This window comes from Castor canadensis, chromosome 3, assembly GCF_047511655.1.
Source record: "Castor canadensis chromosome 3, mCasCan1.hap1v2, whole genome shotgun sequence".
In the NCBI taxonomy this organism is placed as follows: Eukaryota; Metazoa; Chordata; class Mammalia; order Rodentia; family Castoridae; genus Castor; species Castor canadensis.
In genome coordinates this window covers 40,964,542-41,091,904 of record NC_133388.1, presented here as the reverse complement: position 1 = coordinate 41,091,904, position 127,363 = coordinate 40,964,542, and the positions used below count along the sequence as shown (strand labels likewise).

Below are 127,363 nucleotides of genomic sequence, written 5' to 3'. Positions count from 1 at the left end.
AACGCCATTCTGCCTATGACCACGGCTCACAGAAGGCAGCAGCCAGGCAGTGGCTCTGCTAGGAACATGAAAGAACATATATGTGTGTCTGAAATACACAAGCCTAGTTTGCTTGTTTGTGAAAGGGCCAGGTCCCTGAAGACAAACACCAAGGAAAGAAGATTCAGATATAAAAAGTAAGGCCTCGTCTTCCTTCCACCCTCACCCTGTCTACTCTAGCCCTGGCCCAGATGGTATTTCATCAGTGTCAAGGGATGGTGGGGTTGGCCAAGGTGTTCAGGTAAGGAAGCTCCCAGAGGATCAGGTGTACAAGGCAGACAGGAAGAAAATAAGAAAGCTGTTTTCTAGATGTATCTGAAATCAAATTCAACCAAGTGCTTTCTCAGTGTCACCCCTGTCTATTTCTATTACTGTCAAAATAGGCTCTTCAAAGGCCTGACAGTAAAGACATCACTGTAACTAAAAAGAATAGCATATGTTGAGGGCTCATGGGTATGTGGGTGGGGAGGAGACACAGAAATGACATTCAAGTTGATATCAGAGGGAAATTTGGAAAAAGAGGATCTGATCATGTTTTCAAGGATATAAAATCATCTGTGAATCTAGAGTGGTCCTCCATGAGTCATGGGGGACAGCAAGTACATGGTATGAGATCTCACACCCCTGTCAGAAACCCCAGGAAAAACAGCATACGAGATAGTTGCTTGTCCGTTCATTTTCCCAATTCATCATCAAGCTCCCAAGAAGTCCTGCCCTTATGCCACCAGACCTCTTGTCAAAGTGTTGGTGAGTATTCCCTGGTCCATGTGACCCCGTGCCAAGGATCAGCCACCTGTCCCATCCATTCACCTGCTTGTCTAGAAGCTGGGCAGTCCTACCTTCAGGGTCACCCTTACCTATGAGCTGCCACCCCTGTTACCAGGTTATAGTCTGATTAGCATGGATTCCTAGAAACTTGTCCCTATATAGCTCAGTACTGAAAAGCTCACCAGAGTACAGAGCATCTGCTTGCCAAGGGAACATCTACTTGGTAAATAGATTTCACAGTATCACTAACACTACTTACAGCCTCAACCTTCACACATGTCCCAGAAACCCATCTGTGTCTAGATTGAGTGTCAGACCTCAGAATCCCAGCCTCATGTGCTATGCCCAGCTCATCACTGGGGCAGCAAGGAACTGAGGAGGTGGCTGAGTTGTGTCTCATGTCAGCCTTCCCATAGTCATGAGCAGAAGGGATGCTCATCTCTTCAATCTCTCGGCCAGACCCCTAGGGCAAAGTAACCATCATCTCCTTCTTCTCTGAGTCCCTTGAAGATGCAAAGCAACAATGTGCAAATCTACTTTAAATGAGAATATATTAGGTGATGTTCCTGTTCCTTAGTGGGCTGAGATGTAGGCTGATGCAGCAGCTTGGACCCTGACTTCTTTAAACAGAATCTAGACTCACACTGTACATTTGTTTCTGTCTAGCTGTATGGTTTGCTCTCACCTGCTTTCTAGTTTGTCCTGCCCTTTTGCTACCCCAAATTTGTTATTATGGCAACCCAGCTGAGGAGATTGCATCCTGAAGTTCCCCTGGTAACTCCTGTTAGTGCATCACCAATGAGGGGACATGTCCCTGTGTTTCCACTGATCGTAACTACATTGTATATTCACAGACACATTAAAGAACAGTCAGACACATAAATATACACTCACATGCATGCACACACTCACCAAAACAGAGTTAAGATGCCATCACAGATGATTTACTCTAAATCTTTCTGTAGTCCTAACCTCCTTCCCACCCCATGCTAGACTTGTCCCTCCCTCCTCAAACCGGCCATCTCCACCTAGAAATTATAGCTCAGTCTCAATATGGCTAAGACTAAGCAGAAGGCTCTGAGAAGAAGATACTTTTCTCTCTCTCCCCTAGCCCCTCAACAGAGTAACCAGCACTCCTTCTTCTTTCCTAGGTCCCTCAAAAATGAGAAGCAACAGCAAAACAGGAGCATTTCAGCACTGTGGGGAGGTGGTGAGGCCCAGGTCAGCATGCCACCTGTGAGTGGCCTTTCCAGCAGTTGGAAACCATCAGCAGTGCCTGGACAAACCATTCCTCCTCCCCAGAGCACACTCTGCTTTTCCACACTCTACAGTTCCCTTCCCAATCCAGCCTGGCCACTAATCTGTCAGCTACAGGGTGGGTTGAGGGTTCTTAGAACCCCAAAATTGCTCTCCATGGTTGCCAATACCAAGGATCCCTAAGCATTTGCAATGTCCTGGTCATTTGTACCCACTGCTGTTTGGTGAGGCCTTTCACAGACCCTTATGCTTCAGGTTCTGTGACTATGCAGGGGCTTCAGGCCCTCAGGTCCCAACTTGTCTACCCTCATCATGGAAAAATCTCCTAATAAGAACTGGCTCCAGTTATGCTGCAGCTGCTGGAATAGGGGTGGGGTGGGAGCTTGGCTCCAACAGTTCTTACAGGGATTTGTCTGGGAACAGGTGCTACTCAGCTCTGATACAGGGATTGGCTCATCAGCCCTCTGTCTCAACAACAGCATCTTTCAGCACCTCACATCCTGCTCAGAGGCAAATAACAATAATAGGCAAGAAGAAAAGAGGTCACTTTTATATGCAGGTTGAGCTTCCCTAATCCAAAAATCATAAATCTAAACCACTGCAAAATCTGAACTGTTCTGAGCACTGACATGATGCCACGACTAGAAAACTCCACACCTGACTTCATGTTATTGGTCAGACAAGCTCATACTCAATAAAAATGTTGAGTAAAGTACCTTCAAGCTATGTATATAAGGTGTACATGAAACATAAATAAATTTCATGTTTGGACTTGAGTCCTTTCCCCAAGATACCTCATTATGTATATGCAAATATTCCAAAATTGGGGGAAAACCACCAAATCCAAAACATTTCTGGTCCCAAGCATTTTGGATAACCCGTACATAGTTCTTAAGGATTATCCTCTATTGGGATCACTAGGCTTAATATTTACTTTTACAGAGAGCTATTACTGCCCAGTCCTACCTTTTTTGATCTCTCTGAACTCACTTCTTTCAAGATTAACACTTAATTCCTCTCCCAAAATAAGTAACATTTTGTAGCAGCGGAGTTGAAAAGTTAAATGATCAATTTCTCTTCTATCCCAAAACCCATCACAACTTCTCTCTTCTCTGATGAAAATGATAGGAAGTAGTGAAGTTTCAACATTGTAGTGAGATCTTAACATTGGAAATGGCCAAGAATAGTTTGGAATAATTAATTTCAAATAATCACCAGCTACTTCTAGTGAAATAATTGATTCAGAAAAGATCAAAAATTAAAACTATTAGATAATAGGTTGATAGGGGAAACTTTATAGTGGAGGGACCAAGTTCTCAACATCTGAATTCACTGGTGAATGTTAGGGTCACCAAGAACAGGACAATGAGACATTGTACGCCTCTTAATACGATGTGACATGAAGGACATTATAACCTGCAGCATTCTTGCACAAAATGTTGAACCTTCATATAATCTTTATAGTTAATTTTCAATTTTCAGGAATTACAGGATATTGAGAAACATATTAAATGAGGAAGCAAAGAAACAAACCTAGAACGTGGGATACTATACAGACCATACCTACCTACCTATTATACACACATACCTATTATAAAGTTTAATCTATAAATTATGCACAGCAATAGATCAACGTAACTAGTAACAGAATAAAGTAACCATAACAATATAGCATAATAAAATTGTCATCACTACTCTTGGTGCTATTGAGTAAAATAAGAGTTACTTGAACACAAGCACTGTAATATCTCATAGTCGATTTGATAACAGAGAGGGCTATTAAGTGAAAAATGGGGGGATAGCATATACAGTGTGGATATGCTGGACAGATGATGATTCATATCCAGCACAGGACAGCAGACTTCATCATGCTACTCAGAACTATATGCAATTAAAAACTTACAAATTGTTTCTGAAATTTTTCATTTAATGTTTTCAGACTGTGGTAATCATTGGTTACTGAAACCATGAAAATTGAAGGCATGGAGAATTTTCTCAGAATCTGGGTGAGGTTACCTTTAGTCTCCTATCCAGACTGACCTCCACTTCTACTGCCAAGTGTAGTGGACAGTACAGACGGTCTCAGAGAATGCTGGTGATGATCTACATATTGATTCCCTTCTCCAATATCACTCTTTCCCCCTAGCCTCATTGTCATTGCCACGTGAGGCCAGATTCTTACAGCCCTCCCTCTTCCTATCCCTAAGATCCTGGGTGGAAGATGAACGCTCAGCTTTATCTTCTTCCATCTTCTTTTAGTACGCACAAGTCCTCCCATCTTAAATAAAGCTCCTTGACAACCTGTCTCTACTCCCTTTTTGAGCCAAACTTCTTGACAAAGTTGCTAAGGACCTGAACAGGTAATTTAAAGAAGACGAAACTCAAAAGGCTAAAACCCTGTGAAGAGACATCCAAGCTTGTTAGTGACCCAAGAATGTGGATTAAAACAAGAAGATGACACAAGCAAGCATTAGTGAGCTGAAGAATGCAGGGTATAAATAGTGACATGGAGAAAACATGGATAAGAGCAGTGTGGACTGGCCCAGCACAATGCCAGGACCTTGAAATGGGCCAAAAATCTACTTGTTGAATAAAAGGTTGAGAAGTGGGAAATGCAGAGTGCTGCTCCTGAAGAGGATCGAGAGTGGTCTCTGCTTAGGACACACTGTCTGGAGGTCAAGGTGGCAAGGAGGCTGGAAACAAGACATGTGGCCATAGTGCCAAGGATTCATCATCAACATCAGTGTTATCACTGTTGCTTCTGCTGCCTCAGCCACACACTCCCAGCTGATTCTTTCTGTTGCTGGACCATGTGGCAAAAGGGATGGGCAGTGACATTGGGGCTGAGCTCCTATGAATCTACACGTCTTGAAACCCCATAGGGCAGTTCTGACTCAATCCCCGCTGCAGCATCTTCACCCACAGACAGATAAGAGCACACCCTCTCACCCCAAACTCTATGACAGGGAGATCCTCCCCATTTTTTGGAGCAGTCTTTCATGTCCCCTTCTTTATGTCACAGAAATGCCAGTCACAGAATGGTTTCTATTCCAACATCTCTGCCATACAGACAAAAGGAGTTATTTTAAAAGTCTAACCTTTAAATAATATATAAGTTATGGGTGCCAATTTAGTTATTCATTCATGTTGGAGCCTTTACAATAACTAAATTAAAGTAATCTTTTAGAAGTTGCTCAAGCTTGCAATGACTGCTGAGGGAATGGGTGTTGGCCAGGGGTTTTTCCCATCCCCAGCCAGGGCACTGAGCCTGACTCTGGGGACATTTGCGAAGGTGTCTGTGAGGGAGTGGCAGCTCCAGTCTTGAACAGAGGCAAGTGCAGTCTCTTGGGGCCTGGCAGAGTCAGTTCCTGCTGTGCACAGTCTCCCAGGATGTGGCACCTGTCTATTCAGGCTCCACGGATGAGGAATCACCAGCCACTGGCTCATGCAGTCATGGGGCAGCCCATGGTTCTGGCTGTTTATAGGACCATGGAGCAAAGCCTAGGGTTCAGAAGGAACCTGGAACTTAGTAAGACCTTTGTGTATGCTGCTATACTGCATACCCACACTTCCAAACTGTTAGACATCATTGTTGTTATTGCTGCTATTGTATCCCATCCTGACAAAATAAAAAACCTAGGCTGAAATCCTAACTTAGGCCTAGAATTGTATAGCTTTCTACAAATCATTAAACCACTCTGCACCTCAGTTTCCCTGTGCTATGGTGGCAGAAACTGTTGGGGCCTTCCAGTATCCAAATTCAACTCTTTCTGCACATACAGTTCAGAGACATTTCCAGTCACCCTTGTGGTTAGGTGAGGCTGTGTGACTGAAAGAGCAAAAGTGACATGCACCAAGGTTTTTGAAATAAAAACCTTCCCCATCATTTCCTTATTCTTTTCCCTAAGTTCCTAGAACCTAGAGGGGTGCAGCATAAGAGAAATGAACCTAACTTCAGGGAGGCTAGTGGAGTACAAAATTTCCCCCAATTCATACCAGTTTACTCATCCATGAGGTAAGCAAGAAATGAAACTTCATTTTGAAGCTCTTTATTAGCAGTCAGGGTACCTAATCAGTACTCTCACCACATGTCACATAAAATTGCCATGCAGATTACATGAATGTATATGACATTGATATATAGACTGTACAGCAACATACAGCACAAGGTATTGTTATTTACAAATAACACACAGTATCAAGTTTGTGAGTTTGATCAATATACTCTCATGACAAAAAGGGTACAGTAGGTAGAGTTTATTGTCATTATCCCATCTTCTCTTCTGTGACTTTCTTTCCCTCTTATCCATCTTCATGCATGCATGGTTTCCTAACCTACCTCAACATCAGTTTCTTTCACACAGTTGAACAACCCAAGCAGCACTCCTTCTTCAGACCTACTGGCCATCTCCACTTCCAAACAAAATTGACTTGACAACCTAATTCCCCACCATGGTAAGCTCCTCAAAAGGAAGGGTGCCATTTTCATTTTGGAGGTCCAGAAATGCCATCCACAGAGCAGGTATTCAATGGGTACATGTTAATGGATAGAACATAAATACATACCCACATTCCCCCATGGGACACATTTGCAGAAGGCCTTCAGGAAGTATAATACCTTCTTCAAAGGACACAAGAGAAGGTATAAAAGAGGTAGGTTCAGAGCCAAACCAGGTGAATGGTAAGAAATGGTTGGTCAGACAGGCTACTTGGTACCTTTGAATCATGCAAAGGCGGCAACTATCTACGGCAGCTACAGAGAAAGCCAGCTCTGCCCTATCTGTCCCTGAAAGGGATAGACTTGATAGAACTTGCATAAGAGGCAGATGCTGATCAGGGAGAAGGAACTGTCCAAGGTTAGAAAATATGGCACAGAGAGTGTCAGAATGAAGCCCAGAGTTTCTGCCTCCTAAAGTTATAGTATGACCTCTTAGCTTCACTGTTGATGTGTCCACAAACAGGAGATTTGGTGAATTTTCCAGTTCTATACTAAGAATCAAGACTAGAACTCACAATTAGGGTGGCACTATTTATTCATAAATTCAATAAATATTTACTGAACACAGTACCTAAGAACCATTAAATACTTAGCTATAAATATACTAAAATGTGGGCAAGATCTATAGGGCAAAAGCTACAAAACACTGAAGAAATAAATCAAAGATCTAAACACATAGAGATACACCATGCCTAAAGATTGGAAGATCCAAAATGGTGAAGGTGTCATTTTTCCAAAAACTGATCTACAGAATGCCAATCAAAATCAGCTTGCCGATTTAAAAATTCCTGTGGAAATAGAAGCCAAAAACATTCAAAAAGAAGAACAAAATGGGAGGATTCACATTATCTGATTTCAAAACTTACCACGAAGTTAGTTATCAAGGCAGTAAAGTATGGCAAAAGGACAGGCATACTTATCAATGGACTAGAATAGAGTGCAGAACTAGATAGATGATCAATTGATTTTTAATACTAAGAAAACTAATTTGTTTGAAAAATAAGTATTTGCTAGTCATTTACCATGAATTTGATTTTAAGTGCTTTAGAGAAGGATCCAAATTGCAGATGACAAAAGACTTGGAATAGTCATGGTTAGAATTCTGGGAAAATGTTTAGCAAATGACAGATCAGGTGATTTTTGACAAGGGTGAAAAAGCAACTTAATGGAGAAAGGATATTCTTTTTAGCAAATGCTGCTGGAACAATTAGACTTACATAGGCAAAAGCAATGAGCATTGACCCCATACCTCATACCATACACAAAAATTAGCTCAAAGTGGATTATAGATTTAAATGTAAACTTAACAACTATAAAAACTTCTAGAAGAAAAAACCTTAGTGATATTGGGTTAAGTAAAATAATTTAGACACACTACCAAAAGTATAGTCCATAAAATGTAAGTTATCATAAAGAAAAATTTGATAAATTTGACCACCAAAATTAAAAACACCTGCTATTCAAAAGATATTGTTAATAAAAAAAAAAGATATTGTTAAAAGAATGAAAGTGCAAGTAGTAGACCAGGAGGAAATGATTACAAAACATGTATCTGATAAAAAATTTGTATTCAGAATATACAAACAACTTTCAAAACTCATTAACAAAAATACAAAACCTCAATTAAAAAGAATGAAAGGTTTGTAAAGATGCTTCACCAAAAAAAGATACATGGGTAGCAAGTAACACATAAAAAAATGTTCAATATCATTTTTCATTAGAAAAATGCAAATTAAAACCACAATGAGACACCACAATAGGTCTATTAGAGTAGCTTTTAAAAAATTTGATAATAACAAGTATTGATCAGGATGCACAGAAACTAGAGCTCCCACACATTACTTATGGGAATGCAAAAATATTACAGCAACTTTGGAAAACAATTCAGCAGCTCCTTACAAAACTAAATATGCATTTACTATATGACCCAGCAAAAAATTCCTATTTAACCAAGAAAAATGGAAACTTATATTCACACAAAAACTTCTATGCAAATATTTATGATGCCTTTATGTATACTGACCAAAAATTGGAAACAAATGGTACCATAAGCCATCATATACCACCAACTGGTATATGGAAAAACCAATTGGCACATTTACAAAATGAAATATTGCTCAATAATAAAAAGGAAAAATAATATCTACAACATGGATGAATCACAAATGCTAAGTAAAAAAAAGCTAGACTCAGAAAGCTGCATGTTGTGTGATTCAATTTGTATGACGTTCTGGAAAAGACAAAACTATAGGGACAGAAAACAAATCAGTGATTGCCATGGATTAGCTTTGGGGAAAAGGGTGATTAACAAAAAAAGCATGAGGGAGGACTTGTGCTGCTTTCCTCCAGCCTCTCCCACACGGAAGTCTCTAATCTTTCTCCTGCTTGCCTTTCCTTTCTTAATAAAAATCTGTGACTTTGCATCTCAAAAAATAAATAAATAAAAATAAAAAACAAGCATGAGGAAATTCTTGGCGGGGTGGGGAGGGTAGTTTTGGTGGTGGTTATACCACTATCAAAACCTATAGAAATGTATGCTAGAGGGCTAGAGGCATGGCTCAAGGACTAGAGCACCTGTCTAGCAAGTACAAAGCCTTGAGTTCAAACCCCGGTACCATCAAAAGAAAATAAAGAAAAGAAAAAGAAGAAATGTGTGTTAAAAAGAGTGAATTTTACTGTATGTAAATTACATTTCAAGAAACCAGAAAAACAAACAATAAAGCTAAGAATATAAATAAAGATAAATAAAAAGACCAAAAAATGCTTATAGAACACCTACTACTTGGCAGGTTCACTGTTATTAACTGCTCTGACAATAATCATCTAAAATAATTACTATAATTTATTTTTAATTAATGAGAGGGTTTTCCTGAGGAAGGTACACAGTAATGGGGGACATAAATGTGGTACAGACATGAATTCTGACCTCAGATTACCTGAGATATCAAATCATGATAGAATAAGACAGAATTATGGAAATGTCAAAAGAGAGGCATAAGTAATGTGCCATGGGATTTGAGGCAGAAAATAATTAAAGCTAGAGAATCAGAGAAGTCTTCATAAAAGAAACAGTTGATAACAGGGAGAGGTGATTTTTATTGTTCAATGCAAATGATGTTTATCAGAAAGTTTTCTCATGAAATTTCTCTTTGATACTTCTCACAACCCTGCAAGACAGGTGGGAGATGTACTATTAACCTCAACTGCAGCTAAACAAACACAGAGATCAAGTTCCTTGCCCAAGACATGGGTGATGGAGCCAATGTTTGAACTCAGGTCTTCAGAGAGCTTGGTCTGTACTCTGTTCCCTGACACACCCATCCAGAAGCAAAGCTCTTCTCATAAGACAGACAGAAACTTAATGGTCTACTTCCACTTTGGGATCCCTCCATGTGAATCGGATGCTCCCTGCTTTTCTGGCCATTGAGAATGCCCCAAAGACTAACATGCTTATTTGAGTCTTTGCTGCATATGGAACCAGGAACCAGCAGATTGGAGGCTCTGTGGCATTGTATAGGTTCATGGTTTAAAGGTCTCAAAGCATCTTCTTTAAATACAAAAAAAAAAATATATCAATCAAAAGCCTTGGAAGGTGCAGGGTAATAATGACTGCCTTAATGCAGGGTCATAATCCAAGCCCTGAAATCCCATTCCTTGTAATGTAAATTCAGAAAGCCAAAGTTTACTCTTTGGAGGGACCAATTCCCACAAAGAACCCTGAGGCTATTGCAAGGAGCCTTCTTATGACCTAGAAGAAGCCCTACATTCACATGCCTCCTCTGGCCTAGAGGAGCCATGGCCCAAGGGCCCTTTGCACCATTCTTCCACACCAGGTACACATATACTGAGCTTCTGGCACCTGTAAATGTGCCAAACACTGAACTAGACAGAAGGAAAAGCAGGACATTGTTGAGCAATCCTTCTTTAGGGAAGAGACCACAGAGCCAGAGAGCTGTAGTCTATGGCCTCTCCATTTTGCTGTGGTTTCCATCTTTTTTTGCCTATTATTAACATAAAAATAACACAAGACACTACTGCTATGGACATCAATTAAACATTTTCTGAGTAGGTGCTATATATGTGTTCCTAAGATGTTCTGTCCTTGTTTTCAAGTAGCTTAAAACCTGGAATGTTCCTGATTGGAAGAGCTAGAGAAACTGCCTCTTCTCCATGTTCTGGTTTTCTCACCTGGCTAACAGGGAGAGAAGTTCTCCAACTGTGAAGCTGTTGTTATCAAATATTTACTGACAGCTTACATCATACCAGGCGCTGGACACTCCATCACATGGAATCCTCAGAGCAGCCCCAAGAAAAAGCCCCTTTCATTATCTCCTTTTGATAGGTCAGAAAACTGAGACTGAGAAGGTTCAATGACATGTCCTAGTCAGTCAACCTGTGACAGAACCAGGATTCAAACGCAGGCAGTCTGGTTCAGAGTCCCCACCCTCAGCCACTGTGGTCACTGCCTAGTCAGTGACCAGCCTGACCCAAGTCCTCTGGAGGAAGAAATGTGGAGATCAAAGGAGTGGAGAAGTTATAAACAGTTTTTAAATCATCTGAGATGAATTCTTCCACATCCAGTTCAACACCAGGCAACAAGAGCATCAAGAAAGGCAACAGGAAAGAAAGCTGATCTTCACTGGGAGGCCCAAGAGGCTCTTTAGGGTCACAGCTAATCCACACCCTGGGATTTCAGAACACGAACACACCAGGTCTCTAGCCTGCACCAGATCCATGTTTCTTGTGAGGGTCAATAAAAACCCTTTCCCCCAAACAGTCACAGACAGCAACATGGAATAATGTTCTCAGGTCAGACAAGAGGCAATCAGAAAGGAAATGTCCATGTCCACCACCCCCACACACCCCAGCTCCTGTCTTAAGTTCAACTTTAGTTTTTAGGGTCTTTCTTTAACATAGCACACATCCACCTATTTGTAAAAGGGGAACTCCAGTGCCTGGAACTAAAAGAGGGTTTCTAGCAAAAGGTTTTCCAAGGTGCTTTAGTCTGATAACACTCTTCCTCCTATCTGTTAAAGAGCGCGGCAAATGTTATCATTTGGAAGCAGATGGGACAAGAGTACCCCTAATTCTCAGCACTGTAAATGGACTACCCAGAAACTCCTAACTGGACAGCGTGTCAGCGCCTCACCTATAATCAGACTGAGCTGTTGCAAAGTAACCGAAACCACATTCCTCTCTTAAAGAGGCCAGATTCCAAATAGCTGTGTGGAGTGGGGGCCAGCAAGGGCTGCTGAGCACCGGCTGTTCCTAGGAAGGCATGTGTGTGTGTGTGTGGCCAGGGTGGTGGACACATAAGCCAGGGTAGGTCATTTGAAAGGTGTGGAGAAGTGAGTGGTCATTGCTAAAATAGTCTGCAAGCAACTCCAAAGTGCCTGCCATGCCTCAGCATCCCCTAGCACATGGTAGCAATACTCTTCCATTCGGCAAGTGCTTGAGCCAGTTTCCAGAAAGAGCCAGAGGGTAGCAATGCAGGGCATTTAATGCCAGAAATAGTAGACTAAGATGACTTTGATCAGGGGAAATGAACATGCAGTGTTTTGCAATGGTGCAGCATGTCTGGAGTTAGACTGCCTGGAGGTAACTCTGGACTTAGCCACTTAGCTGTGTGGCCATAGGCTACTTACTTAAACCTCTATTTCTTCATCTATAAAGTGGAGTTAATAATAGCAATGCTGTTTGGATCAAATGAGATAATACATTTAAAGTCCTTAGAGCACATGGCATACAGTACAGGGCTATTAACACTGCTCTAAGTCTCAGGAGAACAAATTGTTAGCTCCTCTTTGTGCCTCAGGTTCTCCAATTATAAAAAAATAGTAACTATTTCTCCTCTGATCATAGCACTTAAAAGAAAGACATGTAGAAATAGATTTTCTTTTTTACCATCAGAAGTATGTAATTTAATGTTTACACAGCACCTACACAGGTAACTGGCCATCTTGCCCAGTCTGGGAACCTCTGTGTAGAGCCCCTAAGTGTTACATGTCAGATTTCTTTTTTTGGGGGGTGTTTTTTTTTTTTTTTTTTTTTTGGTGGTACTGGGGTTTAGAACTCAGGCTCTCACACTTGTGAGGCAGGCACTCTACCACTTGAGCTACTCCACCAGCCCTCAGATTTCTGATTAAGCAAGCAGCCTGCACTCTTCTTCACACTTCTCAAAGTTTTTATTTTATTTTATTATTTTTTTATTTTTTGGTGGTACTGGGGTTTGAACTCAGGGTCTCATGCTTGTTAGGCAAATGCTCTACAACTTGACTCACTCTGCCAGCCCCTTTTTTTATGCATGTTGGGTATTTTTGAGATAGGGTCTCTTGAACTGTTTGCTGGGACTGGCTTCAAACTGCAATCCTCCTGATTTTCTACCCCCTGAGTAGTTAGGATTACAGGCGTGAACCCCTGGCACTCAAAGCTTTTATGAGTGGTAGAGCTCCTGCCTAGCAAGTGTGAGGCCCTGAATTTAAACCCCTATACAGTCAGAAATTTAAAAAAAAAAAATCCTGCAAGTGTGAGGTCCTGAGTTCAAACCTCAGTACCACCAAAAAAAAAAAGAAAGAAAGAAAAAATTTTGCCAAAGCTTTTATGGTGTCAGAGCAGACAAGAGGAGGTATCCATTCCCCCACCATGATGTAAAAGATACATCCCTAGAGTGACGCTCCAGGGAAGAGTGCAGATCAGTCACATGATTACCACTCATGATCATCATCTTGGTGCCCCCTTTTTTTCCCTCCAATGGTAGGAAGGAAGATGCTTTTAATCCATTGGAGAAAAAAAATGAATGAATGTTTGCCACAATTCTTCACAATAAACAAAGCAGTAACTTTCTTCTTTTCTTATTTTACTTGGTCACAGCTCATCACAGCTCCCTATTTTCATCACAAATCTTAGCCTGTGATGCTAGAGAAAAAAGCATGTGTGTGACATTCTGTTTTAGTGAGTTCTGGCTTCAGGCTTGCTCTGATGGCTGCCTTCTTTGGACAAAGGCCATCAGCTGTCAAGCACACCTGAGGACATGAGCTCTGAAAAGAGAGGATTTGCACAGAGAGGAATTCTGCTTGGCTCATCTTGGCAGCATACCTCCCAGACCTGTTGGCAGGTTTGGAGAAACCATCATCGGTCTCCTTTACATAGCATTCGCTAGTGGGCCTTGACCCAAACCATTCCATGCTCATTCAGAATTTGTCCATTCTTTTGGGTGGACTGTAGGCATCTCACCACCACCAGTAGCTCCCATCCCAGCTGGACAGAGAAGCCTCAGGATGAACAGTATGTGATGGACTTGCTCTTCAAGAGTGGCTTAGCAGGAGTCATGGAGTAAAAATGGTGAGCTGGAAAGTCCACTCCGTATTTTTATACTCTTTTTGCGGGGGGCAGTATGGGATTTGAATTCAAGGCCTCATGCTTGCGAGGCCGGCCCTCTACCACTTGAGCTGTGCCCTCATTCCTTTGGTTATTTTTGAGATAGGGTCTTGAATTTTTGCTTAGGTTGGCCTGGACTGTGATCCTCCTACTTAAATAGGAGGGATGATGGGCACACGTCACTATACCCAGCTTTTTTGTTGTTATTGAGCTGGAGTCTCACTTACTTTTTTGCCCAGGCTAGCCTTGAATCTCCCAATCTCCACCTCCCAAGTAGCTAGGATTGCATTTCTGAGCCACTGCACTCGGCCTGTAATTACTCTTGACTGCCAGAGAATAAATGACCCAGTTGTGAATTATATATCTTTTCACAATGCATAAGGCCCCAACACACAACAGGAATTTGTAGACTATCCTCACTGAAAACAATAACAACAATCATATTCAGTACTGTGTAGCACCACACTAAGTGCCTGATATATCTAATCTCCTTTCATTATTGGTATACTCCTATGAGTGCTTTTCACTTACTCTATCTTATAAAAGTAGCCACTGAAGGTTAGAGAAGTTAAGGAGCTTCCCCAAGGTCAGACAAACGTGAGAAGCAAAGGGTAAAGTGTGACCTACACCCGCCTGAGGCTGGTCTGACAGCACAGTTTTGGGATGAATTGCCTCTAATGATAAATTCTAACTTTGTTAACAAACCAGTAATTCACATTAACACTTTAGCAGGGCTAAGAGTTTCTTTCCTTAGAAAAAGATGATAAGGCTTCCCATAATACCTCCTACTTATAAATCAGATTTACTATTCTCCTCCCCTGCTCTCTACTCTGTATGTGTATATATATATATATATATATATATATAACAACCAAACCTTTCTAAAATACATCCCAATCACATTCCAGGGACTTCACTTGATCTTAGTGTTTAGAAAGATGTCTGGCTCCTGTTCCTTGTGTGACCACAGGATGCTGCTTCAGAAATGGAGAAGGAGCTGCTGTTCTCAAAAGGCCCTAGTGTTTCATGTCACTGATTCAACCAGAAATAAGACACAGAGTCCTGTGTCCTTGAGCTGTCACTCTCAAACTACATATAGTATTCTGCTGTTAAAGACACAGGCAGCCATGGAAACGGGTAAAATGCTAGGAAATGAAAGATCAAAGGTTATCCATAAATAAGCCAGGCTGGGACTGCCCGTATGTAATAAACTCCTCCTAACCCCCTGCCTCATTATCTAGGCATGGCAGAACTGGCCTGCTCCCTTTACTTATCTCTGTGTCCTACGCGGTTTGCTACACCCACTGCATGTCGACATCCTTATCAGAGAATATCCACTTAACAAGTTTGTGCCTTCGAACAGAAGTAGCTTTTAGCCCGCCAAAAGACTGAGAATTCTGTGTATGCCTTACTGGTACATACATTACGAACACATACACAGAGCTCACAGATATTGCACTGATGCTGACCATACAGCACCAGAGGCTGTGTGTCTTTGGAAACTGCAAACCTACTTATAAGTTATGGCCTCAGCCCTTTCATAAAATACCTGCCAATCTCCTCATCCTCATCAGCTAGAAAATGAGAACAAAACTTGCTAGACTATGAGTGATGATTAATTCATTCCAAAAATATCTTCTAAGCACCGTGCTATACTCTCAAATGTGAAGTTTTACCACACTGTAGGATTCTAGAGACAAAAAGCCAAGGGTTTCCCCATGGCCCTTTTGTGACAATAGCATTAGCAGACAGTAGGATCACCTAACTTACAGATTTTGACAGCATGAAATAATCATTTTTAGGGATCAAAAGTCTTCGTATATGTCTCTGACATTGTAAAATGATGAATTCTGCCACAGGCTCATCTACTCTCTTCATTTGGGAGTTAAGCTTCATTTGGGAGTCATTTTGGTTTTTAATGTATGTAGGTTATTTATTTAATAATTAATTAATAATTTAATAATTTATTAAATGTATTTCATGTTCAAGCATTTGGGGCCAATATTGATTTTTTTAAAATCCTCTTTACATTTTATGCCACAAGTAGGTAGACCAAGGAGTTTAGATAAAATTTGTAATAACTTCTTGGTTATTAAAAGATTGCAAACCATTACCATAAAGCACAGCTGCATCAACAGCCTGAAGCACATACAGAAACACTAGACGCTACGTCCCTGTATCACCTGTGATCAGAATGAAAACAGAGAACTGTTACTCCTGACTTGTGGTAAGTAACTTGATTATAATGCATCAGGATGACTGGAATTCCCATCTCCCTACACAGAGAAGCCTGATCTCAACCACAGAACAAAGACTGTACAGTAATTAAACACCCTACCCCAGAAATGGAGCAGAGAGTGGACTTGGTTCTCCATAAACCCTTTGAAAGTGTCAGAAAACATCAGGTAGGAGGGGCCTTGCCCTCAAAACTGGAGAATGGAATATATGGACTGTGTGTACAAGGCTAACAGGACCTTACATTTTGCAAAAAAAATGCTTGGTAGACAACACACAATTGCATAGGTAAGAGAGAGGTGGAAGCCAGACTTCTGGCAAAGAAACCTGAATGCACAGGTTGGCAGTGTTTGTGGCTACATAAAAAGCACAAAACATAGATGTATGCACCTGTGTTGTGACAGCTGACTGACTCAATTAATATTTATTAAGCACCTGCAGGGCTCAGGCCCACATACTGTGGGCAAAAAAAGAGTATCTCTTCCTTCAAGGAATTCACAGCCTCCTTACAAAAAAGACAATGGCAGGGTAAGTATGATCAGGTACTGTATGGACCATATACATTCATGGCTTGTTTAAATGAAGTCTAAACATATGCCAAAGGTAGTGTTGATCTCACTGATCCTTCACATTCTTAGATGCTGACAACAGAAACAAGTCAACTCAACCAGCACATTCCAATCTTCTCTGGAGTTCTGCTGACAAAGTGAAAGGGAACATCAGAAGCTTCTGCCACAGCTTCAGAGCAGCAATGCATCAGCAGCATGGATGTCAAGGTGAAGGGTGGTCTTCCTGGCCCACTGAGTCTCAGGAGCCAATCACCTACCTATAGTGTTTCCATCCTTATAATTCTTAATAGTCACAAAAGTCACTTATTTATGTGTACAGTCACTTCAGGATTGACTTCCCCAGTTTTTTTTTAAAAAGCTTAGCAGCCTCAAGATTGATGAGTTCTTGCTTCCACATCTCATCCTGAAAGCACTAGAAAGTTAAAGTGGAATAAACAGTGGTCCAGCAGGCCTATAATGAAAACCCAACTAGGATGCTGGTCTCCTCTCCTAAAAACACCAAATCCTGGCCACATGTATTCCATCCTCATGAAGAAAAGCAGGCAGAACATATATGTAGACAGCCCTCTTCCAAGTACAGTATAGACTTTCAGGCTAAGAGGACCCTAATGTGGGCTTCTAAGAGGCAACTTTCCAACCTGTGTCCAATGAGAATTGCAGGCTATGTGGATGAGAAGGGAAAAGCCTATTCATGGGCTGGGGGTGTGGCTCAAGGGATAGAGCACCTGTCTAGCAAGTGGAAGGACCTGAATTCAAAGTCCAGTACCACCAAAACCAAAAAACCTATTCATCTATCCTTCAAGCACCTGCCCAGGTTGGCTGCAGATCCTCTCAAGCTATACTGGCTGGGTATCAGAACTTCAACCCTTATGTAGAAAGGTAGGGCCTGGTAGGAACCACCAAATTCCTAAGCTGAAACAGCAAGCAGCATACAAGGGAGTTCTGAGATGAGAGCATTTACCACCATGAGACACCAAGCCAGCTGGTGGGAAATGCTGACCTGCTATATTCTCTTCCTTTTCTGGCCAGATTCTAAATAAACCACTTGAAACTCACTGCAGAGTACATGCCTAATGGAGCTCCCTCCCTTTGCTGTGGCGTCAGCCAGCACAAACCTACTCTTGGCAAGAATCATGCTTTAGTTTCCTCGATGCTCACAGCCCCCAGAGCACACCCTCTCCCAGGTAAGGCAAGAGAGGCACCCCACACCTTCATGATCAGGTGATCACAGGCATCCTTCACCTTTGAAGTGCTTTCCTCCTTCTCAATTGTATGTTCATACTTACAGTGATGAATCATCCAAGGTCACTCTTAAATATCTTCCGATAATAGAGGAGTCCATGATCCTGTTTGATAATTTCTTCCAGTGACTCATGGGCCTCACATTTATAAGTTTTGTTTTGCTTTCACTCCTTCACTGCCATTTAAATCTACTTAAAAAAAAAAAGTAACAGCCCCACTACTGATGAGTGGATCAAGAAAATGTGGTACTTGCACACAATGGAATTTTACTCAGCCATGAAGAAGAATGAAATCTTATCATTTGCAGGTAAATGGATGGAACTGGAGAACATCATTCTGAGCGAGGTTAGCCTGGCTCAGAAGACCAAAAATCGTATGTTCTCCCTTATATGCAGACTTTAGATCTAGGGCAAATACAGCAATGTGGTTGGACTTGGGTCACATGACAAGGGGAGAGTCCATATGGGAGATATAGGAATAGGTAGAAAACCCAAAACATGAAAGTGTTTGATGTCACCACTCCAGAAGAACTAATACAGAAACCTTAAAGCGACAGAGGTCAACATGAGAAGAAGATCAGGAACCAGTGTAAAGATCAGTTAGAGATGAATCAAAATGGATTGTAACACGTTTGTACATGGAAGCAATGCTAGGAATCTTTCTGTATAGCTGTCCTTAACTCAACTAGTGAAAATGCTTTGTCTTCCTTATTATGCTTATGTCTTTTCTTCAACAAAATTAGAGATGAGGGCAGAACAGGTTCTGCCTGGAAGTGAAGGTGGGAGGGGAGTAGAGGGTGGGGGAGGGGGAGGGGGGGAGAAATGACCCAAACAATGTATGCACATGTGAATAAATGAATAAAAAAAGTAAATAAATAACAACCTATCTTCTTCCTATTTTACCTTCAACAAAGGTAGAAATCCGATGATAGGCATACAATTTTGCTTTCTAGTGTCATAATCCAAATCCCTTTAGTTTTTTATTGTGGGTCCCATTTAAAAAATCACATTCATTTTCTCTGCTCACTTATTCCAAATTCCCCTCATTTCTAACATGAGCTCCCTAATGAGACTTTAGCCTGTGTAGGGAGCTGTTCCGATGTTCTGAAAGGATGACCTCACCATTCCTCTCTTGCTGATGGTACCATTTTCAATATTGTCATTACATCACTTGGTCATTTTTAGTTCATGGTTTAAATAAGTAGTTGGGACTAGGATACAACAAACCTTCTCAAATATTCAATTTTCACCAGCACTATTAAGTCAATTACTGTGCATATTACAGTTATAGAATTAGAAAACCGCAGGACACCTCCAACAAGATCACCAGTGTATCACCGCTTACTCATCAACACACACAGAGTCCAACTGCTTTTATTTTATTTATGACTTTCCAACTTATGATCCATAGGCTTTTGGCTTAATTATAGCTCATGGAGGAGTTACAACATTTTCAGGAATACAACTTTAAGTTTGAGAAATGAAAAGGTACGTAAGGGCTAGTTGTTTAATAACCACATAACACTGTTGACTTAGGTCACCCCATTTATGTTAACAAAAACCATTGACTTTCAATAAGCACCTACTCTGTACATGTAGCGTGTGAGGCACTAGGGGAGACACATCTTCTATACTCACAGAACTTCCAGAACAGATGTCATATGAATCATGATCTCTTATCTGCAACACTTTCAAATTCAAAAAGTTCTAAAAACAGAGATATTTTTATAATTTATTTGGTATAATTTATCTGCCCTGAACTGAGGTTAGAGTTAAGTTATAATCTTTATCTTCCTTTGTGCAAATATTCACAATTTTTACTGCAAAAAAACAATGTGCTTGCTTGTGGGATGGCCCAAATGCTGTATAAGGTTTCTAAATCTAAAATATTCTGAATTCCAAAACACGCATTTCCTAAGGGCTGCTAGCAGGAGACCATGGTCCTGAAAATAGAGAAACAGCCTAAGGCCAAGTTTCTCCATTACCTGAGTGGAGGATTTGACAAAAGTTAGGCTAGGCTGTTACTCTCTTAGTTTCTCAATATTGTGTCCAAGAAACTACTCTTAGGTAACAAATGAATGTAGTAGCCATATTTAAATTAAGCTAGCTCCTTTGAAAAAAAGATAGGAACAATGAGAACAATATCATCAGAAATTCTGGTCCCATTTTTATGAAAACTTGGACACTTAAACCTAACTCATTCCAGATACAGCCGCATTTGCTTTCCTTCTTTAAAAGCAGAATGTAGCATTTTTGCCTGCTGAATGGAATCTTCCTCATTGTCGGTCATTTCTCCATCTAAAGTCAAGGCTTCCCAGCTTATCCACTGAGATGAAGGCATTACTAGAGTGAAGTCACCTTCAAAGTAAAGTAGGGGCAGACTTGTATGCACATATGAATAATAAAAGAAAAATGGAAAAAAAATAAAAATAAAGTAGGGGCATTTTCTGCTTTCACTAACCAAAATCCACCTGGTGGCCATTGCAATCAATGGAAGAGGGGCTGTTCACAGCACCGCTTACCTCAAAAGGTAATGAGAAGCTCCTGAGTTTCAGACTTTTTTTTTGTCTTTTTTTTTCCTTAGTGCTGGAGATCGAATCCAGCCTTATGTATGCTAGGCAAGTGCTCTACCAACGAGCTACATTCCAGCGCCTGAGTTCCAGATTTACCATGGTGCTATGGTCTATATACCCCCTTGCCCAGAGTATTAACTGATCTCATGCCACACAGGCTCTAGTGTCCAAAGAAAAAGTGTAGTATAATCTAGGGTCTTTAGATCACTCACTTAATATGTGGCAGAGCCTAAAGCTACAGTTGGATGATTCTAGACCAGGGTCATCAAATGATAGTGCCCAGACTGTTTTTCTATGGCCCATGAGCTAAGAGGGGATTCTAGAGTTTTAAAGAATTGTAAAATAAACAAGATACATGACAGAAACCATATGTGGCCCAAGGCATTGAAAATATTTACTATCTAGCCCTTTACAGGAACAGGTTGCTGACCCTTGCTTTTCTCACTGTGAGAAAGGAGAAGGACTTACTGTTTGAAGCCTACTGAGGGTCAGGCACCATATGTGTTTGCTTACATGGCTTATCACAACTGGGACACAGGAGAGGGGCCCTCAGGCGGACAGATAAGTGACTTCTAAAGCAGTGACAGAATAAGGACCTCTCCAGACCCTATCCATACACACTAGTGGGTAGCTTCTTTAGAATCCCACCTAGGAACTCTCCAGCGGGATCCCAGAACTAGTTGCTTATACACGAGTTATTTTTAAATCAGCCCACTTATTCTAATGTTCCATTACATCAATACACAAACATCTTCAAGTTTCAGGCCCCTCACCAGGGCCCCCTCACAAAGCCTGGCTTTTTTCAGATCTGTGTTGTCACTAAGTCCCAGGCTAAGACACTAGTCCTCTACCCTCCCACCCAAATGAACCTCTCAATTCTTAGCAGAATCCAAGTTGTGCAGCAAATGAGCTATTTTTTTGATGACCTCAGCCTCCTTCCCTTTCTTCGCTCCCTCTCCCTCTCTCCCTTCCCCCTTCAAGACAGACTCCCTTTATGTTGCCCAGGCTGGCCTTGACCTCCTGCCTCAATATCCTGAGTAGCTGGGACTACAATGTGAACCATCACACCCAGCTCCATCTTAATTGCCTCCTCTCCTGATGATTCTGTGATTCTTTCTACAATCTTCCTCTTTCCTTTTCATCCTATCAGACTCGTTTTCTGAGGTACTTATGATAGTCAATGTAATGTTCTCACTTTCATTCAACAGGGTGACAGCTGAAGGACCAGATCATTAAATGAGGTCTTTGCAATGTAAGAGAGAGTATTAAACATAGAACTAAGCCAGCCCTAATTTGGTTCTTCTTTCTGTCTACCTATATGTCATATTCTTTATGAACCTGACACAACTTTCCAGGTAATAACCCACTTCCCATAGAAGTGTCCAGAGTAACCCATTGCTTGCCCTAGTAACATTTAGATTCTTCTTTTTACCCTCCAAAGCCAGAGAATCCTATCAGACCCACAAAGTAAACACACACAAAAAAGTTAGATGCTAGTTTTAAAAGTTCATGTATGCTACCTTTGCTAGTGGAAAGGTGGAAGTACAGGACTAAGAGCCTGGGCTCTGCAGCACACTGCTGGGCTCAAATCCCAGCTCTGTCACTGATGAGCTGTATAACATTCGACAAAATAATCTCACCTTTCTGTGTCTTGGTTTCATCTATGAAATGAGGATACTAAGATTACCTATTTTGTGAGATTGCTATGAAGATTAAAGATTTATATGTGTAAATGTCTAGACTGATACCTGGCACCTAGAAAGAGTTTAACAAATACCTATTAATATCAATAGTAATTGTAGGATGAGTCTGTGACTCCATCCCATTGTTTGGGACTTACTCTTTCTCTCTTTAAAAAAAAAAAAAAAACATGTTATGTGCTAGGCCCTTTGACAGCCATGATGGTTACAAAAATGATTAAAACTTGGCCCCTTTCAATCCTCAGCACCATCAAAAGAAAAAAAGCTTTATTAAAACCTGGTCCCTCCCCAAGGCGGCTTGCACTAGCGAAATACCCAGGATCTGTGGGAGCCCAGTAGATGTGACAGAAGGCCTTCTTCCAGGGGGTTGGGGTGGGGGGAGGAATCAGAGCTGAGTATTTAAGAAGTATAAGAAGGAAGTCTAGTTATCTAGGCATACTTAGGGAAAGATGGTAGGCAAGGCAGACATGGAAGGTGAGAGCATTCCAAGAAAAAGGAAAGCTGAAGTAACAGAAAGCATGGAAAGAAGCAACCACTCGAGTCCATAGAAGCCACCAGCAATGAGGTAAGGGACAAGAGATGAGGTTGCAGAGATAGACAAGGGACTGTTTACAGTAAGCCCTTAGACACCATGCTAAGGAACTTGAGTAATGGGGAGTCAATGGAAGGCTTTAAATGGAATGGCATGAGTAGGTTTGCCCTCTAGAAAGAGCCCTTTGGCTGATAGATAGAGAGACTAATTTAAAAGAGAAAGGAAAAGATTATGGGCAGGGAAAATGATTAGGATGTTACTGCAGTATTGAGACAAGAGATGATGTGGGCATGAACTAGGACTTTGGTAACCAAGATGGTAAGGAGAGGTCAGGTTGTAAAACTATTTAGGATATGGAGGGTATGTGGAAATAGCAAGAGAAAGGAAGGAAAGAGTCAAGAATGACTTCTCCATTTTGGGTGACTAAGTAGATGATGGTTCTTTCAATCAGTCTGGTGATTGCAATAAAAGAAGGAAGTTTGCAGGAAGGAATGATGAGTTTACTGGGTCAAAAGTATTTATCAGACTCTAACTCTGTATAGGCATGGTGTTAGGTATTAGGGAAGTAATAATGAAGCAAAATAGAGCAGTTCTTTGCTTTGTGTGGTGCTTTCAGTCCAGTGAGGAAGACAAATAACCAAGGAATTATTATAATAATTCATAATTTACAAATTGCAGAGCACTGCAGAGAAGTATGGGTGCTAGGCAAATTCTAACAGAGAAGCTGCACCTAGTCTGCAGGATAGGGGAAAGCTTCCTTGAGGATGTGGCCTTTAAATACCTACAGGGGCAAAAAAGAGTTAAGCAGACAAAGAATGAGGGAAAAACATATGCAAGGTGTGCAGTAGGAGTCTTCGTGTGGGATGTCTGGGTAGAAATGCTTAGCCTGAGGCTGGGTACCCAAGTCCTGGAACCTGGAGAAATGGCTGGAGGCTAGAGATTTTTAGTCATCCATAGAAAATAGGTGGCAGCACAAACACTAAAAGTAGGCAAGATCACCCCCAAAGAGGGTATAGGGTGCCTAGAATGGGAGCTGAGGATAGGCTCTAGGAACTTTTTCCTTGGCATATGCCAAGGAAACCATCAAAGGACAAGGCCAGTCAGGAGATGACCACAACAGGAAATCTTAGGGGGAAAAAATTCCCACAAACAGGAAGCAAACAACAGTGCCTGACATTCCAGAGAGCTTTAGTTATTCACAACTAGGGACCATAGCGAAAGTAGTTTCAGTACAGTTGTGGGACCGAAGCCTAATAGCAGCAGGGAGTAGAACAAATGAGAGTAAAATAGTGAGTGTATTCTATTCCTTTAAAACATTTTATTGGAAGATGTATGGCGATTTGACGGTAGGCAGACAGGGATGCAGAGCTAAGGAATAGTTTTGTTGTTGTTGTTTTGTTTTCAGTGGCACTGAGGTTTGAACACTTGCTAGACAGGTGCTCTACTGCTTGAGCCATTCTGTCAGCTCAAGGATAATTTTATTTAGTGGAAGAAACCTGACCTTGCTTATAGGCTAGAGGAAATAGCAAGCCAGAGGGAAAGACTAAAGATTCAGATTCTATGTGCCAGGCCTGAAGAGTTTTGGAGTGTTTTTATGCCTACTAGCTTAGGATTCCACACACAGTGGAGCTTAGTAAGATGTAATCACTGGGCAAAAACATTCAATAGTTTTCCAGACCTTTGATTGGAGATGGCTCTCTCTCCATCAGGGAGTACACCTCTGACTCCCTACATCAGTTACACTTCCACTGGTCTTGTAGAATTATCTAGCTGGGCTCAGCAGGGCCTAGAAAGCCACATGACTAAAACCCATTGTCTTGGATGCTGGGAGGTCTCAACCGTGTTCCAGCTCAAGGCCTTGCCTTTCATTAAGGGGAAAAGTGAGAAACTTGGTATTATTTCCTGGTGAACAAAATAGTACTGCTACCTCACCCCAGAAACTCTCCTACAAATGGGCCTCTATACACAGACAGGCTGGTTGAGAAGGCCTGCTGATGCCCCTCAGATGGGCCCGCTTACCTGTTCAGGAAGTGGCACCTGAATAAGATCATCCTTGGGGCTTTTACCCTTAATTTACCACAACTTGCCAGAAAGCAGGTGCCTTTTATAACCACTCTGTGGTCTAATGACAGCAGGAACACTGGAATGGGTTGGCTCTGGGGAGAAGAAAGGGGACCTTGATGTTCCACTAAGCAGGCAAAGGGCTTCCAACCAGTAGAATTGCTTGAGGAAAGATGAGTAAAAAAAAAAAAACAAAAACTTAGAAAAGCAAAAAGAAGGCAAGGAAGAGGGAGAGAGATAGAAGACAGTCAGCAAGGTGTCTATGAGAAGAAGAAGAAAAAAAAAGCCACAAGTACTGCTCTCACCTCATGAAAATAACACTCTGAACAGTAATTTTTTTATGGTTTATGAGGATGAATAAAGAGAGACAGATTGTATGCAATAAAATACTTCTAACATAGGGCTGGGGTGTGGCTCAAGTGGTACAGCACTTGCCTAGCAAGCATAAGACCCTTGGGTTCAATCCCCAGTACAAGAGAAGGAAGGAAGGAAGGAAGGAAGGAGAGAAGGACAGAGGGATTGAGGGATGGAGGGGTTGAGGGAGGTGGGGATTGACGGAGGGAGGGAAGAAGAAGAAGAGAAGAGAGGAGAAGAAGAATTTCTGGTGTAGGGCATCAAATGTCATTGTCCCTTGTGTTCTAACACAACACAATTGACTGGAGAGAAATGAGAACTCTTCTAAATGGCCTCCAGACTTGGTTTTTTTATGCAATTGTTCTTGAGCAGCCATCGGGACCATGAAACTCATGAAAACCAAATATACAATAAAGAATGAAACCAGGGAGTGGAGTGTGTTTGGCAGCACCCACAGCGGAGGAGATACAATATACATCATCTCCACAGCATCATAGGGACCTGCTGGGCCCTCCCAGAACCTCCTGTGGGGCTGGAGTAGGGACCAGCATCAGGGTGCCAGGCCCCCTGATAGGACCCCTTGCTCAGTGCACTGAGAGGCTCACAGGACTGGGATACAGGACAGAGCTGCAGGAGTCCTGGCTGAAGCCCAGGCCCTGGCCTGAGGGGAAAGGCCTGGCAGATGGCAAAGACACACACGGCCCAGCTGGCCTTGGAGCCTCCTTGTCTAATTCAGGGGAAGGAAGAAATGGGAGGGAAAGTGGTTATGACAAAAAAATAAATAAATAAATGGAGATCTCTAAAAAAAAAGCAGTGTGCTAACGCTGAAGTCCGTAGCGTCCACTGGCTTAAGAGGAAAACTGGATGAGACCCAGAAGACTGACTCTCCAGGCCTTCCGCTGCAGGAGCAGAGAGGACTGCTGTTGTCTCAGTAGGCAGCTCATTCGCCTCCTTGGAAAGGAGCTTCCTAAAACACTTTCATTACAAGGTCAGACCAAAAGTCCTACTTGACCCTCCCTCACCAGGACTCTTCACAGCTGCTTGCCACTTGAGAGAGAACATCTGGCATCAGAAAGGAAGAGTCCACCACCAAGTTCTTTGCCTTACATCAGACATCCAACTTCACAGCACCTGCCTCTGAGCCACCAGCACAATGCCCCCCAAGGGGCTGAGCCATGTTCAGCAAGGAAACAGGAGTGCCAAGGTTTTGAATGGAAAATTCAAACTTGCTAATAACCTTGGGATCCTCTGGGCAAGTCATTTCTCTTACTTGCAAGGCCATCTTACATTTGAAAAGGAGGGGGTCATGCTGCCCTACCTGCCCCAGAAGGATTAGCAAGAACCCACTTTGCAAACCATGTGCCTTGGGTTTACCAATATCTGCCACACAGAACACATCCTCCATGCAGAGCAATGAACTATTCCCAGGATTTGTGGAATGTCTGTCTATCCAGGGGTTCAAGAAGCCTCAGGGAGAGAGTCCTCAAGAACTTACTTCCTGGCTGTCATCAGAGAATGGATAACATAGCCCCAAGTGTGAGAGAGCTGCTATTAGGGACCAGAGGGTCACTGGCTTAAGAGATCAAATCCAAGCCATAGCTACTGTCAGTATGCTGTGAGGCCTTAGGCAAGTTCACTACCTCTGCATGCAGGGAACAAAGTTCTTGGTTTTCTTTTGGGATTTGAAGAAAATGTGAGTTCCATGCTCTAATGTCCTTATCATTTCTCCATGTGATTCAGAGATATCCATTAACAGATTAGGTCCAGAAACCAGTAAAGAAAGACTGGACCCCGAACCAAGTAACTCCAAGACATTCAGTATGAAATCCCAAAATGCAGCATGTCCTCCACAAGCAACCAGGGTACACAGATTTGATAGTGAGGGTGCCAGAAAACTACTGCCATATTAATCTACAGCAAACCCTCAAATGAACTGGGAAAGTCTTTACTTAGAAACCCTGTGGTACACATTTGTGTCCAAACTTAAACCACAAGAACATTACTCCAAAATTGTTGGACTTGGAGAGAGGAGAGAGAGAAAACCCAACCCAGATTCTGAGGACCATTTGGGATGAATGGGAACAGCTATTCTCAAGAACACACAAATTATTTCTAGCACAGGGGACCTTCAATGACATAGCTAAATTCTTAACCTAAATTTTTATTTTATTAACTATTTTGTTTACTATTACCCGAAATAGAACCATTAGTTGTAAGAACATTTATGTTCAAAATTTTACATCATTGTAAGGACCCATTTCTTTTTTTAAATTTTATTTTATTGTTTTTACATTTACTTATATGTGTATACACTATTTGAGCCACCTTCTCCCCCCTGCCCCCCTGCCTCCAGGCAGAACCAGTTCTGACCTCTTGTTCTCCAATTTTGTAGAAGAAAAAAACATAAAAAAGAAAAACATGGCATTTTTGCTAGTTTGAGATAAGGACAGCTATACAGAGAGATTCCTAGCATTGTTTCCATGCACATATGAATTACAACCCACATTGGTTCATCTCTACCAGACTCTTCACTACTTCCTAATCCCCTTTCCATAGTGGCTTCTGCCAGTTTAAGATTACTATATTCACTCCTCTACAGTGAGTACATTAACCACATTCAATTTTTTGTTTTCTTCCCTTTCCCTATCTCTCCCATGCACGGTCTCCCTTAGAGTGTGACCTGTGTCCAATAATATTGCTGCATTTGTTTTAGGTCTACAATCCACATATGAGGGAGAACATGATTTTTGGCCTTCTGAGCCTGACTAACTTTCTAACAGGACCTTGTATGCATTGAATTATTTGATCCCTTATAATACATAATGAGATCAGCTAAACACTGACAAATTTGCTAAAGAGAATCCAAGCTACAATAGTAGCTAGCATTCTGGTTCACTTACCATGTGCCAAGCATCTGACACACATTTTTATCCACACCACAGCACAATTCTATCAGCAAGTTAGGTATTATTATTCCCCATTTCACTGAGGAGGAAAATGAAACTCAAAAAGATTAAATTACCTGCTGTGGCCACTCAGCTAGTGAGTGTTGAAACCTGGATTCAAAGCCAGGTAAGACAGTAGCCAAAGCATGTACGTTCTCTGCCATACCACACAGCAGGAGTTTCTACTAGAAATGAAGTAGCCTCAGAAGGATGGAAATTTACTACTCACTGTACAGTAAGCAGAGGGCAAGGAGAAGTACTAGGTGACATCGGGCAAAGAGGCTGCTGGGGCAGCTGTGTCAAGCTTGATTTTTATTTAAATCTTTTAAAGAGTAGGTAGGGCAAGTGATGTGGGGAAGCAGTAAGTTTAATATGTTTTACTGAGGAGACTGCAGAGGAAGCCAGCAGGCACAAACAGAAGCTAGAAAACACAGCAGGGATAAAAATGAGATCAAAGTCAGGGCCCCTCCTGGGGGATGGGAAAGTGAGTAGAATCCTGACACCCACAGGTGACTGGGAGATGAGGGGAGAGTTGGAGAGGAAGCTGCAATGGGACACCAAGTCAGTGAGAGAAAGGAGGGGCTGGGGGAAGCCGAAGGAAGAGAGGGAGGGAGGGAGGGAGGAAAGAAGAAAAGCAAAACAAAATGGCAATGTCATTTGGCCTAAGTATGCTTCATAAAAAAATGTTGGTGCCTACCCCAGTCTGGGAGAAGAGGCAGGGCCTCAGTAAACGTCTTTCCCTATCTTGTCTGTCTGCCAGGAGAGAATGGGGAGTCAGAAAGACCAACCAGTCTTCCACTTTCCCAATAAAACTTGGTCTTGTTTTATTAGCCCCCTTATCTATATTAGACCACCCATCCCCAGCAGTTTAAAACCTGTTCTATATTAGTGGGTACAGATAAAACAATGAAAACAACCTAATTAGACATCACTTAAACATTTGTTAAATAAAGTATGGTTCTTCCCTGCAGTAGAATACAATGGAACAATTTTAAATAAGGTAAATCTATAGGTATGTATAAGTAGAAAGATGACCTTTTGTGGACTGGTGTATCTGTTAAGATGTATGTAAAATTAAAATATTTTCTGTAAAAACAAATAGCAATCATATTTTCTTAATATACACATTTTAAAAATTAGAAGAATGTGAATCAAATTATAGTCAGTGATTAGGGAACAAGGATGGTGGATGATGGGGAAGTTTTATTTTCTATGATCTATATTTCTGCAATATTTCACAATAGTAAAACTTTGTATTACATTTATAATCAAAAGGAAGAAAAAGAAAACTAAGTATCCCTGAAAAGACTATCAGTAAAAAGTTCTCTCTTATCTCATCTCAATGAGAAAAGTAAAATTATCTAAACCTTAAAGAAATCAGATACTTCCCACAAATAAAATACCTTAAACTCCTAGAAGTTAAGAGTCACATCAAATATGACCAGAATTTGGGATGGCAGGAGCTGGACTTCTAAGCAAAGAGCCCTCTCTCCTGTTCGTTGGGCATGAAGGAAAACCCCCCAGTGACAGGAATAAGCAGAGAAAGTGCATTCACACCCAGAGAGCTTTCAGGAAACAAGATCCTGTCTTATCACCATCAACCAGGAGACTCATCTTTCACCAACTCATTGAATGAGCCCCTTTGTTTCCCCTAAAGCATCATCATATATTCATTCTGCTTCTACAGAACACCCAGGTGTCCCAGAATTCAGCACCGAGAGGCATGGGAGGAGTCCTGGCAAAAATTTACTTGTCCACATTTTCAGGAGAAAAAGGACCTGGGAGGACAGGTTCCTGGGGAAAGGGAGCAGCACCCAGATAGGTACAAAAGTATGATAGCAAAGACCAATGACTTTATAGCTATGCTCAAAACTTACATGCATTACTTGCATTTTTTTTCACATATGTCCTACATTCCACAATGGAACACTAAAAAGAAGATGGATAGCAGCTTTCCCCAGGATGTGAGACAGGTACAATGAATCCGTTGGTCTGTTGACAAACACAACCACTAATCATAAGGTATAAGCAGTGAACAAAAGTCCCTGCCCTTGAGCGTAGTCAACTCATAGCCTCACATAATCATGGAATACCACTGTGCCACAGACTGGTACATGGCACCTCTGTGTCACCTACCATGGCGCACAGTGACTGTTCTTGAAATCACACTGCTCATCTATAGCAGAGCATGGATGAACCGCATGGCTCTGCAAGGACAGACACGGGAGACTGAGTGTAACATGGGGAGAGCCAGACAAACACCAGCTTGGGACTGCAGAATGTTCCAGTGACTCCAGGAAGCCAAAACTGGTTGGCCACCAACATTGGCTTCCCCACTTGATATTTCCAGCTTCCTAGATCCCTCCATGATCCACCAACCCTTTCTCCATCTCTAATTGCCTTTTCTTCCCCACTTTCCTTCCTTTCCACAGGCTCTTCACTCTCTCATGTTCTCCACACACAAAACTTCCCTTGACCAGTCTCAAACCATCCTTTATCCATCCACCTCTCAGAAAAGCAGCCCAAATTCGCCATGGCTTCACTCTGTAATTCCTCGTAATTGAGTTTTGATCCTCTGCTAATACTGCCTTCTTGAGAATCACTTGAGCCTCTTTCAAGGCTAATGGCCTTCTCTCATCCCCTTCTGAGATGACCTCATGTCTGCATGAGACACAATTAACCACCCTTTTCTCAAAGCTGGATTTCCATAGCATTTGAGTCTCCTGGTTCTTCATCTTCGACATGTGGTTAATATTATAATCACATTTACTAGGTCCTCTGCCTCCACCCATGCCATGCAAAATGTAGGCATTACCCAAAGTTAAGGCCCCTGCTCTGCTCTCTTTCTCTCACTTGATCCTATCCCTTTTCTGTACTGACTAGAAAGTTGTGAAATCGACGCCTCCAGCCACAGCCTCTCCTGGGCTCCAGCCTCACTGTAGCAGCTCCACAGAAACAGGCTGTTGAGACTTCCTACTTAAACATGGTTAACGAAGAATTCTTTCTTTGCACCTTCTCCCAGCCCCCAGAGCTGTTCCCTCTTTAAAACTTTAATCTGACTGTCTTCAGTGTACTAAACGAGGATTGTGAACTCAAAATTAAGGATAATGCAATACATATATATATGTAGTACTGGTGTTTGAACTCAGGGTGCTCTACAACGTGAGCTACGCCCCAGCCCTTTTTGACTTAGTTACTTTTCTAATAAGATCTCATATTTATGCTTGGGCATGCCGGACTGTGATCCTCCTACTTATGCTTGCCATAGCTGACATTATAGGCCCCTGTGCCCAGCTGATTGGTTGAGATGGGGGGGTGCTCTCAAGAACTTTTGGCCAAGCTGGCCTCAAACTATGATCTTCCCAATCTCTGTCTCCTGAGTAGCTGGGATTACAGGCGCACATCGGCACAGCTGGTTTCAATTTTTTTATGATGAAACATTTGGTATGAGATACTGGCAAACCGTCATACCTTGCTTCTTCCTGTGATGGAGCCTACGAGTACTGACAATGGACCCTTCCTCCCACAGGAAGTCCAGACACTGAGTTCTCAGAATCTTTGTGTTTACCAACTCTGTTCCATTCCATGCCCCAGTTTAGGCCTCTTGAACACTTTCTTATATTTCTTCAGGGTCTCCTAATAAACACTGATGGTATATCACACCCCTATTCAAAAATTCTGATGGTGCCCCCAGGATCTGCAATATAAACTATAAGCTCTTTTTATGATCAGTCTCTATAGGAAGGACAGCTACAACTAGCCTCAACCCTTGGGCCCCTCCATCAATACATCCTCCCACTCATCTTCTATCAAAGCCACCCCAGACTCACCACTTCCCACAAGCCCATTTGACCCATCAAATGCCAGCTGCCCTACAGAGTTGGTGGAAAAGTTACACTTGTTTCATGGGCCAGTTCAGATGGCTGCTCCTTGGCTCCCATATATAACCAACCCAAACCAACCTTAGCCCCCTGAAGACTCTGGAGCATTCTACAGGCCCGAGGTGGTACTTGACTGGCTCTATCGTGTGTTACATTCAGACTTGCCTATGTCTATCTCCCTTGCAAAACCACAAACCTCTCAAGAGCACAGAGTGTGTCTCAGTCAGGCTGTTTCCCACACAGCCTAGCACATAACAGATGATAATGTGTCTTGAGGAATAGTTGCTTCTTGTCCTCTCTTTCCTGCATCACTTTTGCCTCTGCTCCACTGCTACTTGGTCCGCTATGTTATTGCTATAAGCATACTGATCTCCTAGCTAGGTCTAAACCAACCAAAGTTGGAAGCTATAGAAATAGATTTGAATCTCTGCTTTTTTCAAATCTGGAGTCTAGTGCTCAACTGACTGTGACCTCAAGCAAACTTGGTTGACTGCCCTCAGCCTCCACATTAACAAAATGGAAAATACAATATCTCACTCAAGAACTGACAAGAGAATTAAAGGAGTCAAGGCATTGAAAACCCCTAGCATGGCCCCAGGCACATGACAAGGACTCGGAAGTAAGCAGTAGCAGCAAATAGAAGTGCCTCTCAGATTTCTCAAACCATTTGGGTCACGTGACCTTGTCAGAATATATCCTTCCTAGATACTCATAAAATAAGACATTCTTACTTCAGCATCACGAATTCAGGACTCAAATTTCATGGTGCTGTTTATAATTTTGAAAGTCATCGTGAAGAAATAGAACCATCCTAAGATATTATGCAGCTGTTAAGAATGAAAGAGGTCAATCTCTATGTCCTGATATAGAAAGGGGTTTCATCATTAAGTGAAAAGGGCAAGATACAGTATAGTATGAACTATAAAAAACCACAGCACATATAAATATGCCTATATGTATACATGCACACACAGAGACATATATTTACACAAATATTTGCATATCTGTAACTATATGTATATGCCTGGCAAATCTCTAGAGGAAAACAAAGAAATTGTTACTAGTGGTCACCTCCAGTAAAGAGTCCACAAGTGTCATTTATGTGCTTCTGTACTGTTTGACTTATTTTTATCATGGATATATCTATCTATCTATCTATATATATATGTTCATGATGTAATTTCTAAAAACTGGTTTTTAAAAAGTGGCAGATGAAGAAGGAGAGGGAGGAGAACCAAGAGGGAGGAAGGTCTAGGCCATAGATAAGAAGACCTAGGTTCCACTTTGAGTCCTACATCTAATATACTTTACAACTTCAGGCAAATCACCTCCTTCTGTGGATCTCCCCATTGGTAAAATAAAGGAGAAGCAGATGCTCTCCAGGGATGACTTTTAGGTTATTAGATGATGTCTGCAAGGTGCTTTGAGTACATTTTATCCACAGAACATCTCTCCTTGAGGAGTTCTGATGCCGTAAGCATCAGGTTTTAAAAGAGGAAAATGTTTACGCAATTTCATTTTGAACCCCTTTGCAATGAGAAAGCATTCCCACTGTTTCAGAGACAGAGAATCCAAGTGTAGACTATAATGATCACTTGCCAACCAAACGCACTGCTCACTAGACTCTGCTGTTTGCAAAGAATTATGACTGCCAGGAGTTTTTAGTTCCCAATTCATTCTGTGTCTCTTCTGCAGAGGAGGTGCAAGGCTTATGCAAAACTAGCAGAAGGCACTCTTTGCTGGTGGAAAGAGGGTGAGATGTAAAATGACTTCCTCTGGGTCACAGTATAAACAAAGCTCACTCCCAGCACGGCCAGGAAGTATTCAACCCTTGAGATCAACTCTGCTTCCCTCCCCCACCTGGACTGAGAGCTTCACCTTGAAGAGGAGCGCTTCACTGCAGTCATTTTCTGAGCGTTTTCTGGGTCAGAAGCACTGAGAACAGCCGAAGGAGGCTGCCAGCGGAATTGCTTTATTGAGGGTGCAGAACTGCGTTTTTACTACACAACCCCAGAGCTCACCCAGCAACCCTGGTGAGAAGAATCTGGCTGGACTGGACCAGCAGAGTATTTTTCCAGTCTCCTGGGCAAAGTGACTTCACACAGTTTTGTGATGCAAACGACCTGGATTGCCCTCACAGGTATAGGTCTCTGTCTTGAAGGATGCTGACATCCTCTCCCATAGCTCTTGGCTTTGATTCTACCCGGGTACCTCACTCCCTACACCTGCAAATGTCTCCATTCTTCTCAGAACTTCACATGGTCTCAAGAACCTTCTGCTCCAACTCAGATGTTTGGTCATCAAGACATCCAAACAGTTATAGAAAGCACATACAAAATGCACAAACCCACCTTGCAACAATAGGCAGAGTCTTGCAGACTCTACAAGCAGTAGCCTTGAGTTTCAGTGAGAAAAGCAGAGACCAGGGCATGGCTCAAATACTACAAAGTAAACCATCTCTGAACATAGAAAGAACTGCCAGTTCAAAAAAGCATGTACCCTGGCCACTAACTAGTAGTCAGTCTACTGGCAGCCTCTGCTATGGCACCTGCTAATCCTTGAGACAGGATGATGACCACTGATATTCATGGCGTCTAAGGACTTCTAGAAGCTGCTGTTAGTTTATTCTATTCTCACTGTCATCTCTGGATAAAGTTTGCTGACTGTTGACTGCTTATCACTGGCCTCATTATGCTCCTCAAATTCACTGGGATCTCATTCAGTTGTCTTGGCTGAATCCCTTCCTTTGCCTTTCTGCCCTCAGGTCCCCATCACAAGGCCTAACTTTGTCCTCTGCCCTTCTTTATCCCGGGTACATCTTTCCAAGTCCTTTGAGGGCCTTCCATTTATCAGTTCATCTTAGACCCCACACACAGTTATAGAGGCCTCCACGCTCCACTCACTGCCTTTGGCAGTTAAACACCAGCTCCTATCAATCTCTGGGTACAGAACAGGACAAGAGAAGAGAGCAGTTGTATTGCTGTGGGAGTGTGTCCATAACAGAGAGTTTTGTTGAAAGAAACAAAACATGCTCAAAGGCCTGAGTAAGCAGAATTCGGGTGAGTCCAGCCATTAGTTGACTTACCCAGAATTTTTGTCAGGGTAAGGCAGAAATGAGGGCAGAACAAACCAACCAATAAGTACTACAATATTTTACAAGGCAGTTCCCCCCTCAACATGCCTTAAGAATAAACAATGAAACAGGTTAAATGTACACAGAAAACTCAAAACCAGTATACAGGAATGTTGATATTTCTTCTGAAATGTTTTTCTTAACTATTTAACCTTATCAAACAAATCTTATGTATAAGGGTCTGAAACACCATCAAAGAGCCATTCATAGCTGCATTCTGAGATTCAGCCTCGAGCATTCACTGAAAAATGAGGTGGGAGGGACTGTTTGCTAGATGAATAACTAAATTTTTCTAGCAATAGACATATTCTGATGATGTAAGTTAAAAATCAGCTGTTACTTTTCCTTCCAATAAATGGAAAGAAGTCAGAGGATGCAAGATGGGAACAGCCTGAGCTCAGGTCTGAAGCATTCTCCCTCACTCTTTACCCACAGTCATTGGTGACTGTGAGTGCCTCCATTAACCTGTCTTCAGAATCTTCTGTAAGTCATCAAATGCTGAATTATTTACAGTACTGAACAGTCCTATTCACCCAATTCAACCAGTATTTCAAGAGCATCAAACATTCAGCTAGGTACTGAGTTAGGCAGAAGGACCCCCATGGGCACCAGACTCTGTCCCTTCTTCAAGGAATTCACAACCCAGCAGAGTCAGACGTGCATATGACCAAGCTATGTAAGCAGTGACAGAGGAGAGCATGTCTCCCCAGGTTAGGGAAGAGAGAAAGAGGTTTTAGGTAAGCTTCAGGGAGGGCTTACTTCTGAGTGAAGCCTTCAGCCATATAATGTGACTGGGGAAAAAAGCAGAAAGACATTCCAGGCCTAGATGACAGTAGAAACAAAGTCACAAAGCCATGAAAATGAGCTCCAGGCTGAGCAAGTTGCAAGCATCCAAGCTGGGGTAAAATGGGAAGGAATGGAGCTGGCAAAGGTGGGCACAACAGATTGTGAAGGTCCTTGTCTGCCCACTTAAACTTTATTTTGGGGCACTGAGGAATCATAATGAGGTTTTTTAAAAAATGTTATCATTAATAGTACAGGGGAATTGCAATGTAAAAATTTCATAGATTCATACAGTGTAATTTCAACATGTTCACCCCCTCCATTATATTCCCTTCTCCACCCCCAATAGAAAGTTTTAAAGCAGCAAAATAACTTGGTTGGATTTACATTTTCAAAACTAATCCTGAGATCAGATTGTGGGATGGGTTAGAAAGACAGGCCAATTCTTCAAACGTAAGAATCGTGACAGCAGAAATTGCAAGAAAGGATTTTAAAAACTAATTTGAAATTTTCAGAGGAAAAATGAACAGGAGTTAGCAGCCATGTGGATGCAGATGTTTGAAAAGAAGAAACACACAAAAATGCTGCTGAGGTTCTTACTTGGCCAGGGTCGTGGTAGGGGTGGTGGTGGTGACAACTTGAAGCTAGCTATGACAAAAGGCAGGAGAGCAGGATTGAGGCTGAAAGCAAGATGTCTCACTGCAACACAGTGAGAGACATCTTGATACAACCAATGACAACGGCCAGAAGAAAGCTGAAAGGCACATCTGAGACTAAGGAGGGAGGCTGGACTGGAGATGAGGATGTAGATGCATTGGTAACCCAAACAATTAAAAGCTGGTAGAAAGGAAGGGGCAAGGAAAAAATAAGTAAGAAGCAGTGAAACACGAGAGAGGAAGAGAAAAGGAGGAGGAGAACCTGGGTGGCACAGGTCAAGGCAGGCCATAGTTTCAAAGTGAGAGTGGTTATTCATTACAGAGAACTCAGGAAACCTGGGACCTGCAAGGAAGCCATTGACAATAATTCAAACCTTTTCTAAAGCCTGTGACAGTGAGTATATTGTGCAGTTCTAATTAGCATCTCCATCCTCAGATGTCAAAGAATGATGTCAGAAGTAGGATTCAGAACATTAATTATTTATTAAAAGCTAATGAGGGGATTTGAGCCTATTAGGTTAAATCATTGTAAATTCAAAGTAACATACAAAGGTATACAATTAATTACTTCTCTAATTTCAGGCTGTTAAAAATGCAGGTTTTAAAAGGAAAGAAACTCTTAGAATTACGAGTCACATAATGGTAATTTCTACTTGAATGAGCAGAGTGGTTCAGAGCAAACTCTTGAGAACAAATACATGTGGGTTCGAGTCCAGCTTTAGCTTTCCAAGTGGGTAGATGGATAAGCTACCTTCTCTAAGCCTGATTTTTTCACCTGTCAAATTAAAATACTAACAGCATGGATATCACATTACAAACTCACATGAAAACGGTCAGCATAGTGCCTAGCACATAAGTTCTCAATAAATATTGACTCATTATATACATTCATTATTGTAATAGTGCTTCATTTCTAAGTTTATATAGCTATACATCTATATATGTATATACACATACATGCAGGTACACATCCTTTCAAACATCCCCTCTTTGTTTAGTTGATAAATACTTTTGAGCCACTCCCATCTGTGTGCCAAACATGATTTTGGGTACTGGGAATATTTTTAAAATAAAAGGAGAAAAAAAAAAGTAAGATCCACTTCTGCATCGCAAGAAGCTGGGTCAAATGGTATAGAAGGCAAATTGACAATTATAAGACAAATGCTCTATCCTGTAACAAAGAAATGAGAAAACTACTAAAAATAAAAGGTCAGAAATACTCAGTGCTACTCAAAGACCTGGGAAGGAGAGGGGCTGCCAGGTAAGATGATGAAAATAAGGCAACACTTGGGAAATATTTGAGCAGAATCATAAATATTAAGTGCCATCACACATACACACGCACACACACACACATACACACAACTCTGAGGGAAAAAAATGTCAGAGGAAGAGGAAGCTCTTTGCCCAAGGGCAAACAGCAGGAGAAAAGGAGCTGGAGCTGGAAGTGGCTCCCAATCCAGCTCAAGAAGACTTCCTGGCTGAACCACATCATCATATAACATTTACACCTTCCCCACCTGAGTTTGGGCCAACATGCTCTACAAGTAAAGGAAACATCTGCCTGTCCTCTAAGTCTCCAGTCTAAAAATAGACAAACTCACCTATGGACACATTCAAGAACCATGACAAACGATGCCTCAAAGACAGTGTTCTCAAATAAACACTTCTCAAGTTCAACGTGGCCCCAAAGTTAAGGATGGCAATACATTTTTGTCCTGCCCTTTGGAGATGACAAACACCAGGGGGAAACATAAACATTGATGCATGAATTCCTTAAAAAGTTAAGAACAGAGTACATGATGATCCAGCAATTCCACTCCTATATGTATATTCAAAAGCAAGAGCAGGATCTGAAGAGATCTTTGCACACCCATGTTCACAGCAGTTCACAGGCAAGGATGGCAGCAACCCCACCCAGTGGGAGTCAGTGCTCTATGGATAGTGTTTGAATTCCTGAAGATGAGAAAAGTTTCCAAGATGGATGATGATGATGGCTACAGAGCAATGTGGATATAATTGTGCCACTAAGCTCTATCCTTAAAAATTGTTCAAATGGTAAATTTTACGTTGGGTATATTTATCACAATCTATAAATTCTGTCTTAAAAAATAAAAGTTACCAATAAATATAAATGTTATGTCAATTAAAATTTTATAAAGCAATATAAATGCTTTTAAATTACTAATAGAACCATGTGCAAAAGTGCTAGGGCTTTATGTAAGACCCATGACTGTAATTTATAAATTAGATAAGCCCTTAAGAGCTTATTTGTCAAGCCAGGCAAGGTGGGTCACCCCTGTAATTCCAGCTACTCAGGAGGCAGAGATTCAGAAGACTGCCGCAAGGATTGAGGGCAAACCAGGCAAAAAGTAAGTAAGACCCCCATCTCAACAAACAAGTTGGGTGTGGTTGTGTATATGGGGGTGTAGGTAGGATTTCAGTCCAAGACTGACTCTGGGCAAAATATATGAGACCCTATCTGAAAAAAAACTAAAACAAAATAAGGGGCTTTGTCCATTACCTAAGTGGTAGAGCACCTACACAGCAAGCACAAGTCCCTGTGTTCAAACCCCAGTAATACCATAAAAAAAAAAGAGTTTATTGTCTAGTTGTGAAAATAATACATGGACACAGAAAAATTAAGTAAAAGAATCTGCAATTTGTTTAAATCAGTAGTACGTGTAACTGGCCCTCTAACAAGTTTGGAGAAGGGAGGGGTCACTGTTTCCAGAAAGACTGCCCAGCCTTGAACCTGGGTTCAAATGGAAACCTCTCGTAGCCTAGCAGAAGTGTTCAGGCCTCAGCAAGCAGAGACAGACAAAGCTGGTTTCAGTAGAGTATTTGGGATGGGAAAGGTAAGAGATAAGGGTAAAAAGAAGACAGGCAAAATTACAAGGACTCATAAATGTCAAGTTGATGAGTCTGGAGTTCTGTCTCTACCCAGAGAGCCTCTGGAGCTTTTGAGAAGGGTGTTGTATGAGGCAGTCTTGGTCTGCATGGCTTGGAGAGGGAGCCCCAGCACTGACAGAAAGCTGGGCTCCAAGCCACTTATGGACATACCATAAGTGAGGTATATCTTGAGGGCTACTAAATCACAAAGCTTCCTAAGTCATACCAAATACATGTTGCTGCTAGATTAAAACTATGATTTTAAAATGTGCCAGGGCACTGTTAGATATGCATGGGAGTTTTCTTTAAGGATAGACAGGAAGCTGTTGATAATGGCAGCTTCTTAGAAGTATGACTGGAGGCAGCAGAAGGCTTTTACTTTTCACTGTATACCTTTGTGCAATTTTAACCATGTACACGAATTCACCTCATAAAATTTAAAAATATTCTTTAATATAAAAACCAGAAAGCATAAAAAAGTGCGAGCATTAATCAGAAAATTCTCAGTCATAAAGTGAAATATATTTCAATCTTGCTTCTACCCTATCTTATTCTCTATCACACAGTAGAGATGTTGTGAGAATGACCTAAAATAAATAGTACCAAGTACACAGTACTTCTAAGGCTTCACTTCAAAGCAAACATGTCATGAATTGTCCACAATAAAACATCTCTCTCTCTTTTTTTTTTTTTTTGGTATATTTAAGTGAAAAGTCTGCCTGAGACTACTCCAAATCAATTCCACAATGAAAACAGAAATAAAAAATAATAGACTATAGTACATTTGATAAAATACATCACCATGTCAGTAAATGGCCTTTTTATTCTGCCCTTTGTCAGGCCCCAAACAAGTCAACCTTAACTACTCTTTTTCTCTTATCCTCTACATCCAAATACCATCACTGTATCTTCAAAATATACCCAGAACCAAACTGCTTATCAACACCTCTCCTGGACCACTGCAGTAGCATTCACTGGGCTCCCTGATTCCATTCTTCTCCCCCAAAATCAATCCTCAGGGTGCCAGAGAGGTCCTCTTTAAACACAAGCCTAAACAAGTCGCTCCCCTGACCACAACTTCCAGTGGCTTCCTGTCTCACTGGAACCAAAATTCAAACCTGAATTTCTTCTCCCAGACATCCCAGGACTTTCTCTCTTGCTTCATTTGTATCTCTGCTACTTTGAATCCTTTCCTGAATCCTACCTTACCAAACAGACCCACCTCTTGTTCTCTTCATGCTGCTTAATCTTTCTTTATAACACCTGAAATTATGATCGATATCCATCTGTTGCTTGCTGTGATCGGTTACTACCTGTCTTTCTCAAGTAAAATACATGGTCCATGTTAATTTTTTTGGGCCATGTTCGCTGTTATATCCCCTGGGCCCAGAATACGTCTGGCAAATAAATAAGAGCTCAATAAGTATTTGTGTAAGTAAATACAAATAGAGGTACTTGATATCACTGGGCAAAAAGAGATTTTTGAAGTCCAAAATGAGGCATTAGCCTCTGATGCTTAGTACACTTGGATAAGGGATTGCAAAAGCCAAAACCTTAACTGACAGGCATACAAACCCATCATTTATCCCCAGCTGCTGAGAAGCCATTAATTCATGCTCTGCAGCATCATCAATGTATACTCTGTAGGGCCACTCTTGAGGTTTTTGTGGCTATGCTGAAGAGTAAATACTGCAACAAGTTTTCCCTTCCCTCTTTCCAAAACCAATGAACTTCCATGGAAAGTAATGTGGAAGGAAGAAAGCGATCACTGTCTCAACCTGAAGGCCCAGTGTATTCAGTTACCATCATGGAAGAAATGATCAGGAAAAAATCCCAGCTATGAAACTAGGAAACACAGTGAAATTCAGGTTCTCCTGTGAACTACCAGAGGGACCAGGAATAAAGAGATCTCTTCCTGTGGTCAATATTCGACAGACATAGACATCCTGAACACTGAGTGGACTAGACACCTGTCTGTGTGATCTTTACCTTGTCTTAGTTCAAGCCCATCCTCCCTTCATCCATTAGGGAAATCCTAGATGCTGTCTAAAGTCTCCCAGGACTCCCTAGCCTGAATTACACCTTCCTCCTGTGCTCTCTCTCTCTCAGAAAACCCTTTTTCTCAAGCATGTCATCAAATCTTGGCTTGTTTGTGAGACCACCTCCCCATCAGCTCAGCAGGTCTCCACCTGATCCCTTTTTGCATTCTCAGCACATACCAGAACAAGATGGGTAAACAGCCCATCTACACTCCTTTTGAATACATCTCACTTGCTTTCTCAGTTTTTTCCAGCTCTAATTCTTTGTGACTTATGGCTTGGAGCCAGTTTTATGAAAGGACTTTTCTTACTTTTGCATTCCTGAGGAAACAGATTGGAAGGTTGAAGCAAGGGTCTTCTGGAAACAGGCAGGAATGAACCACAATGGCACTCCAAAGCACTTTCCAGTCCTCATAAGCTATGTCTTCAAGTGTGCACTGTAATTCTCAATTGAGACATGCCCATATGTAAGTCAGGTTCAAACAGAAACTATTTTCAACTTATTCATTTTCAGGATTATCCAAGTTTCTGTTCCTTTCACAATGGTGGAAACTCCTGAATTGACTATAATTCAAAGCAATTATTGTCCTTTTAGTGTCAAGATGCCCTGTTATTCTTTTCATAAATATCCTGGATGATCTGGGCCCAGTTCAATGCAAAGCCTCTTTTTTTTTTTCTAACCCTATGCCTTTTCACTTGCTCAATTTATAGCATTCAAAAGAAAGAAAGGAAGGAAGCTCGCTTTTGCCTCCATTGCTAACATGATATATGTCTGAGGTTTAATTGCCCTTTAATTATGTCCTAGCCAGGTCTGCACAGAAATAATGGAAACAAAACATTATGGCAAAGCCTGAGGAGTCCTTACTGAGGTAGGAAGATGATGATGACTTTTTAATATTTCCTGCGACCAGAAAAAAGAAGGAGCAAAATGAGAGGTGGTCTGAGAATTGTCATAAGCCAGCCAGACGACTCACTGAGGCAACATATTCTGTCTATGGCAGCCTCTAAACTCTGTGAGCTGCAAGGCTGGTAATCCCCTGGTGGTTTGATGTTCAGCTAAGGCTGGCTGAAAACGGAAGAACTTGGATGGCTTGGCTGTGAATTAAGAAATAAGCATAGCAACGAAACATGTTATGCCATTTTTGAAATATTTACCAAGGAGAGCTGGTTATTCAGTGAACAGAGCCAGATTGACTGAATTCTCCTGGCTACCTCCTACATTCTCCTTTGATCTCCACCTCCCCCTCTAAAACCAGGAGACCTTCACTTCCTGGGGTTAGCAGAAGAAAGACACATCTCTGTGATAACCCCAGCAAGTGCTGTGTGGTGATTCTGGCACATAAACCACTGCATGCACTCTTCTTCCCCAATTTCTTCTCTACAATGGGTGGGGGGGGAGTAACCAAAGATCTGTCAGCAAAGATTAAATGAGTCAATACAAGTTACTCTGAAGATAAAACACATCTTTATAAGCATCCTCTGACCTATATTTTTGGCTTATAATACCTAGAGGGTTTCAGAGTCCAGGACTTCCCTGCCAGGCTTCATTATAAAATCAAACTTGTCATCAGCCTTCACAGCACAGTTGTTTTTACTCCTGATCCTCCCAATTCAATGGATAAATGTTAATCTGCAGGTCTGAGGTTATGAAAAAGCATTATGGATAATGAAGAAATGTATTTGATATCACTTCAAACTCAACACTGGCCATGGGTCCTTCCTTTTCAAGTCTTGGGCAGAGTGTAAAAGTTCAAGTTTGATTTTTAAACAACACTCTCCAAAAGCAATTTGGTAATTAGGTTTAGATTAAACTAATAATCTAACAGTTCCATAGTTCTCTAACAAACTTTCCTACTCCTACCCCCCCAAAATTGCCACATTATTATTTTGTCTTAAAACTTGTACTTCTTAAGAGGCTCATGCCTATAATTCCAGATACTCAGGAGGCAGAGATCAAAAGATTGAGGTTCGAGGCCAGCCCAGACAAAACATTAGTGAGACCCTCATTAAGAAAAAAAAGCTGGGCATGGTGGTGTATACCTGTCATCCCAGTGACGCAGGAGACGTAAGTAGGAGGATCATGGTCCAAGCCGGCCCTGGCAAACACACAAGACCCTACCTGAAAAATAACTAAAGCAAAAAAGGCTGGGGGCATGGCTCAGGTGCCTAGTAAGCACAAGTCCTTTAGTTCAAACCCCAGTGGTAATGCATGTACCTGTACACCTTACAAGCATTGAGAGATTAGAGGACAGGTTAGCTAGCACTTAATGCCCATGAATGTCTTCTCTCTGCCTATCTCCAATATCCTTTTCTTTTTTTAGATTTCACTCATATGACCTGTCATAATCTCCCCAAAAGGAAAGAAAACCACAGTGGTTTGATTAGACAGAACTTGAGGAAATAAACCATATTGACCTCGAAAGAAAGAGAGAGAAGACAGAAATGGGCCAAAATGATTAGTATGGAGGCACATAAACGGTCAGGTTAATTGCAGCTAGGTCTCACCTTTAAGCAAGTAACTACACAAACAGAAGGCTGGACTCAATGACTTCCAAGGCCCCTTCCAACTCCAGTCGTGTTTGCCTCATGAATTTTTTATGGTCATCCTCTGTCCTATCACACTGTCCCTGTGCATCATCAAGTTCTCTTTGCCACTTCCAGGACTGAAAGAAAAATCTGTTTAAAAAAAAAAATCCATGCTTTGACTACTGCCAAAATTACAATTCTGTCCTTGAAACAATGACCTGAAAATGATGGGCAAGGCTAAAAACCTCTGAGAAAATAAATGCTCAATACTGTCTTTGGCAATATTTTTTAAGCTTCTATGATATAAACCAAACTATTAGCTGAGGTCCAAAGATTATGAAGCTAAAAGAATGGTACAGCCAAATCTTTTCAACATGGACTTCTATATCCCCTGCAGAGTGTCTAACCTTAAGAAGACAGTGGAACCAAACAGCTGGGCTTGAATCCTGGCCTCATCTCTCAACAGCTGTGTGAGGTGAGGCAAGTTATTGAGTTTCCTGAACCTAATTCCTCACTTTCAAAATGCTGATGACGGGAGCCACCTTGCAGAGTTACTGTGACAATTAAAAGGGATAATATAAAGAAAACTCTGAGCACTAATTTATTTGTTCCCTCATTCATTCAACAAACATCAACTGAGGATCCACTACCAGCCAGGCACTGAACTAGGCACATAAAAGGTACATAAAAGGTAGAATAAATGAAATCTTTTTTTTTAAACCTAAAAATTACTTTCTAAAACTGTGTCAGACTGACTTTAGTTCAAAACTTTCTTTAACACCTAGTTTGTCTAAAATAGTCATTTTAATTTTGCCAAATATGATCCCAGATAGGAAGCCTGCCTTCTGCCATGCCTTTACCCTTCTTCCCACTATGGTCCAGCAGGTGTTCTGCTACAGGACACCTTCAGAACACTTGGAAGAAGGCAACAACCAGAGAGCAAAAGGTGGTATCCCAGCACTCCACTGGGCAAACCACCCAGGAAAACTTGATATGCCTGTGCTACCAGGCCGGGCCTAGATGCCTGGAAGTTTTTGGGTGCTTTCAATTCCTTGAGTTCATGAGTGGACTCTGTGTCTTCCGAGAACTCCATATTAACAGGCCTGGCTCACCCCCAACCACTACCACTGGGCCACTGATAAAGCTAAGAGCAACAGCTAAAGGGTCATATCTTCATAATGTAAAACCTTTCAACTGCTTTACTCTCAAGTTTGATAAAATTCTGTATAAATGACCCAACTTTGGAGTCAGTTTGTTTCAAGGCTGGTTAGCTATTCTTCAATGGATGCTCAATATTCCTTTTAAGCCTCTGGGCAAATCCAGAGCTGGGTTGAGTGCTGGGCATTCAGCACACATTAATGACATTTTGCATGTCTAAGCAATTCCCATGGCATTCTGGAACCCAGTGCTCTTAGGAAAAGCATAAAAGTCTACTCCTGGAATAGGAAGCGACCTGCACTGGGTAGCAGTGTTGGGGTTAAAACAGGGAATTTTAGAGTAAAATTCTGAACTGTCTGTGAAGCTAAGGATAGGTTAGTGAACAGTTTAGATGTGCCTGAAATTTTTGATTTCCAGTCTCCTCTCATTCCAGAGATACCTGAGTCACCATTCTTAGAAACTAAAGTACACATCGGACTGCCACACACATGGATTTTGCATGGCTGCCTCCTACCTAGAAGTGACAGCCTCGCCTCTCCCCACAGAAGTTCTCAGTACAAAAAGACTGTCACTCACTGTATTTTCCCACCCCATTCCCAATCAGATGCATCTAAAATTTTACCAAAAAAAAAAAAAAAGGTGGCTTCTTTTTATTTTCCTTCAGTCAGTCGCAAGTGTTATAAACTCCTGGCACCTCTAATTGCTCACTGAAAACAGTGGTTTGGATAGTAAGAGTCTATAAATCAAGGCCCCATCTGCTTGTCCTGGAAACAGTACTCAAACCCCGCAGCTCCTTCTCCCCTTGGAAGTCTGGTGAGTTGGTGGGAGTTGGGGATTCTGCTCGTGTTTCTGCTATTTCTTGGGGCCATGTTGCTGGTAGTGTAAGAATAGAATGGACTGCAGAAGCTTGGAGCCGGAGAGGAACTCTTTAGGAGATGGGGTGGAGGAGTCCTTGAAGTATGGATCGGGACAGCCGGATCTTTCCTCTTTGTCTACCCGGGACCACTCTGCACTTCATGCCCAGCGCCACGAGGCCCGGCCCCCTCCGCTGCCCTGAACTGCCCTCCCCGCCTGGGCGCAGGGCGGCCGGGGGAGCGCGCAGCCAAGTTCCAGAAGAGAATCTAAGCAGCCCCAGGGCTGAGAAGCCAGGCAGCGGGAGGCAGGAGGGACGGCGCGGAGGTCGGACAGACTCGAGGCAGGAACCCCTTGGCTCCCAGACAAGGGTCTTGGAGGAGGCAGCCAAAAACACGCACCCCCTCGACCTGCGCCTGCACCCCCGGGGTGACTCTTTAGGAGCCGGCTCTCCAAAGCTAGCACCCAGCTCGCCAAGCGCCTCAGAAGCCCGCGCGGGTTCCCGCGTCCCAGGGTGATGGTTGCTGCAGCTGTCAGGGCCTCCCGGGCTCTGTACCCCTCCAACTCCACGCCTGGCACCTGGGGCAAGGCCCCCGCCGGGTCCCCCGGGTTCCGCGCGTCACTCATCCCCTCGGCCCAGCGCTCCTCTGCGCTCGCGCCGCGCGCCCCTGCCCTGCACACCCGCACTCAGCTCCCTCCGGCCGCTGGGCCCTCCTGGGACTCACCTGCGCTGGGACTGAAGCGGCGGCCACCCTGAGCCCCGGGGCGGCGGCGGTGCAGGGGGAGGAGGGCAGCGCAGGGCTCCTGGCACAGCGGCCGCCGGGCGCCTGGTGCTGCCGAGCCGCGGACCCGCCCAGAGATATAAATAACATTATCTGAGGAGGGACATTCCTACCGGGGGACATCGCTGCTGCCGGGACCAGATAGTCCCGCGGCGGGGGCGGGGGCGGGGAGGCGGGGCCGCAGCCTCCCGCAGCGCCAGGCCCAGCCCCCGCCTTCCCCACCCACTCCTGCACCTGCCAATCAGCCTCCGAGCCCAGGGGCACCTGCCCGGCCTCCGCGGGCTCCTGAGGCCGGCCTCTGCCTCCCCGCTGGCCGCCCGAACCCCGGGCGCCTTCATCGTCGTTTAGTTCCCCTAATCCGCGCCACCCTGAGCCCTCTACGGCTGGAATGGGTTTGACTCCGCAGCTCAGGCCTAATTTGTGCGCCCGGCGAAAATGAGTCTTTGCCGCCCTACGTCCCCACTGCCAATAATCCGCTTTTTAAAATATACTAAAAGACACGCTTAGGCCATAGGGTGGGCGAGGAGGGCGCCAGGGCAGTGCGCCCCTGCTGCGGCCGCTTGCGAGGGACAGATTGTTCCTAGGGGCTGGTGTGTTAGAAAGCGCGCTCCCGGGCGGGCTGCTCCGGCTGGTGGTGAGGGCAGACGTTGGGAGCGCAGGGAGTGGGCACTGGGCCCAAAGCCTCGGCCCCCAGCCTGCCGGCTCAGTGTCTCCGTTCCTGCCTCTTGTAAACCCAATACAGTAGGGGCGAACCAGGCAAGGCCGGCGGCGCGCAGCCTGCAGTCCCAGGGCGCTCTCACATTGCAGGGACAATAATCAACAGGCTAGCAGCCACACCCGCCCACCTGCATTTCATTCTGATCGACCAGGGTCTCCTGGCGAGCCTGGGCTTCCTCACTGCAAGCCTGGGTGGGGTTGGGTGCAGTAGGCCAGAGGAAACACTAGAACCAATCAATGGTGCCAAGAAGAAACGACAAGGCTTCTTCGTGTCAGCTCAGAAGAGAAACACAGAAGAATATGGGCAGCTTGCAAGGCAGTCCATTTTCTTGACTTTCTTACAAAACAAGGTCATCGCTCAGGAAGGTTTGCTGTATGCCTTGCTGAAGCTTTCATCTCTTCTCCACCTGCTGCACCAGCCATCAACCCAGGTAATCGCAGGTTTTATGGAGATAGCAATGGGGATTAAAAGAGCATAGATGCAGAGGGGAGTTTTAACTTTGCTGCCTGGTATTCTCAACAAGGGAACAGCCTTACTCTTGAGTTATTTGCTTGAGAGTATAATTATGGTGTTTTCCAGGATTCATCAGGAAAGGGTGTCTAATTGCCAGATGTTCAACCTTAGTTTATATATTGAATGTATGCAAACGACATTTCACTGCGTGCCATAGTAACACTTCTTAAGAGCTGTTTGGACACAGAAGTGCTGAGTGTAGTATCTGTGGGCAAACTCCACAGGTATTAAAGCCACAGAACACTCTACCCTCTTCTTATTTGGGCCCTTATTACATGTCAATTTCCCAAGAAACTGGTAATATAAGAAAGATGATACAGGAAAAGCCATGGTCATCCCTTAGGTTAGCAGTGATTCTCTCTCCCTTTGCTGGTAACATTTTTAAGAATCCATTTGTAGGGGCTGGGAATGTGGTTCAGCAGTAGAGCATGTACTTAGCTGCTGGTTTAATCCTCTTCATACTCCCCCCCTAAAAAAATTCACTTGTTCATTACCGAGTTAAAAAGATTCTTGTCTTTCTGACAAGGAAAACTCAAGAAAAACAGGCCATCTTCAAAAGCTGAGACTGTTATGTAGCTCAAGTAGAAATCCTTGATCTATTTTTGAAAGGAAGAAAAAAGGGAAATTATGTATTTATATTTTTAAAAACCTTGTGTGAATAAACTTATTAAATAAATTCATGATTCCTGAGAATTGCAGTTCTGCAGCTACATAATTATACACTACATGAAACAGATAATTCCTTAGCTATAGGTTTGTGGCACTGAACTGAATAGTTGCATACATTTTTCTTTGGAGCCTTAAAATTTATAATTTCCAACCAGAAAGAAAAAATTAATATGATAAAAGCTCCAACGCAGCAGACAGATTACCCCCAAGATTTTTACAAACCAGTTCAGATGCTTTAGTTATCTCCACTTTAGCTGAAAGCTAAATAATTCAATACAACCTCATTTGCTACAGATCCTGCTATCCTGACAGCATCCCCAAATGCCTTACAGCTAATAGAGTTACAGTGAAATGATAAATCAGAACTGAGGGAGAGGGGAAGTTTAAAAGTGCAGAGGGAAAGGGCACTGTCAAGTAAGGGATGGGAGGCAGGTCTCAGAGAACAAGAATGAGAAATTGTGGGGAGTGGAAGAGGGAAGGAAAAGCTGATAAAAGGGTTCACTGTGGAGGTCATCGTTGTAGGCAACAGGGGGTCAAGTCTTCAGAGACTGCCTCACAATTACAAAGCACATCTCAGAATTGTCTGTGTGCAGGCGGAAGATTGGCCCTCATCTTTGTTGGTCAAGGAACTGTCACTGCCAGTGTCCCTGCCCATGTTGGTACCCTAGACTTCCAAACTCCTCAGCAAGCTTCCCCAGGCAGTCTGCAGCTTTGGAAGAGTTCTAGGGCCAGAAAGGAAGGTGTGCATTGGAGACTGCAGTAGAAGCCCTCCGGGGATAGTCTATTCAGTTGCAGCTGAGATCAATAGATGAGGCCAAGAGGATGTAAGTTTGGACACTAGAGGCATCTAACATAAGAGGGAATTCTCATGGTCTATTTCTCTGAGTTAGTTGGTTAGTTTTTTGAGACAGGGTCTCACTATATCCCAGACTGGCCTTGAACTCTTGATCCTTCTACCTTAGATTCCTTAGTGCTGGAATTCAGTGTGTGCCGCCATGCCTCATCATTCTCTGAATTTTTCACAGTGAGCTTGTGTTATTGAAAATAAATAGAGACAATAAAGAAAGTAAGGTGGAGATGGTGGATTGAGCACACACATTTTGTTTCTCTTCTACCTTAAATTTCATAGAAAGATATATTGTAAAGAGAATAGGAGCCTAAAAGCACAGGGAAATTTTTTTAAAGGGTTGCCCAATGTTCCAGGATATTTAGGAAATCCTGAAACAAAGAAGAGAAGTAAGATCTGGTTCAAAATCAGAAGAAACAAAAGCAGGTTCAAGAGAAGGAATAGTTTAGGGAAGTTCTAGGTAAGAAGAGCCAAAGAAGACAAGAGGGAAGAGGGGGTCCTGGGACAGAATAATTCATTGAGGGACCTCCTCTTTGCTTCCAATAAGTATCAGGTGTTTGCCTGTGTGATAAAGAGAGTAGTTGGAATCGTGGAACCCTAGGAGCAGAGCCCAGGTATCTACTGACCCCTAGAAATGAGAAAGAACCTTTAGTGTCTCCATCATAGCCCCTGAGGACAGGATATAATCATCTGAATGAGCAGGGAACCCATTCTCATATAAGAAATGATTGAACCATCAAAATCACCAAACATTTTTTGGGAGGAAGAGGGACCAATGCCATGAAAGAGAAATACCAAATTCAACTAGCAGAAGAAATAACATAAGAGAAAACTAAGTTAATAAAGGAAACAGAAGATAAATTTTAAATGTATTTAATTTTATTCACTGAAATTTAAGAGCATATTTAATCTATGACAAATAATCAATAAGAAGTCTTAGATATTTTTTAAAAAGTAGTTTCTAATGTTAAAAATTCATTATGTGATAAGCAGAGCACGTTGAGGAGTGGATTAGTGGAAGCAGAAGCCAAAGAAATTTCCCTGAAGTGTAAGGTAAAAGGCAAGAAGATGGAAAGCTTGTGAAGATGGTTGAGAGCCAGGGAGGTGAGATTTCCTACATCCAATGTCTAGCTAATAGAAGTTACAGAGGGAAAGAAAAGAGAGTAGAAGGAGGAAATAACAAAGAGAACAGAATAAAATTTCTCAGAGCTGAAGAAAAATATGACTTCAGATTATAAAGTCCTACTGAGTTTAGAGTCAGATGATTTTTAAATATATAATACAGTTTTGTGAACAAAGTTTATGATTTTATTTATAAAATCTAAGACCTCGAATAAAATCAAAACATAAACCCCAAAACTATAATGCACTAGACTAACTTTCTGTGCCTTGAGTTAAATTGATCCTAAAAATAAAAAAACCTATTTTTACTGAATTGCAGAATCAAATCTTTGAAATAAATAAACCAGTTTGAATTAGAAATGAGCACATATAATTGAACACTACTTAAGAACATAAACACCAAACTAAACAAACCTAAAAAACAACAGTGAAGGAATCAAGAAGTCATGACACTTAGCATGTACAAGGCCCTGGATTTGATCCCTAGCATTGCAAACAAAACAAAACATTTCATAATGCACAGAAACGTCAGAATAGTGCCTAGGGTTCAATAAATATTAGCTCCAGAATTCTTTTTTACCCTTTCACTGAGATACATTTCATGATACTTAGCTCAAATTTCTATTCCATGTCTGGAAACATCTAGGTGCATCACATCCTCTACAATATTCAAAGACAAAGAAGCAGTAAAGTTAATTCAAAAAGTTCACCATTTGTAATAGAGAGGGGCTGAAGACTAGAGCTCAAACTTTCCCCTTCAGATGAGGTGTTTCTGTAGGCTCCTAACTACTCTCCCATTCTCTAGTTTCACTCTCCTTCAGTTCTTTTTCTGCATAACTGGCAGTCTACTTTCCAAAAAGGAAATCTGATTATGTCACTGTATTTTCAATCATCCAGTGACTCCCCATTGCTTTCAGAATGTAGTTTTAAGTTTTCCAGCACTTAGCATGGTACCTGGCAAATAAGATAAACTCAATAAAGGCTAAATAAGTTGATGAGCGAATGAATGAACAAATTATGGAAACTTAAAGAGGTTGCAATCTTGGAGATCAACCAGAGAAGTAATTCAATCATTTCTGTGGCTTAAATATACATGTTTGTGATTTTTCCTCAGGAGATTGACTTTCCAATTTACGTATGAATGTTATTTAAATGAATTAATTCACATTCCCTGAGCTACAACTGGCAATATTTTTGCCTGAATTTCACCAGCTCCTCAATCACCTCAGCACATCCATACCTAACTTCCTGTCTGTGGGTAAGAAATGGGATCAATTAAGTAGGCCTATGCTCACAGCTACCTATGGGGTAGGGGTTTCCCATCTTCCAAAATCTCATTCATAACAAAGTATAGCCAACACAATGACAGTTCAGATGGCTCTTGCCTCTGCTCCATTCTCTCAGTGCCATCTTCAGACTTCATCCTTGGATAGTGGCCCTTCTCCAATCCCTATGCTCCAATCTGCCCAAATCTTGAGCACACAGGATTAAGAACATAGGAAGGTGGGTCAAAATGCATTATAAGGAGTTGCAACATAAGGAGTTAATGTTCTTTTAACATTAACACTATCTTTTTTATTTTTCCAGTGCTGGGGATCAAATTCAGGCCCTTGAGCATGCTAGGTAAGTGCTCTATCTCTGAGCTATTTCATCAACCCAAACACTCCACAGTGTGGATAATCCATGTATGGATAATCAAGAGTACCAAATCTCAAAGCCTTTATTCTCTTCCTTTTTTAAAATATATTTATCAATCTAGGAACTCAAATCAAGGGGAGAAAATATCATTTTAAAAATTGAGTTTTTTAATAAGAAACAACAGTATTCTAATAATTCAGCCAATTAAACAATTTTGTGTTTATGTGATAATTGTTGCCAACATAAATGGTTTTGTTAATTGCTTTTATTTGTTAGTAAGCAGTTTCCAAGTTCATGAGGTTTTTTTTTTTCATAATATTAACCAAGACCTTTGGGAAATTTTCAATAAAGTTTGGAAAGCTTTTGCAATAAAAGGCTCCATTACCTCTGCAAATTCATTTCATTTTCTATTCTGTGGGATATTTCTACAGCTGCTCAACTTCTATTTGAATAGTTATTTAATCCTTTAAAGTATATAAGAAACTATGCTTCAACTCAAACATGATGTTCTTTAAAGAATACATACAGAATACAACTGGTTCTTATTTTAAAAAAAAAGATTGTTTTTCTCCATTTTCTTTGATGTGCAACAAATTCTATTTTTAAAAAAATCATTTTCTTTTTTGCCAAATGCCTTACAATGATTTTTATTTTATTTCATCAAGTAAATTGCTATCATTATCTTTATTGCTAGATACAGAAACCAAGAAATTCAGAGTTTAATTAATTTTCCAAAGATCACATAGAATTCCAAATCTCTTGCTTCTTAGACTTATTCTTATTCAAGAAGCAGTAGCTTATGTTTTTTATTTTTTGGGGTGGTACTGGGGCTTGAACTCAGGCCAAGTGCTTTACCACTTGAGCCATTCTGTCAGGCCAAGCTTATGATTTTTAAATTGACAGGTCCTCATATTTAATATAGAGGGTCCATATTATATTGTTGTTGTTTTTTTGTTTTTTTTTTTTTTTTTGGAGGGACTAGGAATTAAACTCAGGGCTTCACACTTTCAAAACTTGAGCTTGAGCCACACCTCTGGTTCATTTTGCTCTGGTTATTTTGGAGATGGGGTCTTGCAAACTATTTGCCTGAGCTGTCCTCAAATCTTGATCCTCCAGATCTCAGACTTTCAATTAGCTAGGGTTATAGGCCTGAGCCATCAGCACCTGATAATGATCTAATATTTTAAGTCAATAGTTAGACCAAGAATTTAGCCCCAAATTATGCTGAGTATGTACAGAATGAATAACTCTGTGCTGCTTGATCTATTCTATCATCATCTAAATCATCAAAACCCTCTTACTTCAGCATCTAGCTCTGGACCTTCCAGAGCAGAATCGGACCCAAGTGAAAGCTGTTGGTTCTCCTCTTGGGAGGAGATTAAAACTAGGAGTGAGTATCACATTCTATCACTGACCCAAACCACTGCTAGCTCTATTTCTCAATTCCCACCCTTTACCTCCACCAAATACTGCCAGAAATGAAAAAGAAAGTGAGATATTTATTGGTTTTCATATTGATATTTATTACTGTATCATTTCAGGTACTTGATAAATCTCCTGCCTTCATCCCCAAAACTATACAGGAATCTACTAATAATTTAATGCAAATGACTTTGGGAGTTTTTAAGATACAATCTTTTGGTACTGGAATTAGAAAGAAAAGTCAGTGCTACTTAGCATTTTAATCAGCATAATTAAAACAAAACAAAAAAGACAGTAGCAGACAGATGGAAAGGCCAGTAGATTACAGAGTTAAAGACTTGGATTCTATTTTCCCTTTACCTTCCTATGGCTCAGTTTATCATCAGCAAAATGGTGACATTGAACAAGTTAGCCTGTGAGAACTCTTTCAGCTGTAGTTTTTGATAGTTTATACTATACTAAGGACATATAGGGCTGAGAGAGTGGCTCAAGTTATAAAGCACTTGCCTAGTAAGTACAGGGCCCTGAGTTCAAACCCTGGTACTGGAAAAAAAAATATGACATAGATTATAGTGAAAGATTACAATTCATTTCAATGTTCATAAAATTGGAATTAAATCAAACTTGAAATCAAAATTGGTTAAACTGATATTAAATAAAATCTGTGAGAAGCTATAGATTTGGACTAGATATTTGCACTACATCCCAACCAACATAAGAGTTCAATCACAGTAATTGAGGTTTTTTGATTGTTTGTTTGTTTTTGTGGTAGTGGGACTTGAACTCAGGGTCTTCACCTTGAGCCACTCCATCAGCCCTTTTTTGTGATGGGTATTTTCAAGATAGGTTCCTGAGAACTATTTGCCCAGGCTGGCTTCAAACCTTGATTCTTCTGATCTCTGCCTCCTGAGTAGCTAGGATTACGAGCATGAGCCACTGGTGCCCGGCAGTAACTGAGTTTTGATGATTGCAGGAGGCCTTGTAACCAATGAACTAGTGAAGCTATAACCAGTTGGCTGGCTGGTTGACTAAGCTGTAGCCAATAAGTAGCTTTCTGTGCTTACCTTCATTTCCCTATAACTACTGTCTGATAGCATTGGCTGGAGTTCTCAGAACCTTCTTTAGTTCTGGGAGCTGCCTGATTTGTGAATTGTTTTTGTTTTACCTAAATGAACTCTGCTAAATTTTATTAGTCTATAGAAATCCCTTTTTAATACCAATTATATGTATACACATATTTATAAGTGATGATTGAGGATGTAATTTTATAATTACTAATGGGGGACAGTCACAATATATTATTGAATTTTTAAAGCGTCAAATGATTTCTGACTAAGAAATGAAATTTTTCACATCAGGAAGAATATTCCTCAAAATCTGGAGTTATTTCTAGATGATGGGATTTAGAATAATTCTTATTTCCTTCTCTATTTTTCTATGACGTTTAGCTGTCCTATAAGCATAGAATAATTTCATAATAAATAACAAAGCTATTTTTCAATTTGAGAAAAATATAGTAAAGTGTGAATAGAAAATATTAAATTTTTTCCTGCAAATAAGTTTTGATAGAGAAAAGGGCCAGGACAAGAATAAAACAGCAGTGAACTCAAGGAGAACAATCTGAATATTTTCATCAATAACACAGATAATGAGAAATGCAGAAACAGGAGGACTTGCCAAGGTTAGTGTGAGACTCTATCTCACTATGTGAAAAACAAACTAAAAGCAAAAGGGCTGAAGAAATGGCTCCAGTGGTAGAGTGGCAAGTGTGAAACCCTAAATTCAATCTCCACTTTAAAAAAACCCTCAGATAATGAAATTAATATGTTCCACATATGTCCCCTTCTTACACAAAGCAAGCATGGCTGGGCTGTTTTTCTCAGCTGACGGGGAGGCTTTCAGCAGTTTTGGGGAGAGAGTGGCCTGGCCCATGCCATTCCCTCCCATCCCTGGCACAATGGAAAGAATTGTCAAGCCATCATCACACTGGCCCTGGGATCCAATCTGAGGCTATGGAAAGAAATAATCCTAAGTATTCTATGTCAGGACTGATCTTTATAACTTTGTTTTCTTTACTATCAAGCTTTAGTCATTTGAGTTTCCCAAGGTTGCTGAATCAATCTTGATAATTACACTTATCACTCATAAATAAGCATGAAAAAATGCCAAACTAATTATTGGAAGGTAGATTAAATCAAATAAGTATATACACATGAGAAGTCAGCCAAGGAGGAAAAATAAGCTTCATAAATACAAAATGGCAAACAACAGTTTTGACCAAATTAAAACCAATCTTGTGAGAGGCTATAAATTAAACACAGTAAGCACTGTAGCTGTCATTCAAAAAGTGTGGGGTGTGGTTGTAACACTCAATAGGAAGATCTCAGATCTGTGGCTGAGCTTCTGCTGAAACTTGGACCCTTCTGTGACCACCTTAAATGACTAGTTCTATAGTGTTTGATTTTTACCAATTGTATCATGCCTTCCATACTCAAATTTCTTGATTCAATTTAGGGGTGCATGGCCATATAGTTTAACTATGTAGGAGCTACAGATGGCACCCAGGAGAGGAGCTATGCTCACAAGGAGGAGAATTTCTAAGATTTCAGCCCAGGAGCAACTCAGGAAGTCAACTGGTCTCTGCATACTGAAGTGATGGAACTGCAAGGACCAGGATAGGAACCTTAAGAAGAGTCACTACAAGTCAAGGACAGCCCATGTGTAATTTAAGGTAATACTTTTTAACTAATTTGTTATTTATCTTATATGTCTTACTCTGCTCCCTGAAAGGTGCTTGCGTTTTGTTTATCAGAGTAACATCCTGTATCACTCTTCTCAGTTAGATTGAATAATGTTTGACACTTTAAAAACTTAAATTTCTTTTCTTTTTTTTTTTCATAGTACTAGGTGAACTCAGGGCCTCATGCTTGCTAGGCAAGCTCTCTACCACTTGAGCCATTCTGCCACCCCCTTAAATTTCTTTTCTATTGTCCAAGGCACCTATTGTTCAGTATGATGCTAGACAATGATAGCTGGCATACACAAAAATAATATTGAATATTTTACTAATCAGTACAAGTATATAGTTACTACCCATTCTTTTAATTGATAAAACCATGTTACAGATTCTAGCTCTTCTCAGAAGATATGGTGATCACAGGGTAACCATAGATTCCTGCTTGCCCAAACCAATCCTGGTTTTCACCTGCCATCCTTGCATGATCATTAATACTGTTCCTTTGCACTCTCAAAAGTAGTGTGCTGGTTTTCTGTTTATGATAGCAATTATGTGGGATGAGCCAAGGTGCCCAAGAACCAATGGTATATATGCTATACATGGAATATTTTTTATGTACATGGAATATTGCTCAGTCATAAAGAAAAATGAAATTGTGTCATTTGCAAGACAATGGAGATCATGATATTGATCTCCATGATAAGCTAAGATCAAGAAGACAAATATAGCTGGTGAAGTGGCTCAAGTGGTAGAGTACCTGCCTATCAAGCATGAGGACCTGGGTTCAAACCCCAGGACCACCAAAAACAAAAAAAAAAAAAAAAACTTTATAAGAAGTCAAATGTTGCATATTCTCACTCATTTGTGGAAAGTAGACCTAAAATGATTGTGAGGATGATAAGAAGAAGAAGAATGGGACATGAAAGTGAAGGGGAACAGTCTTGGGGGATCAACAGAAGGAGGGAGGAGGAAAGGAAAGGATACTGAGGGATGAAGGGGATTGAAGTACACCACACATATGTTCAAAGACAGCATAATGAAACCCACCAAACACTGAAAAGGTGGGGAGGAGAGGAGGAGAAATGGGAATACAATGGAGGGGGTGAACTTGTTCAAAGTACGCTATATGGAATTACCACAATGAAGCCCTCTCATATTATTAATATATACTAATTTTAAAATATAATGAAACTATTAAAAAGTGTGCTTCTTCATACAATATGCAATGACGCTAATTGAACAGCCACCACCAATGGGCTTCTCAGTAAATTCCAGTAAAGTAATTTGGCTTTAGCAGTAAATGAAAACTTTGTGACAAAAGACAACCACAATGAACAAAGTTAAGATTACATTATTAACTACCAGTTATTTCCTAAAATAATTTATCTCTATATAAATTTAGGTCAACTCTGCCCTCTACTGTCTTCTGACTGTATTATGACAGTGCTCATTGATCAAAGCTGTTCATCCTGGTGACTACTTTAGAATGCTGGTCCTCAACCTAGCCTACAGCTATATTAGCTTTTAAAAGTCCCCATTGCCTATGCTGCACCCCACACCAATTAAACCAGAATCTCTCGGGGGTAAGACCCACGCATCAATTTTTTAAAAGCTCTCAACTGGAGAGTGTGTGCAGTCAGGGCTGAGAACGATTGTTTGGAATGTCAGAACAAATATAGTCTACTCTGGTTTGCTTAGTTTTTTGATTCTATAGTTTAAATTACATTCTGCTCCTAATCATGTCTGGGTATGCTTTGGTGACTTGAAGTTGAAGATGAGTTTATCAGGACAAATCTACATTACTACTGGGGAAATGGCATTTTAAAGAAATGTTCAGCTGGGCACCAGTGAGTCATGCTTGTAATTCTAGCTTCTTGGGAGGAAGAAATCAGGAGGATCGAGATTTGAGGCCAGTACAGGCAGTAAGCTTGTGAGACCCCACCTCAATGCGAAGAAGCTAGTCGTTGTGGTGCGTGTCTGTCATCCAGTAACGCAGGATGTGTAAAATAGGAGGATCATAAGTTGGCCTGGACAAAAGCTATCTCCAAAATAATCAGAGTCAAAAAAAACTGAAGGCACGGCTCAAACAGTAGCATGTCTACCAGCAAAACTCTGAATTCAAAATCCCAATACCACCAAAAAAAAAAGTTTTCTAAGGGATGATGGTTTTTACTTATAGTAATGACATGGACAGCACCTACTAGATGATTCCATTCTGCCATCAGCCTTTGATGCCCCAGTACAGCCCTGATTCCCTGTTGGTGGAATTATCTGCTGAGAGAGCTCCAGGATAGCTAAGCAAGTTGGAGCAGAAGATAGGAGCAAAGGAGATAGAGCCCATTGCATTAAAAAACTGCTTCCTTTTTCTTGAGTGTTCAGGGCTTGTTAATGAAGTTTATCATATGGAAAAGCACTGATGTGAAAGATCAGGAAATCTGCTGGAGTGGAAGTTGGACTAATTAGAACATTAACTAAATTAAGTCACTAGGGATAAGCAAATCCCAAAGGGAACAGAGAGAAAGGAGAAAGATACAAAAAAAAAATCATTAATAATCAGCAAGAAAGGGATGGAACTTTTGCAGAAAACTAACCAAAAAGCAGGTTCTTTTTTTTTTTTTTTAAGGTTAGAAACTATGAGATTTTTTTTTCATTTTTCTTTTATTATTCATATGTGCATACAAGGCTTGGTTCATTTCTCCCCCCTGCCCCCACCCCCTCCCTTACCACCCACTCCGCCCCCTCCCTCTCCCCCCACTAATACCCAGCAGAAACTATTTTGCCCTTATTTCTAATTTTGTTGTAGAGAGAGTATAAGCAATAATAGGAAGGAACAAGGGTTTTTGCTGGTTGAGATAAGGATAGCTATACAGGGCATTGACTCACATTGATTTCCTGTGCGTGGGTGTTACCTTCTAGGTTAATTCTTTTTGATCTAACCTTTTCTCTAGTACCTGTTCCCCTTTTCCTATTGGCCTCAGTTGCTTTAAGGTATCTGCTTTAGTTTCTCTGCGTTAAGGGCAACAAATGCTAGCTAGTTTTTTAGGTGTCTTACCTATCCTCACCCCTCCCTTGTGTGCTCTCGCTTTTATCATGTGCTCATAGTCCAATCCCCTTGTTGTGTTTGCCCTTGATCTAATGTCCACATATGAGGGAGAACATACGATTTTTGGTCTTTTGAGCCAGGCTAACCTCACTCAGAATGATGTTCTCCAATTCCATCCATTTACCAGCGAATGATAACATTTCGTTCTTCTTCATGGCTGCATAAAATTCCATTGTGTATAGATACCACATTTTCTTAATCCATTCGTCAATGGTGGGGCATCTTGGCTGTTTCCATAACTTGGCTATTGTGAATAGTGCTGCAATAAACATGGGTGTACAGGTGCCTCTGGAGTAACCTGTGTCACAGTCTTTTGGGTATATCCCCAAGAGTGGTATTGCTGGATCAAATGGTAGATCGATGTCCAGCTTTTTAAGTAGCCTCCAAATCAAAAAGCAGGTTCTTAACAATAAGCCAGTAGTTTACTTCCACTCCCATTTTCTTTTTTTTTTTTTTCATTTTTCTTTTATTATTCATATGTGCATACAAGGCTTGGTTCATTTCTCCCCCCTGCCCCCACCCCCTCCCTTACCACCCACTCCACCCCCTCCCTCTCCCCCCCCCAATACCCCGCAGAAACTATTTTGCCCTTATCTCTAATTTTGTTGTAGAGAGAGTATAAGCAATAATAGGAAGGAACAAGGGTTTTTGCTGGTTGAGATAAGGATAGCTATACAGGGCATTGACTCACATTGATTTCCTGTGCGTGGGTGTTACCTTCTAGGTTAATTCTTCTTGATCTAACCTTTCTCTAGTTCCTGGTCCCCTTTTCCTATTGGCCTCAGTTGCTTTAAGGTATCTGCTTTAGTTTCTCTGCATTAAGGGCAACAAATGCTAGCTAGTTTTTTAGGTGTCTTACCTATCCTCACCCCTCCCTTGTGTGCTCTCGCTTTTATCATGTGCTCATAGTCCAATCCCCTTGTTGTGTTTGCCCTTGATCTAATGTCCACATATGAGGGAGAACATACGATTTTTGGTCTTTTGAGCCAGGCTAACCTCACTCAGAATGATGTTCTCCAATTCCATCCATTTACCAGCGAATGATAACATTTCGTTCTTCTTCATGGCTGCATAAAATTCCATTGTGTATAGATACCACATTTTCTTAATCCATTCGTCAGTGGTGGGGCATCTTGGCTGTTTCCATAACTTGGCTATTGTGAATAGTGCTGCAATAAACATGGATGTGCAGGTGCCTCTGGAGTAACAGTCTTTTGGGTATATCCCCAAGAGTGGTATTGCTGGATCAAATGGTAGATCCCACTCCCATTTTCTAAAGTTCATCAAGTGAAGGTGGTGGATCCAGTGTCTGAGACTGGCCCTGTTAGAAGAGACTGTATTCCTCTTAAAGCAAACTCAGAATTGTGGAATCAGTCAGAAGTGTTAGCATGAGAAGGAAGGGGGCCGTTGGGAATTTTGATACTGAGCACCTGTGTGGAAACCTGTGAACCTTCAGAAGCCCCAAGTGCCAGAAAGAGGAGAGAAAAGGGGTAGATGTGGAGGGCAGATGTGAAGACCTTCCTATACCTTGTCTGTGTTTGTGTGATCCCATTCTTCAGTACAGGGAAAAGCAAGACTGTAGGCGTAACAGGATAGGAGAGAGGCTTGGAAGAAGCATGAAGAATCATCCTAAATGATTCCATCTGTGGCTGATTCTGTTGCCTGTGATACACCTATTTTAAAAAAATGCCTTTGCAATCCATCAGTCTGTACACGGTAAAAACATTCCTATAAAAGAACTGGTCATTGGAATGGCTCTTACTTGTTTCTGGGTAACAGACACAATTAGTACCTGATGAAAACTATGGACCCTTACCCCAGAGAAAAATGAACATTTCTACACAAACACATAATGTTACATATAGTTCTATCCTCATGTAAGAACCTTGCTGGGTACAGTGGTTCATATCTATAATACCAGCTACTCAGCAGGCAGAGATCAGAGGACTGAAACTCAAGGCCAGCCTGGCAAAAAGTTATCCCAACCCCCATCTCAATCAGTGAGCCAGGTGGGATGGCAAATGCCTGTGATCTCAGCTACACAGGAGGCCATAGGTAGGAGAATTGTTGTTTAAGGTCAGCCCTAACCAAAAAAACTAAGACCCTACCTGAAAAAATAACTAAAGCAAAAAAAGGGCTGGAGAGGTTTGGCTCAAGTGGCAGAAGGCCTGATTAGCAAGTGGGGAGCTTAGAGTTTAAACCCCAGTACCACCAAAAAAACAAAACAAAAACAACCCTGGATTGATAAAAATAACCTGCAAACAGATTATTCATTAAAATTATCATAAAACACCTATTAAGAGTTTAAGTTAACATAGGTCTGTGAATTGAGCATTCCATAAACTAGGTTAAATGATATGAGGTGCCTGTCTTCTAGCTACTTATGATCAACATATAATATTTCTAACACACAATTGTTTTTTGAGACAGGGTCGTCTTGTGAAGCCCATGTTGACCTCAAACTTGCAACCCTCCTGCCTCTGCCTTCTGAGCACTGAGATTATAGGCATGATCATCACACCTAGCTTTAACAAATAGTGTTTTGATAGCTATGTAAAGGACTCACAGAAGCTACATTAGAAGATAAAACCTGAACTGGAGGTGTGGCTCACATGGTAGAGTGACTACTTTGCAAGTGGGAAGCCCTGAATTCAAACTCCAGTCCCACCAAAAAATAAAATAATTAAAATATTTACATCTTAATAGAAAGGAATAAGAACATTTCTAGAAGTGACAAGTGACCTACAGCCTCTTCTCAATATAGTCAGAAATTTAAAACATCTATTAAATGTTGCCACATGTATGACATAGTACTAGACCTTGAAGGAGATCAGGGATGAGGACTGTTTTCTCTTCCAGCTATATCCACTCTAGCAGGGTGGAAATAGAAGCACACATATTACTCTAATACAATGCAGAATTCAGTAAATGCCATACAAAAGTTACAAACAAAATATCTGGGGGAGCATTCAGATGACAAAATCACACTTAACAGATAGTGAAAAATGACCTTTACATCTTCCACCTTCCTTCCTGTGAATCACCTATTGTTTCTGTAAAGAGATTACATATGGCCATTTCAAATAGCAGGACCAGGTAACTCCCTCTTTTTTCATGCCCCGTAAGTCAGTTAGAATATAAGGTAATAGTGGAAATTAAGACAGAAAAAATAAACCAAACTACTATTGTAGCTGGCTTTAAACACCAGCACGAAGAACCTGTACCTAATTCAGCTGACAATGGGAATCTGCTCTAAAGCTTTTAGTCAATGCACAGATAGGATCAGAGCTGCGCTTTAGAAGATGGAGTCTGTGTAGGATGACAAGAGTGGAGACAGGAGTCAGGCCATTATGGCAGTCATAGAGCCAGAACTAAGATGGTGGTCAAAAAGCAGGAAGCAGGATGGACGTCAGACTGAGGAGGCTTTTTTTCTCTTTTTATTTTTGTGGTACTGGAGACTCAAACCAGGGCTTTGTACCTGCTAATCAAATGCTCTAATACTGAGTTATATCTCCAGACCTGTTCCTCAGCATTTTAGAAATGTCGTCACCTAACCTAAATGTCTGCCCCAATTATAAATACATATGGTTCCCGCCAGAAAGTAGATCCAGCTATATGAAAGAGATTAGGACCATTTAATCACCTTTTGACAACTACCTGTTGAATCCTTTAGAATCCTTTTCCTGTTTTCCTCCTTACTTGCTCTAGTAAGATTTTTGCTTGGAATTCAAAGGAAGAAAGGTGTTGTGAGCAATTTGAAAACTTGGGGTTTTATTCTAAGCACGTAAAGTACTATCTGTAGTTCAACACAGTATATAAGTACCTTATCATCTCCTTAAAAAGAAAAACCTTCCTTATTCCTGGCTATTCCTTGAAATTTCATCCTATTTTTCTCCCTTCACTAACAAGTATCACAAGATCAGATTTTATTCGTTATCTCCACCTACTTATTCCTTAGCTCTTATAACATGGAAACTCCTATACAACTCCTGAGACCTCAGTGCCATCCTTACTGGCAAAAACTGTGATTTTCTCAGTCTCTGTCCTCCTTGACCTCTTCCCAACATTTGGTTCTGTAGACCAAGATCTCCAACTTGAAACTTCTTTTCCTTTTGTCCTCTTAACTCCACACTGTCCTGTTTCCTTCTACCCCTGGGCCGTCTTATATCTTTGTAAGCTGTATTCCTTCCTACTCATGGATAGATATGAAGTGTGCCTCAAAAAGACTCATTTATTAAATACATGGTCCCCAGCTGTTGGCACTTCTGAGAGGTGATTGGATCATGAGGGCTCTAACCTTATCAATGGGGTAATCCATCGACAAATTCATAGCTGAATGGACTAACAGGAGGTGAGGCCTAGTTGGAGGAAGTAAGTTACTAGAGACATGCCTTTAGAGGACCTATCTTTTCCCCAATCCCTTACTCTCTCTCTGCTTCCTGGCTGCCCTGAGATGAGCAGTTTTTCTCCACCATGCCCTTCCATCATTATGTTTCTGCCTTGCCACAGGCTTAAGAGAAATGGACTCAGTTGCCCATGACTGAAACCTCTGAAACCATGAGCTAAAATAAATCTTTCCTCTATTAAATTGTTTATATCAGGCATTTTGTCACAACAGCAAAAAGCTGACTGGCACACTACACTACAAAATATCACTGCAAATGACCATCTTGGACTGTTTCCTATTTACGATCTTGAAGGAGAATATCTTTTCATTCAGTGTTCATCAGAACTCACATCTCTAGCCAGGACCTCCTGTCTCAGCTTTAATTTACTATTTTCTACTGGACATTTCAAGATAGAAGATGTCTAAACTTATCATGTCTGGAGAAGAGCTCATCTTTTCCCCCCAAAGTTAACTCCTCCTCACAAGTTTCCCACATTCCTCAATGATACCATCAATTTCTTGGTTACTCAGATTTGAAATCTTTATTCATTTGTTTTAGATAGGGGTCTTATTTAAATTCTCTTCTCCAGCTAAAGTAATTTTCCAACTGTTCCTTAAACATGCCATACCCTTAGATCCCACAGTTGCACAGTCTAGAAGGTTTCATTCGCATAGAACTTAATGTGAATCATGTCTCTTGGAGTTCTGCCAGGGCTGTCCATTATTCCAATGTCAATTGTAGTATCTACTCTGGAGACCGCTCTTTTCTCACCTATGTCCTAACACTTCAGGGACCAACTCAAGTGCCACTAGCACATGGACTCCCCCACCCACCCACCAACTTTCCTAGCCATTGAGAATCACTACATCCTTCAATGGTTAAATTACTGGTCTTTATACAGGATGAGCATATAATATATCATCCAAATTGTGATGTTTAGTGTTAAAGGGAACACAATTCCTCTTAACCATAAATTGGGCATGAACTCAGTTTGTCTAGGACAAACTGAGCTATATGTTCAACTTATTTTGGCACTCATTATGTGTTATTTGGCAATTTTTGTTTGTTAAAATATATATATTATGTAAATGTACATGTCCTAACTCCTCAAGACAGTAAATTGTCTGAGCACAAATCTGTATTCTTCTTGGCTCAAGTGTGTATGTAGAGATCTTGCCTCACAAGTGCTAGGCCCTGAGTTCAAACCACCAAAAGAAGAAGAAGAAAAGTTCTGTTTTCTTCTGTTTACCTAATACTTGCCAAGTGTCTTATTCATGTGATACACTAAAAATAGTTTGTTCATCATGATGATGTCTTGACTATTATTTAGGAGTGAAAGATGGGTTATGAGTGAATTTTCAAAAGTGGTAAATTCACCACCCATTCTAGTAGGATGTCAAAAATCTCTATGTCCCTAGAAACAGATATTGAAATAAAAAATTTCCTGCAGATTTTGGTGAGGACTTGGTGTGGTCACCAACACATGGTTCTGCTTTGTTGCCTTGTTACTTAGGAATATCCTTGATCTCTATTTTCACAGCACTGTCTTTCTGTTTCTCTGTCACACAGAAGAAAGATGACAGCCCCAACCAGGGGCTTATGTAAATCACATCAAAATGAAACTACATCTAAGAAAATGATGCTGTAAAACTAACTAACCTGAAACCAAACACTGGAAAGGTAGATTTGCTTGACTTATTTTGCTTAATTAACATATGCCTCAGTTCAGCATTATCCCTGCTAACCTATCAGTAAGCAAAGGAAGGAAAGGAAGAAAGATCTAAGAACAGAAAAAGACAGCAGACAGTCAGAAAAGCTCAAGCTCTGAAAATAAACTAGAATGCAAGCTGGAAAATGAAAGACATAGAGGGAAATAATTAGGACAGAATCATCTCTCAGGAGTAAATACTTAACAGAACATGCTGCAAAAGAACATCAGGTCAAAATCAAATAGGGGTGTGAGTCAAGGCCGAAAAATTCCTGGAAGGAAAATCATTTTTTTCAAACTATAAAAATTCCCCCTGGTGTGTGTGGGGGGAGGAATGCATTAGTATTCATCTGCTTTTCCATGGAACAATATAAAGATGTTTGCCTTTAGCTACTCTAAAATTTGGTTCTCAGAGAGATTTCATCTGTAAACATTTGGCCTAACATTGTTGTTTCTATGTACTAGCCTCTCAAAACACTGGCACTGTTAATAAAAACAATAATCATCTAGATATTATCTAAATATTCTCCAGAGTTTAATAAAGAGCTTCCTAGAAAAGATGACTCCCTGACATCTTCAGAGACACCCTTCTTCCTTCTAGGATCTTTTTATACCTAGACTTTTCTAGTATTAGTGAACATATGACTTCTTGGAGTTCCCAAACACTTCCTTTGGTTGTTTTTAACTTGAATGAAGTTACCATCTGTCTTGGAAAACTGAAGCCAGGAATAGCCAACTTTAACGGCAGATATGTCATTAAAATGTATTTCCTATTTCCTTGTCTTAGTCTTCTTCCTTTTCTCTTTATCTTTTATTTCCTTCCTTCTGCTCGGGATTTTGTTTCATCCTACCGCTCCACCCCCAATTTTTCTTCCTGTATATTCAGAGCCCTTGGAGGGAGGCAGGGCAAAACACTGATAATTTAAGCCCTAATCTTAGGTGCAGAGGAATACATTAGATAACTTCTTAGAGTTCTAGCTCTGGGATTCTCTGAGGCTGTAGTTACCATCCCTTGACTAACCACCCACTTAGTCTTACATTTTTTTTTAATGGTACTGAGGTTGGAACCCAGGGCCTCACACTTACTAGGTAGGTGCTCTACCACTTGAACCACTCTGCCAGTCCTCTTGTATTGTCTTTCTGGTTCTCCGAACTCATTTTCACCATCAACCTAACATTTAAGGGATACTTAACACATATAAGACCCTGTGTAGGTGGATTACTTCCTTTCATTCTCACAGTGATTCAATGCAGAAGGTGTATTCCCATTTTGCAAGTGAGGAAAGAGGCATAGAGAAGTTAGTTACCCTGCCCAGTATTTCACAGGTAATTAAGTGATGGGGCTGGCTGTGAATGCTTATGTAAACCCACACACACATCTCTCTATACAAACACTTCCGTAAAAAGTATGATCCTGATACATGGTAGGAAACATGTTACCTGTCTGTTGATTCATCAACGCTTCTGGAAAATGTTTGCTGAGCCTGTGTTATCTCCTGTATCCAACTCCTACCTCCCAGTTAGGATGTCTTTCTTTTCTGAGGTCCCAGAAACATCCAGGAGCATTCCAAAGTCAGTACACTATATTATATCACTGGTTTTCTCCCCCTCACCCGAATGTGAGTCTCTTGAAAGCAGGTATGGTGCAGACACCCCAAACATTAATTGTATGGATTGAATTGACTCCGTGAGCTTTTAGATTGTCGTATTACTTCTTCCTGGTATGTTTACATTTGAATGCTGGCTTTGTATTTTAATGAGAGGCTCTCTGATGTGTGCATCTCGAGTACTAACTGAGTGGTAAGAGAGAACTAAAACCACATTGGAAGAAGAGTTACCTACCCTCCTTCCCTAAAGTCAATAAGCCATTTTTCTTAGTGTGCTATTATAACAAAACACCGGAGGCTGAGTACTTTATGGAAGAGGTGTAGTTGGTTTACAATCTGGAGATCCAAGAACTCATCCCTGGTAACTGTTCAGATATGGTGAGGACTTTCTGGCTACATCACACATGGCAGATGCCATCCTTGTAGGAATATATGCAAGAGAGAGAGATGGGGAGGAGGAGGACAAGAAAGAATGATAGAGGGGGTAAATTTGATCAAAGTACATTAAATGCATAAAAGTAAATCTCACTATGAATTCCCTTTGTCTAATTAATTTGTGCTAATAAAAAAAGAAGAGAGATCACATCATGAGACAGAAAGCAAGGGAGATTCAGGGGCAAGATTCCCTCTTCTTTTTTTTAAATAATAAAGATATTTTTATTATTATTAAAGTACTAGATATTAAAAAAGCAAGTGACAAATAGCAATGCTATGCTATGCATCACTCAAATAAAGGTTCAAGTTAAGGCTCCCTCTTTTTATAACAACCTGCTCTCAGGATCCCATGGGAACTACATTAATCTCTTCCAACAGTGATGCTCCAATGACCTAAAATGAGGCCCCCATCTCGTAAGCATTCCACCATCCCTCAACATCATTATACTGGGAACCAAACTTTCATCACATGAACCTTTGGGGGACACACTCAGACCATGTCCAAACAATAACACAACTATAGATCCAATGATCTATAAAAAAAGAAATAGAAATTATTATAAAGAAACCATTGAAGTCAGGAAGGTGCTGCTGTACTTCCAGGAATGAGGTAATAAACTAAACTCTAAATTTATAGACTATTTCATAGAGAGCAATAAGGTGTTGAATCACATGATATTAGGGCACATTCTTCCCTATACCTTAGGCAGAAGCTTCTTCATGTGGGTATAGCATAAAGACATTACTTAGCAATAAATTCTTGGTGATATATTGAAGAAGAGTATATTGGACTTAAGGTTTTTTTTAACCAGAGGCTGATGGAGTGGCTCAAACAGTAGAGCACCTGCCCAGCAAGCATGAAGCCCTGAGTTAAAACCCTAGTACCACCTAAAAACTCCTAACCAAAACTCCTAAATTTTGTTTGCCTTTTGAAAGCAAGGACCTGGCTAGTTTTGCCATGGAATTTGGGGTAAAGTGGTAGGATATATGAAACTGTATTCAGCTTTTAAATTCTATTGAAAAAATATTTAATGAAACTGGACACCGGTGGCTCACACCTGTAATTCTAGCTATTCAGGAGGCAGAGATCAGGAGGATCACGTTTCAAAACCAGCCAGGGCAGAGTCTCTATCTCGAAATACCCAACACAAAAAAGGACTGGCAGAGTGGCTTACGTGGCAGAGTGCCTGCCTAGCGCCAACACCACGCACACACACACAAATACTTACTGAGCACTCACTATGTGTCAGGCATAATGCTGAGAGCTGTGAAGCAAGCCAGCATTGTCAGGGGACTCACAGTCAAGTGACGGCTAGGATACTGCAATAGGTAATGACTAAGTGTTATTATGAGTACTTAGAATACTTCCAGTATTCATGGAAGAGGTGATGTTTGAGCCATGTCTGAGAGTGAATAAGAGTTCAAGAGGCAGAGAAAGGGCCATTATAGGCAGAAGGAATGGCACACAAAAAGCTAAAAAGAAGACTTGTAAGAATTTTGCATGATTAGGGTCTTGAGAAATTTGTCGAGACTAGAAATAAGAAATGTGTGATGACAAGGAAAGGATCGGAGGAGGAGAGGTGGGAAGCAGTAGGACATGGGGCCACAGAAGAGATCGGGACCAATTTTAATACACTTTGGATGCTCTAGTAAGGAATTTGGTCTTTATCCTGAGGAATAGGGAATCATGGGGCTTTTAAAGTACTGACATAATGAGATTTACAGTAACGGTTACATGCTTGGCACTGTCTACATGGTTGCTTGGTATTATGCCTCAGCTCTCTCAAATGTTGCCATGTACTTTCTCTTTCATTCTCAAAGATTTTGTAAAGAGAAAGAAGTACATGGAATCAGAAGCAGGGTGGAGAATCTGATTAGTTTTGAGCCCAAAGTAGCACTCACAAAGAAGACTCTCTGCCTCTTGCTCTTGGTGTCTTCAGGTAACTTTCCAAGTCCACTTCCTGAAGGAACCTGGCTGTTTGCTCTCTCTCCATCTCCTGTGGCTTCCCTCCCTAACACACACTTGTACTAATATCCTCTCAACAACACATACTCACTCAGTCTCTTCAAGTGCTCACAAACCACCTGTACAAAACCATTAAGGTACACAGTCCCACAGTATCCAATTCAGCCAGGTTTCCACAGACAGTAGGTTGTACTCATTACCAGTTCTTCTTTCTAATTTATTAGCCTTCCTTTTACTACCCCAGACTTAAGGCCAGAGTTATTTTTAACACCTCTGAGTCATCTGTAGATATTCATATATCTAAAACATTTGTGAGTCAGTTTATAAAGCTACCCTATTGTGGAGGTGTATTTATTATTGTCACTGTTTTACAGATGAGAAAATTGAAGCCCAGCCAATAAACCACTTGCTCATGGTTCTGTTACTAAGATACAATAAGGACTGGAAATCTAAAATTTCAATTCTAAATCACTACATAACTTTCCAATATTCCTGGCAGTTTCTATGCTCTCTTTCTGCATGGGAAGTCAAAACTACTCTTCCCCATATACAATTCTGGTTTCTTTATTCCTATGGATTTTGTGCCTCAGCTACTTTGGCGTAAACCTACCATCTGCTGGTCATTCTCTAGGATGAACAAAAGCCTCTCTCCATTTAATGTCCTCTTCATTCTCCCTGGTTTCTTTAAAAACTCCAAATTCAGATTGGAGTGTGGCTCAAGTGATAAGAGTCCAACCAAGCAGGAGTCCCTGGTTTCGAGGCCCAGTACTGCCAAAGCAAAACATCAAAGCAAAGCAAAGCAAAACTCTCCAAACTCTTTTATTCCTCAGAGTCAGTATAAGTGGGAGAGAACAAAGGTCTGCTGGGTATGCTACTGTATTCTTAGGGCACTCATTGGGGGTTGAGGGGAACCACAATAAAATAAAAACATATCTAAAAGCCAGTTAAATTTTTATTATTAAGTCTGTTCCAATCCATGTAAAATTTAAGAGAGAATTTCCTCAAAGGTTACTACATCAGAGATTTTGACATGTCATGAAATTTTTATTTGGAAATGATCATCTATATTTTAAAAGAAACTGGAGAGACCTGAAGAAAATGGAATCAAAGGGAAATGGTGGCAATCCCTTTTTAATGCATGTGTTTGAAAGACTGAAGTTTATAATCTGAATAAGGGAAGTAACCCAAAGAGGCCTCTGAGAATCCTGAAAGGAAGGAGAAAGTCCAACTTGGCCACTGAGCTAAACAAAACAAAACAAAAAACTGCAGGCCCTGATCTTTTAGGAGTTCTGGTGTACCTGTAGACAGTCAGACTCACCTGTGTTCACAGTGTTAATCCAGAATTGCTAATTCATTCATCTCAGGCAGGTGATACCAGATAGACACAAGCACAGACTCTTATTTCATATTTTCCTTGAAACAATGGAACGAATGACATCCACCTGCACCCAGCAGGTGACCTTTTTCTCTCCTGTGAAATTGGTCTGACAATTTACCATGAAGGCTTGGGGCACTTATTTACCCCTATACACAAAGGACAGAGAGGGCAGACATGATCAGCTCTGCATCCTTTTAACCTCTTCACCTTGAGCATCATAAAAGCAAATAAAAGGTAACAGAGAGTGTTAAAAGGAGGTTTATTAATTCTGTTTCTGCTTTTTTCTGTTAAAAAAATTTTTTTAAAAAAGCTGGAAGAGTGGCTCAAGCAGTAAAGTTGCCTGCTTAGCAAGCACAAAGCCTTGAGTTCAAATCCCAGTGCCACCAATAACAATAATAATAATAACAATAAATACATAAATAAATTAAGGAACTAGAGGTGTGGTTCAAGTTGTTAAGGACATACTTAGCAAGCACAAAGCCCTGAGTTCAAATCCCAGTGCTGCCATAAATAAACAAACAAATAAATAAATAAATAGGGCTAGGGTGTGGCTCATGTGGTCGAGCACCTGCCTAGGAAGCGTGAAGCCTTGAGTTCAAGCCCCAGAACAGCAAAAAATAAATAAATAAATAAAAATAAAAGGAGATTCAAAGTGCACTATTTAAGGAAAACTTTAATTTTTCTTTTTTTTGGTGGGACTGGGGTTTGACTTCATAGCTTATGCTTGCAAAGCAGGTGAGCTACACCTCCAGCCCATTTTTACTCGGGTTATTTTGGAGATGGGGTCTCATGAACTATTTGCCCACCCTGGCCTTGAGCCTCAATCCTCCTGACATCAGCCTCCCAAGTAGCTAGGATTACAGGAATGAGTCACCAGTGTCTAACTAGAAAAAAAATTATTAGCATAAATCAATTGTACAAAAGGGGGTTTCACTGTGAGGAAAACTTTACTCTTGTCACAGGGATATAGTTTAGCAATTGAACCAGAAGTAGGATCACTTTAACATTTAGATTTTCGTAAGTCTTTTATAAAGACACAGTCTTATACATAAACTGCAACATCTTATAGAAGATAAACTTATTTTATATAATTACCTATAAGAAAAGAGAAATCTTTTTTTTTACTGTTTTACTTATTTTATACCATTGCTTGTTAATTACTTTTAGGTGCTTCCTCCTGCTTTATAGCCTCTATTTTCTTTTCTTCCACTTATCATCCTCAGAAACATTCCTATAACTACAATCACACTTGACTTTCTGGTCCTGTTCCTCCTCCATCCCCAGTCTCATTTGCCGCCTCTCTTCCTGAATGTGGCTAGATTTGAATGAAGAACCTTGGGTGGATATCCCTTAGCTTTTTATCTTCTGTGCCTATGAAAAAGATAACCTTTTCCACTTGTTCATTTTAATAATAAGATACAATATCACTCTGGAAAGGCAAGAAGACACTTGTAAATATGTCCATTGTCTTTCATGACTCAGAATATGCAAGCAATTCATACCAAGAACTTGCTTACAGTGTATTTTTTTTAATTTATCTAATTTTATTTTCTGTCATGTGTTCTCTACTAATGAGACAGAAAGCTCATCTCCCCCTTGTGGTTCCTGTTTGTGTCTGCCTTTTGTAGCTCCAATTTCTTCCTGCAATCAGTCTCAATCAAATGCTGCTAAAGAATCCTAAGCCTCAACTCTACCATCACTTTCCTGCTGAGACCTTCAGTGACTCTCTACTACCTGTAGAATAAAATCCAAATACCTTGGCACAGTCCACCTGAAATTCTTATATGAAATCCTACACATTCTTCAATGCCGAAATTCCTTTTTCTCAATCCCCCTCCTACACTGCAATCTGCCAGTAAATAATTATAGGTATTTGTGCTTGTTTTAACTCTCAGATGTTTTGTGAGAATCTGGAGAGTAGGAAAGGACAGTGTTTTTCATGTTCCTGTTGATCATGCAGTTCTTTGCACACATAATATACATTCAATAAATAGCTGTAGAACTCAATAAAATAGATACAATGGTTATTAAAATTAAAAGTTGTTATTAGACTATAAAGCCAGAGAAAGAATTCAAAGGTTGTTTGAGAGAGGGAGTTGTACAGCCCTGTACAACAAGAATATAATGAGAGCTACATGTGTAATTTAAAATTTTCTAGTAGCCACATTTTTAAAAGATGAAATTAACCTTAATAATACAGTTTACTTAAATGCTAATTACTCTGATTTGATCATTATGCATTGTATACGTATATCAAATTACCATACTGTACCCTAAAAATATGTACAAATATGTCAATTAAAAATAACTTTTTAAAAAAAATGCATGTTACTTAACTCAACATATTAAAAATAGTAAAAATATGTAATCAAGTACAATTATTGAGCTATTTCACATTTCCTTTTATACGTGTATTCAAAATCTAGTGTACATACAGCCCATCTCAGTTCAAACTTGCCTCTTTTAAAATGAATTATAGCCTTTGTGGCTAGTGGCTACTATGTGAAAAGTTGTGAGGGACAGACAGAGTCTTAGTCTGACTGTGTCTGACTACTGAGTGGCTGTGTTACCATAGACAAAACTTTTAAACACTTTTATTTCTTTCTTACCAGTCATATAGGGGTTGTAATTGCATTAAATTAGAAACTGAAATGAGGACACTTTGAAAGGTTGAAAATGTCATGCACATGGGAGGTATTATAATTTTTCCAAGAATGAAGTAAACTGTGATGGAACTAGTTCGTGCAGTGCTTCTTAGCATACCTGTGATTTTCAGTAAACTTTATAGATCCTTACCAGAGACTAAGAAGATACTAAAGGTTAAATTCAAGGTTATTTTAACTATGGAGACCTAATTCTCATATTAGAAAACCCTTGCTTTGAAATGGTTATTAATCTTTTCTTTAAAGAATCTGGACCCCAGAGTCTCTTATATTCCTCAATCTTTCTCCTCTGATTTGGCCACAATATAGCAGGGTTAAAGGAAGATGATGATGTTCCCATTAAATGTCTCCCATTGGAGTAGTTGGGTTTGATGAAAACAGGTTGACCAGAAACACAGGAGATTCGTATTCAGGTTAAGTACATCATTGTGAATAATAAGATGCTCCCAGACAGAGGGAAAGGAAGAGACAGGGTGCCAATCATAAATCTTTTGAGATCCAAGGGATCAGGAAATGATGCTGGCATAATTGGCCTGGCCTTCTATTTACAGTGCTTCCCCACCACTGAGGTGCTTCTGTGAGACACACACACACACACACACACACACACACACACACAGAGAGAGAGAGAGAGAGAGAGAGAGAGAGAGAGAGAGAGAGAGAGAGAGAGAAATACATTTCCCATCTTTATGTCCTCCGGAGGGCTCCGTAATGGACATTCAATATTAACATTTTAAGTGTTATTTTTAGAAGATTCTCTGCAGAGTTCTAAATGACTCTTCCCAAACTCTTCAATTATTGTTTACTCGCCCGCCGTGTTCTGATCTCTTACCACTTCCTTGCTCTAAGAATTGGAACAGAAAGGTATTTGAAGTATTCATTCCAGGTTTTTATACGGAGTAAGCTGAGTTTTCCCTCTCTTGTGTAATTGTGATTTTGCCTGTCAGCCTAAGCTTAGAAACACCTATTTAAAAGTTCTCTTAATTCAAGACCCACTTCTCCTTTTCGCCACATCTACCAATCCTCAGACCTTCCTCCTCTTTCTGACTTCTGAGATCCTACCACTTGCCCACCCTTGTTGCCCTGGAGACCGAGGTGCTCCCTGTCCTAGCAACAGTTGCCAAGGGGCGGAGACTTCGAATCTCTTCCTGTAGCAAAATACTCTAGGGTCGAGCGCTTGAGGCGCATGCGACAAGCGAAGTCTCAACTCTCGCGAGCTTTCGTCTCCTGGAAGCTCTGGAGGACGTTCCACGCAAACGGCACCGCGATGTGTGGGGACTGCGTGGAGAAGGAATATCCCAACCGGGTGAGCTAGTGGGCGTCGAGAACGCATAACCAGCCCTTGAGGCTCTTACCCCCTGCCGGCCTTCCCGCGCAGGGGCGGACGCGCGGCCACAATGGCCGCTTCGGTGACCCGGTAGCTGTACTTAGGCGTTGGTCACCAGGGGCGGCCTGGGGCGCCCTGCTCCACGCCCTGGCGGCTGACATTGGCTGTCACTCCCGTTCTTGAGCTCCCGGGGACAGCAGAGGGACGCTCACCATCACTCCCACCCCGCAGGTTCGCTGTCAGTCTCACCCTCTAGCTCGAGTTGATGAAGCTAACTTTTCTTACGGATTCTAGCCCTGGAAGGGTCTGCTGAGGTCATCCGTGCTAACTTTTATGCAGAAAGGAGAAATCAACTTACTCAAGTTCACATTTGAAATAGTATGAGAGCCAAGACTAGAGTTCAGATTTCCTGACTGTTAACTTTCTTTTAAATTTGTTCTCAGGACCAGAAGGTTTCTAGGCTTAGCTTTTCAAAAATCATTAATAAAAGGGATACTTAACATTCGTATGTGTATAACTAGATATTTAACTCACAACACGGCTTACTTGATGCCTAGCAACGTGCCCGTTTGAGGGAGTATGTCATTACCAGAAATGAATAGGACTGGCCATTAATGCTATTTAACTTTAGAGGAAGAGAAGAATGAGAGGGAATATTCACTTCCTGAAAAGGTGCACTCCCGTTGGAACTTGAAGGATAGTTACCATTAGGGTAGAAAGGAAGCACATGTAGCTGGAGGCTGGGAGAAAATAACAAGGATTCTTGCATTGGTGGGGAGGTAGAAAATCTCTATAGTCACTTTTTCCCCCTAATATTTTATGAGTAATATGTAGTCTTTTGAGAAGATTATATTACATGTATCATCGTATGTTGCAATTATTCTGGAGAAAAATGGTTTAGCATTAGAAAATAAAGTTAAAGATATGCACACTGAAGTGACCTAGGAAACTCATTCTGGAAAAATGCACGTGCCTGTTCCTGGAGATTTCTATTAGAATGTTCATAAACTACTCAAGAAGTGGAGGCTGAAGAGCGGTCAGTTCAGCCAGTACAGGCAACGTTAGGGGGCTCCTATGTCAAAACAAAATACAAGCAAAAAGGGCTGGGGGTGTATCGGAAGGCCCTGGAAAAAAGAATGTGCCTAAGGATTGTTGGTAGTGGTACTCTGGAATAGTAGCTGTCATGTATTCAGCAGTGAAAGTATATGAGCGTTGTGGTTCTTAACCAGTAGTGATTTTGCCTTCCAGAATTTGGCAATTTCTGGAGACTTTTTTTTTTTAATAGCGCATATGCCTTGATGGAGTCATTTTTGATTGTCACAATGGGAGGACTACTCCTGACATCTAATGGGTAGAAACCAGAGATGCTGCATACACTAGGCAACCACCACAACAAAAAATTGTGTCCCACTGTCAATAGTGCTGAAGTTGTGGAACTCGGAATTAGAACAGTGAAGATAAACCAGAATTATATGCAACAACCTGAATTAAGTCTTAAAAATACCATGTTGATAAAAGAACACAGAGTGTAATTTATAAAGAGGCAAATGAAAATATATTAACAATTCCTGAGTAGTGAAACTAGAGAGGAAAGCAAACAGTTGCTATAAAATCAAGATATTGATTATACTGAAGGGCTAGCTTATGATCAGGAATGGTCACATGAGCAAAAAAGAATGGTCATGTGAGGTGAAGGCTTCTGGAATGCAGGCAATGTTCCATTTTTTTAACTTGGCTGGTAGTTCAGATGGTCAGTTTATAACTACTTATTATGTTATGCACTTATTTTTCATATTTTTTTGTATTATGTTTGATTTTATACATTTTTAGTTTAGAGATTTTTGTGAATCTAATAATGAAAATTGCACATTATAGACCATGAGGGAAAAGTTCTTAGTGGAGGATATTAAAGAAACTGGGTAGATTTTTTTTTTTTTTTTCTTCCAGTACTGGGGTTTGAACTCAGGGCCTCACACTTGCTAGGCAGGCACTCTATCACTTGAGTCATGCTCCCAGCTCTACGTTGAATTCTTAACTAGGAACCAGTTGAAAGATACAAAAGTCATATTGAGAAGTTTAGATTTTACATTTTATAGGCTATGGGCAGCCATCAAAATAATTTTGAATAGGGAAATGATTCTGAAACTTACTGTTAGGTAAATGAATCTTAGCTGTATGTTGGGATGAATAGGATAGGGCAGGAGGGAGTGTGAAAGGAGAGGCCCACAGAGCAAGGCAACAGTGTAGGTGTGAAATAATGAAGGCCTAGTTTCATAGAAAGAATAAATAGAACTTAACCATTTTAATGTAGGAGAGAGAAAAAAGCAAGAGGTGTAGGTGATCTCAGGGTTATCAGTCTAGACAACTGGGAAGCTGGAAATATCATTGCAGAAATTGGAGGTGTAAATGGTCAAATTGTTCTCATCATGCTTCATTTGAGGTTGAGAATAACATCTGAGGAATCAAGTGACAATAAAATATTGCTCTTTGGGTATGCAATTCAGATAGATCAGTAAGCTGGGTAAAGTTATCAAAATTGAAAAGAGGGGCTGGGGCATGACTTAAGTGATAGAGCAGCTGCTACCAAGCATGAGCCTTGAGTTCAACCCCCAGTACTGGCCCCCCCACCAAAAAAAATTGAAAGAATTTGTTCTTCGAGGAAAAGAATGTAGAAAACCAAAGACTGAGCTTCAAAGAATAAATTAACTGGCCAGCCTGAACTATATAATGAGACCCTGGCCTAAGACCCGCCCCAAATAAATTAACTAGGAAATGAAAATTTAAAAGAAGAGTAAAGGATTGAGGTGATTGGAAAAGTGAAGGAAGCACCTTTCTGAAACATTTTTTCCTGTACTTTTGTCCTGTTCTGAAATAATTACAGAGCTGTCATGAGGAAGAATTAAATTTTTCTTTGGAATTTCAGAAGGCAGATTTAGAAACAGTGGGTAGATGTTACAAGGCTGTAGTCTTGGAATCAAATAAGGAATTTTCTAACATATTCAGAAAGGGGATGGGTATCTCATAGAGGAACTGATCTCTCTTCCTGTTGTTCAGTAGAGACTTACTGGTTGGAATCTCATGATTAATTCCTAATTCCTAGTTAACTCTGAGAGTCTTTGAAATCATGACATTTTTAAGAGTAGTAAAAGTAGAAGCCACTTTGCTCAAGCTTAATTAAGGATGGGGTAATAAAATGGTGGCAACATGTATGGTCCACTAATTTTTAAAAAATGGCAGAGAAAATAGCTTGTTGGGAAGCTCTAAGTGCACAATAAGTATTAATATTTATTTGTCTTTGGTTACTTAAAGTTATCTGGAGTTTTGTGGTAAGATGTTTTCCATACAATAGAAATACACAGTACTGAATTCTATGGCTCTGGCCTGCTTGCTTGCAATATTTCACTAAAAACTTTAACTCAAGAATGAATCTACTTGGAAATGAACTATACTAATTTTCTGAATCCAGGTTGTGTGTTTTTATTTTTTTTAACTCAAACTTCTAACAAAATTTTTTTTTTCTTTTGAGAAAGCTCTTAGCAAACCACTTGAAATGAGAACTATATTGCATTTTCTAAAATAACTCAACAGGCCAAAATTAGAATAAAATGTTTTTTAAATTAACCTGAAATGAAACTTGTGTTTCACATATTTCACTTTAGCTTTAAACTTTGTAGTAATGCAACAGTAATACAAAAATGAATCATTGATTTAGATTAATCAGAAGGAAAATCAGTGCGAATTGATGTTTAAGTTAAAAATTACGTTTTGTATACCTCATTTAAATCGAAGCTACCAAACTCCATGTACTCAAATTGATTTTTTTAGATAGAATTAAACCAAGTTTAACTAAATGCTGAGTTGGGTATATAATTACTAAAACAATTGTATGTGGGTAGGTGTTTTAAAAAGATATTCTGAATTTTAAAATTTACATTTGTAAGTGCCTATATTAAAAAAGAACAATTTGGAATCAACAGGCCAACCTTCTACTTAAGACAATAAAAAAACAGGAGCAAACTAAACCTAAAGCAAGTAGAAGGAAGGAAATAAAAATCTGAGTAGAAATTAATGGAATAGAGAATAGAAAAGCAATAGAGAAAACCCACAAAACCAAAGCAGAGCTGGGGATTGAAACCAGGGGCTTGCTTGTATATACTAGGCTAGGGCTCTTTCACTGAATTGTATCCTTAGCCCTCTATTTTTAATCTTAAACATTCCCTGACAAAACATATATGTTAACTTACATATACATTTTGTTTATATCTACATTAACTTGTATCAGCTAAAATAATTCTTTTCCAAAAAATTATGTTCCAATCCTTGTCAAAATAATTGCATATTTCTCATTTATAAGATTTTTTTTATCTATTACCATACTAATTATCATCTGTACTGTCATACAGTTGTCATAGTTTCTAGCCATTTTTATTGCACTCTTGTATACCTTTACAAATTTTCAAACAGGATTTATCTGAATCACATTTTCTAAGGGTACTTAAATTGTCAGCCTTTTTCCCTTTTTCCTGAAACACTTATGGTATACTATTATTGTGGAATTGATTTGGATTACATTCTTATTTTCCTCTTATTTGGGAGCCTCAAAAGCTTCCCTGAATAGTGTGTGCTTTAGTTTACTTTCCAAAATTTGTGTGCCAGTAGTACAACAAAAGACCTAAAAAAAGCTACAGCTAACTAATGAAGGGTTATCCTCATTGCTTTCAAATTACTGGGACTCTTACTGGAAAGTTTCATCAGTTTCTTAGAGTTCTGCCTGCTTACAAGGTCAGGTTTCAGAGATTAGGCCACATGGTGTGAGGCAGCTAGCTGTGTTTAGGGGTATAGTCCAGTTCAGAGTTCTATTTATTTAAATTGGTATTTAGATCTTTTTTCGTTTAAGATTGTTTGTATTCCTTAATTTCTTAGAGTCTTTGGCATCTCAATTGAAAATCCAGCAATCTTTTTGTAAAAGTTTGTAAAGTGATCCTACCATTTTTATGAAAATGAAAATAGCTAGCTTGTAGTATATAAACTATCTGACTTAAAGACTTACTGTGATCAAGAGAATGGGATATTAGTGCAAAGACAGATATATAAATCAGTGGTCATTTGATTTTTCTAAAAAGGTATTAGTATAACTCAATGGGAAAAGAATAGACTTTGAACAAATGTTGCTAGAACAACTGAATACGGAACTTTGATCTTACCTCATACCAAAGTATTTCAAACAGATTCTGATCATAACCTAAATCTGAAAGTATAATCTATAAACTTAAAACTATAAAACTTCTAAAAGAAAACAGAAGAAAATCTTTGTAACCTTGGGGTAAGCAAAAATATCTTAGGAGACAAGCACAAATCATAGCCAAAACAACAACAAAAAAAGACAAATTGGACTTCATAAAATTCACCACTGCTCTTCAAAGAACACTTTTTTAAAAAAGGAAACTAATGACAAGGAAAAATTATTGAAATGTATTTGGTAAAGGGCTTATATCCAATATAAAAGAACTCTTTTTTTTTTTCTTTTTTGGGGGAGTAGTCAGTACTAGGGTTTGAACTCAGGGCTTTGCACATGTAAATGCTCTACCTACCACTTGAGCCCTTTTTGCTCTGGTTATTTTTGAGGTAAGGTCTCACTTTATGCCTGGGTGGGCCTGGATTGCTGTCCTCCTAGTTATGCTTTCTGCAGTAACTTGGATGACATGTGTACACCATTGTGCCCAGCTATTGGTTGAGACAAGGTCTCATGAACTTTTTTTGTTGGTTTTTTGAACCATGATCCTCCTGATCTCTGCCTCCTGAGTAGCTAGAACTCTTATAACTCACTGTAAGAAAATAACCAAAGCTGGGCGCCGGTGGCTCACGTCTGTAATTCTAGCTACTCAGGAGGCAGAGATGAAGTGGATCTCTTGATCTGGTAAACAGTTCACGAGACCCTGTCTCGAAAAACCCTTCACAAAATTAGGGCTGGTGAAGTGGCTCAAGGTGAAGGCCCTGAGTTCAAGCCCCAGTATTGCAAAAAAAAAAGAAAGAAAGAAAAGAAAAGAACCTAACTTTAAAAAAAAAATTGGCAAGAGACTTGAATAGACCCTTCATAAAAAAAAAAAAAAAAAGACATGAATAGGCACCAGGAAAAGATGCTCAGTATCATTAGTCATTAAGGAAGTGTAAAACTACAATGAAATTACTACTATACAGCATTAGAATGGCTAAAGTAAAAAGTGTGTACAATACTTAGGGTCAGAGAAGATGTCGAGCAACTGGAACACTTACATTATTGACAAGAATGGAAAATGGAAAAAAACATTTAGCAGTTTCTTACAAAGTCCAACTTTTTTTTTTTACCATATGACTCAGCAATTCCATTTCTAGATATTTAGCCAATAGGAAGGAAGACATATTCCACATAAAACTTGTACATGGCTCTCATAACTGCTTTTTTCATACTAGTCCCAAACTAGGAACAACCCAAATATCCAACAACTTAATCCTTAAAATACAACACTGCTTGTCAATAAAAAGCAATGTATACAGCTACATAGATGATTAATTTAAATGTTATGTTGAGCAAAAGAAGCCAGATACAAAAAGAATATACTGATTGTGCTTATATAAAAGTTCTGGAACATGCAAGACTGTAGAAAGAGACTTAGATCATTGGGTACCTGATATGGGTTGGAAGTTGGAGATAGTCTGCAAAGCATGAAGAAGCTTGCCAGAAAGATAAAAGTCATAGGATAGTGGCTACATGGGTATATATAAATATATTTGTTAGAAGTCATTTGGGCTGGAGGTGTGGCTCGAGTAGTAGAGCACCTGCCTAGGAAGCACAAAGCTCTCAGTTCAAACCCCAACACTGCCAAAAAACAAAACAAAATGCACCTGTGCTCTTACAGTATGTAAGTTATATTGTCTATAAATCATACCTCAGAGAAGTTTATAAAAAAAAAAAACTAAAGCAAGTCACTTCTTAATAGCTGGAAGCTTATACATTAATTTGAAGGCTTTTTCTCTTTAGTAGTCTAGTCCATGTGTCTTTGACTTAATATCTCCAAACTATATAGTAATATCTTGATTTCTCTCCACCAGAGTTAATTTCTTCCTTAATACATAGAACTAAGAAGCCTCTCAGAAGGAAGAGATTAATTGTAGTGCTGGGAATTTAGGAAGACTTCATTGTGGTATTTAGGGTAGGTCTTAATTTCTCTAATATTTCCTAAGCTCCTTGAAGGCAAGAAACACATTGGCTCAACATTTGAATCCTCCGTGGTCTTTGCACACTATCAGATACATAGACGCACTGGAGAAATGTTGATTTGAATGCTTTTTTACTCATATTAACTATTTTAAAATACTCTAGAGTTGTTCAGAAACAGGGTTAGACTAGATTATTTGTAAAATGACTTAATTCTTCACAATTAGTAAGCTTTTAGCAAGACTTTCCTTAATCCAGGAATATGTTTAGTTCCTTAGTGATGAAGAAACATACCCCACCCCTTATTTTTTGGCAATACTGGGGTTTGAACTCAGCGAGTGCCTACACTTGCTGGACAGGCATTCTACCACTTGAGTCACACTCCAGCCCTGCAAAACAATTTTAGTTGAAAAAAATAATTTTTTTTGGCAGGCCTGAGCTTGCTCAGGAGGTACTCTACTGCTTGAGCCACACCTGCAGCCCTGTCTTGAGTGATGTGTCAGTCTGATGAATTGCAGAACTTGACCTTCCCTGTCTGAATCATACATATCCATAAGGACTGATGTCTATGCATCAGAATACTTTTGTTTGTCTGTGGTATTATAGGCTTGAGAAAAACCTATTTCAACAGTCATCTTTAGCAGTGACTCAATGTTTCCATTTTAATTCTAGGCTTATGATATACCTCATTTAATTTTGTTGGCTATTAACTTTTTCTAATTTTTCTTTGTCATGTTTTACATTATTAAGACTCCTTTATTGTTTTTAAATATCTATTTGTACTTTCTCTCTTTTAAATACAGTTGCAATCCTTAGAGATTTATAGACCTAACAGTGTGCTTTAATTTTATTTATCATAAATAAAATTTCTTTAGGAAAGTGGTAATTTCAGAAATTACCTGGTATAGCCTTCAGGCAAGTAAATTCTGGCCATATTTTTCCTTTAAGAAATTTTAAATCTATTAAGCACTTTTACCAAAGGTTTAAAAATTTAAGAAAGTTAAATTCTTTTTTCTAATATTTTAGGGTAACACCTGTCTGGAGAATGGATCTTTCTTACTGAACTTTACAGGCTGTGCAGTGTGCAATAAGAGGGATTTTATGCTAATCACAAACAAATCCTTGAAAGAGGAAGATGGAGAAGAAATAGTTACCTATGATCGTAAGTAGACTTTTTTTTTTAAAAAAATGCAAGTCTGATTAAGAGACTAAGTAAGTAAAAAGTATTTAGAAGGTGTCTGGCACACAGTAAGCCCTCAATAAATCATAGTTGTTATTATTACATTGTTTTTACTAGATCTTTTTGTTACCACTAAGTGTATTTAGTTATTTTGGGGTGAAGACTGGGGTTTGAACTCTGGGCCTCACGCTTGCTGGGCAGGTGCTTTTACCACTTGAGCCACTCCACGAGTCTTAAATTTACTTTAAAGGGCTGGGGCTGTAGCTCAAGTGGTAGAGTGCTTGCCTAGCATACATGAGGCTGTGCATCTGTTTGTTCTCTAGCACTTAAAAAAAAACTTATGTCCATTGGTTTTTATTTATGATTAGTTATAGTAGCACATTTACTTTCATTGCCGAGAATAAAAGCTTTTTTGGGGGTGTGGGGTAAGTAACTGGGTTTGAACTCAGGTTCCTGTGCTTCCTAGGCAAGTGCTCTACCCACTTGAGCCATACTGCCAGCCTGAAAATCTTTTACATAGTTAGATCCAGCTAGTTTAAAAAACACACTTAAGTATCTGTTAATTGGTTACCTTAGAGAGCTTTCACTGGGAATTAATATATGCACATTAAACCTCTTAGTTCATACCCTAATTATGTACTGTTGCTTTGTGACAGATTGTGGATTTCCCGTTAAGGTGGCTATTATAATGGGTTTCCTGCTATGTTAATATGAAAGAGTTAAGATTCTTCTTAAGCATTATTATTCCGGTAATAGAACTTTTACTGTTTTAAGAAACTTTTCAAGACTTAATTACATAAGTTTCTTTTTGTTGTGGCAGATCTGTGTAAGAATTGTCATCACGTAATAGCCAGGCATGAGTATACATTCAGTATCATGGATGAATTTCAGGTAAATGTATAAATATGGATATGTTATGGGGGAAGATAACAAAAGTACCCTGAGAAATCTACATATAGTTTTTACAAATGAAATACTAGCATCTATTAGTAAAGGAGACTATTTTTGTCTTCTACCTATACAAGTTGAAAGAGAAACTTTAAATATGGGTGGATCTGTGCAAACTTGTTTTTACAAGAGTCACACATCAAAATGTGGGTCTTAAAAATGATCTCTCAGTCCTTTAAATAAAAATGACATTTTTATTTATAAAGAATTGTCCATAGATGGTCACAGAGGGACACATCAGTAATCCAGCTACTTGGGAGGCTGAGATTGGCAGTGTTGCAGTTTGAGGCCCAGTCTGGGCAAAAAATAGCAAGACTCCCTCCTGCCCCCACCATCTCAGCTACCAAGCCTGTGGAGTGGTGTATAACTGTAATTACTGTATAACTGTAATCCCAGCTAGATTACAGTTATAGAGGATAGAGGTCCAAGGCCAGCCACAGGCAAAAAACAAGACCCTATCTGAAAAATAACAAGCGTAAAAGAGCTCAGTATGTGGCTTAAGTGGTAGACCACCTGCTTAGCAAGCATGAGGCCCTGAGTTCAAACCCCAGTATCACCAAAAAGAAAAAGAAAAGAGAAAGAAAGAAAAAAGAACAGTCCATGATGGCTTCTTGTGAGATTATTATTGTGCTTCCTTCTTCTCTGCTCACATTTGCTGGCTTTAAGTTTTGGCCTATTTATTCACTGTCACCTTATTTGATGGGCATGGAAGTCTTGATAAGGAGGTTACCTTTGTTTTTCCTAGTTATCTTGAAGAGTTGAACAATTCTACAGTTTCAAGCATTTAAGAAATTTTATATTTGTCAAGTAAAATTACAGGATGAATATACCAAGGTTGAAGGAGAAAAACAGAGCCACTAGAGAAGAAGAGATTTGTTTTAAGAATTAGTTTTCATGAGTTGTGAACATGTGAAGAATTCTATGAATTTCTATGGCCTAATGTAGGCCTGAAGCTCTGATAGACAGGAAAAAAAGCTAGACAGTCAGTGAGAGAGAGCCCAGGTCAAACCCTTGGCTGGTCCTTACTGCCTCTGTTTTTAAACCTTCAGATTGAGTTACTGATTTTGTGTGACCTATGTGTTTATCCAAAGGATACAAATACAAGATTAGAACTTTCCACAGTCAAGGGAATTTTTTTTTTTCTCTTTTGAGACAGGGTTTTGCTATGTAGTCTAGGCTGGCCTCAAACTCATAATCCTTGTGCATCAGCCTCCTGAATGCTGGGATTACAGGTATGGGCCACTATGCTTGGCTAAGAGAATTTTTTATGTACCTCAAATTTGGGTAGTACTTTAAATAGGAAATAAAAAAGGATAATCTTTCCTAACTGAATCATAAAATAGTATAACACTTTTTACTCATTCTTGTGTTAACGTGAAAGAAAGACTTTAGCCACCTGGTCTGATTTTTGAACATCTTTTTTTTTTTTTATTTTATTTATATGTGCATACAATGTTTGGGTTATTTCTCCTCCCTTTCCCTCTCCTCCCCCCACCTTTCCCCCCTTACCCCCTCGCCCTTATCTCTAATTTTGCTGAAGAGAGAGTATAAGCAATAATAGGAAAGACCAAGGGGTTTTGCTAGTTGAGATAAGGATAGCTATACAGGGAGTTGACTTGCATTGCTTTCCTATGAATGTGTGTTACCTTCTAAATTAATTCTTCTCAAACTAACCTTTTCTCTAGTTCCTGGTCCCCTTCTCCTATTGGCCTCTGAGATTGAGATTTTAGATATTAAGGGACCCTTGCTTTTTTTTCCCCTTTGACACCTTCTACTGTGTTGAACAACATCTTGACTATAACTCTTTGACATCCAAAACTTCCATGTGACTTAGAGTAAAATCAAGATCTCGATGAATGAGTAATAGGTAAATGGAGGAATGAGCATCTCATGGACATAAAGAAACAGCTCTGTCCTTTTACAGGAGGTAACTGTTTTCCATACCACATGTGAGCTCTTTAGAGTTCTTAAATGAATATTGAGATTGCCGTTTATATCCTGATGATGCCATTTTAAATCACTCCCATGAGACCAAAGTCTGGCTGGTTTTCTTTTATGACTAAATGCATTTCTGTTGCAGAAATTACTCTGGGGTAAGAAGAAAATAGGAAGATGGCTTATAGTCACAACACTTGCTGTGAACTCCTCTTGAAAAAAGTCTTAAAGTGGGCTCTCTGTCTACATTCCAGCATCTCTCCCCCAGGCCATATTCTGTACTCTATGACATCAGATGATTTTTCTTACTTTGTTTTGTTTTTTGGTGGGACTGGGGTTTGAATTCAGGGCGTCACGCTTGCAAAGTAGGCGCTTTTCTACTTGAGCCATACCATCAGTCCATTTTGCTCTGGTTATTTTGGAGATGAGGTCTTAAGAACTGTTTGCCCATGCTGGTCTTGAATCTTGATCTTCCTGATCTTAGCCTCCCAAGTAGCTGGATTACAGGTATGAGCCACCAGAGCTCGGCTCATGATTTTTTTTTAAATGAGACTTTTAGACCACTCCATTGGCCTTTCCATAGCTCACCTTTAGCTACAGTGTAATATCCAAACTCCTCATTCCAAAGTTCTCACTGGGCTAATCCAGCTTCCCTTTCCTCATTTCTTATGACTCTTCCTTATGTACACTATATATAGACAGAATCATCTCAATTTTAGACTTTCTTTTTATTTCGTTTTCTGTATGTACCCTGACTCACTTCCTTAGGAGCCACATGTTATCTTCTCTCTTTCTAGCATACTCTTTCTTCATAGGATTTAATTTTTTTTTACATTAAACATATTTCCTTTATTTTTTAAAAATAAATGTACACTCTTTCATTTCATCAGGCTACCTCTGTGATCCATTCTGTAATCATTTTCCTCTTTTTGCCGTTGTTTTCTTTAGGTAGAGTTTTACTATGTAGGCCAGGTTGACCTCCTACCTCAACCTCTGCAGTGTTGGCATTATAGACATGTGCCACCACACCCAGTTTTGCATAGGTCTTTTATTTATTTTCTTAATTTCCCTATGTTCCTCTTAACTACCTGCAAACTGGTTTTCATTTTCATTTGGCTAAAACTACTCTCCAGTAAGTTTCCTGTAATCTAACCAAATCCTGTGGTCTTTGCCTTTGTTCTTAACTCTTTTAACATCTCTTCTGGATCTGGTTTTGTTAACCATTGTCTTTTTGAAACATTTCTTCCCTTAGGGTCCATATTGTTTGACTTTATTTTCTTTCTTTTTAAATCATTTTAACTGCTTCTTTGCCTTTTCTCTCATTTCCTTATTTTACTTTGATTCCCCTGAGCTGGTTCTGGTCTGATCTAGGACCTTCTCTATACTCCGTCGTGTAGTGGGCACATAAACTGAATCTGTTTAAGATATCTTCTAGATTTCCTTCTCTAATGCTAGCCTCACCTGCCCTCCTTTCATCCTTTGTTTCTCTTGCTTTTTTTCTCGCTCCAGCTAACACACACTTCACCATGTCAAGGACCATACCCAGTCAAACCTAAATTACTGCAGCAGCCCCAAATGTAATCCTATATACTACCAGGGGGTTAGTCTTCCTTAAACATGCCATCTTGCACTCTCCTGCTGACCAGCTTCCAGGAACACCTTCTTTTCCTCCTACTTCATGTGTGATCTGCTTGCTTTTTCCAGATCACTGTCATTCTTGCTTTCCCCGTCTTCAAACCTATCAAATCTTACCTCTTTCTATATATTTTTTTCAGTACTGGGATTTGAACTCAAAGCCTCACATTTGCTAGACAGGCTCTCTACCACTTGAACCATTCCACCACCCCAAAATCTTACCTAGAATTTAAGATAGAACTTAAATTCTATCTTCTTACCTTTGATGGTATGGGTTGTACTGTTTTCTCCTTTTTCTGAACTTTTCTTATACCTACATCTGGCCTGAAATCAAGTGAGTCACCCCTTGAGATCTTCCACCTCAGCATAATGGCTTTCATTCTCAGCTGCTATGCCTTATTGTCCTCATCCCCACCCTTCTCCAACCCCCATCCCACAGAATTATTTTGCAGTAAATCTCAAACATAGCACTACCACTGTAATTATTTCATCTTTAAAAGATATAAAACGGCCATAATAAACTTTATTGAAAAAGATAAAATTTTCTAACAGCAAGTCTAGGGGGGAAAGGTAGAGACAGAAGTATATTAATTGAAAAATATATTAGAAATGGTTACAGATATCCTTTGTTTTTCAAAATCCCCTGGCAAAAAAAAAAAAAAAAAAGCCTTTACATAGACTATGGGTTTTTACCTCAGGAAACAAGAGGGGAACTGTAAGACTGTTTTCTGCTCCTCAGTGGGACAGGGGAGAGTATGTGGAGTTAGAATTAATAGGGAGTAGTGGGGAAAGGACTAAGGGACCCTTCAAATAAACCAAAGATCTATTCTTACCCCAAGGTGATTCTACCCATTCCACCCTTCCTCCAAATCTCTACCCCTCAACCTTGCCCAGAGACAGTCTTAATATGAATGGCTGTGAAGAATTATTCTCCCTACTTGGCCAGTTTTGGTGAAAGTGTCCTAATACCACCTCACTTCTTACAGCCCAGGGAGCTGTGTTCCAGGCATTCCAAGTTAGAATTCTAGACATACTTTCACACAGAAATACTGCTGTGTGTGGGTAGATTATATAGCGCTTGTGCAGTATAAATTTAAAAGACTTATAGATTTTCTCAGGAACCCAGTCACTATGTATATGACATTGCTTCTGTGGGAAACTGCTTTTGAATTCCAAACAATTGATTTACAATGAAATTTAGATTCCAGACCACCTGTAAATTAAAGATTACAATTATAATCAGGCTCACTGATGTAATGATTTTGCCACATTATGTCATGTGTTTTTTCTTCCAGGTTAGATAGATTTTATAAGGTCACACTTTATCCTTGCTTTCTTTGATGCCTGCCAGTTCATTTAGTACAAAGGATAGATTGGTTGGAAAAATTCAGCTATTCTAGTTTCACACATACTCCCTCTTTTTTTTTGTCTTAAAAAAAAAAATAGGTTGTTTTCCTGCTAGTAATGTCTGATGGGTTAAAGCAGTAGAAGTATTTGAGAGCAATAAAACATTTTGGAGAGGGTAAATATTTCTTTCCTTTTCAATTCATGAGACTTGTATTTGTTCTATAAGTTCTAGCCTCCATGTATTTCTACTGTGTTTGTAGAGTAGAGTAGACTTTAAAATTAAGTGGAGGCTAGATGTGAAGCTCAGTGGTAGAGTGCCTACATAGCATGTAAAGGCCCTGGGTTTGATTCCCCAGCACTATAAATAAATTTTTAAAAATAAATAAATAAATAAAATTAAGCTATGTGTAGTCTTTAAGAAATAATCTTTTTTACTTTTACAAGTTTACTCCCCTCCTTTAACTAATCAGTAGGAAATGAGAAAGCAATCCCCTGCTTCTGCATCTTTGTACCATTGCCTTTGTTTACCTGTGTGGCCTCTCTAGTGACTGTCCAGATCCAAGAAACACTAAGTATCTTGACTAATTAGTCTCTAGACAGCTAGCATCTCAACATCAGGTGAAGAAATACTAATAGATTTGACACAGATGTTTGTTTTCCTAAGAAATATTGAAAGGTTTTTAAATGAAAAGTTTAAAGGAAATATGTCTGTACCTTCCATTTATGACTTTATTAAATGTTCTACAGAGTGACAACTGTAAGAGCAGGATATTGCCCTATAAATTTTTACCCAAAAAAACTCCTCTGTCCTCAGACTGGACATTTTAAAGCCCAAGACACATAAAATCCTTAAATAGATGAAATTCCAGGCAACTAGTTATTTAAGTATGAGGCATGAGATATAGTGAATTTGACATAATCATTTGTTTTCCTACAGTAGATTTAAAATAGCTTTTTCAGTTTGGGAATTTTCTCCTTTTTCCCCCTTCCTGTTATTTATAGTGTTAAATATCTTAGAAAGGAACAGCTCTAAGAACAGAAATTTAACCTTAGGGACCCACACTCAGATTGCTTCATTACTTTTTTATTTTATTTTATTGGTTGTACTGGGGTTGAACTCAGGGCCTTGTGCTTTCTGGACAGGTGCTCTACCACTTGAGCCATGCTGCTAGCCCACTTCTTTACTTTAAGTACAAGCACTAAGCTAAATATGTATGCTTTCTAAGTCAAGAAATAGCTATGTATTTCCAAAATTCTTATATTCTTATATTCATAGTAAATAAAAGTACCAGTGTGTATTTAGTTTATCTAAACAGAAGGCTCTGGAGATAGGCAGGATAAACCTAAACATTGCTAATAGATGTTGAAGAAAGTGATCTAATGTACAGAAAGAATATCCATGACAGTTTGTAGAGAAGCGCTTTATTGAACAAAGTCAGTTATAAAGCATCTTTCTCTCTGTCCCTTGAGGTAATTATGTACTTTGTCTTGTTCTAGGAGTATACCATGCTGTGTCTGTTATGTGGGAAAGCTGAAGATACTATCAGTATTCTCCCTGATGACCCTCGACAAATGACTCTGTTATTCTAAGACTACTTCTGCAGTTCTATTGTAACAATGTTGGGTTGAGCAAACCTGATGTTTTTTCTAATAATGAAAGTTCTTTGTATATTTTCTTTGCTGCATAGACTTATCTGTTCTTTGAAAGAAAAGTAATTTGGGGGATTTGTGTTCCCTAGAGCAGAATTCTTCTGCTGAAGTTTTAGTTAGCAGTTATTTATCCAAAAAATAACCATAGTGGGTGCACACCTAGGGTTCAGATCTTGGTTTCCCATAAAAGGAGCCAGAATTCCTTGGGGAAAAAAATGACTGGTGGAGTAGGGCAGTAAATAGGCAAGATGAGCCTGGAGCATCTTGTACTACAAAAAAAAAAACCACAGTGATTTGGGTATGTCAGAGAGACAGAGAAGTCAGAGAAGTAAGTCACTGGAAGGAGCCACAACTGGAACAATGTGAGTAAGAAAATAAGCGAATTGGTATTGAGTTATAACCCAAACTAATAAATATTCATAAGTGCATACTGATATAAATAAATGACTGACTGAATGAATGAATAAATAATTAAGAATAGACAAATCTCCCATGAAGAATTCCAAATAATAGATACTCACTCCTTAAGTATAAGCTGTGTACATAGTGACTTCCTTACAAAGGGTAGACTGTGGAAAGGAAGGAAAAGAGTAATTTTATAGTAGGGCAATCTGACAAGCACTAGCTCAGCCAGGTGATCAGGTAACATCATCAATGATAAGTCATGCTGGTCAGAGGTACCCTTGATATGATGTGATGAGAGTGGTACTTTACCTCTGTGGTCTTCCTCCCAAAGAGTCATAATGCCAGTCTAATCATGAGACAGACATCGCACAGTTCCCAGTTGAGGGAACCTCTACAAAATCCCTGACCAGTACTCCTTGAAACTGCCCCAAGGTCATAAAGGACAGTCTGAGGAACTGTCCAGCTAAGAAGAGCCTAAAGTGACATGGTGACTACTGAGGTGTCCTAAGTGGGAATCCTATATTAGAGATAAAAAGGACATTTTTTAGAAACTAGAAAAAACTGAATAAAGAGTAAACTTCAGTTAATATAAGTGAATAATTTCATTTGCTCCAAAGTGATCTTAGAATATCTTATTTTGCATAGTTGAATGAACACCAGCTCTGGGATTATAAACCATGGCATTTAGCCTACTCTGCCATTTGGTAGCAGTGTAATCATTAAGCAGTGTATTACTCTGGACTTCATTGTCCCATTTCTATAAAATTGGGCTAATAAAATGTGTTATTATGCATTTCACAGTATTATTAGGAGATATAGATGAAATAATGAATACAAAATACTTGGGAAGGTATAGCAAGTACTAGATACAGTGAGGTGGCTTCAATTCTCATTCTAAATCCGAAAAGAGATTGACTATTAGAAACAAAATTGTTTCCTCCTAATAGCTAGGAGATATTAGAAAAGCTTATAAGAAAAAAAGTGACCAGTGTGTTCATTGTTGATACCAGAGAAAAGTGTTGTTGTGTAACGGCAATAGTAATAACAATAGGTGAGGTTTATTGAGTACTTATTTAATAGCTCCATGAAATAAGTACCATTTTTATTCCAGTTTTAGAGTCAGAAAAAACTAAGACACAAATAAGTAACTTGCTGAAGGTCACACAACTACTACAGTGTGTAAACATGAGGTATAAAAGTCTGGCAAGGTTAGGGAGAGGTTGAGAATATCAGTGACAGCACTCCCAGGAATCTCAGCGTGTCAAATAAAAAAATTTGTTACTGAGAAAAGTTAAGTCAGCTGCTCCATAGGGATCAGTTGTTTCATTCCTGGAAAATATTTCTCATTTTGCTACAAATTTATATCTGACCTGCTGAGGAGATCATTTGATGAAATGAATCCAAAAAGCAGAGAAAATGTTTCATAACTTTAAATAGCAGCACTAAGCCCATGATAGCCTCTGCATTGTCCTTTCTTGGCCTTTGCTAATGCTTCCAAGTTAGTCATTTGAAGCTCAAGAGTATGATTTTACATGCTCCTGCTGATGTCCTCATCTGTTGCTGAATGTATAATTATCTGTTTGCTTTGGATATAGAGCGCAAAAATTTAAAACCTAACATCTTATTCATGTATTTCACTATTATTCAACCAGTGTTTTGTGATACTTTATCATCTAGAATTCTTCTTTGGGTCTAATAGAAGAAAGACCTCTTAAATCTAATTCCATTGAATCCGTATTTTTCTCCTCAAATAAATGGGAACAAGGCAAAAGTTTTTTTTTTTTTTTTCTTTCCTGGGATATAAGAGGAAAAGAAACCACCTGTGGTGTCACTGGAAATGTGGGCTGGTCCTGATACCTCACTCTTCCTCTACTTAATTTATAGATCTACAGATCTGGCATTTAGCTAGTTGGCTTCTTGAAATGAAAAGCTCAGCCTGTATTTGTTATTGTATTGTTTTAGCTAACTCTGTCTTTCTCAAATGGTTTTGGCATCTCCTAAAACTATTTAATTAACATATGACCTAGCTTGGGCACAACCAAATATTTTCTGTTTCTTGTAAATTACCACTAAAAATATATGTCCACTGTTCTTTATTTCAGTGTATCAGAAATCCTGCCAGTTTCATTCTTTCATTTTGTAGCAAGGCTAGTTACTTGACTGAATTTGAGGTGCTTGATACTAAAACGTATGTTTCTTGACTATAGTACAAGTCTGTATTTTGAGACACAACTTGTACCCAACTGGGTAAAAAAAGTGCATGGTGTAGGATTAGCTTTGCTGCTGGTGGAACAGTGTGACAAGTCAGTTATCCTGTCTCTACCTCAGTTTCTTCAATTGGCCAATGGTAACAATTATGTCTCCTTCATAGACATTTTTGTTTTTGTTTTTGCTTTTTTTTTAATTATATAAAATAATTATGGGGGGGTGTGCCTTTTTGTTTTTGTTTTTTTGGCAGTAATTTGAGTTTGAACTCAAAGCTTCACACTTGCTAGACAGGCACTCTACCATTTGAACCACATGTCCAGCCCAGGTTGTACATTTTTAATGGGTTTCACTATGACATTTTCATACATGCATATAATGTACTTTGATCATATTCACCTTCTCTTTTTTCCCCTTCCCTGATCCCTTTCTATCCATATAGTCCCCCTTTTAAATCCATGTTTGTTTTTTTAATCTAGAGTCCACATTTGAGAGAAAACTTGATATTTGTTTTTCTAGTATGGCTTATTTTGCTTACTATCATGATCTCCAGTTCCATCCATTTTCCTGCAAATGATGCAAATTCATTCTTTCTTATGGCTAAAGAAAACTATTGTGTGTATATGCAGCATTTTCTTTATCCATCTATTAATGGGCTAATTCTATAATTTGGCTATTGTGAATAGTGCTGCAATAAGCACTCAGTTGTATAATTCTATAAAGTAAGTGAAAACATTTGGAAGGTGTGCAATACTCTCAGTGATTTATTTTTTCCTTTTGTTTGTTACTAATAGCTAGATGCTATTTTCCTAATGCCTGCCATTTAGAATCCTATACATCAAAAAGGAAGAAGAGAAAGTGGGCAGGAGTCACATCTTCACCCTGGGGTTCTCATTGTAAATCACTGAACATCCCCATTCCTTCCTTCCTACTTTTATGCTTCACTTCATCTATGACTCCCCTCTGCCCCTTATAAAGATAGTCCTGTCTTCTTTTCTTGGATCCAGGCCTCTATGATGATGAGCCCAAATTACATTTATATATACATATATACATAGAAGTGTATATTGTATATTAGGTATACTTGTTTTGTTTTTGTTTTTTTGGTGGAACTGTGGTTTGTACTCAGGGCTTTGTGCTTATAAACAGGTACTCTACCACCTGAGCCATGCCTTTAGTCTGTGTATCTATGTATACATTTGTGGATACACAAATGTATATATAAATTTCCATCTATACATAAGCACACCTATAAACTCTGTGTATTGGAGCTACTTAAAAATTTCTTGCTCTGTTAGCCTAATTCACTCAAATATCTTGTACCTAATCAGTGGTCTTCATGAAGGAAAACCTGAGCTAGAAAGCAACAGTGTGGTCTTATGATTAAGAGTAGATGCTTCGGTGTCAGAATAACCTGGCTTACTAGCCCTTTGTCCTTGGTAGATAGCTCACCCAACTATCTCTTTTTAAATTGAAATAAAAACTCTTTGAATATGAGGATTGAATAGTCTAATGTATTTAAATTACTTAGGTAGTTTGGATGATGGTTGTGATGGTATTGAGAAAATAATAGCTAACTGGGTACCAGTGGCTCATGCCTGTAATTCTAGCTACTTGGGAAGATGATCGAGGTTTGAGGCCAGCCCAAGCAAATAGTTCATGTGACCCCATCTCCAAAATAACCAGAGCAAAATGGACTAGAGGTGTGTCTTAAGTGTTAAGAGTACCTGCTAGGGTTCAAACCCTAGTCCCACCCCAAAAAAGAAAAGATATAACTATAGGAACATAGTCATAAAGATGACCAGTTTCACTCCATTTATCTTGGCCCCTTAAAATCACTTGTAAGGTGTATTTTTTGTAAGAGCTCACACACAAGTGATTCTGTCATTCCTCTAAATTAAGCAGCATTATCTCAGCACTTCTGGCAGAGCTTGTTAATGAGACTTCTTCCTACTTCTGAGTGCCCTTACGGAAATTTGATTAAAAGATTTTGTTTATCCATGGAAGTGTGTGATTACACTAAAGTTTTGTCTTGTCTGTTGATGAAAGGGGGGAAAATGAGATGAAGAATAAAGGAAAGAAACATTTTCTCTTCCTTTTAACAACACCACAACGAAAGATTTAGTACAGCTAAAGGTCCATGTAAAACAGATTCCTGCCCATCCTGCCTCACTTGTTTCCTTCTGAGGCAAACTGGTCAGGTCCTTTCTGAAGCTAACAGCATTTTCCCTGAGTCCTCTTTTTGCATTATAGCTCCTGAGGCCCTGCAAAATCACTTCTATTGAAATTACCTTTCCTTTGGGAATCCCTAAATTATTCATTGAACTTGAGCCTTGTGGGAAAAACCCAACACACTGTACTGGCATACCAAGCCCTAAATTGCCAGTGGAATAATGCCAACATCCAGGATCACTGACTGTTACTGGATGTAGCAACAGGTTATCACATTATAAAGATGATTAACTGATCATAGTACCATCCAACGTGAATTCCCTCTTTCATTTCATCAGGGAAGCAATTTATCTCTGTAGTAACTGCTCTAAAATCAATGCATGGTCCTGCCTCAGAAGAAATTCATATGCCAGCTGTTGGCTTTAAGAAAAGGAATCTGAAAGAAAGCCTTGAATTTTCAAGAGTCAAGTTGAGGGCAGACTTTATTTAGCAGAAGGATGCTAGGGGATTCCCACTATAATGCTCAGGTTACCCTTTGAAATAAAGCACAATTCATGACAGAGCTTTAGTTTAAAGGTCAGACGGTGGGGATTATTAACCTCTATTCCACATTTGCTCTCATATGATGCAAGTGCTTGGAAGATGGTTATGAGGAGCAGATTAAAGGAATAACTGTCAGTCGGCATTAGAATTCTCAAGCAGTAGATTTTTTTGGAGAACTGTCATTCAGGACTTGAATAAGAAGTAAAATATTCCATCTAGTGGTCAAAGGGAAAAGTGTAATGAGAATATTCCAGGATGAAGTTTGTGAGACAAAGTGACAGGGCAGTGGCTTCCCAGCAGGTGAAAAAACATAACAGAACCTTGTCTAGGTGGTATTGAACATCATCCTTATAAAGCCACTGAGCACAGCTGCTCTTAGCCCCAACCATGTTGGCAGGTTATAAACTCTGACTCTTTAAAGGGAGGCCCTCTCCCTTCCCCACCTTCATGGAGGTAGAAATGAACCCAGTCATTCATGCCTCTGTTTGTCTTGTGCCTTAATTTGTGACTCTGCAAGCTTGAGAAGAACAAGAATAGAATGTGAATTTTAAAAGGAGGGAGTCAGCCTAGCAAAAGATCAAAAACATGTTATTCAACAAAGTGATCAGGAAAAGAATGAAGTGTGCTTTGTGTTTCTAGTAGCTGTATTCTCTATGCCCTTGCTGTCAGTAAAAGTTGACCAAATTGAATTCCAGGAATTTCTCTAGGTACAGGCAATATCTAGTTGGCCTAGTATCCACAGTCATTTGGTATTTTCCTGCTTAATAATTGTCCAACAGGCTCCCACTATGCTCAGTGAAAGGGGCCACTGTCTTTTACTCCTCTTTATTATTTCCTCTTTTACCTAAGTTCTGGACAAGAGCCATAAAATAACAAAATTAACATTTTCCTCAACTCCAGCTGTTAAAGACCTTGAGCAGGGCCTGCTTTCCAGGCACTATTTAGAGGATCTCCTTGATTAAAGCCTCCCTCCGCCAAACCTTGGTGTGCTACCAGCTCCTCTGTCCCACTGCAGTGTGTACCACCCCTCTGCCTTTTGTTAAGGAAGAAGACACAAAGAGCCTGGCCATTTCCACACCTGCCCTTTATTGGATTTTTATCTAGCAGGCTGACTCCAGGACCTTCACACTTTTCAGACATCACCCATAAGGATTTAGGAGGATACCATCATTCTGTGAAGGCCCAGAGCCTACATGGGTCTTAGATCCCCAAGTTGAAACACCAAGAAGGTTGAGCGAGGAAAGAAACAGGCAGATGGGAAAGGCAGGCTCTTCAATGAAGGGAGTGACGTCGAGGGAAAGTTTAAGCTCAGTAGTGTCTCCTCAGGGCACCCTGAATCCTAAGGAAGAATACTTGGGAGCTGGAAGGAGTAGGAGATCCGTGTGCTGAGCAGCTCACATCTATATGGCAACTTTGAGGAGACGCTTGATGTCAGGCTCAATGTTGATGGTATGGAAGGTGCGGCTGTAGCGGCGGAAGGGCTCCCCCTCCGGCCCTATGAGGAACTTCTCAAAGTTCCAGGCCACATCTGAGCGGCGCACTGGACTCCACATGATGAGCTTGGGATCGGTCATGAGGGAAAATGGGTCATCATAAGGATAAGGGAGCTTGTCCTTCAGGTAGGCGAAGACAGGATGCTCGTTCTGCCCATTTACCTCACACTTTTGGATAAGAGTGAAGGTGGGTTCATATCCACCGCCAGGGCGGACATACTTGAGACTGTGCAGGATCTCCTCATTCTGACAGTTCTCCTGGAGGAGAAAAAGACAGCATGGAAAAGGGCAGGGGAAACCAAGGACTCACCTGTGAAAATATTTCCTCCTACAACACTCCTTTCTCAGAATCATTCTTTTCTCTGCATGTGCATGTGTGCATGCATTTCGTGTGTGTGTGTGTGTGTGTGTGTTCCTTCTCCCTTTATTTTCTTTGCCTACTCTTGACTTAGAGTTTTCCCTCTCCCACCTAGTGTTTGATGGTATGCTAGGCCGTTTCTGAAAGTTTTTTTGGGGGGTGTGGGGACAGTACTGGGGTTTGAACTCAGGGCTTCTTGCTTGCTAGGCGGGCACTCTACCAAACTGAAAATTCTTGTAGTTCCTAGCTTGGCTGCTCTTATGCTTAAAGACTTAGTACTTTTGAAAAAATTGACCCTGAGCAGTTCTTTCTCCTTTTTTTTTTAAATGTGAGCAGTTTTTACAGTATTTGTTTGAAGGTTCAGGGAATCTTGAGTTCAGGTCAGAAGAAGAAAAGGAAAGGAGGCTCAGATTATATATACAGCCTTAGAACCTGTTCTACACACACACACACACACACACACACACACACGCGCGCACGCAAACACACACACTCTCCCACTCCCTTCTACCATGTTACCTTCTGCTCCGGTTGTGCCTCTCTTGCTTCTAATTACATGTGTATTAAGTACAGCAGCCTTCACTTCTGTCTTACTCAGCTCCTTAAGTCAAGGGTGAAAATGAGACCTATGGGGAATGAGATTTACAGCTTCTGGCTTTGCCTTGTCCCAGAACTAAGATGCAAGTAGGAAGCTGCATAGATGAAGGAAGACCCCATCCAAGGAAGTCTAGTTTTCAAATGCCTTAAAGGCAAATCAAGTTAGTGACAACAGTGAATATACTCTAAATAGAACTATTTAGTGACAGGAATGAATCAAATATTAGAATAAAAACAAGGTTTCCTGTCTGGGGGGTGGGGGGAATGCTGAGAAAATAAGACCTTGAGGGCTAAGTGTTGTATGTAGGAATATGTAATTATTCCTTTCATTTATAAGCTGCTGTCCAAATCTGAATCTCATCTTTACTTACTGTACTCAGTTATGAATGCTTTAGCTCAGAACCTGTTACCTGTCTTTCCCTCCTCACTGCTGTCCCTGTCCTATCCCCACTCAGCATTCCCCACCCTGACAACCTCCAAATGCCTATGAGAAACTATTTTCCTCGCCTCCTCCCCAGGCTAAGAGTCAGCTCTCTCTCTTTCTCTCTCTCTCTCTCTGTCACACACATGCACATGCACACATACACACACGGAGTTCCTGCTTCTGACTTATTAGAAGAACCATGACAAACCACTATGACGCTCATGAGCTCCAGCTGATCTCTATTAGACTTCTTATCTCTTAATGCAAATAGCTGGCCAGTTCCTAGTAGGTTATGGACCCCCTCCAGCAACTAGCTAGTCCAAAGTGATGATGTAAGGCTGGAGGCATCCCTAGGGCTGGAGAGAAGCCTCTTAAGAGGTTTTACCCTTTCTGTCTCTGCCCTGACAAAGGTTGGATAGATAACTAAGAGGGAAGGAACAGTAAGCATAGTAATGGTTTTGGCTCCAGTTTGTCACAGTCAATTAACCTTCATCCTTCCTACTTACATCTAGGCTAATCCTTCCTTGCCTTCATGGCACTGTAAATTGGAGTGAGGGGATTATAATTAGAGGGTTCACTTGGGGACATCCTACCCACTTATACAATTCAAATCATAAGTATAAGTGGAGGATAACTAAAAGATAACTTGAGGTGTGCAAGCAATGCCCAGAAGCAGCACATACATATTGCAAACCTTTCCATTTTTCCCATACTCCCTTTCTACCTGGCTGATCTAAACAAACAAGTCTCCAATATAAATAATAAACTGCATTTATGTAGTATCTTAATGTTTTTCTAGTTATTTTTGTATCTTCATGAACCTCACAATAATCCTAAGAGCTAAGTGGCATTACCTACAATTGATAGATGAGGAAACTAAAACAGAAATATTAAGTGCCTCTTTCAGGGCCATAAAGCTACTACTGAACAGCAGAACCAGGTATAGCAGGAACAAAGGTCTCCTGAGTCAATCCAGTTTTAATTTGATTCTTGACCTTCTATTTCTTCTACTCATTCATTCAATAAATATTTAATGAGTGGTTTTTTACCCTAAGCACTGAGGACCTAATGAAGAAAAAAACAGCCTTCATGGAACACAGTAGGAAGACAGTAAACGATGAAAACGCATATCCTCAGTGTTTTAATCTCAAAACTCATCTACTTCCCTTCCTTTTGGCACATATACCCAAAGACATTTGAGGAAACAGGACCCTCAAATGCAGACACTCCAACACACATAATCATTTACCCCCTTCCCTTATCCTACTGAGTCAAATCAACCCAGCTTCTTGAGTACAACCCAAGGGACCCCTCACCTGATGTCCAAACTGGTTGCAAGGGAAGCCGAGAACCACCAGGCGCCTGGGAAAGCGGCATTGTAGCTCATTGAGCTGGGTGAAGTCCCGGGTAGTTGTGCCTCAGAGCGATGCCACATTTTCAATCAGTACTGCCCTGCCTCGAAACGTGTTGAAATCTACCTTCTCCCCATCCAGGCTGATGGCACTAAGGTCGTAGAAGGATTTAGCGATGTAAGCCATGGTGAAGCACAGAGTGAGCTCTGCCCCGTTCTGTGAGCCCACTTAAGGGTCTATCAAAGGGGTGTGGAGGAAGGAAGAGCCAGGAGGACAGAAAGGATCTCACAAAGGGCCTTTGAGAGTTCCCAGGATGACTTAGCAAAAACAGGCACCCACCTGTATGCACTGTTTGAACAAGGAGGTTGCTCCTCCTCCTTAACAGACTCTGAACAAAGCTGCCTCCTGCCCCACCCTGCTGGCAACCTGGAAAGAGCCAATTTGATATCTATGAGCAGATGTGAATAATTCACTCCTTGCAGGAAACCGGAGCTCTAAAGGTCAGATGGGGAGGAAAAAAAGGGAGGGTGGTATGCAAGACTGACTGTTTGCCCCAGCAAGTTGTTTTCACTTGCCACAGGCATTTCTAGAAATAATGACTTTCAGTTCCTCAGTTATCCTAAGGCAAAAAAGATGTGTTTACCTTGCAGATTTTTTCAGAGTGGTATTCCTTGTCCTGGAGAACATTTCAGTCTTTGCCCCTGTACTATACCATCTCCTAGGTTCTGACCCCACCTCCACCATCCTCCCTCCCCCCAGTCATGAGGATGCAGTCATTGCTCAGATAATGGTAAGAAGGAGTTACAGAACTGGTGGGTAAAGTTGAGTGGACTCAGGGTAGATGAACTGCTCCTGTCTCCCTCTTATCAAAGGTTAGTCTCCAAGACTTTTCAGACCAGCCTTGTTGCTGGCCATCTTTCCAGAGGAGGGGTACAAGGACGTGATGCTGCTGTGGTTCTAGACCCAGGTAGGCCACCATGATGTCTTCAACATCAGCCATGCAATGTATTGCAAGACATTTCAGGGACTGCTGAAGACTCTCATGGGAGCCAACAAACTGAAAAGACCCTGATGCCACTTCATTCTTCCAAGCACTTGCCAACTAAACAAATCACTTTTTTAAAATGCCTGATTTCTCCATCAGTAAAAGTAGCAATTAGGCTTTTCCTGGCTTTGGGATTTTAAAGTGAAATTTCAGTAAGGCGGCAAAAGCTTTCTGGAGAGGGTTTTCACATGTAAATACCCACTGGGAACCATCTCCTAGAACAAAGAGAGCTTGAGAATCTGATTTGTTGAGGAATAGAGGAACTACTCATTAGGGAGTGCCCAGCTTTTCTTTTCTTTTTTTGATTGTACTGGGGTTTGAACTCAGCTTCACACTTGCTAGGGAAGCACTCTATCACTTGAGCCACTCCACCAAGCCCTTTTATGTGTTGGGTATTTTCGAGATAGGATCTCGTAAACTATTTGCCTGGGCTGGCCTCAGACCTTGATCCTCCTGATCTCTGCCTCCTGAGTATTTAGGATTACAAGCATGAGCCACTGGTGCCCAGCTATTCTTCTTTTTATTTTTTAGTCACCCTGTTCCCCTAATATTCAGTTGCTTTCAATGCATTTCATTATACTATCTTTCACAGATGCAATGCCAGCTTTTCTGTCTTGTTGCTTGTTCCATGACTGTTTAAGTACACAGGGAACCATGCATCTCAGCTGGCTGCTCCCCCAAAACAAGTTTCCAATTATCTAAGTGGGAATGGAATCTTTTGCCACCAGGAGGGGTGGCAAAAGTGCAAAGTGAAGTGTGTCCTCTGCTGAGGCTGGGTGGAGCCCTGGATGCAGTCAGTGTGTCCGTACCAAGCCACTGAGTCAGAAGGACTTGGCATCTGACAATGGATGAAACTTACCATTTTTTTTTCATTTTTCTTTTATTATTCATATGTGCATACAAGGCTTGGTTCATTTCTCCCCCCTGCCCCCACCCCCTCCCTTACCACCCACTCCGCCCCCTCCCTCTCCCCCCCCCAATACCCAGCAGAAACTATTTTGCCCTTATTTCTAATTTTAAACTTATCATTAACTTGCAAGGTTTATGTGTCTGCTTAGCGCTTCAACCAGTACCTTGGGCTTCCAGAGAAACACCACCAGGCAGACCATAATAGGCCTGAGTGAGGAGTGGGATACATGCCCTTCCTTTTCTCCAGGAAGGACCCTCATGGGTCTCCCCAGGTTCTTTCTCACAGTTGAATAAAACTGATGAAGGCACTCCTAAAATATCTCTTCGTCTCTAAGTTTACCTCATATTGGCCCCATTTTCCAAAAGCTTTTAACTTGGGGCATGCACTAACAAATTGTTTCTTGTGGCTTTCTGTAGGAAGTGGTTGTTCTGGAAGCAGCACTGTCTTAGTAGACAGTACAGAAAAGCCTAGGTGGGTGTTTCTCAGTTCTGACTGCAAAAGAAAATTGCTTATATTTTTCTAAATAGAGATGCCAAAGCTTTACCTATAGAGATTCCAGTGCAGAGGTTTCTAGTCATAATTCTGCCTATTACCTGGGGCCCTTGGGCAAATCTTTTAAGTTCTCTGAGCACCTGTTTCCTTATCTGTTAAACACAGATGAAGATAACCACCCTCTTTCTCACATACACACACACAGATTGTTAGGATCAAAGTAGTAAAGTATCACAAGTGCTCTGTAAAGTGCAGTTAAGATCATAAGACTCGTATTTCCTTGTTTTACTCCTTTCTCCTTCTTCCTTCTATCTTTACCCTCATTCTCCACCTCCTTCATCAATTCCACATACCAAAGTATAGTATTAAATACCTAAAGTCTTCCTGAGGTTCCAGTCTGCCTCTGCCTCCTACCTCTCCTCTACCCCGCCCCCGCCCCGCAAGCAGTATCCAATCACAAATCTGAAAGATTATTCAGTCTCTCCCTGTGCCTTCAGGAAGACCTTTCTTGATTCATCCTTAACAGATGAGAACCATCTTGGCTTGAAAGACCCATTCAGTCTTGAATAGTCAGCTCCCTCCTCCCAGAAATTGTTTAATCTTATTTCTGTGATGTAAGTCCACTGCAGGGCAGTGAGGGCTTTGCATTGGGCTGTCCTGCAGGTGGCACTAGGGAAGGTACAATACAAAAAGGCTAAATTCATCACCTCCACTGTCGTTCTGCTGTTGCTTTAGGATTCTGCAGCCTCTTCTGCTCAACTGCCTCTCCTCCTCTGTCATCACCAGGGTCCCAGTGAGACATCCTCCCAAGGATTCATATAGGCAGGTATACATGTGGTTTGAAATAGTCTTTATTTTGTAAACATCTGTGTTTAAAATAGATGAATCCTGCTAACAATTCATAGAATGGACCCGAGACACAGTACACAAAATTCACCCGTCATAGGAAGATGGTGGGGCTCAGGAGCAGGTGGTGTGCCAGGGGTGAGCTGAGTCTCAAGACACAGGGCAGAGGCGGTAACAAAAAAGACAGGCCAGGAGAATCTGCTCAACAGTTTAGGCCTAATGACACAGCCCAGACCACCTCCTAGACTGGAGTGTAGAGGTGAGAGACTGACTGGTACCTGACAAGCATAGTTGCACCCTAAAATCCTAGCCCTCCTGCTGTCATACCCATTCCCAGCTATGGCCCTTGTGGAGAGGGCTTATCAGTCCATAGAATCCCAAACCTATGCTTTCCCTTCCAGAACCCTTACGGTACAGTAAAAATAGATTCTCTTTCCTCAGAGGAATAGGAAAGAAAGACAGTGGTGTTCTGCCTGATTCTCAGGGGGAGCAACAACACTGGTGCACAGGTCAGGGCCAGGCCCAATATAACTTCTTCTAGTTTAGGTTCCTGGCTGAGAGCACACTGAGAGCAAGCATGACTAGCCTGCCCATCCCCAGCATGACGTTACCTAAGCCTCAACACGCCAGAGTCAGTCCTCAGTGAAGCAGCTCCAGCCCGTCATGCCTCCACACTGAAGAGTCAGCTCTCTACAGTTCTCATTGTCAACCATGTATTACTATTTCTTTCCTTTTCCTTCATCATGCTAACCCGTCCCCCATTCCTAAATCCTGAGCCACCCTCTCCTGCTGACTCCTGGTTTGGTAAGTCAGGAATATTTTACTCCACCCTTTTGGAGGAATGGAGAAGTAGGGCCCTTCACCTTCACATGTGTGTGCCCTGGATTTAAGTCCTTGTTTGGCCAGTGCTCAGTTCTTTGCTTTGGCTCCAGCTTCAGCCATGTAGTGCAGCTTAGGAATATCCTCTTATGTGGGCCTTTCCCACATGGAGAAGGTGAGGAAGAACACTAGCAGGACTATAATTGACTTGTTTCTTCTTGAAGGGGCCTCCTTCAAACTACCCTTGAGCTACTGGGGTTAAAGTAACTTCCTGAACACAAAACTCTGGAGGAGGGCATCCTCTTCCCTCCCCCAGTAGTCACAGTGCAGTTAGCAAACCCTTAAGCCTACTCAGAGGCAAGAGGGCAACAGGAGCACTTTGTCTTGAAGGTAGAAGAGAACAGCACCAAGCACTTCTACCCACAGCCTCCTTTCCCTCTTCCTATGAAGTGTCTGACCTTCTCCCACAAACTTTGGGGCCCCAGAAAACCTAGACTGCTGAAGTCTAGGTTCTGAGAGAAGATAAGGTTACGTCACCTCACCTCTGCCAGGGAGTCTGGAGAATGCTCTTCCTCCACAGGAAAAAGAAGAGGGAACCCAGGAGGCCCTGCTGCTGCCACATCCCCTCTGTTTTGCAAAATACTGTCCCTGGCCTGAACTTGCCCTTGCTCTGACCCTGATATCTATAGGCTGGTCTTTCACTTCTGAGCAGGCCTCCTTCTGGAGTGCATGGATAGCTTGACAGTATCACTGGTTCCAGGGCTGTCTTTGTCCCTATGGTACCCTCAGGCCTTAGTCCACAATATAAGTTCAGGAGCTCAGGTGAAGAGGTTGTGTATCCACTGCATGGGAGGTAGACAATAGTGGTGACTTTTTTTATTCCTGCCACCCCCTCAGCACTTTTTTGTCTTCTCTGAAGCACCTGCCTTTGAGCTCAATTCTCCAGAGGCAGGCAGGCAGCTAATCGAGGCCAAAGCTCAGGCAGGGGAACCAGTGGAGGTAGGACAGCCCAGGCTTGAGGACCACCAGGTAGAGTTTCTTTCCTACCTCACTGATCCACTTTCCCAGGTCACTGGGGAGGCAGGCCCATGGCACAAGAAGGGGCAGTGGGGAGGAGAGGAAGAAGCAGCACCCTTAACCTTTGGCCCATCACAGAGCAGAGTGGGGCATCCTCCCTGGAGCAGAAGACGGAGCATCCTTATGAGCCTGGGTCCATTCCCTCCAACAGTGTTAGGAAAGAAGGAAAAAAGAAGCTGCACCAGCAGCCATAGCAGGACATATAAGCAAAAGGGTAGGAGGGGGCTTTGATACAAAATACACTGGAAGGAAAGGGCCAGAGAAAAAGAGTTGGAGGAAGAGAGAAAGCAGAGAGGAGACAAAATGCACTGAGAGAGAAGGAGCTTTAAGTGGCCCTCACTCCAGCCTCAGCCACTGTCCAAGGAGCTTAGGGTGGTGAGATGGTGCACTTGCAGCACATTGTGGGGTCACAGCAGGCCTGTGCTAGGGAAACAGGCTGAAGGAAACCTCTCCAGGGTTCAGAGGCTGGGGACAGAGACCACAGCAGAGCTTCCTCTCAGGGCCAGGCAGGGAGAGTAGCAGCTACTGATTTAACAGGGTCACCAAATGAGAGGACAGCAGTGGGCAGAACCCAGGCTCCCCTGCTGCCCCAGGCCTCCTGAGGGAAAGGGGTTAGTGGGGGGTGCCCCACACAGTACCCTCAGCACCAGCAGGTTTTCGAAGAGTTTGCTGGACCCTCGGGTTTGCCCTCCTCCTCCTCCAGCTCTGCCAATGCCAACTCATTGCTGGCATGTGTCCGGAGACCATCCAGCTCCTTCCTATGGGCCTGTAGCACCAGCTCTGTCAGACGTGTGAAAGACTGGGAAGTTAAAGGGCACAGGTTAGTCTAGTGTCCTCTCCTCTACCCCAGCAATCCTGCAACTGCCCAAGAGCTGAGTCCCAACTTATCTTGGCTCCTGTGTGCCACTTCCTTGTCTTTCCTCCCCCTGTGCTGGGCTCAGCCAGAGACAAGGCAGCTTGTCCCCAGTGCTCTCACCTCTTTAATGTTGAGGTTGGTGCAGGCACTTGTTTCATAGAAGTCCATGCCATACTCCTTAGCCAGCTGCAAGAGAAGGACATTTCTGAAAGAGAGTCAGTGAGGGAAGGGAGGTGTCATGCTACCTGGCACATACAACCCCACTGCACTCACAGACCATGCTGTGTTGAGACAGTTATCTCAGCTGATCACTTCTCAGAAGAAACGGGGAGCTCCTTCCAAAATGTGGACTGGCAGAAAAAAAGGGAAGAAGCTCCACAAATACATCCCATTCCTCCAAGCCCCCTTTGCTCCCCAACATACACATACTATACATCAAGACACAAAATCACCAAAATGTCATGCAATGTAGCATATCAATGAGAAACAGCCATTTTTCATCTCTAGTAGCTTTAAAAATATCCTATTTGTATTTGACACACACATTTTAATAAGATGTAAACTTGTTTTTACTTAATCTATTTGCTTTATTTAATCTATTTGAGATATAAAAATTCTCCTTCAATCTCAAAAATAAATAAGTAAAAATGAGAAACATGAGTACTGGAGTCTAACAGATTCCAGATTCCAGACTGGAATACCAGTTCTGCTGCCTGACAACTGTACGACCCTGGGCAAGTTACCATTTCTCCTTAAATCCCAGCTTCATCTTCTATTAAAGGGGAATAAAAGTGTCTGTTATCCAGGGTTATGGATTGATTAAATGGGGTCATGCACCTAAGAGCACTTACTTAGCACAGTGCCACATATATAGTGATCAATAAATAGTGATTCTAGTAGGGTTTGACTCTGCTTTCACATTTTTCAATGACCATGTATTATTTTTTTATACCAAAAAATCAATTTTATTTTAAGGGCTAATGGAATGCTATTGACTGGAGAGGGAGAGGAAGACTCTTTAGGCTTTCAGAGTGGGTGGATGACTCCTGTCTCAGAATATGAATCTTTGTTTCTGTTCTCTTGGAGGATGGTCTCCCTGTATGCTAGACATTTGCTTAACACTAACTCCAGCCCCCTGTGCCCTGTGGCTTCTCTACCTGGGAGCCCTTTGTTCCCTCACTTTCCTTCCTACTATTTCCAAGAATCAGGAGAGCAGGAAATCAAGGTGTGGAGAGGGGATGGATGATGTGTTTCCTAACTGCAAAATGGTAGCTATCCCCAGATATTGTTAGCAAAGACATCAACAACTCAAAAGTCATCCTCACTAATGTGGGGATGGTCTCTTAAGCAGAGGATGAGCCTGTGTAAGAGGATGTGGACCTGTAAGAGTTGCTGCCCAAGAGGTCTTTGTTTCAGGATGGATTCTGATCATTGTCCTGAAGGACAGAGAACAAACGCCCAAGTATGCTAACTCCCCCAGTGCCTGACGGTTCTGTGGGATGTACAGGAGGCCCTGATGATGGGGAGCACACTCCTGGGTCCCTGTTCTCAGGCCTGGCCCTGGAAGTGCCACAAGATCTAAGGAGTGAAATCTACTTACCTGCTGTCCTTGCTCTCTTCCCACCTGCCGTTTCTGCTCTTCATCAGCCTTATTCCCTATAAGGATCTTCTGGACACCTTCTGGTGCATACTAGGAACAAAGAATAGGCAGAACTGCCAGTGAGAGCTCCTTTCCTTCCCATCTCCCTCATTAAAGTCCCCACTAGCCTCTGTACCACCACCAAGTTTTAGAACCTGAGGGAACCTGACAGATAGGTGTCAGGCTCCCTAAATTATGGGAGCACCCCCTTATCTGTGGTTTTGCTTTCTACAATTTGTTATTTGCTGTCAACTAAGATCTAAAAATATTAAATGGAAAATTCCAGAAACAATCAATTCATAAGTTTTAAGTAACTTTTACTATCATATGTTCTACCTTATTATTGTTGTTAATCTTTTACTGTTCCTCACTTATAAATTAAGCCTTATGTATGTATGGGAAAAACACAGGTTTGGTACTAACTGCAGTTGCAGCCATCCACTGGGAGATTTGGGAATAGGAGTCTTGGAATGTATACCTGGCAGATAAGAGGTACTAACTGTACCATAGCTGATCATAGGAGTGTCACAGGGACAGCTCAGGGTAGAAGACACTGGCTAATATTCATGCCTTTTTGGGTTGAACAAGTGGTATCTGAGTTCCAAAGGACACTGGTCTTAGTTCAGCCCTCATTCGACAGATGAGAACTGGGGATCCAGAGAACTGAAATGGCTTGCCAAGCTCTACAGGTCTGTGCAGAGCCAGGTCTAGAAGCCCAGTCTTGCAATTCCAACTGGTCCTAAAATTTTGGGAAGGAATCTGCTCACAGGGCAGGCTTGGAACTGACTACAACTCCAGGGAAGACATAGCCACAGAGGCCTCGCAGAGTACAGAGTGTGAGGGCATGGTAGCTTCGGCTTCCTCTGTATGACTTACCCAAAGATGTGCATCCAAGGCTGTAGAAGACAAGGTTTCCTGATAGCATTGACTCAACAACCCTGAGAGCTTTAGCCCTTCCCACCTGGCCCTTGTTTTGCCTTCCCCTGAGGCACCCTTCCCCACCTCTGTCAACAAGGTGGTATCTCCTACCTCATCCACATCACTGACCCACTTCATGATGTGCTGGTAAGAGCGCTCACTGCTAATGTCGTAGACTAAAAATATTCCCTGAGAGAGAAAAGAGAAAGAGATGGGGGAGGGAGGTGCACACAGAAAAAATGCATAGCATGAGGTCAGAACAGTGGTCCTTACATGTTGGGCCACTTTCCCTTCATCCTTCTTGGCATGAGAACCCCTCAGCATTCAGAAATGTTTCCTTCTCTTTCAGACCCCTGTAACTGCCACTTCCTAAGCTCATCACAGAACCTTCTGGAGTAAGAAGGCACCCATGACGGTGGGTAGAAGTTGGGGGTGAGGGTGGGGAACCTGCCCATAGTAAGTGCTCTGAGAATAACTGAGGAATAAATACTCAGCAAACAACTTCCCTGAGACTCCCTCCCCAGAAGGCAATCTGAGGCCCTATTTCAGGGCTTAGTGACACAGACATTTCAAACACCTGGAGCTGGGGGTGCGAGTGGCAGCTTCCCACCTCTAAACCCTGAAAACAGTAGCTCACCTGGGCCCGTCGATAGTACTGCTTTGTGATGGTCTGATATCTCTCCTGCCCCGCAGTATCCCTACAATAGAAAGCCAGTCTTAGAGGAGCAGGGACCATGGGGGTGGATGGGAAGGGAAGGAGCAGGAACAGGGAGCCCCTGTGTCCTTGCAGGAAAACCTGGGAGGCTTCAGCATGAAAAATCAGTGGTGCTCTGATCCCCAAGGGGATCCAAACACACTTGACCTGGTCCTCTATACTGGTACCAACTCCTGAAGGGCCTTGGCCTCTCTTTAAACTATATTTACACCAGGACCCACAACTGCAACTAAGCCTTGGATAGCTCTCTCTAGAATTTGGCCATTGAAGCCAGAGTTGGCTGGACAGGAAGATGCCGCCACACCCCCAATGCCAGGGAACCTCTGAAGGCAATGCCTATGGCATTCTGGGACTGGAAGGTAGGTCCAAACCCTGGGCAAAAGCAGTGCTTTCAATGCCTTCAGGCCAGGGAGCCTCAGCAGCCCCTGGTGGCTACTGGTGGAAACTGCACCATGTAGTACTGAAACTTCACCAGGTCCTACAAGCCTTAACCAGTGTGGCACAGCCCCAGGGTAAAAACCCTAATACTAAAATAAACCCATAATGGTCACTTTACCAATTCCTTCTAATTCCTGCCCTTTGTTGATGGGTAATCAGTCCCATAAAGTTTGTTAAGAGATAGGAGATTAAGGCTCATGAAAGCAGGAGATGGACTTTTTGAGTTCTCGCCTTCATATAGAGGTGACCAGTTACCCCAGATGAGGCCTAGGAATTTTACACATGACAGTGGCAGCTGAGGAGCAGCATAGGAGCCTCTCCTCCTACACTTGCCTTCTCTTACCCAACTCACCAAATCTGTATCCGCACTTTGATGCCATCTACCTCTATGGTCTTCATCTTAAAGTCAACACCTGGGGAAAGCAAGCAAGCAAGAAAGTTAGGAAGGGGGTTGGGGGGCATGGCTCAAGTGGCAGAGTGCCTGCCTAGTAAGTCAAAGCCCTGAGTTCAAACTGCAGTACCATCAAAAAAACAAACAAACAAACAAACAAAAAAACCCAAAAACAAAAGGAATCTGTTGAGAACTGCTTAGGAAAGGGCCCAAAACACAAGTGAAGGAATTTCTTTTTTATTTAAAAAGAGGATGACATGCAGTAAGGGCCTTCTTTAACCATAACTGACCCTAAGGAAGTATCCAGAGCTTTGAATGGGGCTTCCACTTAACTCCCAGCTATACCCTGGGTTCCTTGCTTTTCTGTGTCTCTATTTCCTTAGCAGTAATTATGAGTTACCCCAGAGTGTTACCGGGAAGAGATACATCACCTGCCTGCATACACTGCTGCAGCTATCCTTAGCTAGTAGTAGTACAGAGCCTGCCATGAAAAGGTGCACATGAGTGACTGTCAGATGACCAAAGGAAAACAGTGGCATGGCATGTCCTTGGGGGAGGTACAGGAAGCAGGCCCAAGGTTCTGTGGAGCTAAGTTGCCACAAGACACATGAAACACAAGGGGTTTGGCAAGCCAGCCCTAGGCAGAAACATATTTGCGAAAATTTGCAGCAAGAGAAGTCAGCACCACTAGCAGCAACAGGATTGACTGTTAAGTGTGGACAGATGAGTCCCCAGTCCCAGCTGTGCCCAGACATTGTGCTCAGTGACTCAAGAGCTGTGTCTCAAAGGGTAATTAAGCTGAAGTGTTTGTGTATATTTCCTGGAGGCAGGTCAGGAAGGGGCGTCATGAGCCACAGCTTTCAGATGGGAAACATGGCCATTATAGCCACGGCAGGATCCAAGACAGAATTCTGGACAGTCTATCACCAAGCTGCACAGCCAGCTCAGAAGGCCACAGAAGTGCTAGCATTCTCAACACCACTGCTGTTCTACTTCGATAAAAGAGCTCTGCTGAGGAGGAAAATATGTCCCTGTATCTGTCCTGTCCCCAGCTTTAAACAAACATAGATTAAATTCAGTCTCTTCACTCCCACTATCAAGAACAATCATCGTTTAATTAGAAGGGAGAAAAAGATTCCAAATGGATGACCTGAACTAAATCAAGTTGGTTGGCTGTGAATCATTTTTCTCCAGCCTAAGCTGATTCGTATCTATTGAGCTGTACTTTTCCAAATGGGTACTGTCTGGCAAACACTCTTCCTGTGTACAGAGAGGATGAAAAGAGTGAGGGAAAAGGACACCTGACCTTGGTGGGAGGTAGGAGCATGTTTTCTCCTTCCCTGGACAAACAGTTATAAGGAATTTGCTTCTCCCAAGACCTGGCATAGAAGGTAATCACGAAGTCCTTGTTGTTTGACGGCATAGTGCCAGAATTTTTTAAAAGAATAAACCTAGCTCATCTTCATATTGGTCTGGTCAAGAATAGTGTCTTACACAGGTGGTCATAAGGAGAGGGAGGAGATAGAAGGTTTTATTTCCTTTAATTCAGTGAACATTTATGGGAACTTAACTGTGTACTCTACACAGTGCTTGGTGGAAGACAAAGCAGCAAAAAAAGACATATGGTTCTTGCCCTTACAGAGCTTAGCAAAAAGAAAACAAATGCCAGAGAAGCAAAGAACTAGCCCAGTTTTGGCACAGCATGTAGCAGAGATTCAAACACAGGTATGTTTGATGCACGTGCACATGCACTATTTCTTGGAGGAATGAGGAGAGTAATGTGTCAACTAGGCATAAGAGTCTTAACTATACTTCATTTCCTAGTTCCCTTTGGGTCCTTGAAGAGGAAGGGCTCTGCTGGGAAAGAAGCTTCCAAGAGTTAAGGGTATTTTTTTTCCCTGTGAGAGAAGAGGGAAAGGAGGGAGAGCTGAAAGCTATTATAAGAGGCAGAAGGGACAGGCAGATATGGAAATGAGTGCTGGGCCTTGCTTCCTTCTCACCTCTTCCCTCATTTCATGTGGCCATGAGCCAAGACCAGGGAATTCTGGGGCTCCCAGCAATACCCCACCTATCTTGCAACCTAGGCTGAGTTGACTACCCAATAAAATTTGTTTTAACATGTCTGAGAAGTAAAATGCTTCAGTTTGGGCCATTTATATGCATTATTATGGAAGAAATATTAAGCCCATGCCTCTCTACTCTCCTTCAAGAGATTCCCATACATGCTTAAGTTTAATAATCATTTGGGCAAAAACTTTGCACCAAGGTGTCAAGAGAGGCAGCATGGGTGTACATATTTTCTTGATGTGTACTTTGTAGATCTCAGCTTTAGAATTACCTTGGGAGTTATTCTGTTTGCTTTTTTTAAATGTAGCTACTTTAAAAAAGTAAGTAAAATGCAGCTACCTTGACTTGTCTACATCTACTGAATCATAATCTGATGAGGCCCCAGAAAATATTTTTAACAGCAGTGAGGGGGTAGATAGAGAGCCCAATGTAGTGAAAGAGGCATCTATTGGCATTAGAGCCAGAAAGACTGAGCTCTAAATCCTGGTTTGGACACTTGTGTGACAGAAGGGAAGTCTTCTCCTAGCTTCAATTTTCTTATCTGTAGAATTGAGAATACCACTTGCCTCCAAAGGTTTGTTGTGGGGATACAATTAATGTATGCAAAGCACCTGACTCACTCCTACCTTCCGTCAGCTGAATAAAGGCTCCCTAGGAGCAGTCAGGAAAGCAGCCTCAGAGAACCCTGATGAAAATGGAATTCTGCCGTGTAGTCCTAGTCTAGTCCCTCACCACTCTACTACTCTTGCTAAACTAGGAACTAGTGACATGAACCTCCTCAGAGGGCTTTACCGATACAATCCTCAGGGCTCCCCCAGACCTACCAAGACTTATGCATACTGAATCTCTGTCTAGCTCATCTTTAGGCAGAACCACACCCAAAGCTTCACAATAATACTTGTCTTTAAACCACACCCCTTAGCTAAGGAATCTCTATGAAGTAAGAGTATTATTATTGTGAGGCACAGAGAAGCCAACTTACTCTTGTCCCCACATCCTGTAGCTAAGCCCAAACTGGAAAACTGGTCTCTTAAAACCTATCCAGAAAGCTCCTGACTTGACAGTGGTTTCCAACCATTTGAGGCTGAGAAATCACTGCATTTTCATTCACACCTATTCTGGTATTTTGAGGCATGTAGAAGAGAGATAGTGGGCACACGTGGAGCCAGTCCACCTTTCCTTCCCTTCCCTTTTTCCTTCCCTTTCCTTATTTGAATGTTTGTGTTCCCCTCCTCCAAGATCATATGTTGAAACAATCCCTAGTGCAGTGATGTTGGGAGATGGGGCCTTTGGGGCGTAATGAGGTCATGAGGTCAGGGTCATCATGTATGGGGTTAGAGCCCTTATAAAAGAAGCCTGAGGGAGCTTATCATCCCCTTTCTCCCTATGCCCTGGGAGGACACCACTAGAAGGCACCACCTTTGTAGCAGTGTGTGCTCACCAGACACTGAACCCGCTCACAACCTAATCTCAGACTTCCCAGTCTCCTGAAATGTAGGCAATACATTTCTGTTATTTATAAATTGCCAGTCTAATATACTTTGTTATAGCAGCCCTAAGACACCCACCATAACCTATTTTAAGGGAACCCCTTGTTCTTTAGGATTCTTCATGATTCCAATAAGCCCACGTGTCACCCCGACAGAGCTACTTCCATGTCCCTGCATGAGAGAGTACAGAAGTGAGAAGAAACAAGCAAAGGACCTATGTACAGCACCAGCAGAGGTTCTAGGAGCCCTGGGAGGAAGAAGTCAGTAAGATGGGGCCTCTCCCAATCAACTGCTCAAACCCTGGCAGGCAGCCCATTGCTTTCTCCCAGTGAACAGGATATGTCCGTCATGGTGTCTGCCACAGCCAGAGCCTTTTCTGGCTAAAACTGCTAAAGCAGGGCTGGGTGCAGTGTATTCTTTGTGGAGAAGCAGCTTCTGGCTAACCCATCAAGGCCTTGCCAGTACCCATAGTGACTGGCCAAGAAAGGCAAGGAAGGTTACCTAAGCCTATCAAACCAATTCCCTCCAAGACAGCCTTGGAGCAGCAGTCCCAACTATTCAGGAGGTGGACACAGATTAAGATTGCTTAAGTCGAGGAGTTCAAAGCCAGCCTGGGCTTACAGCAAGACCCTCTATAAAAAATTAAAAAAATATAAAAAAACCAGTTCCAGATGGGGAAGGAGGGCTGGCCAAGTCATAACAAACAGAACATGAGACAAACCAAAATATGCAGAGAGAACAGAGATTTGTAAAGAGGATAAACATGCCAGAGTTGGGGTGCTGGATCCTAGCACTGCAGTCAGTCCAAGCCAGACAGACCCCAAGTTCAGCCCCTGGGGGTCCTTTTCTTAGTGACACCTGAGAGGGCCTCAGACCTGCCTAAGGATTCACAGCCTGTGACTGTCCACTGCTGCCTAATTGTTCCCCAAGCTGGTGGACAAGATGCTTCAACTACAGGGCTGGGAGGAAGACTTTGAAAACAACACTCCCTGCTCCTAACCGTCTTTTTTTTTTTTTTTTAACCTGTCTTCTACCCCTACTTTGGCATTAAGTAACTAATGAGAAGAGAATATATGTGTTTGGTCAAGTTTTTTGCTGCTGCTGCTGTTTGCTTTTTAAGTCTCTGTATAAGAACAGTGCCAGGAATAAAGTAGCGATTCCACAAGTGGAATCCACCTGTCCCAGAGAGATAAGGGCCCATGGCTCCAAAGCAGGGCCATGTATCCTGCCATCTGAATATCTCAGACAATGGCAAACAAAAACAAAAACAAAAAAACAAAATCCTCCTCAGTTAAACACCAGTACCAAGTCCTGATACATCTGTGGATGTTGCTGCCCTTGCCATGCGACTGGTCTGAGGCAGCCCCAGTTTTCTTGTGTTCCCACTGTGTCCTGGCTGCACAGCTTCTACCCCTCCAGCAGCAACTCCCAGCAATTGCTGGGCCACAACTGGAGTACTGGAGTGGAGTGACAGCACAGCCACTTGACAAGTGAAAGGACAGCAGGCAAGACCCTCCTCTGGGCACAAAGGCTGGGACAGGACACAGGGACAGGGCAGGGGAGACCCTAATGTTCACTTGGCTCTAAGATACCCTAAGAGCTTACTGCCAGTCCAGTCTAGCAATAGAGGTCCCATGCAGACTGTGGGACAAAGGCAACAGGGCACATCCAGGCAGAAGAACACTCCTTCCACTGCTGTCCGCCTTCAAAGAAGGCCCTCGGCAGCATGCAGGGACTGCAGCTTGACAAGCACAGATGCCTGGGCATTAAGAAGAACACAATGGGCAGCCAGGGTTTTCTTCCAATCCCTCCCAAGACACTAATTACCGGTGTGGACTTGGCCTCTCTTGGCCTCAGCTTCCTCCTCGCCTGTTAAGAGAAGGTGATGAGCCTGATGTCAAGAGTTCTGAGAATTATGGGCTAAGGTATAAAATGCATAACACAGAGTTTTATGGCACAGAGCTTCATGAATGCTAGCTGAAGACCCTACCAATCTCCCTTACGGAAGGATGAGGTTGGGAACCCAGAGTCATAGCCTAGGGGTTGGAAAGAGCTTGAGCAAATAGAAGGGACTGCTGCTGGGAAGAGGAAGGAAAGCGGGGCAGAAAGGCAAGGCAAAGAGCCAGCACTAAGCTGGCATGTTTCAACAAAAAGAGAAAAGGCCACCCACTGTGGAACCCAGAGGGCTCTCAGAGTCTAGCTACCACCTGAATCCTGGCAAAGCTAGGCTGTGCCTCTTGGTAGTCAGCACCTATCTCCCTCTAGCCAGTGCCTCGTGGGTTAATGTCAGGTTGCAGCTTGCCCACTCACTAATGCCACATGCTTCAGTAGAAACAGGGCTGTCTCTGGGTGCCAAATATTATCGCCATGATCAAGCACAATGCAAAGGACCAGCAGTGTGACCTGAGCCTTTTCGTTAGTAATTAGACACCACAACAAGGAACAATTTAATACACCCGAAACCCAAGGCAGATACTCAATCTATGGGGCTGTGCTGGGTCGTTACCAAGCACCAGGCCCAGGAACACTCCCATTCGTGCCCCCTGCAGGAATGTGTGCTGGATATGTGCTACTCCTATGACTTGTGATGGATGGTCACTTCCAAAGGGGTCACCCTTAAGTGATCCTAAAACAAGCTTTAAGCAAAGGCAGACCCTATAGGGAGATGGCTAGTTGACTTTGCCCCCCTAAACAGGCATCAGAGTAATCCCCATTTCAAAAACCCCTCTTTCAGCAAAAAATTTCTCAGGAGACCAAAAATGCCATTTTCTGGGCTGGTGGAGTAGCTCAAGTAGTAGAGTGCCTGCCTAGCAAAAGTGAAACCCCAAGTTCAAACCCCAGTACCACCAAAAAAAAAAAAAGAAAAAGAAATTATTTCCCTCATAACTGAGAGACATATAAAAGGAAGAACAGGAAGGAGAACAAAATAGAGGGAGAACTTAGAAAAAAAGCTCAAGAGAGGACTTAAGACAAAGTGCCCTGGCACACAACTGTCCCTCACAGAAAATGGATAAGGGGATAGGATGAAAACATTTTGTCCTAACCTGCCACTTGCTGCATTCCTCTGGCTTCTGTCTGGTGATTCTTATCTCACTCTTTCCTGGACTGCATGCTAACTGGCTTTCTCCTCTGTGGAGCTACTGACTGACTGTACCTCACACTGTCTTCATTCTGGAGAAAAGGTGAGCACATAGCCTCTCAAAACAAACACATTAGCATTGCACCATCTTGCTCTAGTAATGACCGGAAGCAGAAATGTAAGAAGGGGCCCTGGTCTAGACAGACAGAATCCTGATCCTCTAAGTCACTCCAAGGTTATGTTAAGGTTGTTTTAGTCTCTAAAGTACTGGAACCAAAGGCTCTGATTCAGATTCCTACCCACAAGAGATTCTGAGAATTTAGAAGGGTACTCTTGCCCTTCTTTCTCTTTCAAGACTCACACAGATGCACACACACACACACACACACACACACACACACACACACACACACACATGCATACACATACATACACACATGCTCCACACAGGATAATGGTAAAAAGGGGATCAGGACCATCTTCACATAAAACCTTGACGAGTTAGTCTTTGGTAGCCCAGGACCTAGGAGTTATCATGTAGAAGGGGTTTCCCAGTCAAACACTCACCATCATGAGGCTGGAAGGAACATACGGCCCCAGGGTTGAGCCCTAGCACCCTGGCTGCTGAAGTGGTCCTGCAAGGTGACTCCAGCAGCCTGGCTGAGCTGATGGATATCAACTGACACTACAGTGATCCTTACCAATAAGCAACACTGACCCTAGCCTAAAACACTCCTTATCTCTGCATATACCAGAGGATCCCTCTCTCAGGGATTATGGGAGCCACCTTCTTCCCCCCTGCTATGTCTGAGTTCTTCCTAAAGCTAGTAGCTACTACAGTTAACCCCTTTCAGAAGTCTCCCAAACACATGCCTGACACAGTGAACTTCTCATTGTCTTATGAGTCCCAAGAAACTAATACTATCTGTGACTATCCTCAGGGAAAAGCAGAAGTCCTCTGGGAAAATGCATTCATTCATTTGTTCATTCATCCATTTATTCAAACAACAGTTATTGAATGCTTACTGTGTGCCAGGAACCAAGCTAGGTACTCCAAGACAAGCAATGAACAGCACAGAAACAATTCAGCTTTGTCCTCCAAGAGCTTCCATTCTATTGGAGTGGGCAGATACTAAATAAGGAAACTAATGCATCATTTCAGAGAGTGATGAAGGTTAAGATAAAGGAACAGAGTGAGGAGAGTGTGCAAGCCACTTTTGACTGGCTGCTCAAAAGAGACCTTATAAAGGAGGAGCTATCTTAGCTGAGGCCTGTTTGACAAGGGGGTACCTGCAAAGAGAAGATATGAAGGATCAGGGCATCAGGCAGAAGAAACAGCAAGTATCTTCAGGCAGGAACACATTCCATTCAAACTCACCATTCTTAGGAAAGAAAAGAAAGAGGGACCAATATTCTTTTCTCTGTCACAAAGAGGAAACTTGCCTGCTCTTGAATCTCATAGGGACCCTCATGCATACATATAGGCATATATGTGCACATGTGCACACACATACAGGTGGAGGCCCTAACCTAAGAAGTGCACCAAGAAACATCTCAAATACCAACAAGGGCAACTTTGGAACTCCTCAGCTGTGCTTCCTGATGAGATCTCTAGATGCAGAATGGAGCACATGGTTAAGGTGTACCATTCTGTGCACAGTGGTTACACAGAGCAAGCACTCAGGGAATGACACTTCCCTTCCCTTTCTCTTCCCATTGTCTGTGTGTAGACTTTTATGGGACCTCTGTGACACATGTAGTATGCTTCAGCTACCCTTGCCCCACTCTGGTTTGCCAGAACTCTAGTCCTGGACCTCACCCCTCTGAGCCTGCTGCTGGGTACTCTGTAGGAACCATTGAGGCAGCTGGATAACTAACCACTCACTCCTCTAGACTCCTTCTCTTAGGCCTGCATCTCAGGAAAAAGTTCAGGAAAGAAGAGACTAGGACTCAGAAGGCACAGGGTCTCCATATGCATCTGCCCTTACCTAGAGCCAGCAAAGTGAACTAGCAAGGGCCTACCTGAACTTAAGCTGGTGTGATCATGGCTTGGCCATTATCCACTAGCCCCAGAAAGGCAGAAGAGCAACGGCCTCAGTCTGGAGGTATTTCCCGTAGCACCTACTCCTAGGAAAGGATGAGTTCCTCCCTTGACCCATGTCCCCTGGGAATCTTACTTAGTCTTCAATACCCCAAACAAATGTCACTTCCTTTGTGATGCTTTATCAACCTCCCCAGGAGGGATTTCTCACTCCTCTGTGAGTCTGAACTTTCTGATATCCCCTTTGCATAATATTCTGATTGTTTGGAAGGCTGACTCCTCACTGCACTGTGAGCTCCCAGAGGACAAAGCAGTATCTTATTCATTTCATGTCTGATAGAAGGTAGGTCCTTAAATATTATTCAGCAAACTTGAGGATATGAAAGGAAAAATGAATGAGTAAGTGAGTTAATAAATGAGTGAATGAATGAACGAATGAAGTCAGTATATGCCAGGAGAAAGGAGCAGCAGAGAGAAAATTTTAATCAGGGAAGAGCAATCAGAATGGCCCACATCTCAAAGCCAACTGTCAGCCCTCTCTATAGATCACAGTGACCAGTCACAGAGTTCTCAGTAAATCTATATTAAAATAGTAATATGAGGGCAACACTCAGATCCCATCCTCCAAAGTCCCCACCTGGACTCCTGTCACAGCCCGTGACTGTCTCCTAGGGTCCTGTAGAGGAAGCAAAGCTCTTACATTGGGTGTGGGTGCCCCTTGGCTCGTAGGAGAGAAGTTCCAGTTGGCAACCTGTAGAAGGGACTTCTGGGTTGTAGGGCATACTCAAAGCCAGTTTGGAGAAACTGAAACAAAGGAGATGGTTCACCTGCATGCAAGATGGGAGTAACTACTTCTCTGGAGTCCTTAGTTTTCCCAGTTCTAAAGTAAGGTGGATGATTAGCCCTTTCCCTCTCTGTGAGAGGAATTAAATGTCCAGGAAGCTCTGTTCCATCTCTACCCACCCCACCCCCCTTGACATTGCTCAGTGACTAGGCAGAAGAGCCAAGGAGAGATCAGAGGCCTATTCAGGAAACTGGCAGTTTTACAGGGAGACAGGCACAAATATTAGATTACAGAAGGAGGTACTGTGAGAAGAACTGGCAATCAGGGTAAAAGGGTAATGGCCAAATACCGACTTTCATGTTAGAAAGCTCATCACTAACCTGTCCGGGCAAGAGGAGGAGAAGGAACAGAACCCAGAGAGTGCAGGGAGGCAGGAAGGAACCAGGTACTCAAAGTTTTGGGTGAGTCTGCAGATGTGTGAATGTGGCCAGATGTGTAGATCAATGAAACCTTCTGTGGATTTTGGATGTGCTCCTTCACAGGGATCATGCCCTTGGGGAAGGGTATAAGGAGGAAGCCAGGTCTGTGTCTATGTTAGAAGGCCAGGACTGTGTCTGTATCCTGAACAAAGGTATAGAGACCTGAGACAGAGTGACACTTGGCAGGAGCCCCAGCATTAGGGCCCGAGGGCCACCCCACTCCACTTCCTCACCAAGTCACTCTTCCTTCAGACACTGGTATTGCCAGAGCTAGAAGTAGTAGAACAAAAGCTGAAATGAAACACAGAGCCTATACATGAGTACCTGTGGGATATAAGACAGCTCTCAGATTTTTATGTGTTTTGTTCACCACTCTCTATTCCTAGCTCTAGCACACAGTGGGCATTCAATAAATAGTGCCCGAATGACTGAATCTGCAAGTGGTAGGCAAGATGACCTCATAGCACATTACCGACAGTTTACTCATCTCTACATTATTTATTTATTTTGATGGTTCTGGGGGTTGAACTCAGAGCCCTGCGCTTGCTAGGAAGGCAGTCTACCACTTGAGCCACTCTGCCAGTCCTCTACAACATTCTTATGAGCTAGGAATAATAATATAGTGATGACAGCTATCATTTTATTGAGGGCTTTGCTAAGTGCTTTGTATCCATTAGTCTCTGTAATCTTCCCGGCAAACATTAAAAAAGCTTCTGTTACTGTCTTCAATTAAGAGGCGTAGAAATAAGCACAAAGATGTTAAATAAGTACTGGAAGGACACAGGGCCAGTAAGGCCATGGAGAATGTGTGTGTCTCTCCAGGCTCTTTCCATTTCACTCATTGCTCCTTCCCTCTGCTTCAGGGCTTGGGAAACAGAGCAGGAAGAAGCAACCTCAGTCAGCCCCAGGGCTGCTAAAAGCTGCCAATGTAGTGGAGGAGTACACCTCTATGGCCCTGACCCTCCCACAGTGTCACACTGCCTTTGTACCAGCTCCTCAACCTAGGAACTTGCAGGTCACTGCCAGGACCACGGTGCCCAAGCATTTGTTCCAACGTCTGTTAGGTCACTCAGTTCCAGGTTCAGATCTGACCCTGGCCCTCTGTCACCACAAGCCCCTGCCACACACTGCCAGCCAGATTCAGTTCCAGCAGAACTTCCTGAGGAAGGTGACTGCAGCAGTACACACAGCCTGGGAAAGTAGCCTCAAAAGCCACAGCTGCCCAACCAGTCCAACTGGAGCCTGAGGGTGGCTTTTCACACAAAGGCCCAGAGACAGGAAGACCAAGGACTGGAGGGAGAAAACCAACTCCAGGGCAGGCCCCTCAGCTTGCATTAGTGGCTTATATCCCACTTCATGCCACCATGAAGAAAGGTTGTCAAAGGTCCCTGTAGGACACCTCCCTGCCTGACCAGAACACAGATCACATGACACTCAGAAGTTGCCAGGTTGATTGGTTTGAGCCTTTCCCCTCTTATAGGGGGAAAGCAAAGCAGGTGATTGTGTGGAAGTTGGTGCATGGCCACTGGTGGAGGCGAGACACCAGCACAGCTCTGACTGGACGCCCCTACTTCAAGTCTTAACCCTATCTTCCAGCTAGCATCACGAGTACCCTGCACAAAAACCTTTCTCCCATTGCTAGGCTCAAACCTCGCCTCCTTAGCCAGGCCTCTGATGCCAACTGATAATAATTTAACATATGTTAAGATAGTGCCTATCTCTGTATTAGGGCCTATGAAAACAAAGAGGCATATGACTTGATGTCACCCTCAGAGCACTTATAGTTTGGGAGACAGAGAGATAAACAGAAATGTTCTTTCTCTTCCTAAAAACCCCTTTCTGCTGCATCCAGACTGCCCCCAGTCTCATGGACACCCACTCACTTCGCACCTCTTTTATCTCTGCTCACGTTGCTCCATCTGCTCCCTTCACTGCAGGAACCAACCCACAGGCAGCCCACACTTCAACGCCTAGTTTCAGCCTTCCCTTATATGTTGGAATCCACAGGGGCCTCTCCTTCTCTAGCCTCATTAGCAATAGCACTCACTGGGCCCATCACATTCTCTGGCTGCCTCATGGCACACCTCAGATGGACAAGGACTGTGAGACCTTCACTAAGAATAGTGGTATGATTACAACTGAAGAGTACCTTATCAGGTATGTTCAGAAATATTATCTCATTTTGGCCATAGCTCTTTTTTGCCTGTATCTTGCTTCTCCAATTAGACTATGGGCTTCCCTAGGCAGGAAAAAGTGGATTGCAACATGTCTCTCAAATGTCTACCATGATGCTTTGTAGGAGTGCTCAATTACTTTAACAGATGAGATAGTTTTGTCAGGAAATAGCTGTAGGGAGAGAACACTAAGGCTCTGACTGTCCCTCTCTGTACCAAAGCCCCATCCGGGAACACAGCTGCATGGGAAGGGGGGATGCCAGTTAGCTGCAGGAGAGACAAGAAGAATAGGGGAAGGAACGGTCAGTGCCTCAGTCTACCTGGGAGTTCTTCTCACTGCTCCCTGGCAGGCTCTTTTATGAAATGTCAGAGTCTTATAGTAAGTAGAGTATACTGCACATCACATAAGAGCCAGCTTAGATGGTATCAGCATGAGCCAAGAATCTGAAATCTTGTCTTGGCAGTAATTGCTGGATTACCTTATTTTCCCCATTCACAAAATTTAAATAAATAAATAAGAAGACCAGGAAAGACCTAGATCAATGCTCAGCATGGGCACAGCTTGAGAGTAGTAACTGTATTATTCATCTTGGAATTTCCCAAGGCTAGCATACAGGACACATACTTTTTTAATGGATAAATTAATGAATCTGACCTGGTAGCCCCCATTTCCTTGGCTCCTCGATTTGTCTCTTGGCTGACCCTTCCTTGGGAAACTTTCCAAGTCACCTAAGGAAAAAGCTTCTCTTGACTGTCCAACTCTTTCCCTTCAGTTTTAGCTAATGCTGAAAAACACAGCCAAGATGGGAAGAATCACAAGTCCTTAGTAAGCTTTAAATAAGAAAGCATTTAAGAAACCCACTGGGGCAGATTTTAAAAAGCTGGTGTACAGAAAGGCAGGTTTCTTACTCCTCCATGGAATCCAAACTCCTAAGGAGTCCTTGCATCCTGTGGGATGATGGCAGAGAAAGAACTTTGGGAACAGGTTTTAGGCCAACAAACCAAGCACCTTGGGAGCAAGGGGAGAGGGTGCTACAAAGACACCTGCCCAGCTCACTTATTCACCTCTCCCCACAAAGTGGTCTGCCCTGGAGGGTTTCTGAGGAAGTCCCTTAGTCTATCTAGTGTTCATCTAGGTTCACCTATCAGCAGGAAGATGTATAAGAACGGAGATAACATAGTGAAGAGGCAGGAGTTGGGGAATTAGAGATGTGGGGCAAGGGATGATTCTTTTTTAAGGAAAGCACAGCCTCAGCAGTGCCATCTTATTTTAGGAATAGGAGGACTAACTCCCTACAACACTAAACAGGAGTTGCAAGAGTTTCTGAAATGAGGGAATCATTAAAGCCCTCAAAGGAAAAGCCCAGGTCACTCCTAGGACTTGGAATGTGGACAGGACACCAGGGTCCAAACTGCTCTTTAGGCAAAATCCAGGCACCCCCACGCAGCCCACAGTTCTCAGTAGATAGCGCCATAGCTCCTGGCACCAGGCCCATGTCAAAAATAGCCACTTTGAGTTTCAGTAAATGGTAACTTGCTGCCCTTTGTCCCCAAGCCTGCAAGCTGCCCTCATACACCATCTGGCTCCTCAGCCACTCCCTGGTTCACTTCCATATCTTTCCCCAACACCTCCCTCTTCTCCAAGCCCTCCCTCTCAACAAAGTCTCAGTGACTATTCCTTTCCCATCTCTCTAAAATGTCTCTCATCCAAACAGTGGCCCAGCCCAAGCTCTTGAATCTCTTAGGAACTGCCCTTACAGTTCCCCAGAGAAATATGGACCATTTCTATTCCCTGATCCTAAGTTCCTTGAAGAGAGCGAAGCAAACAGAAAAAGAGACCTTAAGAGTTTGGTGATATCTCCTGAAACCTGTACCCCAAGTTGTGAGGCAGTCTTCCTTTTGAGGGGTCAAGGTGTGCAGAAGAAAGGTGCCAAGTAGCCAGGGTGGGTTGCAGCCCACACCCCCTCCCAGTGTGACACCCCTTCTCTTGTGTTGTGAGGAGCCCTGCTGCCTGGGAGCTTGTGATAGAGGGTGCTGGGCCTAAATGTGCCACAGTCAAATACACCTACCCCACTGGCTTAGTTATAGGATTCTCACATGAGAAGGGGAGCCACACCACCACCGCCTTTTCCATTCCTTTGGATTTGTTGTTATTTTGCACTTGTACCACCTACCAATAAAAATTGTTTAAAAAAAAATTTGGGTGATGATAACACTACAGTAAGATTCTAATCAGCATCTGGCCAGCTTTACCACTTGCGCTGAGTGCTTTACACACATCATCTCATTTCTTCCTTGTAACACTTCAGGGTTCTACCATTATTAGATACATTCTACAGATGAGAAACTAAAGCTCAGAACCTTAAGTGACAGTCAAGGCCACATTGCCCCAAAGTGAGGTCTCCAGGTATGTCTGACAACAATACCTGTCTCTTAACCACAAAGCTCTGATCCTCCTGGCTGCATCTATCCATTCCCTCTTCTCTCTTGGCAAGGAATGTGTATTGGGGGAGGATTTCCCCCCAAAGGAATCCTCAAGAGGAAGCAGAGAGCTGGAGCCCTCCTGGAAGGCATTAGAGGCTTCCAAAAGCGCATTTCAATTGGATGACCATCACCTGCAACCATCGGGTGTTTCTCCCAGGGGCCTGGGCAGTGAGGATGCTGCTCCAGGAACCTTAAGGTATAGAACCTACAAGAGCAGAACCTGTAGGTATGGGTGGAATGCACTCAGTTCAGATCTCTCAGAGGAGAGGGTCTTTCAGGGCCTATGCGGGGAAGGCTCTCAAAGGAAAGGCCACAGACTCACTTCCAAAATGGTGACCCTCACAGCCTTGTCAGGGATGCCACTAGGCTTGTCCTTTAACCACAGGCTCCAGCACAACCAGATGATAATCTAAGGTGGGTCCTGACTGCCTTGTGAGCCCTTGTCTGCATGAGCATTCCTGACCTTCCTCCATCCTCCTTGGCCTCCTTCAGAACAACTGCTTCTCTTGCATTATGGTTTCCCACCTAGTGGATATCCTGCTCCAGGTGTCCCACCTTGTGGCTTACCTTCAAACTGTGCCCTGGAAACTCAATCCCTTTGACCAATCCCTGTCTTCCTTCTTCCCATCCTGGTTTCACATAGGGTCAGCCCTGAACTAAGGGTACTCAGTGACTAGTTCCTCATCCTAACCTTTTTCCCTCCCCTTTTCATTTGGGGCTGTGGGAATGTCACTTCACTGGCTAGGCTTCTCACTGCTCCTGCTCAGAGTACCCCAGCCTACACCCGCCCTGTTTTCTTAGCGTGGATGGTTAAGGCTCCACAGTCAGAGGCCAGAAATCCCACCCCGAGTCCGGGACGGCAGGCAGCAAGGACCCCTCACCAACGAGAACCGAGGCTGAGGTCCTCTGCCGGCTGCCCGCTCACCCCTGGACTTGTTCCCTCGCCCTGGCCTCCCTCGCCACCGCCCCTAGCCAGAGAGGCGTACAATCCTTCGCGGGCTGGGGACCGGGAGGCAGGGGAAGGGGCCACCAGGCAGGGAACGTGGGGCGGCCCTAGGCCACCGCCCCTTACCGATGGTGGAGATGTGCGAGGAGTGGAACTCGTTGTCGGTGAAGCGGCACAGCAGGCAGGTCTTGCCAACCCCGGAGTCCCCGATCAGCAGCAGCCGGAACAGCACATCGTACTGCTTCGCCATGGCTGGGGCTCCGGGGTCCGGGGACTGCGGGAGGCTACGAGCTCAGCCCCGCTCAGCCGCTGCCATCGCGGCCCGCGCCCGCCCGGGGACGCGGCGGGCGGCGAGAAGGAAGGCGGGCCGGGCCCCCGCGCTGGCCTCGCCGGCTCGCTCTGCGCGGGGAAGTGCGGCTGCGGCGGGAGCGCGGCGCCCGCTGGGCTCGTGCGGGCGGTGGGAGGAGAAAGCGTCCGCGGCCCCAGCCCGCCCCTTCCCCTTCCCGCTGCGCCGCCGCCGCCGCTGCCCGTGAAGAAGGCGGGGAGCGCGCAGCCGAGAGCGGGGGGGACCCAGCGGGGTCCCAACTCCCCTCCCACCGCGGGACCAGGGAGGGTGGGGTGAGAGACGTTTGCGTCTTTCCGCGGACACCCGGAGTGGCGGAGTTGGGGTGAGCTCCTATCCAGCCCTCCTTTAGCTACCAAGCTACACTTTCCACTCTCATCGATTCTCTCCAAATGCATCCAAATCTGGTCCTGGGAACTCCGCCGCACCGGGCCCCTACAGGAGCCTGGCCAGGCTCTCCAGTGGCAGGTCTTCACCTGGACTCACCCCAGGTTGGAAAGCCCTGATTAGGATCTGGATTCGAACACCTATCTGCCCTTGAAGTAGCCACCTCCACAAACACTCCTGAATGTTGCTGGAGTGCTCCCTCGCTGCCATCTGGCCTCTTCATAACAGTGTGTGTGACTGTGCCCCGCCCTCCCACCTCCATTTTTTGTCTTTAAACAGGGGGAGGTGCCGGCTGATGTCTTTCACCAGAGGCAGAAAAGATAGATGGCCTGGTACCGGTGGCTCACACCTATACTCCTACTATTCAGGAGGCAGAGATCAGGAGGATTGCCGTTGGAAGCCAGCCTGGGCA

General features: G+C 41.8%; 3 protein-coding genes, 1 long non-coding RNA gene and 1 other non-coding gene across 7 annotated transcripts; 3 read left to right on the top strand and 2 right to left on the bottom strand.

The window, feature by feature from the left end:
- The first annotated feature begins 47,066 nt into the window (after positions 1 to 47,066).
- On the top strand, positions 47,067 to 56,506 carry LOC141421281 (uncharacterized). Its single transcript, XR_012445889.1, has 3 exons — positions 47,067 to 47,999; positions 52,308 to 52,343; positions 56,295 to 56,506. It is a non-coding gene; the product is annotated as an uncharacterized lncRNA (long non-coding RNA).
- A 741-nt stretch (positions 56,507 to 57,247) lies between these two features.
- Trnad-auc (transfer RNA aspartic acid (anticodon AUC)) lies at positions 57,248 to 57,320 on the top strand. The gene has a single exon. It is a non-coding gene; the product is annotated as a tRNA-Asp (tRNA).
- A 17,608-nt stretch (positions 57,321 to 74,928) lies between these two features.
- Positions 74,929 to 109,521, top strand: Churc1 (churchill domain containing 1). 3 transcript variants are annotated; one of them, XM_074067777.1, is made up of 5 exons: positions 74,929 to 75,071; positions 83,314 to 83,449; positions 84,288 to 84,358; positions 89,432 to 89,507; positions 90,830 to 91,008. In XM_074067777.1, the coding sequence occupies exons 1-4, from the start codon at positions 74,952 to 74,954 to the stop codon at positions 89,471 to 89,473; spliced, it is 369 nt and encodes a 122-aa protein (XP_073923878.1). In that variant the 5' UTR covers positions 74,929 to 74,951; the 3' UTR covers positions 89,474 to 89,507; positions 90,830 to 91,008. The 3 variants fall into 3 exon arrangements, with proteins under 3 accessions (XP_073923878.1, XP_073923879.1, XP_020026520.2); XM_074067778.1 differs by lacking the exons at positions 89,432 to 89,507; positions 90,830 to 91,008 and adding an exon at positions 109,483 to 109,521; XM_020170931.2 differs by lacking the exon at positions 89,432 to 89,507.
- On the bottom strand, positions 97,375 to 100,969 carry Gpx2 (glutathione peroxidase 2). The gene is made up of 2 exons (XM_020170920.2): positions 100,496 to 100,969; positions 97,375 to 98,058 (listed from the first exon to the last, which is right to left on the bottom strand). Exons 1-2 carry the CDS (start codon positions 100,715 to 100,717, stop codon positions 97,708 to 97,710), a joined length of 573 nt encoding a protein of 190 aa, XP_020026509.1. The 5' UTR covers positions 100,718 to 100,969; the 3' UTR covers positions 97,375 to 97,707.
- Rab15 (RAB15, member RAS oncogene family) lies at positions 103,812 to 126,631 on the bottom strand. Its single transcript, XM_020170918.2, has 7 exons — positions 126,348 to 126,631; positions 110,639 to 110,699; positions 109,771 to 109,831; positions 109,245 to 109,322; positions 108,177 to 108,266; positions 106,697 to 106,762; positions 103,812 to 106,519 (listed from the first exon to the last, which is right to left on the bottom strand). The coding sequence occupies exons 1-7, from the start codon at positions 126,469 to 126,471 to the stop codon at positions 106,361 to 106,363; spliced, it is 639 nt and encodes a 212-aa protein (XP_020026507.2). The 5' UTR covers positions 126,472 to 126,631; the 3' UTR covers positions 103,812 to 106,360.
- Positions 126,632 to 127,363: the final 732 nt, after the last annotated feature.

What these genes read in the sequence shown, in the direction of transcription:
- Rab15 (XM_020170918.2), bottom strand. Translation starts at nt 126,471, where the DNA reads ATGGCGAAGCAGTACGATGTGCTGTTCCGGCTGCTGCTGATCGGGGAC. An exon ending in CTCGCACATCTCCACCATCG is followed by an intron (nt 110,700 to 126,347) that starts GTAAGGGGCGGT and finishes TGCTTTCCCCAG; the next exon opens with GTGTTGACTTTAAGATGAAG. An exon ending in GAAGAGAGCAAGGACAGCAG is followed by an intron (nt 106,763 to 108,176) that starts GTAAGTAGATTT and finishes CTTCTCTTGCAG; the next exon opens with CTGGCTAAGGAGTATGGCAT.
- Churc1 (XM_020170931.2), top strand. Translation starts at nt 74,952, where the DNA reads ATGCGACAAGCGAAGTCTCAACTCTCGCGAGCTTTCGTCTCCTGGAAG. An exon ending in AGAAGGAATATCCCAACCGG is followed by an intron (nt 75,072 to 83,313) that starts GTGAGCTAGTGG and finishes CTAATATTTTAG; the next exon opens with GGTAACACCTGTCTGGAGAA. An exon ending in GTATCATGGATGAATTTCAG is followed by an intron (nt 84,359 to 90,829) that starts GTAAATGTATAA and finishes GTCTTGTTCTAG; the next exon opens with GAGTATACCATGCTGTGTCT.